This window comes from Hibiscus syriacus, unplaced genomic scaffold (assembly GCF_006381635.1).
Source record: "Hibiscus syriacus cultivar Baekdansim isolate YM2019G1 unplaced genomic scaffold, ASM638163v2 tig00113123_pilon, whole genome shotgun sequence".
NCBI classification, from domain to species: domain Eukaryota; kingdom Viridiplantae; phylum Streptophyta; class Magnoliopsida; order Malvales; family Malvaceae; genus Hibiscus; species Hibiscus syriacus.
In genome coordinates, this window is record NW_024063443.1 from 1983806 (window position 1) to 2093639 (window position 109834).

At 34.2% G+C, this 109834-nt stretch overlaps 7 protein-coding genes and 3 pseudogenes across 10 annotated transcripts; 5 read left to right on the forward strand and 5 right to left on the reverse strand.

The window, feature by feature from the left end:
• Positions 1-23901: 23901 nt before the first annotated feature.
• On the forward strand, positions 23902-27089 carry LOC120185482 (transcription factor bHLH153-like). Its single transcript, XM_039189685.1, has 6 exons — positions 23902-24230; positions 25371-25494; positions 25814-25879; positions 26033-26098; positions 26338-26406; positions 26562-27089. Exons 1-6 carry the CDS (start codon positions 24211-24213, stop codon positions 26712-26714), a joined length of 498 nt encoding a protein of 165 aa, XP_039045616.1. The 5' UTR covers positions 23902-24210; the 3' UTR covers positions 26715-27089.
• A 1263-nt stretch (positions 27090-28352) lies between these two features.
• On the reverse strand, positions 28353-41066 carry LOC120185485 (BAG-associated GRAM protein 1-like). 2 transcript variants are annotated; one of them, XM_039189687.1, is made up of 18 exons: positions 40668-41066; positions 39613-39663; positions 39428-39525; positions 38334-38409; positions 36833-36961; positions 36709-36755; positions 36416-36551; positions 36157-36273; positions 35874-35903; positions 35619-35718; positions 33417-33523; positions 32472-32603; positions 32283-32387; positions 31855-32001; positions 31602-31655; positions 29319-29382; positions 28810-28871; positions 28353-28688 (listed from the first exon to the last, which is right to left on the reverse strand). In XM_039189687.1, exons 1-18 carry the CDS (start codon positions 40863-40865, stop codon positions 28569-28571), a joined length of 1773 nt encoding a protein of 590 aa, XP_039045618.1. In that variant the 5' UTR covers positions 40866-41066; the 3' UTR covers positions 28353-28568. The 2 variants fall into 2 exon arrangements, with proteins under 2 accessions (XP_039045618.1, XP_039045619.1); XM_039189688.1 differs by having other exon boundaries at positions 39613-39682; positions 40668-40746.
• A 1846-nt stretch (positions 41067-42912) lies between these two features.
• LOC120185507 (protein SICKLE-like) lies at positions 42913-44998 on the reverse strand. 2 transcript variants are annotated; one of them, XM_039189702.1, is made up of 3 exons: positions 44821-44998; positions 44163-44455; positions 42913-44017 (listed from the first exon to the last, which is right to left on the reverse strand). In XM_039189702.1, exons 2-3 carry the CDS (start codon positions 44449-44451, stop codon positions 43242-43244), a joined length of 1065 nt encoding a protein of 354 aa, XP_039045633.1. In that variant the 5' UTR covers positions 44452-44455; positions 44821-44998; the 3' UTR covers positions 42913-43241. The 2 variants fall into 2 exon arrangements, with proteins under 2 accessions (XP_039045633.1, XP_039045634.1); XM_039189703.1 differs by lacking the exon at positions 44821-44998 and having other exon boundaries at positions 44163-44491.
• On the reverse strand, positions 42913-51420 carry LOC120185506 (annotated as a pseudogene).
• Positions 51421-52693: 1273 nt separating this feature from the next.
• LOC120185406 lies at positions 52694-53172 on the reverse strand (annotated as a pseudogene).
• Positions 53173-55120: 1948 nt separating this feature from the next.
• LOC120185407 lies at positions 55121-57710 on the forward strand. The gene is made up of 5 exons (XM_039189633.1): positions 55121-55386; positions 55672-56037; positions 56216-56250; positions 56345-56820; positions 57366-57710. The coding sequence occupies exons 1-5, from the start codon at positions 55121-55123 to the stop codon at positions 57675-57677; spliced, it is 1455 nt and encodes a 484-aa protein (XP_039045564.1). The 3' UTR covers positions 57678-57710.
• A 2032-nt stretch (positions 57711-59742) lies between these two features.
• Positions 59743-61745, forward strand: LOC120185425 (annotated as a pseudogene).
• A 4832-nt stretch (positions 61746-66577) lies between these two features.
• LOC120185465 (protein IQ-DOMAIN 14-like) lies at positions 66578-70467 on the forward strand. Of its 2 annotated transcripts, XM_039189673.1 has the most exons (6): positions 66578-66861; positions 67901-68073; positions 68287-68700; positions 69056-69295; positions 69464-69592; positions 69674-70466. In XM_039189673.1, exons 2-6 carry the CDS (start codon positions 67999-68001, stop codon positions 70403-70405), a joined length of 1590 nt encoding a protein of 529 aa, XP_039045604.1. In that variant the 5' UTR covers positions 66578-66861; positions 67901-67998; the 3' UTR covers positions 70406-70466. The 2 variants fall into 2 exon arrangements, with proteins under 2 accessions (XP_039045604.1, XP_039045605.1); XM_039189674.1 differs by lacking the exon at positions 66578-66861 and having other exon boundaries at positions 67911-68073; positions 69674-70467.
• Positions 70468-84805: 14338 nt separating this feature from the next.
• LOC120185502 (stearoyl-[acyl-carrier-protein] 9-desaturase, chloroplastic) lies at positions 84806-88806 on the forward strand. Its single transcript, XM_039189700.1, has 3 exons — positions 84806-84982; positions 87332-87836; positions 88089-88806. The coding sequence occupies exons 1-3, from the start codon at positions 84858-84860 to the stop codon at positions 88647-88649; spliced, it is 1191 nt and encodes a 396-aa protein (XP_039045631.1). The 5' UTR covers positions 84806-84857; the 3' UTR covers positions 88650-88806.
• Positions 88807-105477: 16671 nt separating this feature from the next.
• On the reverse strand, positions 105478-108674 carry LOC120185456 (INO80 complex subunit D-like). The gene is made up of 2 exons (XM_039189667.1): positions 108162-108674; positions 105478-105916 (listed from the first exon to the last, which is right to left on the reverse strand). Exons 1-2 carry the CDS (start codon positions 108560-108562, stop codon positions 105661-105663), a joined length of 657 nt encoding a protein of 218 aa, XP_039045598.1. The 5' UTR covers positions 108563-108674; the 3' UTR covers positions 105478-105660.
• Positions 108675-109834: the final 1160 nt, after the last annotated feature.

The window sequence follows — 109834 nt, forward strand, 5'->3', positions numbered from 1 at the left end:
CATAATGAAGCTTGTTCGATATCACTCGGCATTCGAAGGGACGCCTCGCTTGAGGGATCATTGAAGAGTCATAATGAGAAAAACGAGAGAAGAAGTTCATAATGCGAAGACTTCAATCTAACAACGAAGGAAAACTGGTTGTCTTTTTCATCTTTTCCCTATTCTTGTTAACACAAGAATGCAAAGAGGGGCAGCTAGACACCCGTTTTTGATCGGGATTAAAAATATATATATTTATTATATTATTATTATAATGTAATAATTTAATATTTACATATTTTGTAGGCCAGTCCAATACATAACCATTCAGATCATTTTCGCCGAACTGCAAGCCAACATAGAGCCACCACCAAATGCCTCTAGAAGCTGTCATCATCTGGCCATCTCAACAAATGTGAGTGGATCAAAATCAAGGTCAACAAAAGATTAAAAGTTTACCTAAACCTTTGAAATAAAGAAAAAATCCCGAAAATTACGGGATTAGGGATACCTGCTTCAGCACTAATCAAAGGAAAAGGTGGATTCGAAACAATTATAAATAGGGAACTTTCAACGGGGAAAAGGGGGAGCTCATCAACAAGAGGGGAAAAAACACTCATCAAGTGACGGAAATTTCTTAGTGAAAGAGAGAAATTTGTAAAAGTTTTCCTTATTCTCTTCGACAGAAGTAATACCAAGCAGGATACATCTGAAGGTTTTCAATTTACTTTTCTACTGTATTTTATTTTCTGTTTTTTTTTTAACTGATTCCAAGGTGAATACGTTTTGCTTCATTTTTTACAACATTGATAGATAAGCATAAACACTGGTTAAAAGCATAACAGAGACCATAAACCATTCGAATAACCAAACAAGCATTAACAATGATATTGTTTTAAAAGAAATTCCTATTGTTATTTCCAAAATCTCCTATATTTTGTTTTTTTTAAAAGTATATAGATAATAAAAACACAAAGGAAGAGGAAAAGCGCGATGTTTACCTGAGATGTTCGGGTTCCTTCACGGGAACCTATCACGTTTAGGTGAGGTTATTGTCGTCGATGAACGACAGTTGCATGCTATTTTAATTGCTGGAATTCAAGGAATGTAAGAGTCGTTTCCATTAGTCACCATTCGAGAGCTTAAGAGAAAAAATAAAAAGAATAAGGGATATTAGAAAACAAAACTAAAATGAGAGGAGTTTACCTTTAGGGTCGGTTCTTATGTTCGTTAGGTCACCATAGATGTTGTACCGGAAGAGTGGCTCGATCTATAGCGAAGAACTGCCAGCGTATGAAGGGGTTTAGTTGACCCTATACATTGGTTTAGGAGTTGTAATAAAGGGGAATTAAGTTTACTTATAAGTTTTTAGTGATTAGATCGAGATTAGAAGATAAAATATGTGAGATTTTAGGGCGATCAGAGTAAAACCCATTGTTGATAATGGCCAAGCAAGCGTGGAATAATGGGGATTCTCGGCAGTGTGGCGTGAAGGAGAAAGTAGAAAGGAGAAGTGCGGCTGTGTAAAATATTATTTGGGTGAATGATAGCTTAGGTTTAGTTTAGGTTACTTATAAAAATATTTGGTAAAATTATAGTTAGTCATTGGAATCTTAGGGGTGAATTAGTTATAGACTTATATTTATGCATATTTTGATTTAGGCCACTAGTTTTTTTTAATTTACATGTTTATCTCACATTCATTTAAATTTAGTCATTATTTCAAATATATATATTTTAAATTTATTACTTTGGCATTTTATGCATATTTTGATTTAGGCCATAGTTTTTTTAATTTACATGTTTAATCTCACATTCATTAAATTTAGTCATTATTTCAAATATATATTTTTTAAATTTATTACTTTGGCATTTTGTTTTTATTTTTATAATTTAAGTCACATTTGTACATTATGTTAGTATGTATGGTTTAAATTATAACTTATATTACATAGTATATATTTTAAATTTATTACTTTGGCATTTTATGTTTTTATTTTAATTTAAGTCACATTTGTACATTATTTGTTAGTATGTATGGTTTATAATTTATAACTTATATTACATAGTACGTGTAAATATTTTTTTTTGTATTAAGATGGTATATTGTTTAGTATTTTTTAATATATTTATAAGTAGATAATTATTATTTTTAATTAATATTTGCATGTTAGCCTTATGTATATGACTCAATCAAATTACATAATCGAATTAAGGGTAATACCCTTTTAATTTAAAATTGTCGAAATGGCTTTTCTTAACTTACAGGAAAGTTGTTCTTGACGATTTTAAATTATAAGTGTATACTGTCATTATCACTAAAAAATTTGATTTTTCACTTTAAAATTAGGGAGTGAAAGAAAAAGAAATGTTCGGCTATTTAAATTGGTTGAGAAAAGGTCGTTAGAACTGACCTAAAGATCTGGTCTCAATATTTTTAAATAATCGAATATACTTTATCTTTTTAATGGCTAGGTAATTTTAATTTAACCTATTTTATTGCTTATTGAATGTTTTAAAATTTGCATTTTTGTTGTTTTAAAGGATCATAAATCAAATTAAATTCGAACTTGTGAAATTTGTTGCAAAGACATTAATTAATCGACTAGGTACCGATTTAGGGCGTTGTGGGGGTGCTAATCCTTCCCCACACGTAACCGACTCCCGAACTTGGATTTTGGTAACGGACAGTAAATTTGTCGTTTTAATTAAATCAATTTTTATTTAAAATGACAACGTTTTTAGGTGCCCAATCACACCCTAATCAAAGATTGGTGGCGACTCTTCGAACCATGTTTTTTTATTTGTAAAATAATTTCTAAATTTTCGAAATGAGAGGTTTGTTTCATGTTATTTTTTTTAATTAAAAATCAATCAAAAGAAATAAATTAAAAATGACGTGGTTTTCAAATTCCAAATTTCCTTTTAAAAAAAACGATTACGACACTTATTGTTGTAGCTAACTTTTTTGTCTTTATGTTTTCTGTCATGTGCTTATTGTTCTAACAATCATCTTTTTTGTTTTTATGTAAACTTATTTTATTTATACATTTAGCTTTCTTAACGAGATTGTACTTTATATTAATTTAAAAAAAAATTATTTGGACAGCAATCATATAAAATAATAGGAGAAAAATTTATCAATATTGAAATCCAAGATTTCTCTCTTTAATAATATCGTTTTCCCAATTTTTAGGGTAAACAACAGGATTAGTATCGAACTATCACTTTTATTTTGTTTTGGTCACTCAATTATTTTTCTAAAAGCATACATAACAATTAGTTCTGGTTTCATTTTGGCATAAGTCGTTATAAAAATAATGATGATGTTAACATGTCACCATAAGATAATGTCACATCATTATTGAAAAAGTAAAAAATATCACATCGGTAGTTCTGTTAGTTTTTAACAATGAGTAACTAAAATAAAATCAAAACGTAATATTATATATAATTTTAAAAACAAAAAATTAGATGATCAAAACAGAATAAAACTAATCATGTAATGACTCTCGCTTCCTCCAGACCGGCTCATTGTTGTAACAAACTTCTTTGTTGTCTTCCAATGAATTTATTTTATTTATTAATTTAGCTTCTTACTACATGCTCTCGCTATTAGTTGATCTTTTTATTTATATTTGATGTATTAAAGTTTTTAAATTTATATATATTAATAAATTAAATATAACTCATCAATAAAATAATTATTACTTATTTTTATTATTATTAATTTTAAAATTATTTGTTATTATCTTTCAAAATTTGAATTTAAGCACCGTGTCGATGGTCCTAACGTTCATTTTCAAATGATACGTCTTTTAACGAATGAGGAGGGCTTCGTCAAGGTGACGCGCTATCCCCGTTCCTGTTTTATTATCGTAACAGAAGGTGTACATCTCTTAATTAATCAGGTAGAAAAATTCGATGACATTAAAGGCATTAGTAATATCATTCCTCATCAGACTTTCTCCCACTTGCAGTTCACAGATGATATAGTCATCTTCAATAAGCCTAAGGTGGAATACATTTTGAATGTAAAACACATATTGAAGTGCTTTGAGATATGCTCAGGGCTAAGTATTAACTTCAGCAAATCTGTCCAAAAGCTCAACAGGAATTCTGTAACTGCTATTCATATGTACGTATCCGGTGTCCCGTGTTCGTGCCTTCGGGATATAGGTACAAGAATATGATCTTCTAAGGACACTCCAACTACATGAAAAAATTCATCAGAACACCCATACTCCACACTCACATCCAAGCACGAACAACCTAGAACAAGACCACTGCAAGAATGCAATCCATTTACCTCTAAAACAAATGAAAACAATCTCTATAAGAACACACAGAAGCTCATGTGGATTACTATAGATATACGCAAGTCTTGTGCAGAAAAGGAGAACAATTTCCAAAATATTCCACAAAGGAACACACCAAACCATTGCACTGTTTCATTGGATCTAAAGTACAGACAATAACACATGATCATAAAAATAGTTCATGTATTCGACTTCAAATTACATTCAACTATTGGGGATGTTTGAGCTCTCTGAAATTCAAGTACGAAAAGCACTCCGTGTCCGGCATATATATGCACCCGCAAATCATGATGTGCAAACACAAAAAGCAAACAGAAACCTAAATAAGTCCACATTATTTGAGAACATCACAATACAATATGGTTGAAATAAAGTGCATATCAAGAGACCGAATCCCATTAAATTTTACCTCTTTCGTTGTAGCTCCCATCCATCTTAGTGTTCAATATCAATTTGATGCACCTTCGGCTAGCCGACGTATTATACGTACCTCTTGCTCTGTCTTCCATTTATCGGAACCATGCTCTCAACATATGCAATAATCTGCATTGTTTCCCGATACGCATGGATACCGAGATTTTTAATCTCTCGTGTGGAGGGGTCAAACAACACCAGTTCATGATCAGAGCTCTCAAGAAACAATTCGCCATTTTTCCAAACCCCAAAGGCCTCTGGACTCCAGGAACGGATTCAACACTGAATTTTTAGTCCATGATCCATTCATAACCCATAAATCAAAAGACTTATCAGTTCCTTCCTTGGGTAAAAATAGCACCAAGCAGTCCATTGAAGTTTAAAATTTGGAAATAGTATTCTGCTAAAGTGCCACCAAATTCAGGCAGTGGTAAAGTTGAAAACTTTTCATTAACCATGTCAAAGGAAAGAATAAGATGATAAAATCCCCAACTGCCTGCCAATATAAAACCCATTGACATAATTATTAAACAAAGGAGAACCATAAGCATGAACCCCGGGAACTGAAATTTCCTTCCATGAATTACTTTTAAGGGAATATAACTCAACTTGGTTGATCCAATCTGCCATCAACCCTTCATCTAGATTCTCTTCAAAGTAATTAGTAACAAATCTTACAACTTTGTAGTCATCAGTTTGTGAATCATACCCAAAACCGAGGCAGCCAAACTAGTGGAATCTACTGCAGGAGGGCGTTGGACTCTGGATTTGGGAAGGATTTTGAACTCTCTGGTAGATGGGTTCCAAAGGGCAGCCTACCAGCATCATGTAAGCACAAGATCCCATTACAAGGACCATCAACTACAGGTGCATACCAACAATTCTCGAAAAAGGGTAAGTGAATATTGTGTTTCACTCTAAAGTTTTGGCCTTTCTCGGTCGAAAGTTGAGAGAAATAATGGATGTCATCATGGGGTTACCGTGGCAACGTTTGAGGAGGAGATTGAGGTTGTTGTTTTTTGAGGTTGTTCTGCTGATGTTTGGCGATGAAATGGGGGGTTTGAAAAGATGAAGACCAAGGCTTACAAACGCACCCGAAACGTACCAAGGATTGACGGGAAGCTTTGAGAGGATCTCCAACACCAACATCTCTGGTAACTCGGCTCTACTTTTGCCCAACGCTTGCATCTTCTTCCTCTCTCTTTTTTACTTCGTCGTTTCCTCCGCGTTCTTATTCAAGATTTTATCTTGGGGAAGATAAATGAGGACTTAAATGAAAGAAAACAAGGAAGACGACAAAAAACAATAACAAGTAAACATCACACGTTTTTGTTTATTTGTTAACAAGAAAAGGATGATGGGAGCTTGTTAAATACGTGGAAGGTTAATAAATGTATAATTATTATGATGATAAAATGTGTATAATCCCAAGCTACCTTTTTTAACAGCATCATGACGTTATCGACTGAAGTAAATCTTTCACCTGAGTTGGAGATTATAATGAGAGTTTCACGTAACGATGATTAAAAATATTTAAATATATATTATTTTATAATCACGTTGATTAATTTAATTAAAAATATTATAATTAAAAGAATTATAACTCGTCAAACATAGCCTAGACGAATTTTCACTTCCGTTAATAATTTTTTATCACAACGAAGAGAGCGTTACCTTGATGATTCAAGGTAGATTCAAAAGACCATTAATGGTCTTAAGATTATCAGATTCTAATTATATTCGTCTACATCCAAACCTCTATGCACGTCGTAGAGCATCACATATCGGCCGCAACTCTGCATTCAATTCTAAATATTAAACTATACTTCGAGAAGAGCCTAAGAGCCGGTTACTTTGATCCAAGTAAAAAACACATCCTACGACATGATGGTCATCTGCAATATCAACCGTAACATCGGTATTGTTCGTGTATCATGTTCAAGGACGGAACTACTAACGGATTGGGGGGGGGGCATTTTTTTTTTTACATTTAATTTTATATAAAATTTAAATATTTTAGTCCCTGACCATATTGTGATTGTCGCATATTCATTCGAAGCCAATCCTCCATTGACAACAACTTAAACTCTCAGAAAACGTTCTACTGAACCAAGATACTCCAATAGTCCCGAACTTTTGAACAATCACGTAAAACATGCATCAAGAGAATCAAACAAATTATCTAAAGAATCAAACAAAGCATGCATTTGTATAATCTATGCTTTATATGGTCTCCTCTTACCAACTTTTTTGGGCTAAATACTATTTTTTTCGTTAAATTATTCTCGAAACTTTTAATTAGGATGTACGTTTCTCAACCCATCGTTAAAACAAATCACGTGACATAATATATTAAATTCAAAAAATAATTTTTTTTTAAAAAAAAATCTCTAATTTTTTTTTAAAGTAATATTAGATTTTTTAAAATTGAGGAATATTATGTTTTTTATAATATTTTTTGAAGTTTTATAAATCTAATATGTATAAAATATCATGTTCTACCAACAAGGTTAATTCAAGTGATAAGTAAGTTAATATCATTTAAATAGATTTTCGAGTTCAAATTCTTGTGTGCGTAGAAAATCCTTATTAGAAGACTCGCTCATCAAAGTCATGACAAAACCTAAGAACCAGGAGGAGAATAAAAATATATCATGCACTACGAGTCGTAACACAATCTTTTGTAACAAAGAGAGTATATCGGAGCAATTTACATCATGGTTGAAACATTTAGGGGTTAAATTGAATAAAAAATAATACCAAATGATAATAAAATACAACTCTAAGGACCAAAATATCATTTAACATTTCTTTAAAAATATGCACTTGTTTAATGGATAAAATATACAAAAAATCACTAAACTATGCTGAAATAATTTTTTTGACCTATGAACTTTCAAAAATTATAAAATAATAATCAAGTTTTAATTCAATTTCAAAATGATCACTACACCGTTAGCTGCCATCGCGGGGATGACATCGAATTCTGAACTAAAGGAAAATATTTCATTTGGTCTCTTAATTGTAGTAACTAAAATTTTATTTTGATATTTTTTAAATATTTATGAGCAATAATGCCAACAAATTTTGTAAAAAATATAAAAAAAATTTGTACTATACCTGGATGGATGCCGAGCATCGTAAAGAATATGACCATTTGCATTGCTCCAGTTCTTATCTGCATCTGCAGGATCATAAGATTCTATTTTATTCAAACTCAAAATGCATGAAAACATGGTGATCAAATCGAACAAAAATAAATCAAACAAAATAATTAACTTTATATTACTGTAAATGCATCATTCTGGTAATTGAATATTATTGTACAAAAAATGAAAGGTATAACTACAGGTTGCCAACACTTGGCCTCAATTGTTAAATTGCAAAATTTTATACAAACTCTGTGTTTTGCCACACAAAGGCACAAGGACTTGTCATGTACAACTCTTTTGCAGAAAGAAGGAACAATCTCCAGAAACATTCCACAAAGGAAACAAATCGAAATCGCTTGAAGAATCATGCATATCTAACCCATTTCCTCTGTTAATACCCTTGATCACGATTCGGTTCCGTTAAGAGCTGCATAATACGACTACAAGCCAAACCATCAGCAATCATAGTTGAAGTTAGAAACCAACTTGCATTTATATAGCCCAATGCCTACAAGTAAGCAATTGGTTGAAGAAAGAGGTAGGAAAAACACAGACAAGCAGTGGTTGCCGATGGTTTGAGTTTCGTTTTTACAGGACAAGACATGATCATAATAACAAACGATGATAATAATAGCTCCCATGTTCAACTTCAAATTACATTCAAACCTCGAAAATTCATTAAAACAACCAAAAACAAACAGGATTCTACCGCCTTTCTCCGTATTTACAAAACAAGCAGAAGACATATATGGAGAGCCAACAATAATAGCATTATTGGAAAACCTCATAAGACAATATAGTAGACATAAACTGCACACAAAGAGAGGAAATCCCATTGAATCTTACCCCTTTTTGTTGTAGTTCCACATGGATGTTTGGGTTCAGTATCAAGTTGATGCGTCTTCAGCTGGCCGACGTATTATATGTTCCTCGTGTTCTGCTCTTCCATTGACTGAAACCAAGTTCTCGGCATAAACAATGATGTAAATGGCCAAATTTGCATGGATGCCAAGATGTTTAAGCTCTCGTTTCGAGGGGTCAAACAACACTAGTTCATGATCTGGGGTCTCAAGGAACAATTCAACCATTTTTCCAAAACCTCAATGGTCTCTTGATTCCAGAAACAGATTCAATAGTGAATTGTTTAGTCCATGATCCATTCATGACCCATAAATCAAAGACTTATCGGTTCCTAGCAACGGATAAACAATAATACCAAGCAATCCCTTAAACCCCAGAACTTCAACAAAAAACCTAACAAATTCAGGCAACGGTAAAGTCGAAAACTTTTCATTAACCATGTCAAATGAAAGAAAAAGTCATCAAAATTCCCACTTGCCTGCCAATAATAACATCCATTTATATAATATTGAACTCAGGAGGACCATCATAAGGATAAACGTCAGGAGCTGGAATTTCCTTCCATGAACCAATTTTAAGGGAATATAACTCAACCTGGTGATTCCTATCAGGAATTCTGCTCACATCTTCCTTGTGTTCAAAATAATTAGTAACAAATCTTACAACTTTATAGTCATCGATTTGGGAATCAAACCCAAAACCAAGGCAATCAAAACTAGTGAAATCTGCTAAAGGAGGCCGAGAGACAGAGATCGAGGAAGAATTTTGAACTCCCTAGTTGATGGATTCCAAAGGGAAACCTTATCATCCTCTTTTAAACACCAATCCATTACAAGGACCAGAAACTGCAGGACCAGAGCGGCAATGCTCGAAAACGGGTAAGTGAATGTTGTGTTTGACTGTATAGTTTTGGCCTTTCTCGATGAAAGTTGGGAGAAATAATGGGAGACTTGGGTCTGGAACTGAACGTTTGAGGAGGAGATTAAGGTTGTTTCTTCTGAGGTTGTTTTGGTGATGTTTCGAAATGAAATGAGGGGTTCGAAAATATGAAGACGCGGCTTGCAGACGCACCTGAAACGTGTCAAGGATTAACAGGAAGATTTGAGAGAATGTCCAAAACCACCATTTCTGGTACCTCGATTCTAGTTCTGCTACGTCCTTGCGTCCTCTTTATCTGTGTTTTATCGATGATTGGATTTGGAGAACTAAATCCAATGAAAGAGATTTACGATTTTTTTTTTTTGTCTGACGAGAAAAGTGCAACGGCAATGTGCAAAGATTAGCAATCAAATGTTCTTGGACTGCACTGCCGGGCCTGGCCGAGCCCTCTGCTTCTTCTCTAACCCATGAGCTTATCCTAAACACAACTTACCTTTTATTTAATTTAGGGTAAATTACACAAATGATCGACTATAAGATGATACTTTGTTAAGTCTACAATTATTAAAAATTACAATTTTTTCCTAAACTTCTAGGGCATTGCTTGTTGAGTTCCTCTGCTATTAAAAGTTACAAAATTGCCATTCGATTATTCATTTATTCTAAACTTGTCATTTTCTGTTGAAAAATTAACATTCGTCTGAACAAGACGTTAACAAGCTGAATTGGATACAATAGTATTTTGAGATTCTCCGATAAGATTTTATCATATCTCAGTCAATATATTAGCGTCTAGCTCATACTATAGTAATTTTTTTAATGAAAAAATGCGAGTTCAAACATATGAATAGTCGAGTGATCATTTTGTAACTTTTAATAGTCGGTAGACTTAACAAAATAATGCATTATAGTTAAAGGATCGTTTTGTAACTTTTAATAGTTGAAGAACTCGACAAAATAATACCCTATAGTCTTAGGGTTATTTGTTTACTTTACCCTTTAATTTAAGGTAAAATATGAGAACCAATTGAATTGTCTCAATGGTAAAGGTGAGTTTAGTTATTCATAGAGATTTCAATTCGAGCAATTGCATATACATAACTTATGCACATCATTAAAAAATTATTTAAAAATGTATTATTTTATAATCATTTTAATACTTTAATATTATATCAAATTAATCTTTAATTTACTCTTCCTCCGACGGCCTAGTTTCTCTTCTCTCTAATAAAATATAGTTTTTTTCCTTTTCGTTTAGTTTTCTCGACTTTGTTAACCGTAATCTTCTAAATTCATGTTTTATGATTTAGATAATTCAACTACCATCAATTTAGAAATATTACACTTCCTCAATCAAATATAATTAATAAAAATATTGTATTTAAAGTATCATATGTTTTTATCTAAGCTCTAAAAATTATGTATTTAAGTAATACTTTATATACTTAAATGAGAAAAATAAATACTTTACGCAGAGGCAGAACTAGAAATTTTAAATTCAAAAAAATTGAATTTAACTTCAGTCAACTCGTAATTTTATAAATTCAACTCGAGTCGAAAAGACTTCAAATTTGAGTCGAGTTATAAAATAAAACTCGAGTAACTTGAATAAATCAAAAAATTTAATAATTAGTGAATTATTTTTCAATTTTAAGTTGAGTCCCTCAATCTTACGTGACATATGAGTATTGTATATGAAAAAAATATGAAAATATTTATATCTATATTGTGTATTGTTATAGAAAACGTTTAAATTAAAATTAAATAGTAATATAACATTATATATATATATATGTAATTAAATTTAAACAAACTCGAACAATTTAATTAAAAAATCATATAAAGATTAAGTTATAAAATAATATTTATCAACTTGACAAACTCGAAACTTTTTTACATAACTTGACTTGAAAGCATTCAATACTCACCTCTAATCATAGTTTTAAATTTAAGTTGTTGGAAAATTAAGTTTTAAATTTTTATTATATAATTTTTTTCAAAGGTTATAGTCAATTAATTTTTAAAAAGTGTTAAAATCTATTTAAAAGTCGTGTCATTTATTCTCTGGAATTTTTAGAACAGTGACTTTAAGTACTTGTTTTAATAAAAAAAATTATTTTAAATATATATTTTACCTATAAAGATTACTTTAAATATTTTATTTTGATTTTAAAAATATTTAAATGAAAAAATGATACTGTATTTTATGTAATTGTTTGTAATACAAACCTATGTATGAGAGAGGGAGAGATTGAAACCGTGTGGGTCCCATACTTAACCCTACCATCTTTAAGACTAAATCCTCGTAGACTTTTTTTTTGCGCACGGTCTAAGTGACACCAACCACTCCCCACTTTTCTGGTAATGGTTTTGAACGCCACGCTCTTAGTTTCGCTTGCCACGTGTGTATAGTCGGTCCACACAGCACAAGGATAGGTGAGAGTAGAGCGAGTTGGAGGGGAAAGAGAGAAGCATCGGAAGAAGGTGGTTTTGGACAAAGGACGTGGGCCCACTTTCCAGAAAAACCGCCAACCTGGGTATTGAATTGAAGCTGCTCTGACAAGATATCCAAACCCTCCAATTACAAGCACAACACGTAAAATGCAATCTCAATTGAGATTAAATATATATATATATATATATATATATATATATATATAAAATTCTATTTAAAGATAACTATTAATTATTTAATATTAAACGTTCATACTTTTATGATATTTTTTGTGCTCGAATCAGAGATTTTACTGAGTAATAATGATTGTTTTATTAACGAGATCATTTGGTTCGTTCACGAAATATTATATCTTAATTAAGAGTTTAAATTATAATATTATGAATGAAGTAAATAAATTTGAGAAAGTTAGCACATAACATATCTTTATAAAATCTAATCTAAAATAATCGATTAAACAAAAAGATAGAATGTCATTTTCTTAAAATAAAACAAAACAAATTTAATATTAAAATTATTTAATTATTCGTCATAATTTCATGAATGGTGTAATAAAGGGTATATTATCAATGCATCAAATATAAATTTATAAAAAAATATATATTTTAAAGTCAATCTTCACGAGTAGGATGGTTATTTGATGGAAGGAGAAACATTTGACGGTGAGTTTATCAAATAAATTTATCATTCAAAGCTTTTTTTAAATAGTTCTAATCGAATTTAAAAAATTTAAGTCAAATTAAATATATAAATTTAATTTTTTATTTAAATTTCAAATTTAATTATTTATAATTGTCGCAACCGTCTTTCGGTTAGGGCCCGGAATTGGGCTTCGACTTGAAAATTGTGGATTGGGAGTCGCCACCGACCACTTTAAAACGAATTTAGGTGGATCGGACACCATCTTATCTGATCTGCGTTGTACCAGAAACGTGTCGGGTTCGGGAGTCGGTTACGGTCAAGGAAGGATTAGCACCCTTGAACCGCCCTTTCGGTACCAATTAATTTGTCGGTTGTCTTTAATTGCGAAAATTAGAATTTAAATTAAAATTAAATTCATTCGATCCGAATTACTTACCATTTGATCGGCTGAAATCATGACTGAAACAAAATATGTTAGATAAAAAGCGAAAACAAAATGCTAAAAAATAAAAAATATAAAAAATAATAATAATAATGAAAGAAAGAAATAATAAATAATAATAAAAGGTTAAATTAAAAAATATTTAAAAAGTAAAATAAAAAATAAAGATAAAATTTAGGATCAAATTGGAACAAATTGAGCTTAATGAATTAGAAAATGAACTGCAAAAGAACAAATAAAAGTTAGGGGACCAATTCACAGAATAAAAAATATAAATAGGGACCAAATTGATTAAATCGAAAATTCAGAGGCCAAATTACATACAGTGACCAGATTGTAAAACGATTCAAAGTTTGAGGGATGGCGGAGAAGATTTAAAAATCCCGTAATTTCACTATGGTCCTTCGTATATAAATACCAAAACCGGCCTATTTTGAATCATTTCTCTCCATTTTCCAGATTTCTTCTCTCAAATGAGAGATATCTCTCTCAAACAGCCCTTCCTCGGGCGATATCCGGCCACCGTCTGGTGGCCCACTCAGCCGCACCGCCGCCGCCCCGGCCGCCGGAAACAAAACCAAACCTTAGCAAGATGTTCCCCTTAACCCCGTAAACACGAAACCAAGCCTAAAATCCCCAAAAACCCCACCTACCGGAGTAGATCTAAACAAAAAGTCTCGACCTTTTACCTTTCTGGCGACCTTTTCGCTTCTGTTCTCGCCGTGCCCGCTCTCGGTTTCTCTTGGCTTTGGCCTTTTTATGTATTCCTTTACTTGTGTTTGGGGTTTGGCTTCAGTGATGTTATTTTGGCTCTGTTTTCGTGTACTTTAGTACTGTTGATGCTGTGTTGATGTTGTGATGTTCTATGTTTTTGTTGTGTTGATGTGTTTTGACTGTGTGGTACACGATGATGGTTTCTGGTCTTGGTTTCTTTGTTCTCTCGGTGTGCTGTGCCCGATTCTTGGGTTTTCCAGTGGATGTTTTCTGACCCTGGCAGTGACTTGGCCGTGGGTTTTTATAACCCCTGCCGGCCGTTGAGAACCCCGGATATTGTGGAGTGCTCGGTTCGTGGTTGACCGACCATCCCGGGATGGGTCAGTCCCGGGATAACGGCCGGCCGTTTCGCTCATGACCCTTGAACTCCCGTGCGGCGCGGTGACTAAACGTGTTTTAGGGTTTCCAAACCCTAAACTCCAACAGGCTGGATCAGGCCTGTCCTACGGGCTGGAGCCGTGCCTGTGTTGGATTAAAAAAACTGGACCCTGAACTTGGACCTGGAAAAGACCAAAACAATAAAATAAAATAAAAATAAAATAAATAATAAATAATATATATATACATAAATATTTTCAAAAACATATAATATATAAATTTCAAAATGTTTTTAAACTATATAATATATGAATTTTTTCAACATGTTTTCAAAAAAAAGATTATATAAATTTTCCCAAAACGTTTTAAAAACTATATAATATAAATGTTTTCAAAATGTTTTCAAAACTATAATATATATGTTTTCAAAAATGTTTTCAAAACTATATATATAAGTTTTCAAAATGATTTTAAAAATTATATATTATATATATTTTCTAAAATGTTTTCTTTTAAAACTATATATTATATAATTTTAAAAACTATTAAAAATTATATATTATATACGTAGTTTCAAAATATGTATATATATAAATATGTAGGTACATATAAAGGGGGAAAAAAATATGTCGACGAAAATTAGTGTCTACAGCTGCCCCTCTTTGTCCTTTTTCATGGAACGAAAAATAGGACAAAGATAAAAAGACATAAATTTTCGTTCTGTGGAGTTGAAAAATAACTCCCTGTCGAATTGGGTTGTGGATGGCTCCTCCGTCGCGAAGTCGAGTCCATCTCGAAATAATATAGAATTGAAGCCGCAGTTCGGGATTTGAATCGGGATGTGGCTTCTCGTTGTAGTCTGCTTCGGTCTTTTCCTCGGTTTAAAGATCTGGGTTGGAAAATTCGACTTGAAAGTAGTTTCTTGACTCCACCCTGTGGTTGATAGGCCCTCGAGCTGAATAAAATCGAACTCCGAAGGTCTTCGTTGACAAATAGCTTTTCTCGTCTTAAGCTATACTGCCGGAAAAACGGTTTATTGTCATTAAGGCACGGCTAACCCAAGTCTTCTTCTGGATATGAAAACCTTGATTGCAGCCAAACAGTAGTGTGATTGAGGTATCATCGAGCTGAATAGAGTTGAACTCGACAATTTTATTGACAAATAGCCCTTCTTGCCATGAGCTATGTTGTAAATGATATGACCTCGAAGTTGAGTGTAATTGAACTCGGGAGTCTTTGGCAGATGGCCCTTCTTGACTTAAGCTATGCTGCAAATGATATGCCTTGGAGCTGAGCGTAGTCAAACTCGAAGGTCTTTGATTGGCAGATAACCCTTCTTGACTTAAGTTATGCTGCAAATGATGCGCCCTCGAAGCTGAGCGTAATCGAACTCGGGGGTCTTTGGCAGATAGCCCTTCTCGACTTAAGCTATTCTGCAAATGATGTGCCTTGGAGCTGAGCGTAGTCGAACTCAAAGGTCTTTGCTAACAGATAACCCTTCTAGCCTTGAGTTATGCTGTAAATGTTATGCCCTTGAAGCTGAGTGTAATCAAACTTAAGGGTCTTTGGCAGATAGCTCTTCTCGACTTAAGCTATACTGCAAATGATGTGCCTTGGAGCTGAGCGTAGTCGAACTCAAAGGTCTTTTCTAACAGATAACCCTTCTAGCCTTGAGTTATGCTGTAAATGTTATGCCCTTGAAGCTGAGTGTAATCGAACTTAAGGGTCTTTGGCAGATAGCCCTTCTCGACTTAAGCTATTCTGCAAATGATGTGCCTTGGAGCTGAGCGTAGTCGAACTCGAAGGTTTTGGTGGCAGGTAGCCCTTCTGGCCTTGAGCTAAGCTGCAAATAGTTTGTTTAAAAATGGCTTCCCTTTACGGGTCGAAAACGGTCATTATTCTTCCGGTGGTTCCCCTAAGCTGGTCTGGGAAAACCTACTGATAAATTCTGACAGCCGGATATCTTCCGTCGTGGAATTGAAATCTGGCTTGAAAGTGTTAACTGGAAACATGTTGCTCATTGTTGAGTTGAGCTGAACTGAATTTGATTTGAATTGGTTCTCGAACCCATCTGAAATTGGTTCTGAGATCTGTATATATGTAAAGTCGGTTGAGGTATAGCTTCTTGCTGCTGAGTTACACCATCGTTCTTTAAAGGTGCTTGCAAGTCGAGTAACCTTCATCCTGAAGTCGAAGCTTGACTCTGAAAGCTGCAAAATTATGTATGCTAAAATGATGAATGTGATGCACCTAAGTATGTCTAAGATGCATGCAACATGAATAAATTATGTGTTATTTCTTGGATGGAGTCTCGTGCTTTGCCTGCCAATCTGGTCCATGGAGTCGATCGTGCCCCATTTGCTTCTCGAGCTTGGGCTTTACAGACATTTCACATCTGAGATTGTTCTGTTTGAAAACGTTTTTCCTTTTTCTTGTTTTAGGAGAGAGAAATGATAAAAATGTTGTAAAGTATTGTTCGCAATTGAATCAAATTGTAAATGTGAGTTCAAAAATATCAAAGGAATCAAGAGCTCTTTTAATGCTTTCAGAGTTACAAATCTTTGACAAATGTTCAAAGGGACGAGTCGGCTTTAGGTTGGCCTCCTTTCTATGGTTTTTGGTAAAAAATGTCATTTTTTTAAAATATCGCAACATGCTTTGGCACTTTAATTGGGTGCGGACAAAATGACGCAACTAGCATGATCAATTACTAGACCTTTTATCTCAGTCCTCTGAAATCTTTCATTTGTTCAAGCTTTGTAGGCTCTTCCAACAAAGGCAGTGCAAAAAAATATCAGTCAAAAAATGAAATTCTTGAGTGCTCGTGTGTAGTTGACTATAACAGGTGTTCCTTAACTCCCTTAGTCCATTTTACCGAAAATTTCTTAGATAAATTTGATTTAATTTGTCATTATCTGGCTAGCTGAATCCATAAAGCCGGGGCATTTAACCAATTGCCTTAGAGGGACAACTTAACATTAAAATCACTCTTATCAAGTCAACTGAAGGGTTCATCTCATCACAGAGTCTTCAACCTGACAAGAGCAGTGGAGCAAACACCGAATTGCCAAGTGTCCGAGCAATGTCATGGTTTGAACGTAATCTACTCATAAGGCCAGGGCTTTCAAGTTTCCTCTATAACCAATTGCCTTAGCGGAATAACTCAGTTTTTACGGATTTAATTTCCTAAGATTGTCAAGAAGAACCTGTTATAGCCTAGGTGTTTTTGAAATTCAAGGAATCTCATCTTTAGAGTTCAATTTTCAAGCAACTGACCTAAACTGGATTCACCTACTCGACTCTTTCATTTGTAAAGATCATCATCGTCATTGAACGTCTTAAATAACAAACATAGTAATTGTCATATGCAAATGATGCCCCATGTCGTCCGCACCTTATGAAAGGAAAAGGGTATATTGGTTAATTACAAGAGCGGGGTATGGTGTTTGAGGGTATATTCTGGATAAGGTCAAAGTCCTTGTTTTAAATCATGTTACTTCGTCAAAGATTCGTAACTTTGAACCGTTTACAGAGTTTCTTAATTCAAATGATATGCAAAGAATTACAAATTTGCAAATATGATCCATTGCTTAACATCTTTTAAAGTAACATAAATTTGATTAAAATGTCTTTACAAAAACTTGAGAAAAAAAATGGAAGAAAAACAAAGTCAAACAGAATGCCTCAAATGATGAAATGATATTCTTCACTTGGATGCCCCCAAGTTGTTGAAGTCAATCCAGTTCTGGTTACGCATCTTTTGTACAACCCTCTTAAATGCGTAACAGTTCTCAATTGTGTGCCCTGGGACTCCGCCGTGATATTCACAATACGCATTCTCATCATACCACTTGGGGTATGGGGGCTTCATGGGTTCTACTGGATATGGTGACACCACATGGGTGTCAAGAAGTTGCTGGTAAAGCTCTTTGTAGGTCATGGGAATTGGGTCGAAATGTTCCCTTTCTCTCCTGGAATCTTGTTTAGAAGTACCTAACGGTACAACTGCAGTTGATTTTGGGCTGGAGATTGTAACACCTTTGCTGGAGTGTTTGATGTTGTTAACCTCTCCATCCCTCTCCCTCATAGGAGGCTTCTTACTGGCTTCCCCATCCTTAATTTTGCCTTGCTTTATGGCCGACTCAATCATTTCTCTGGCCATAACCAAGTCTGAAAAGCTTCCTGATGTGATCGCCACCAGATGCCCGAAGTATGGAGCCTTCAGAGTCTGTACGAAAAGTTTCCGAGTTTCCTTTTCATCTAACGGTGGATGAACTTGCACAGCCAAGTCCCTCCATTTTTGTGCGTACTGCCTGAAACTCTCGTTATGCTTCTTTTCCATGTTTTGTAGCATAACTCGATCTGGCCTTATATCATTGTTATGCTTGTATTGTTCCAGAAATGACTTGGCCAGGTCCTTCCAGGTCTTGATGTTTGATCGGCTGAGCTGGTTGTACCACCGAATGGCTGAGCCCGACAGACTATCCTGAAAACAGTGGATCAGGAGTTGGTCATTTCCTCCATATCCTGTCATCTTTCGGCAGAACATGGTGATGTGAGCGGATGGGCAACTATTCCCGTCAAACTTCTCGAACTCTGGGGACTTAAATTTCGGGGGAAGAACCAAGTCCGGGACTAGACTAAGTTCCGTTGCATCGATTTCATGGTAGTCACGGTCTCCTTTGACTATATTCATTTGGTCTTCCAATTGTTTGATTTTTTCCTCCATCTTCTTCGCTTTGTCCTCTTCATCCAAATCCGGTACATGGTAATAACCCGGATTGTTCTTAAGGTTAAATACAGAGGACGAGGGCTTTGCTTTTGCCGCCGATGAGTCCCCCCGAAGTTCTGGTAAGATTTCAGGTGAGATGACCACTTGTGGGGTAGGTTGTATAGTTACCCCTTCCGATGAACCTGCCCCAGGCACACTGGTCTGTTGTAGGCCAATTAACTTGGCAACGATCTGATCAACCAAGGACTCTTGGTTCTTTGTGATTGTTTCTAGAGTATTTCGACTGTTCTGGTTTATCTTGTCTTCTAGCTCTTTTTGTAGTTTTACCATATTCTCCTTGATTTGTGTAATTCTGGCTTCCATCCTCTTCTTTTTAAACGAGTGTTATGTGGATGGGGTGTGTCCAATACTTGAGGCGGTGTATCCAGTATTTGCTCCCTTTGATGAGACATGTATATATTAGTTAATGTGAATGCAAACAAAGTGCACAAAAAATAAGAAATGCAAAATGTCTAAATATGTGATGCATGAAATGTCTGAGGCATTGATCCAAAAAATGTGCCTGTTATTCTGAATAACCCCTATTGGTGACAAAAGTGTTACGTCTGAAGAGACAAAAAACTCTTTTTGATGGTACGAATCCTGTACAGCTCCTGACAGGTTGATTCGTCTTTTTCACTAGTTGAATATCCTGCCGAACCATCCCGGCTCCTTTGGCTAAAATGTGCAAATAATGAGATGCTTGCCCCCAAAAGGTTTCGAAGGACTGCATCTCCGGCTCTCACTATCTGCCGAGCTTGTTTCTAAAAATGCCATTGGAGCGAGAGAAACTATCCAAAGCTTGCTTCTTGAATTCATCAGCAATGGAATCCCGCTCAGTTAGGGTTTCACCATCTTGTTCTTGTAGTTTTTTTTAAAAGGAGCGACCGGGTCAGTGACCTTTTCCTCGTATTGCCCCTGCAACTTTGCCTTTGAGTATTCTCTGACCACGGCTGGACTTCTGAGCTTTTTATCTCTTTGTATTGTAACCCCTTTGTCCATTAATATTGATTATTCATGTTTAACAAACACATTTTTGGTGGATCAACACCCCGTTTTAAATGATGCGAATGATGAAAATAAAATAAAAGAAAACAAAAATAAAAAGAGTTAGTGAGGTAAATCAAAACAAAATGAAAAAAAATCCTACCCCACATGATATCTACCCCACATGCTTTAATTCCTACCCGGACATGATCTCTATCCCGTATGCTAATTTCAAACAAATCCTAACCGCATATTTGTCTAGTTCGCATGCTTTGAACAGAAAGTAAAGCATGAAATAAAACAGCCTAGGGTTTGAAGTGAGGTTTTGAGGTGGGCTCTAATTCTCCATAGTCTCCCGGTTTAGGTTCTAAAAAGGTACTCGAGTTCTCCTTGCCGGTGCCCCCTTGGGCTTGCCAGACCTTAGTCCTAAGCTCATTACAAGCTTGTGTGGACTAAGTTAAACTCGAGAGGACACATTCCCTTATGCCCATACGGTGAATAAATTCACACGAAGACATAAGGTATATGAATCCCGAAGGCTACTTGCTAGGCATATGCGGTGAATAAATTCACACGAATGCGTCGCTTTCACCCCCACTTAAAACGGGTTCGGAGCTCGGGTTTAGAGCTTAGAGATGACAATTTTGAAAAAATCTGAAATCATTAACAACGTCAGTACAACTATTTATTTGAAAAATAATCAAAGATAAATAATTGGAATCGAATAAATAAATTAAAATTAAAATTTACCATTTTCGCATAAAAGACAACCGAAAATTAATTTCGGCCTGACTCACTTACCTATCCCCAGCGGAGTCGCCAAGCTGTCGCAACCGTCTTTCGGTTGGGCCCCAGAATTGGGCTTCGACTTGAAAATTGTGGATTGGGAGTCGCCACCGACCACTTTAAAACGAATTTAGGTGGATCGGACACCATCTTACCTGATCTGCGTTGTACCAGAAACGTGTCGGGTTCGGTAGTCGGTTACGGTCAAGGAAGGATTAGCACCCTTGAACCGCCCTTTCGGTACCAATTAATTTGTCGGTTGTCTTTAATTGCGAAAATTAGAATTTAAATTAAAATTAAATTCATTCGATCCGAATTACTTACCATTTGATCGGCTGAAATCATGACTGAAACAAAATATGTTAGATAAAAAGCGAAAACAAAATGCTAAAAAATAAAAAATATAAAAAATAATAATAATAATGAAAGAAAGAAATAATAAAATAATAATAAAAGGTTAAATTAAAAAAATATTTTAAAAGTAAAATAAAAAAATAAAGATAAAATTTAGGATCAAATTGGAACAAATTGAGCTTAATGAATTAGAAAATGAACTGCAAAAGAACAAATAAAAGTTAGGGGACCAATTCACAGAATAAAAAATATAAATAGGGACCAAATTGATTAAATCGAAAATTCAGAGGCCAAATTACATACAGTGACCAGATTGTAAAACGATTCAAAGTTTGAGGGATGGCGGAGAAGATTTAAAAATCCCGTAATTTCACTATGGTCCTTCGTATATAATACCAAAACCGGCCTATTTTGAATCATTTCTCTCCATTTTCCAGATTTCTTCTCTCAAATGAGAGATATCTCTCTCAAACAGCCCTTCCTCGGGCGATATCCGGCCACCGTCTGGTGGCCCACTCAGCCGCACCGCCGCCGCCCCGGCCGCCGGAAACAAAACCAAACCTTAGCAAGATGTTCCCCTTAACCCCGTAAACACGAAACCAAGCCTAAAATCCCCAAAAACCCCACCTACCGGAGTAGATCTAAACAAAAAGTCTCGACCTTTTACCTTTCTGGCGACCTTTTCGCTTCTGTTCTCGCCGTGCCCGCTCTCGGTTTCTCTTGGCTTTGGCCTTTTTATGTATTCCTTTACTTGTGTTTGGGGTTTGGCTTCAGTGATGTTATTTTGGCTCTGTTTTCGTGTACTTTAGTACTGTTGATGCTGTGTTGATGTTGTGATGTTCTATGTTTTTGTTGTGTTGATGTGTTTTGACTGTGTGGTACACGATGATGGTTTCTGGTCTTGGTTTCTTTGTTCTCTCGGTGTGCTGTGCCCGATTCTTGGGTTTTCCAGTGGATGTTTTCTGACCCTGGCAGTGACTTGGCCGTGGGTTTTTATAACCCCCGCCGGCCATTGAGAACCCCGGATATTGTGGAGTGCTCGGTTCGTGGTTGACCGACCATCCCGGGATGGGTCAGTCCCAGGATAACGGCCGGCCGTTTCGCTCATGACCCTTGAACTCCCGTGCGGCGCGGTGACTAAACGTGTTTTAGGGTTTCCAAACCCTAAACTCCAACAGGCTGGATCAGGCCTGTCCTACGGGCTGGAGCCGTGCCTGTGTTGGATTAAAAAAACTGGACCCTGAACTTGGACCTGGAAAAGACCAAAACAATAAAATAAAATAAAAATAAAATAAATAATAAATAATATATATATACATAAATATTTTCAAAAACATATAATATATAAATTTCAAAATGTTTTTAAACTATATAATATATGAATTTTTTCAACATGTTTTCAAAAAAAAAGATTATATAAATTTTCCCAAAACGTTTTAAAAACTATATAATATAAATGTTTTCAAAATGTTTTCAAAACTATAATATATATGTTTTCAAAAATGTTTTCAAAAACTATATATATATATAAGTTTTCAAAATGATTTTAAAAATTATATATTATATATATTTTCTAAAATGTTTTCTTTTAAAACTATATATTATATAATTTTAAAAACTATTAAAAATTATATATTATATACGTAGTTTCAAAATATGTATATATATAAATATGTAGGTACATATAAAGGGGGGAAAAAATATGTCGACGAAAATTAGTGTCTACAATAATATTATAATAATGATATTCCTATTTAAATATCTGTCTTTAACTATATAAAACACACACATATATTTCATGCATTTTTTTACGTATATAAGATTTGTAATATTATTTAATAAATATCTTATAAAATTATACAATACGTCTATAAGACTAATTTTTTATAGAATAAAGTAGGACGGAGTCAAAAGATTGATGCAAAGGAAAGATTTGCAGAGTTACAATTACAAGACCAACTTGAATAAAAATATAAATTTGAGAGATTAAATTGAAAAGAGAGAAATTGCAATTATAAATTTCCTCCATTATATCGAGGAACTTGTGATTCAAATATAACAAAAATAAATTTAAAAAATACAAACAATCAGATTACTTAATTAAAAATCAAATGAATGGTTTTAATGTAGTTTATTTTACTCGAATAACAATATCTTTAATATTCAATTATTGAGATTAAAGGGTTGTTTGTTTGGCTATGAATAGAATCATTCAACGTTAAATGCTGAACCGTTTAACATTCAGCGTATTTGTTTTCAACTTCTGAATGAAGACTGTGCTGAATGATTTAACAAAAAATATTTAATGATTCAGCATCAAAGTACATTCTAAATGATTTAAAGTCATTACCAAATAACATGTTACATTCAGAGTTGATTCATACAAAAACTCTAAATTATTCAGGTCATTAAATTATTCAACGTTTAATTATTATGAAGTTATAAGTTGTTAGATTAAACAATAATTTATGAAAAGCGAAACCAGCTAAGGTTTGAAAAGAAACTTTGAAGAAAAATGGAAAAGCAGAAGCAGAGAGATTTCACTAGTCACTTTCGACCATGATTAGAAAAAATTAAATTAGATTAAATTAAAGATGGACAATAAATCAAAGGCTAAATCAACTACTCTTGTCTATGTCACTTTGCATGGTTGGATATTAGCTGTCAAATAACAATTTGTTTATATATATTTTCATTTTTCATAAATTTTCTTCCATAATCTCTTAAAAATTCCTATAAAAAGTAAACAACTTTTAACAAACCAACCCAGTCTCCCACATCTCTTTCCCATACACACTCTTTTTCAGCTTCTTTGAGCCTCTAGCAGGGTTGGGGTTTAAAGTTTTTGCAGATTTTGGATTTTTCTTGAAGTTCTTAACTTGTTTTTTTTTTTTTGCACTAAAGTTCCCTACAGAAAACTTTGCTGTTTTCAATGTTTTCTTGAAGAAGATTAGAACAAAACTGAATTCTGGAATTTTGGGCCTTTCCTCCAATAAACTGCAAAGATCTTTTGTTGAATTTTGGTCCTCAAAATTTTCAACTTACAGTACAGAGCCCGAGTTTCAGCTCTTTGGCCAATGCGAACTTTATGTTCTCGGTGAGTTGCTCAAATCCTTAGCTCTTTTGCTTTAAAGCAGCTTTATTTGTAATGTTTATTCAGTTTTTATACACAAGCATTTTTGGGTTTTTGTTTTTATTTTGAAATGATACTCTGTTTTTAATGAAACTGGAGTGGCTTGCTTGTGAGTGTAAAGCATGCTATTGTTTTGTATTATTGGATGCTTCAATGTTATCTCGAAAAATATTTGTTTAATCATAATTCTGTTGAGTAAAATAAAATTTGGTTGCTATTCTTAAGTCATTTTTATCGATTAAACTGCAAATTAGGTGTGTTTATGGCTCATCCATGCATGGATATGACTTCTTTCTTCTTCTCTTTTTTTTTTTTCAATTTTTCCTGTTCAGAAACTGGTCCCACTAGAGATCGTTCTTTGCATAATCACTAATGATCATGCTTTTTCCACCGTTTGATTAATTGAATCATTTGTAAGTACGTGTATATGATATATTGCTTTAGTTTTGACTTTTTCCAAGAATGGTTTAATTTACATTTTCGTATTGTTTTTCCAGTTTTATATGTTTGTTTTTCATTGATTCATGCAAATATCGTCTGTTTTTAAGCCTACAGTTGATATTTGATTATGGAGATATTGTTTTAAATTATGCTGTTGTGATTAAATTAATGGATGATTATCCGTTGACCAAAGAATGAATTTTCCTCCCACTTTATCATATTCAAATAATGCTAAAGTTGTGAACCGAGAATGAGATTACGTTGATTTTTATGCTTCAAGTTGGTTGTGTTCTTCCATGGATTCTGACTAAAGTATACTGCTCAACTAAAGTATCAATTTTCCATTTTGCTCTCACCTCCCCCGGCGAGGTGAGAATCGAGGGAAAATATGTAAAAAAGTTTGAATAGTTATTTAATCATGCTTACATGGATGATTTCATGTCACATTAGTTAGATGCTGATGATTTCAAGGCTTTCAATTGTTGATTAGATGGTCTTACATTAGTACGATGAATGTTCTTGGACAATCTCCGTCTTTAAGCATTGGATATCTTTGATATTCTTTTCATGACTGTGCAGCTTGATGAATGAGATCAGATGAGTTTCTGATTCTGGTGTTATTTCAGTGTGTGATGCTTTTTTTTTTTACTTTGTTTTAACCAGTGAAAAAGTGATAGAGATCGGAACGATGATGGAAAACAAAAGAAGCCCTTGCTCTGTTGATCATAGCAGTTTCACTTCTTTGGCATCGAAACGACAGAAGTCGGACTTATCGATCCCCACAAAGGTTTTTAGCCTTCTTCACTCAATTTTATACCTCCTCTTCGGAATATATATTCTTCTATAGTCATTTCATAACCATACTAAAGGAACCCCTCACCTTTCTTTTCGAAGGAAGATGCCTAATTTATATCCGCACGGCATAAACATCATTCTTTTGACGTATTTTAGGGGTTATATTCCTGAATATGGTCACGATTGCATCTTCTGTTATTATTATTTTACCTGCAATCTCAATTTGGTTTCTGCATTCTAAAACCAAGTATCATGTTGGATATGGTTGGTTTGTAGCTAATATAATCCTAATTTAATCCATTTCGCAATAGGATAAGAAAGATAAGGTCGGGGAACGAATTGTGACTCTGCAGCAGCTTGTTTCGCCATACGGAAAGGTACATTAATATTTTGTGCATCCAATATATGGGCATTATCAGTTCGGCAATACGGATTTTGTGCAACCACTGGAGTTTTTGCCTACAAACATCGTCTATTAGTACTTAATCGGGTCTTGCTATGATTTTGAAGCTCTATTCGGTTCATTGCAGACAGATACAGCTTCTGTTCTTTCCGAAGCGATGGAATACATACAGTTTCTTCATGAACAAGTTAAGGTCGGTTTTTCTTTTCCGTTTTTCCTAAATTATCATAGCATGTGTATCAGTTGGTTTTAGTTTCAATTTCTAAATGCATGCTTCTAAAGATCAACGATTGAAAATTCAGTGAGCATATACAGCCTATTAAGGCAATTACCAGTTGCCGTCTAGATCCAACATTCTTTGCACAATTTTGGCTTATGATTTTAACGATCATTGTAACGTTATTAATGGCTATGAGCTATGACCATGGTCAGGTTTTGAGTGCTCCGTATCTTCAAACCGGGCCTATAAATAACATGCAAGCGATCATTAAACCGAACCAGGTACTTAAACCATTTGTCAATCCTGTTCACGGAGACTGATTTGGTACAATATCTGTGTTGGATACACCATTTATGTTGAAACACAATAGAAACATGAATTTAAGGAGCCATCATTGAAAACTTATGGCCGGATTTTAAATCGGTTTTTCTTCCAGGATGTAGAGCATTATAGCCTGAGAAGCCAAGGACTATGCCTTGTTCCAATATCGTACACCGCGGGAGTTGCTCGTAGCAACGGTGCCGATATTTGGGCTCCCATCAAGACCACATCTCCTAAATTCGACAAGGCTATCTCACCGTTCAATTGACATTTCTCATCGGCTACCATAGTCTTTGAACATCACTCGAATGGAGTTCAAAAGATAACCAACATGATATCGGATGCACACATTTTCCTAATCTGATGCAAATTTATAGCATGAAGCACTAATACAGGATGTTTGTTGGCAAAAACTATTAGGCCTTGATCGCTAGGATTCTGGTATCAGAAAATGCAGTCCGGCACCTTCGTAGTTTTAAGCCGGTGCTCGGATTAAGCTGCATTTAATCTATTCAATTATAGAAGTCAGTTGCTCTCTCTTGATCGTTTTATGTAAAATGTAGATTGATGAAGATGAGTTGAATGGCTACTTTTAACCTGTATGTATTAATATTGGCGTCGAATCGAATTTCATGGTTAGTATTATCTTATATTGCCTCCTCTCTTCATTTATCTTAAAACATATATCATGTGTTAGGATATGACCTTCAAAGATGATCTAAATACATATCATCATCATATTAACATCAGTGTTAGGATGAATATATATATATATATCTAATTGAATTTTATATGTAAAACTTTTATACGTGGTTAGATAAAAATGGACAAAAAAAATTCTAATTTCAAGGTGGTACCAATGTAGATTTACAAATGATTAACATCAATATTCGATTTTATTTGTTGGAGTGATTTTTTTTCTCAATTTAAAGATTATATTAAATGTAAAGTTAAATTATTTGAGAATTGCATTAGTTTTTTTTAGAAAGAATTTAAAAATCTCATATATATATATATTATTAAACTAAAAATATAAAATTACATTGTAATATGAGATTTATCTTAAAATTCAGGTTATCAGTGAGAATTTTGAGAAGATTTGTCAGTCAAGTAGGGTCACATAAATGTGAAAGTCAAAGTTCAACAATGACTCTAATGCAGAGTTTGGACTTTTTTTTGCTAATTCTAATGTCAAACTTTTCTCACACTACTGTACTTGCTAATTCTAATGTCAAACTTTTCTCACTGTACTGTATTACCACACATGGTGCATCCTCCCAACGGCATTTTGTTAATGCAACTCTAATTTTTTAAATTATAAATCTAATTCTAATTTTACTTAAAAAAAGGAATAAAAAAGAATTCAACCTAATTTAAAAGAATATGAAGAAATAAAATGAGTAGCTTAAGTAATCGACCTAATATACTTTTATTCAGCTATAATTAACTCAAGAGAATTATGTTAATGACGAATTTAAAAATATTTTATAAAATAGATACACATATATTAAAGTAAGTTTGTGCGGGATAGATATAAATGAACATCTATTCATATATATATATTTTAATAATAAAATTGAGGGTAATGCCCCGAAGCATATATTTGTCTCAGTAACTTACATTTATTTTATTTTGTAAAAAGTTAACCATATTGGAATTCCAAATATATCTACTACATATATACACCAAAGGAATTTATATATATATATATATATATATATATATATTTTAAAAAGGTTTGAACTTTAATATCTTAATCTAACAACACATCACATATCACGTTGGATATGAGTCTGACCAAACTATATCCATTTTCCAAAACAATTCATATATTTCAGATAAAAAAAGGGGGAACTTGAGATAACATAGATTGTTCATTAAATATGAACATTAACGTTGCCATTTGCCTATTGCATTGGGAAAATGCATTACATTAATCATTCTCTTTTACTTTCGCTTCCGTGGGAACCTTTTTAAGTTACATTATAACTCTATACCTTGGCAAAAAAAGAAAAGAAAGAAAAACCCTGGTACCTATACATAAGACTAACATCTCCATATAGAACATTACAAAAAGAGATATAAAAGAAATTATACAATAAAATCGGAGGGATTACCCGAGTTAGCTGATATCGTTTGTAACTGAGGGTGGTGACAACGAGTTACTGGTCTGACCTCCGGTAGTATGTGACTCTATATACGAACGGGCAACAACTAACATTGTTTCAATCTCTTTCTTGCACTGCAGAAAGATGGTAAAAAGAATGCTAAAGTCAACATCTTCAAATTTTAAGGTTAATATGAAAGCAGGGAGAATGTTTTCGAAGTATGGGATTTGTCGATATGATCGGTGAAAGCAATACCTCTTCAACAGCGCCCGACTTAATTTTTGATTGCATCACACACCATTTCTTAAAATGTGCGCCTACAGAAAGTTAAAACATCAATTTGTTCAATTCATTGATGTTGAGGAAAAGAAAACACAGGTTTTCAAACTCGAAACTGCTAAAAGATAGTGAAGATGTTCATTACTTTCATTATAGACTGATGCATGCATCGAGAGCTAATATCATGTCGGTAATCGGTATAAGTTGAAATAAGAGACACAAGTCTCTGGAAGGCCATATCTCAACAAGAGTTCAATTAGATGCAAAACTAAAGCCAAAGCAAAAATGTCAAAAAGATGACCCCAGGGGGCACACCACAGTGACTAGAACTTGAAGAGTCCAACTTGGAAGTCTCAGATTGAACTATGTGAAAGTAGCGAGTTGGATTTAGCAGAATGTTAGAGGGTCGTTCATTGTATGGCCATTGATACCATAATCTCTATATGTACCATAAAAAATGTCATTTTAAAGGGAACAATGCTTGCCTGCTTTGATATCTAAAGCAGATGAGTTTTCACCATTGGTCTCTGCAATCCATTGACAATGAACCTGATGCAGAAAAAATAAAATGGTGTCAATTTTAAAGTTGAAACTAGAACATAAATAATAGAACAGAAACAAGCAAACATCACACACACAAAAACGAATATATAAGTTGATAATTCTTCCAAGAGGTTAGAACTGTTACTCATACCAAGTTGTTCACATGGTTTTCAGAACTGGACCGGTCATGCTACCGGTTCACTGGTTCAGCCGGTCGAACCGGTCGAAAGAACCGGACGACATCATAATTATTTAAAAAATTAAATAAAAATACCAAAAATATTTAATAAAAAATAATTTTTTATATCACAAGTCATATTCAAAGCAAGTCATAACATATATAAATTAAAAACCATAAAATCAAGTGAAACAAAATGATTCAAATTAACTACAACATAATATTTAAGGTAAAACATATTAAATAATAAATATAATTATATAACTATAATTAAAAAATAAATTTGGGGTTAAAAAAATCATAACAAAATGATATTGTTTGGTTTAATTTTTTTTAAAAACAATCTCACATGGCTAAGAAACATAGAAGAGCATCCCAAAAGTCTAAAGAGTAAAAATATGAGAACAAAACAATCTCACATTGCTAAGAAACATAGAAGCGTATCACAACTAACTTCTATAAATAATAGAGGTAATTTGGCATTCAAAATCATGGAGTCTTTTGGTGAGCATTGAGTGAACTATTCTTTCACTTCAATCAAGCTCGAATTTTAGACTTCAATCGAGCTTCTAATTTTTTTTTGAGTTCAAGCCTTTTTGAGTTCAAGTTTCAATATTATATTTCGAGTTTGAGTTAAACTTGATAATTTTTAGCTTGTGAGTTTGAGTTGAGTTGAGCTTACTTTTAAAGTTTTCAAGTTCGAGTCGAGCTCAGCAATACTCGAGTTCGACTTGGCTCGTTTTAACAAACGACGTTGTTTGGTTTAATTTTTTTTTTTAAAAAAAAAAACAAAAATCCCGGTTTTTTCCGGTTTTCAGTCGGTCCGGTTCGAACGGTTCAACGGTTCTGGCCGGTTCACTAATAGCGGTTCAACCGGTTTAGATTGAACCGGACTAAGCAACGATTCCCGGTTGAACCGACCGGTCCGGTCCGGTTTTCAAAACAGAGGTTGTTCATACCATAATGATATATCCAACAAATCATAATTAATATCCAAGTATATAAGATACAACGACGGACCCAGAGATATTTTTGAGGGCGGGCACCATCAATAAAGTAAGAAACTAACTAAAGAAAATTCAGATTTCATGGTGGCCACGTGTCCACCTCAAATATATGTGGCTCCGCCACTGATAAGATGTCACTCATATATTTGGTCTAATCTTACATTGAACATAATTCCTGTTGCAGTTGGCAGTGACCAGTTAATCTGCAAGATGGGTCTGATCGTAGCTGACAGGGGTCACTCGTTTTAAATATGACACTATAAAATTTTCCTTTGTCTCACCTTCTTAACTCCACACTTTATATCCGATGGGGAATTAACAGGAAAGGCTAGAAGATGGTGGTTATAGGTTATGATCAATACCAAAAGTGAAGAAAGTTTACAAGCAATTTCATGCAAAGCCAGCAATTGAACTTTTTTTTTGAAGCAAGCAAGTCAACTAATGTGTCAGTTCAAAAGGGAAAATTCCTTCTGCAACAGTTTGAACGGCAACTCCCCTCTTGATTGGACTTAGGTGAAGATAAATGCTTGATTACTAGCAGTGAGGATGATATGCATTATGAACAAACACGTGAAAAGCCAGCAAGTAAAGGACAGTTCCTTTTGCAAAATGAGAGCCACAATTTCCCCTCTTGATTGGACTTGGGTTATTCAGCCGTGCATTATGAAGCAGATTAGTTATCAATCATCTGCAATACTAATGTTAGTTGTAGACACACTTCCTATTTTGTAGTATATACAAAAATTGAATCCAATAGTAGCAATGCTTTCACTAAAAGGGTTGATTTATTCTGTTTCTATGGATCAAAGTTAAGTAACAATCCGTGGATATCTTTTATTTATTTGTTTATTTTGGGATCAGAGGTTGATTTATTTATTCATTGGAGAGACGAACCAAATCAGACCAGAAAATAACAAGAGAGAAGGGGAATATTGCTTGCACAGGCGAAGGTGAGACAACAGGGACCTTGCAGAAAACAAAAATTGGGGGTATAAAACTATATTCCAAATCAAGAAGAAAGATACCCAGCTAATACTTACTTCGAAGTAAGTGCCAAATGGAACATCATGTGCCTGTTGTACAGTTTCAAAAACCTACGAAAAAAAGAGAAATTGACTAAATTCAATTAAATCAACCAAACATTGAATCTACAATAAAGATGCAAATGATGTTATTTCACTAGACATAGAATCAACCAAACATATGTATAAACATTTTTTCACTAAAGAAGTAAGACAACCTTAAGCTTATTAAATAATAAATTACTGAATGGACGAAAAAAAGAGGACATACAAGCTTTTTCTTATCTGATGATAAAACAAAATGTTGATCCTCAGTCATGGCGGTGTCTGGAGGGCACATAGGATTGTTACAAATGGATCTGAATGTAATCTCTCTCACTTGACCTTCATATTCATCTGCATCATGCCACTGACCCATCTGAAAGTAGAACAACAGAGTGAGTTCAAACTTCCAATTCCTTCAACTAGGGATGAGGAAATCCCTGGGAAGATTACCACTAATTTCTATGAGGGAAAAGATGCCATGTTTATACCATCAAAAGTTTGGAGATGTTTAAATAAAGTTTAACCTCGACCGTTGGATTTTACAAGAAATATAAATGATTCTAAGGCAAGCATATCAGCATAAAATGCATTACCATACGAAAGGCATGTTTAATAGAAAAACCATGGAAGAATACTAAAATAATCTTATCTTACTGTAAGATTTTTGTCTTTCCGTGATGAGCGATATTCATTTGTGAAACTAGAGTCATCACTCAATAATAAATTATAAAGCTTCTTAGCGGTGCAGGGAAATACATCCTGCAGGAAACATTCATGAATCATAAGAATACCAATTCGCATCATGATAAAACCCACAAAGGCAGGAAAAGATAGGATGCATACATTGTAGATACCAACTAGAACTTGTTCTTTGATAAAAGGTATTTTTTCAGTTTTAGGTTTAGATTCTTTATCTGGAGGAGTTGGAGCTTGCCTTCTACTACTGCTTGCACGCAATGCTGACGCTGCTCGCTCCTGCATGTTGGCAAAATAAATCAAATAAATATATTTTTCGTCTAATCAGTTCGCTCAAAGGGGAAAAATAAACATAAATACAAGAAACTAGGATTGAGACCAGAAACAATCATTTTGTGAACACGAAAGCAAGCAGCAAAAGCAAAAAGTTGAGAGCTGTTATAATATTTGTTTTCACAACCAATTGTATTCACCCTGCTCATTCTCATTGATCTAACCACGTAACTTTTTTTCCTGGGTAGTTGAAACGCATCATTGAGGCATATCGCAGTCAGAACACAGCCTCCTAACTAACCACTAAATTGTATCAATTCAATTAAGAACTTCCTTTTATTATTCAGCTTTTACAATCTCTCCAGCCACATATTCCCATCTGTTTTTGAACGCAAACCAGCATTTCCCTACTGTTCAGCTTATATAAATAAAATTTCCCAATCTCCGATCTTTACCACCTTTCCTGAGCTCCCATAGTATTCCCAAGTTCTCCAATCCATCTCAAGCAAAACTCTTCCCTTTTCACCCAATTTTCTAGTGAGTTCCGATTATGGAGAAAACAAGTAAATGCTCCTCTATCACAGTAGATGGAGAAAACAATGAAAATAAGATTGTTTCAGCACTAAAGGAATATCAAAGGCCATTCTTTTGGGGAGAATGAAATGCCTTCAGCTATTATTTTTCAGTGTTTCTAAAGATGGTAGGAAAACTAATTTTCTTTCCATATAAAAGTGATCACAAAAAATCAGGAGTGAAGATCTGCAAAAGAAAGAATCAAATAAGAATTAACGGATCACAGGGAGCACACGCAAAAAAAACCTTCTTCTCAGCTTCCAACATTGCATGGTAGTTTTTGGTTGCACGCTGCAATGCTCGTACTGTGTGGTTTCTGTTCCAAAATGATGCAAATCTATACCTGACTCTACCTGAAATAAGAACAAGATAGCAAAATAAACACACCTTCATTCAATTCATGCTACAAACAGTCTCACTCGTGCAATTTGGGTATTCCTTACAATGTAATAACCTAAATATGGTTTTTAAAATGAAAAGATTTTTGAATGGGTAACTGTAAAAAAGGGGGCAAACCGAGTGTGCAACCCATCATCCAGTACAAACGACCAAAATAGAAGTAAATATAATTTTAAATGATAAAGAAGAGTGATCCTTCAGAATGTGATATGTATCTTTCTTTAATGGAACAAAAAAACCTTTTCTTATTCAATAATATAATTTTGAGCACAAAATGCAAAACAACCATCAAAATAAAATTAAAGCAAAAAAATAATGAAAAAATGTATATTTTTGTATACAACTGTAGTATTTTTCACGTGCAAACAAAGCACGACAAGATTGATAGGCAAAACCTGTTGCCATCAGTTCACCACCAGAGTGTACACAAACTTGTAGGAAAGACAGGAACGAAGCAGCATTGTCAAGTATTATGTACAACAACTAGCCATTGGAATAAAAATCATAGAAACAAGAAAGAACTAGGGTAGTATGACATTTGATAAACATAATGTTATAAACATTCTAACTGTGAGAAAACTTCTCCAGAGTTTCCGAAGTCCAAAAAATCTTATATTTGTGATTCATTGTTATGTCTAAAGCTAAAATAAAAATAATAAAAAATCAGAATCAAAGTTAATGATTTGAAATGCTAAAAGGAAGAGAGTATTTTGTCTTTGAAAACGTAGACCTAATATAAACTTTGTAAAACATAAGCACTAAATTTCAAAAAGGATTCGGTAATAAATAACATATGAAGCTTCTGAAACATGGTGAGCATCTCGTTGTAGAAAAAAACTGTCGTACAAGGTAACCAAAATAAAGACATGTATTCCCCTGTGTGAAAGTGGCTAATCCTCCACCAACAAGTGATTGCATTGCACAAGTAAATGAGCTTTGTAAGTCACTGGGAAAAAAAGGCTGAAGGTAGCACACTAGGTTGACATAAAGTCTACCATTCCATGTTGTAGCACAACCACCTTCATTGTGCAGAATATGTATTTTTCCATTAGGTTCAGTCATTCCAAAAGTGGAGGGCATCAAAGAATTCAGGTCCAGCGGGTGAGTAAAAATTTGATTTGTTTGCAGGTAAGAAAGATGAATAAGTACGTTACCATGGTTGAAAGGTAAAGTCCAAAAAGGCTTAAAGAAATAGAAGGTAGTTCTGTTAAACACCCAACTTAGAACTAATAGCAAAATTGAATACAAAGACAAAACGAACTTTAAATGAAGCCAATGTGAGATGAGACGACTTAACAGTTATTAGTTGAACAAACTAAAAGATGAATTTTAAAATCATTAGCCCAAGAAGATATAAAATAATAACAATGGAGAGAGCTGGAAAAGTAAAAGCATTATTTTCCATGTTGTCATCTATTTTGTTTTCTGAAAATAGCAGCCACTGCTGTGAGTAGATCCAAGAATGTTACCCTATTCTTCGTGTGCCGTAGCATTAGTTCCTATTTGTCTGGTAGCAGGAGAATAATGAGGAATGAAACATATATGCCCAACTGTTAATCAGTCTCTAAGTCACATGCACTGAACTTCATCCTTTTTACAACAGAAGAGAATGAACATTGATAATGGTGCCACATTTGTTTATTTTGTAGCTTTGTCAAGTGAAATGTATAAGGGCTTTTCTCTCTTCTGTTATCTTATGCTCAACTACTACTTCCTTGCAACCCATTAAGCAAGGACAAATCCTTATGAAGCAAATATGCAATTAAAACCTATCCATTTAAATTAACGAAAACTAAAATTTACCCAATGAGCTTTTGACTTCAATTAAATATAAAATTCTATTGCAGTTCAATAAAAAATAAGGAGAAAATCCTATTACATTGGCCAAAATTTATACCCAGACCAGAATGCAATCAAAACAACAAATTTGGTAATCTCAAGTTGATAAGTAACTCATAACGAGCTAAGAAAGGACATAATACTCTGTTCAAAATCTTGAAAGAGTAAATCCTAAAGCTCCCATGCTTAGTAAAGAATTTAGTTACTAACCATCAAAGCTCCCTAATGGAGGTACACCATGCCCACCCGCACCCATCCGAAGAATTATTGTTATTGCAGGATTAATGAATGCATGCTGACTCTTACGGATCTGCATAGACCAAATAAAATATTATACGCATAAAAATTCAAAATTTTCTCCAACTTGGTCTTGGTCAAGAAAATGCATGTAATACTTTACAATAATTCTCTTTTATGCCACAAAACAAACTTTTGACGAGTGCTGACCAGAAAAATATAGCATACCTCATCTATATTCTCGAATGGAATTACCACCTGTTATTTAAACAAAAATTGTTAAAGATTTGAACATATACCTTTCAGTTTATAGTAACGTAGAAAGTGTCAAATATACAAAAATTCCTATCTTTTTAGTTAGTTTAGTCTTTTTCCCCTTTAACGAAGGAGAATAAGGGGATTAATGCATCTCTGGATCTACAATTACTAACTAAACTCACTATTAAGTTTCAACTTATCTTATGAAAATGATAAACCTTTAGTAATTAATGCAACAAACTGGTAAGCTAACCTTAATTTGTTTGGAGAACACATTAGAATGGAAACATATGTGCCATGCAGAGACATACATACGACCATGGTACAAGAATGATCTCTCAAGTGCACAAGAATAACTATGCTCCACAACCTGAAAGAAATGTCTGTTTGTCAACTGCAGCTAGAAGTGATGAAACTGGATTGCCCCAGAACTACTATCTGTTACTCTAACCATATCATGCCCAATTTATTTATAAATAGCTCTAGTTAGAAATACATTCTATGAGACTTGCCTCATCTGGATGGAGGTTAAATATTGTCTGTAAAGGTCCTGGCTTTTGATGAACCACTGTAGGGCCTTGTTTTTCTGAAGTAACCCTTCTTCGAGCTTTAGCTCCAGCTCCAGCTCCAGCATATCCATTTACTCGCCTGTCAACAGAAGCTTTCAAACTACTCAATGAAATATAGAGACAATAAACATGATCATACCTGTATTTTCCATTAAGAGGAGCTAACATATTGAAATTTTTTTAGCTTAATTATTTTCAATTTTAGCGGATATTAGTATAAGAAGATGCAAAATTACCTGGAAGAGTTTACAAGTGATTTTTGTGTTGTAATATGTAGACAAACCTGAAAAAGGTAAAGTTGATCTTCATAAGAACTAATAAATGATGTAAAGAAGCCAGAACTTGGGAATGTAAGAACACCTGTCCAGGTTCCCTATCTAATGTATGCCATACTGGGGTGCTTTCACCTTCATTTTCAACCGGAACAATAACTGAACCAAGAATTGCACTCTTCCAAACTATATCCCAGTCATATATTGTTACATTTATCTGCAGGGTGAATCAAAATGACACTCTTAGACAAACCATGCCACGTAGGAAAAAAGAAAAGGAGTTTTAAATGTAGGTGTCTTAGTATATTTATCTTTTACAAACAGGTCCTTTATTGTTACTCTATTTCACCTTTTTATATGATAATTCAACATTTCACCTTTTTATATGATAATTCAATATTTCACCTTTTTATATGATAATTCAATATTTCACCTTTTTATATGATAATTCAAGTGATTTCTCAAGTTACAATAGGTAAAATTCCCTTTGATTAAAATGCCAAGAATGAGAAGAGTAACAGCTGACAAATATGGTCTTAGGGACATTCATGTTACATGAATTGGACCAGCAAAGATATAATCACAAATTGGAGCAGCAACTTCATAGAAATAAGTGACTGTAAGATTGGTACAATTCTATGAATATTTAATTTACTTAAATGTTTTTTGTTTACTTGTTCGAGAACCCTAATCGTTGGTCACCAAGATTATGAACCCTATAAATATGTAATGTTCTATGGCAATTTTTCTGAAGCAATCAAATATAACAAAACCTTTTGGAAATTGTATGGAGGTTGATCCCCTCAGAGTGATCAAAATTTTATTTTTTCTTGTTAATTTTCCCAATTCCCTTTTGATAAACCCTAGGTTCTTATCATTCTAATAGAAAATGGATCCTTTAAAACAAAAATGGTGCTAAAAGAATTTTGAACACTCATTCTAAAGCACCAGTGACGTTCATCGTGTAAAAGCACCACAAGAAGAGAAATAACAAGGTTTAAAGATCATTACAACTTACAAGTAGAGGAGAAAAAAATTAAAAGAGGGAGGGGGAAGAGAGAGAGAGGGCGAGAGAGAGAGAGGGGGGGGGGAGAGAGAGATGGATTCTCACCAACAATATGAAACTAGGCTCATTAAGCTCCCACATAAAATGCATATCAGATAATCTAAAAGAATGAAGAGTTCTTTTTCTAAAGGAAAACATTAGTTTCTCTATAACACTTAAAATATAAAAGTATTCAACCTATTATACATCAATAGGTTAAACCAATCCTTTAAAGTTTTGTTTCAGATGAAGGACGGAAAAGACGGATCATAGAAAATTTGTTACTCAAAATTTAGCCAAAAAGCTGGTATGTATCTGGAAGTTCAAAAAAATAACTCTGTTGGACTAAAAAATAACATGTACAAAGAAGCAGGAAGACAGGGATAATGCTTCTTTCTGGTGATAAAATAATTTGATTTAAATCAGAAGCACATGCTAAAAAAATGAACCCGTGGTGTCGTACAGAGAATTCATGTTAAACAAAGAAATCATGTGTGAAAATGTCCAAATGCTGCCTATAACAAGCATAACTTATAATATAAACCTGGACAGGAAGCTCATCAACGTAGAAATTGAACTCCTCTCCCCACATGGGGTTTCTTGAGCCGGGGATCATTGAACTACAACAATAACAGAAGTAAATTCTTAAGAAATGTAAACGCTATAGAGGTACATAATAGTATATTAGTTTTAAACAAAAAACTGTTCTTATGCAGAAGCACAAAGCTATATTTTTGGACATTGATTAGTTCTCGAATACAGCATTGTTGAAAGGAAGTGTTATGCTTAAATCATACAATTTCATTAATTTAAGGTTTATATATGTATTGCATACATGGTTTCTCCAGTTCATCAAAGAATAGTATCAATATCACCGACCTAAGATCAAAAGATCCAAACAACAAAATGAACTTTGTGATTTCTTTAGTTATCAACCTTTAACCCCATCACTAGTTTTAATTCATATGAATTCCGTATCTTTGTCCTTAAGCCAACAGATTTTACAAAAGCTTCAATGCACCACAGTTGAAATTTCATCTATCCAATACAAGATAGGAAACTCATAAATTCCATCAATCCACCTTTGACGGGGAGTGTGGAAAACCGCCGAGATACAAAGGCTGTCAAGATAAAGTATCATAATTCTAATTCTAAATTGCAATTTACTTGGACTTTATGAGTATATTTTATCTTCTTAAAATATAAAATAAGCTTTTTTAGGAGATAAAGGTTAGGAAAAAGATACCTAGACCTAGTAGTACCTTACATCTATAGTTATCAGCCTATTTAAACAGGCTGTTTTTCTTTTTATCTTTTCAGCCTGCAATTATCGAACAAGACCTATGTTCTTTCTTCTTCCGAATTCTCACCTTTCTTCTTCCTTGGATACAACTTTAAATCCTCCAAAGCCAAAAAAAAGCCGGTGATGATGGTAATGACCATATAAAGGACAAAAAAAGGTGCTGTGTTATTATAATGTGAGAAATATGCTGCTATTCCCAGCTAGTGCATCTTCTGTTCACTATTTGTCTAGCCTACTTGTAATCCGAAGAAAATAAAGAATATTTAGATGAAAAAATATTGCTAAAAAGAGATGGAAATCGTCATCGTCAGAAACTTGTACTGGGAAAAAACAACCTGAATCTCTTTTCAGAACCACATGTAATGATAGCATAAGGATCTGATGTGCCATTCAAGTTTGCACCAATGAGATTCTTGGCTGCCAGCAATTCAACCTGGAAAAGTTAAAAAAAAAAGGAAAAAACAATCTCATTTTGGATTCAAAACAAGCCTTGTTACATGACATAAAATCACAGAAGTACCTTGATTGTATAGGCAGCATTGGTTGGAAGATCTCCTTTGAACTGGACTATCTACAAAATAAGTGCACAACTGCATGTCAAAGAAGTGGAAAGTTACTCCATGAAAAGAGCAGCACCCAACATTGTGAGCTGTAGAACAATAAGATTAAAAATGTTCATGTTTACCAATGACATCAAGTTCAATAGCTATAGCGGTGCATTCAAGGGAAAAAATCAAAATTAAACCTAAAATATATACTTTTAACAGATATATTGAATAAACCAAAAAGTGTATAACGCCAAGCAGAGAGATTCTTTTTGCCCTTCATCAGAGGAACATCAATATCCATATTCTTACATATTTTACCAGCAATAAATCATAGACATCATAAAGAAGAAACTAAGCAATTTCCCGTGATGTAGGCATATAGTGTACCATTGTGTTCTATTCAAGACAAAATAGCCTAAAAGAATTCCACAAAATCCAAGACAAATGGGTATAGGATGAACGAAAATCTAATCAAAATAACCTTTCAAAAATGTGCACTCAACATATATTCCATAATTGAATAAAAAGAGAAACCCAGAAAAGAAACTCACTTCTGAACTAAATAAAATAAAATTTACTAGGAAAAATTATCACTGAACAAGGGACATGAAATAAGCTTCACTTAAAGAAATCAATAATGTCTTAGAATTTTGATTAATTAGAAAACAAGGAAGAGCTCAAGATAATTAACAAGAAAAACTTGATTCTTATTAGTATTGGGAAAATACATAAAACTTCACCGAGAACCAAAACTAACAAATTAAGAATTGAGCAACTAAATTGACATTGAAAGTTAGCCAAAACTTTCAGAAAATTAAAATAGAAAAACGTAATTGTTACATAGTGAATAGAAGATACACAAAAAATCAACCAAAATATACACACAAAAAAAAGGCGAAACTGCCTGCAGCCAATGCAACCGTCCATAATCAAAATGCATAAACAATTAAAATTCAAAAAAATAAAACCATCAAAATTCACTAAAACAAAAAAAAAAATCTTTAAAAGGAAAAAAGAGAAAAATGACCTTGTCTTTATCGTCAAGAATAATGTCAGCAGTAAAATTCTCCTGAAGCAGCGATCGATCACCGCCACCTCCATTTCCAACTTGGAATGTATAAATCCAATAAGAAAGGATCAAGAACAGCGACGTGGCCACCGCCACTTTGACCTCCCACGAAGACGGCACCAGATATTCCACCACCAACGCCGTCTCGATCATCATTAATTAACTTCCGTAACTATTATTTCTAATAAGATTATATTAAATTAACAAAATAATTTGAATAAGCATTTTGGTTGAAATTTGGAAGGTTTTAATTTTAGGGTTCTTTGACTTGTAAAAGAAACAATCTGTGGATTTTGGGGGAGAGAGCCAAAGAAGGAGACCGTTGGAGGTTGATTGGCTTGGCAATTAACACTTGGAAAAGAATCGTTAGTTTTTAATGACTTAAATACCCTTACTCTTTCACTGTAATAAATAAATGCCTGGCTTTGTTTTGTGGTTTTGGTGGGTGCGAGGGGTAATTTGAACAATGGATTTGAAAATTTTGAATAACGGATTAGATAATAAGTCCACAAAATTATATCTGTATTTTTTTTCTTGAAACTTATATATTTACACACGGAGAGATATTATTGGCCAATGGCATAATTTTATAATTACCCCAAATATTTGTATAAATGGTGGTTTATCTTTTTTATTTATTGTTTTACCATTAACGTTTTAATTGATAATTAAAACACGTCATACTAGATGAAAATAATTAATTGACTATAGATCAACATGTAACATATCATTTTCACATATTATCAATTAATGACGTGATATGTATCACTTCAACTATAGTGATAATGTGACATATGTCATGTTACTCAAAATGATAAGTATAACACAAATCATATTAACAATTGAATATATATGAAAATGTTACGTTAATAATATGTGTTTAAAGTTAATAAACTAATAGTTTCCATCAAATAGTAGTTGTTTTGACAAAAAATAAGATGTCAAAAAGTAAATTGATCTAAATAAAGAATAGGGACAAAGTGATCATTTGTGCAAACGTTAGAGGGTAATTGTGTGATTATGCCTTGGCCCAGACATGTAGAATTTTATATTAGAGGGTGCAAACTTAAAAATATAAATTTAAAGGTATAATATTATAAAGGTATACAAACTAAGTGACCTTAGTGGTTAAAAGAATGATTGATTTCAAGTTTGAGCACTAGTGATTGCACCAGGTTTTTAACCTTAGTTTTCTCTTTTTTTCTTTGTGTTATTGTTGGTTTTTTTATCTTTGTGACCGACGACGACAATAGTCATATTCATTATTTTATTTTATTTTGTTTTATTATCATATCTTTATTTTGTTTTCTTTTTTAAAATTTTTAATAATTATGTCTTTATAGTACATTTCTTTATATCTTTTGGCACAAGACATTTGACTGTTATTTTCGTTTATCTTTTTTTTAGTGTTAGATTGACATCGTCACGACTTATTAAAATGAAGCTTATTTGTTATTATATTGATCTTCTCTTATTTTGACCCTCATATTGGATTTAAATACGTTATTTGTGTTTGTGAATAGTTTTCTCACGTCACTCGATTCTGATTTGTGATATGTTGGGTGATATTTAATAACTTTATCTCTTTTGTGACTCATTTGCCGATGCAGTCAAATCTGTTTACATCTACATTTTATTCAAGTTTTATTTGGTCAATTTTTTAATTTTTTCCTTATATTATGTTTATGTGATATTATGTTAACAGTGATAGAAAAATGTCCTTATGATTAGAAGAGAAAAATTAGGATGAGTAGGTACTTCATTTTCAAAGAATAGTAATTTATTCATGTCCAATGTATGAATACAACTCTAAAAAGATAAAAGCCAGCTGAGCTTCCCTTTCATAGTCTTGGCTTACAATTACATATGTTGGCCAAACCTTGTAATTCAGGATTCAGATTTCGTACATTCAATAAAATCAGTCTGTGTAATTCCAAAACAGGGGAAAATGTCGTGAGACAAAATAAATTTTCAAGTTTAATTTTCAATTTGTGTATTTTCATGATGTCAACAGAACAAAAACTTGAAACAACCAATTCATTGGTAAAAGTCAAGAGACGAGATAAAATTAAAATATCAATAGTTCAAAAGTGATTCTCAAACGAGAAACTAAGTGAAATACCAAGCATTTTGGCATATCTGAAGTGAACTGAACACCATCCTGCAATACAGCATATGAAAAAACCCACCATATATGATCTTCATAAGTTGTCGCTTCTATGAGTGATGGCATGAGTATAGTGAGCCATCCTAGAACAAGCTATAAACACTAAAAATGAAATGCATATAGAGTCACATGATTAAGACAAAAATGAGTGAGATCCCAGACACAGTTCAAATGCCAAAATCATTGCTTGTACTTGATGAAAATAATCTTGGGTTCATCTAGAAATCTTCGAATTTGAATCTCGAAGATTAGCCTCTGGTGAGATTAATGAGAATGGGAGAAAAGCAAATCTCATCAAGTGGCCATAAAAGATCTCTTCTCATTTCAAGCCAATTGTGGCTGTTCTTGGGAGATTTGAGCAACTTTCATTCGTTTTCTGTGTCCTCAACAGCTTTGTTGAATGAAGCAGCAAGGTACTCTGCAAGACTTTGTTGAGAGTTGAACTTGTTTGAAGAAGCCTCTGAAACTTTAGCCTTCTTTGGGCCAATGGATTTCGGAAGCCAGGAATTTGAGGTGCCCAGAGTGCTCGAACCATCCATTCCAGCTTCTTGTCCTTTCCATGGAATAGGTTCTAAATGCTGCCAAGGATCTTCCAACATGGATTCATCAAAGTAACTCTCTGGCCCTAATATCCTGTTTGATGCTGAGCTACGACCATGAAAGCCTTGTCCTCGTCCGAAACTTCTTCCTAAACCAGGAGTGCTGCTCCCACTGTATCCATGACTCCTGCCTCTTCCTGGACTTAAATAAGGATTACCTCCAGATCCTTGATCAAGGATAGGTCTGTTACCAAACATTCGAGGCCTGGCTGTTCCATAGTTGACACTAGGTCTATCTGCTAGAGAAATGCCAGGGCCGCGCAAATTACCATAAGTTGATGTATTAGAAGGATTCCAGGCCATTTGAGAAGTTCCAGGATGCCTGGGAGGATTACCAAACATTCCTCTCAGTGTTCCATCAGAAACTAAGTTATAATGATCAGTGGCTTGTGATCCATTCCAAGCATCAGATTGGCCTTGATGCATGAGTGAAGGACTTCTTATTCTTGGGTTGTATGGGCCATGGTTGTATACAACTTGAGCATGCGAAAATTGGCTTTGCATCTGATGTATAGGCAAATCCCTATTGAAGTTCCTTGGTTCTGTCAAACCAGAATAGTAGGCCGATCAATTAGAAAAACAAAAAAAGAACACCAATTCATGCTAATTGCAAAATTAGAGAAATTTCATACAACTAGTTTTAATCAAAAACTCATTCACAGAAAAAACTAGTAGGAAAAAGTGTACCGGGATGGGACGGTGCATGCCAACCACTGGTAGTTGGCGATGTAAAAGATTGTTGCACATTCTGGTTATGAATGTTGCCCCTCTTCTTGTTAGCAGAAAATGCTGCCATAGGGTCAGTATAGTAGTCGAAACGTGGAGCTCCACCAAAGTCATTCTCCATAGTCAATGGTGTCTCGATCAATGGATTCGAAAGGCAACCAGGCATTGCAGAAGTCTCGACGTCATTAGACACTTCAGCTTCCATGCGCATTGCTTTCAACCTTTCCTTTCTTTTCTCAGATTCATCCATTTATCTAGAAGAAGGAACGTGCAAACTTCTTAATAATGATATCACCTAGCAAAATCTAAAAAAAACAAATCGTATCTTCTGTGCATAAGATTCTGAAGCTTTTGAAGGATGGAAATAAGTTTCAACCTATATCTTTTAAATTTACTTAATTACAACTCTTATCCACCTGATAAAATTGACCCAGTTATCAGTCTCACTCGAATTTAAGAATGTTAAATATCACAAATGACAATATTTCCACCTGCAAACCATATTGTTCTCTCTAACTTTTCAAAGAAGGCAGAGAGTAGATAACACAAAACGAACCATAACTCGCATGAGTCGAGTAGAAATCAGTGTTCAAATAAAGTTTAGGGTTTGAAATATTACCTTATTAAAATTTCTGGTCTGTTGGAAACTGCAAGGCAAGATAGGGGTTGGGTGATGGACCGCAGGAGGAAGAGAGGGCGGGCAGAATAAAGGTGAGTGGGAATAAACAGTAAGAAAGAGAATATGAAACCGGGACAGACCCGTGGTGAGAGGCGTATTTGGCGACGGCGAAATATTAGAAAACTTTCTTCTTTTCTGATGATACAGAATTTTTAATATAAGTTAAATTTATATAATTTAGGGTAAACTATACTATGACCACCTAACTATTTAGCCCTTTTATTTCCGCAACCAATCTTTTTTACCAATTAGACTATCTAACTATTTAATTATTATCAATTAAACCACTCACCATTAATAATTGACGGAAATACTCACGTGGCTGTTAGAAATATTATAATTATACATAGTCTCTAATATTTGTACAGTCCCTTATTTTGGTCTTAATTTAAATTTAATTTAATAAGGATCTGATATATATTAACACAAGATCATAACATGTGTTGTTAGTAACATGTATCAATATATAATTGAAAAAATTTATTTATTAATTTTAATTTATTTAATTAAATATTTTGATCTAAATAGGAGCTGACAATTGTCATCACTCGATTGGATAGAAAATAAATGGATAAAAAACTGATCTTAAATAGATTCAAACCAAAGTCCAAACGGAGACCGAAGAAGTACCCTTACCACTGCACCAAATGTCCCCGATGTAGATTGTATTTACCCTTTAAAAACTTGTTAAGGGTAAAAAAAATTAAAATTAGAACTTATAAAAATTAGAACATAAAAGAACACATAAATAATTAAAAATATAATATTTTATTTATATCTAAATAAATTGTATATATATTTAAATTGTAATTAATGGCAGATTTACAATAAAAAATTAATGGCTCATGTGACAATTTATATAATATACGATATCCAAAGAAGCTCGTTACCTCAACTTGACAAGTACTTGTACCTATAACCATTGTTGTATTTTCCAAAATAAGAGTTGGATCGGTTTAATACTCTATATAATTGACCCACTTGTGGTATTGTGCCAAAAAAAAAAAAGCTAGATTGTTAGTCTTTACTAGCTTTTCTATTCGTACCGTATATCTCTTAATGATTTTATGTATATTTACACAAGGTTTCTCAATATTATTTACAAAAAATAATATTTTTTTGTTATATAGAAATAGGATTGTAAATGAGACGAGACAGATCGTGAACTACTCGAGATCGATTCGATCAAGGCTCGATAAATATTCGGATCGAATGGACTCGACTCGAGTTCTTAACGAGCCGAAACGAACTACTCGATATTCGATTCGAAAAGCTCGTGAGCAGCTCGAAAAAATGTTATATTATAATTTTAGATTTTTTAAAATTATAATATTAAAAATACATTAATGATAATTATAAAATTTTAAAAATATATTAAAAATTCTATAATACAACTACCTCAAATATTAATTTTTTTTTAATTAACCAGCCCAAGTCCAATTGTTACATTGTATATTACTAAAAGAAAAATAAATGTTCATTTAATTAAGCATATGTTAGATTACATGTGTTTTGTTGATTTTTTTCTTTATTTTTTAACTTTTTACTGCACAAGTACTTGACAACGTAGAAAAATAAAATAAAAAATAAGAAAAGACAGCCAAACAATAGAAAAATCGAAAATGGTTATTTTTTGAATAAATATTCTTATATTTATTTTTTAATTAATAAAAAAAATTATTTATCTAATGACAAATATTTAATATATTTCTAATGATAAATATTTAATATCAAGATACTATATTATACTTACCTCATAAATCGGTACCAAATCGATTAATTAATGTATTTGTAATTAACCTTAAATCCTAAATCATAAACCTTAGACCATAAACCATAAACTCAAAACTCAAAACCCTAAACCCTAAGCCCTAAATCCGATTATGTGATAGGGGTTAAATTATGCACATGAATGTAACATACAAATTATACAAAATGATATTATGTGACTCCTAAATAAATCATTCGCATACTTATACATAAACATATCAACATGCAAAATAAATATACACTAAATATCGACACGAATTTCAAGAAGAAGTTAAACCAAAAAATGAAGAATGTATGTAGGATTTAGAATTGAATTACAAGCAAATGACTATAAATAAGGAGCAAAGGATATATTTCAATCAAAATTGATGATTATTAAAAGTAATAAAACAGGTGTTCTTACAATGACAAAATCACAAATTAGCATACTCAAGTTGAAAAAAAGTGTGCTTTGCTGAATCCAACCAGTTTCATCTAAAAACATAAAAAGATCTTACAATTTGAGAAATCAAGATTTAATAAGCTCATAATATGAAATTATGTGATAAACCCTTACACAAGTAAACTTCTTGTATAGAGAGTGCAATTAGAATAAGCAACCATTATAGAAAGAGTTTTCATTTCTGGTCATCATACATTTAATACAACGTTATCCACCCATAACTGATAGAAGAACATACATGCACATAACTAAAATTTCATGGAGCAGAGACGAACCCCAAGATCTTATAAGGTTTGCTCAAACCGCTTGACAGCCCGAAGACCAGCAGATGAGCTTGCAGCTTGGACCATTTGCTCTAGTGCATAAGTTCTCAATATACCCTAAGCTGAAAATTATATCAAAGAAGTGAAAGAACTCTACACGAGCAAAAAGAACCAGTAACACTTTAGAAAATCAAAACAAACATTCTTCCATACAAAAAATTCCAAGAAGTAATCGCCTTAGGTACTAATCAGACCATAAAAATATTAGAAGTAAAAAGAAATGAAATATCAAAAGTGAGAACATATAGTATAAGTCAAATTAAAAGTTTTACTGATAACAGAAGTCATTTCTCATTCTGAAAATTTTTTTAGTCTTTGATGGAGAAAGAGAAGAGAAAACATAAGACCACATGGTGCACATACCATATGCAAGGAACCACGAGTAGAGGAATTATCAACAATTACTGAGGTTGAAGGTGCAGCAGGAGCTTGAACATTGGATAGAGATATAGTATCTCCAGGATCGATAGCCCTCTCAGCACTTTCAGGACCGATATATGAGGTAATGGGCAAATCAGGTTCTTCAGCAACCACAATAGCAGCTTGTTCATATGATACATACCCATGCAGCCATACGTGACTCAGCTATTCTTTTGCTTCTGCAAGAACCTGCATAATAAAACTATAGACCAGTGAAGAACTATAGATGTTCTTCCAACAAGCCTATACGCAAATAAAAGAAGGGAAAATCACATAATAAACAGCAGTAAAATGTTCCAAATAAAAAAAATATGCACCTCAGCGTCTTTCTGCTCTGGTGTTTTTGATATCCCACATCGGTGGTTATTGGGGGAATAAGGGGTAAAGTGAGTGTATAAAAGGGGATGGGTTTCAGCAAATAAATATTAACATGTTTTCGAGCTTGAATTGAGCTTCAATCGAGCTCCTGATTTTTTTTTGAGTTCAAGCATTTTGGAGTTAGAGTCGAGTTTCAATATTATATTTCGAGTTCGAGTCGAGTTTGAAAATTTTAGGCTCGTGAGTTTTCGAGTCGAGTCGAGTTTACATTTAAAGTTTTCGAGTTCGAGTCGAGCTTGGTAATACTCGAGCTCGACTCAGCTCGTTTGCACCCCTATATAGAAAACACACATATAATTAAAAGTGTCTTTTATAAAACACGTATTATATTACGTGTGTTTTATTTTATGTCACATAATCCGTTGGAAAAGAAAAAAAAATATTTTTATAAAATATATATATTTAAATTTTATGGATTTTAATTTTAAGATTGAATAGTTTAAGGTTTTCAAGTTAAGAGTGAAGAAAATAATATCAACATACAATAAAGAAAATATCATAACGGCTAAGAAAATGACAAAATACATTAGACGATGCACATCAATTACGATGATTAAGTGTCTTTCCTTTTGAACTTGGATTGCCATTTCATTTTCCATTAAAACAAGAAAATCTAGAAACACAATCAAACAAACCAATTCATCGGCAAAGAGTCAGGTAAAACAACAGTCACTCAAACCAAAGTGAAATACCAAGCATTCTGTCATCTCAAACTATCCCAACATATTCCTGTTAAACTACAGACAAGGATTGTAGTTGCGTTTTCGGTTGTGTTTTGGCGGACATAATGAGTGCTATTGTGGTCATTGCGACTGTCATACAATAACGGTTTCAGACAACACTAAAACAGCTATTCAAATCCCTGACAGCGGAAAACACCACCATATCTGGTTTCTAAATTTCTATTCCTGGTCAGTTCTGCATGTAAAGGCTAAGAATAAACTGCATCCCTACAACGACCTATGAACACTGTAAAGGAAATACGTGGAGTTACTTGATTAGACGATTCTCAAAAGTTTTGCTTGTCCTCAATAAAAATAACCTCGGTATTTCGGCGATCCGCATAAGCATTTCTTTTTTCCATAATCCGCTTCGTTATTTTCTCTTTCATCCGAGTGTGGAACGCCGCAGTCGTATGTCAGCCAGTCATCGGAGGGATGTGTCTCTTAGCAAAGAAAGCAATATGGAGGAGAACTTCATTGTTATGTTCATACATGATCGGTTGCCAGAAAATATTTGGAGAGCAACTATGGTTCATAAACCGAGCTACATTTCCACTGTTCTTCGAGCCTATGGTTAGGGGATATGAGATATCATAATCTTCAGCAGCGTCGGAACTTTCCTCTCCTACTAACTCAGTTTCATAATTCCACTTGAAGGGTTCATAGACTCGATTTGTCTGGAAAATGTACTCATTGCTTTCACCATCTCTCCCGTCATGTCTTGTGTTAATTTCGTCAATAACTTCACCTGCATATTCATAGATAAATGTACCTGCACGAATAGGGTCCCATGATCACAGACCCCAACCCCTATCTTTCGTCTTAAAAACTTCAAAGCGAACCTTAAAGCCAGTCTGGGTAACCCTATTTTTGCAGTTAGGAAGGCAGGGGCACAAGGAGCCACATTCATATATCATCGGTTTTCGACACACTAGAATCCCATAAGCTGTGTAAGGTAAATCACCTCCATTCTTTTTAATGCAGCAGCAGTTTGAATTTTCGGCTAGGCACGCTTTACGATAATCACAACCAAAAGAAGGTTGCAATAGCTTGAATGATTTTGAGTATTGATAGTAGATAAATAAGTGAAAATGAGCGGGCCCCTTTTCATCATCAACCTCATTCACAAGTGAAACAGGTATGCTTTCCGCTCCAGAAGTGAGGTCAGGAAGTATAAGTCCATCCCTTGAAGACAGACCTCCTTTCCATTTCTGAATCAATTTCCAAGTTGCAAAAGCGTCTTTTTTGCCCAGGGATCCTAACTAGTTTATACTTGAACATATTACAACCCGATTTCCCCTTCTCCGTCCATGACTCCTGGACCTTGTAAAGGCCATCGTATACATAGACCTTCGACGTTTGGTTGTAAGAATCCTGAAAACCTCGAATGACTCTTACTTCATTGGATCGATGCAAGATCCTTTCCAAAGCAAGATTGCCCATCACGAGCTTCTGATTGGATGCTTCTTTATCACCATTGGCATTCCCGCCATGACCAGTATATACCAAAACATCGGGATCTTCGACATCATCATCATACCCTCCGGATGAAACGATGCTTACAACCACTCGTTCTCGCTCTAAATCACCCTTCATAGGCATGGGGTCAATTCCAGGCATGCACTGAGCATGCAACCCCACTAAGCACAACTTCAATCGGAAGAAGAAAATGTCCCCAATTTCAACACCAGGAACGACTCCGGTTTTCTTCCTCGCGTTAGTCCGCACCTCTTTGCTCATCATTATGTTGCTAGCTTTAAGCACCGAACGTTTAATAATCCCAGAAAGTGGTTCGACACTGTCTTCCATTTGGCTAAGCTTTCTCCCAAGTACATCAAACCTCCAAAGCACATTTTCAACCAATTCCCTATTCATGTCATCACGCTCGGATAAACTAATTCCAGGATTGAAATCAGTAAGAGCGGTGAATGCAAACTCAAAAACCTTCATTTTCTTCGCTTTCTTTTTAACAGAACTTGACCCAGGTGACTTATGTTCATGCACATTTTGGCCATTAGAAGCCGGTGGTTCCGCTCTAAATGACTGAATAGGCACAGCAGGATAGAACTCGTTTTGGTTAAGACCAGGCATTGAATGGGATCCTTGTGGTATGCTAATGGGGAAAAATGGCGAAAACCCCGACGGAAGGGGCCATTAGGAGGAGCACAAACGAAAGGCGGATCGTTAGACCCTATCGGGAACTGAGGAACCAAAGTATACAGCGGTTTTGCATTCAAAACTTTAGATTTATCTCCTAAATTTGGTAGAACAGTGTTTATACCCGCTCCTTCTTCCATTACAAACAAAAAACTGAAGCTTTTTCAACCAAAATTCTCTCTCTCTCTCTCTCTTTTCCCACAAAAGCCAGTGATACCCACTTCAGTTTTATTCTCTTAAACTAGTTTATGCACAAACCAAAGCTCCAATGTGAACCAAAATTACACAAAATTCAGAACCAAGAAATACCCACTTCATTTTTTTCCATCTTTACTTGTTTATGCACAAAACAATGGCCTGCATGAAACCAATAAAAAAAAAACCTTTAGAACAAAACAAAAAGATTCCTTTTTTTCTGAACCAGGAGATGCTCATTTACCCATGACTTCTATATGCAAGGAACAAAGCACTAAAAATAATGGAAATAAATAGATACACTAAGAGATTAGGTTAAGTTGTATACAAATAAAAATAACAAATTACTAATTTTCAATTGAACACAAAGACTAGAGGCGATTTACCTGTCGAAAAAGAGATGAGAAGTTTTGTTGTAAGAATTATTTGAGTTTGGGAAGTGCTTTGCTTCGCCCGATTTAAGACAGTGACTTCTTTTCAATTTCGAGTAAACTACCTAAATAGTCACTGAAGTATGAATATGGTTCGTCATTTAGCACTAAAGTTTTAAACATAATAAACTCATCACTAATATTATCATTTTGTAACAAATTGATCAATTAACGAATACATAAAATGCTACCACAAGTTTGATATTCTTCCATTTTAGAAACAAGGATAATATTTTAGGTAAGAACTATTTTTTATTCAATATGTAATTTTTTGAACAAATAACATTTTAGGTTAGAACTTAAAATATTTACAATATTTATAATAAATCATGTAGTTTGAGTTATTTTTTAGGTTGAAATCTAAAAAGCTATCATGAGTTTAGAGTTTTTTCATTTAAGAAACAAGAATAACATTTTAGGTTGAAATCGTTTTTCTTATCGAATATGTAATTTTTTAGATTCGAACTGAGTAACATTTTAGATCAATAACCAAAAATTCATCTTTCTGATATTTTATCAACATATTATTATTCTGTCCTTAAAAGAAAATCCCATCCAACAGCTCAAACTCAACCATCTTTCTTAACCTTATTTTTTTAAGGAGTTCCTCTCCCCAACGCTCTAGGCATCATTCTCCTCTCCTCTTTTCTCTTCTCAACATATCATATGATTAGTAGATTAAATTAATTAAAACAGAATTATAATTAAATTAATAAAACATGTATATAGTTAGAAACAAAATATAGTTATGTGAACTTAATTAAACAATTTGATTGATAACATTTTAACAGTTTAATGGTCAAAATAAAATTGACACCATAGTTCAATGGCTATTTGGGTAGTTTACCCTAAAATTAGACGCTTTATTATTATATTCGAATCACTTTTAAAATCTAAATTCATGTTTTAAGATCTAAATCTGAGAGGGGGTTTCAGGGATGAAAATAATTAAATATCCATGCAAAGCTTTAAAATTTAGACTCCCGCTTGTGTCATCACCAACTCAATGTCCTTCGGCTCAACTCCCGTTTCATCAACTTCTTCGTCATCCTGAGCCAAGGCTGAAGACGACTCGGGTTTAGATACCACGTGGCTGAGAGCAGGTGCCTTAAATTGCTCGGCGGCCTGAGTCGGCAATTGTGAGCTTCTCCAAAGACAACATAGGTATCTGACGTGGGGCTCTTGAAGACGTCCGGCTTTGAAATGATTAATAAGACCAGAATTCAAATGGTAAAATCAGTTACCACCTAGTAACAGAGGCAGGGAAGTAACGAATGGTTTAACAATATGGAAAGGGGACTGACATTTTTGCTCTTCTTGACGGTGACTCGGCTAACACCTGGAATCGGTTTCGTCCCGAGCTTTAACATAGCTTTGCTACTCTTCTTTTGGCTTCTGCTTTGCTTTGACCTACCAGTTCCTTCTCCATCAAGATGGCCTGACAGTATATACATACAATAGGACCAAAAAAATGAACCTCCGAACAATGCATCACTTATTCATATAAAGAAAAGTTCTCCATTAACATGTTTTTCAATATTTTAACAGTGATCCACGGAACATGCATTGCATTAATTGGTAAATAATAGATGTCAATGGTACAAATGAAACTACTATGTGGTATACAAAGAATAAATTAAGAAGTTTATACAAAAAATAATAGATGTAGATAGGTTACATTTCGATAAAAGGATATATGTTCGGATTATTTTTTTTTACTAATTTATAGGTAAGTTTAATGATAACTATCAATCACTTAATATTAAATGTTTATACTCTATATTTTATGATGCTCGAATGCATAACCTTAAAGAATATCAATAATTTTTTCATTGAAATTATTTGATTTATATTGGATTAAAAAATTATTAAAAAAATAACAAACTTCGAGCATTGGTCTTAAAACAATAAAATCGACCTGGAAAATATATATAAAAAAGCGTTTTATTATTTTCCATAAAATTATTTTTGTAATATTATTAAAATACCGTTGAATAAATTTTAGGGAAAAAAATAATTTATTTAAAAAACATTTTTATAAATCTGATTTCAATAAAAGCTTGCTATGTAGGTCTCAGTTAATGATGAGCGAAAGCGGGAAGTAGAATGTACTTTACAAGAGTATACACAGTAATAAGACAAAGCAAAAAGTGGATCCTCTTTAGGTTTTTATTTTACTACAACGTTAACTTCCTCATTTCTCTTCCTCGCCGCCTTCTTTTTCTTCTTTACTTCACTCTCTCTCTCACTCTCTGCCTCTAACTCTACCTCTACCTCGCTGGTACATTCCCTCTCTCATAGATTCTTATGTACTTCTTTATACATACTTTTATACGGATATACCATACCATGTGATGGGTACAATTTACAAAAGAAGGGAAGTTTTTTTTTTGCCTTCTTTTGTTTTTGTTTCCTTCTGGGTTTTGTTTGTACTTCGTTTGTTTAGTTTCTTGCTTTAGCTTAATGGGTTGTTTGAGTATAGCTTGGAATATGTTTCTTTAGCTATTTCTTCTTTCATGATCATTTCTTGCTTCACATGTATGTGGGAGCATGTATCATGTATGTGAATATGAATATGAATGTCATGACGCATGCATGCATGTTGACATGAGCTTTACTTACATGATGGTATCTGAATTCAAAATTTTAGGAAGGTGAGGAGATTTCTTTGAAATTTTAACTTTGTTAGCTTTTTTTCTTTTGAGATATTGTTTTACTGCTCTATTGTCCCCTGCCCCTCCATTTTCTGGAAAATAAGATGCTTCCATTTTGTTCTTTTTTGGCAAATTAGTCCCCAAATGCTGAAATTTGTTCCTGATTTTGTAAGCTTGTGTTGTATTTAATTCAAAATTCAATTGAGCTTACAAACACTGCAATGTCTGGAATGGTTTCTGAAAATTGGAGAACTTAGTCATCTGTTACTAAAATTTGGAATATTTGTTCAACAAGCTCTTTCTAATATTTTGTTTCAAATTCAAAATTCAAGAATAGAAATGCATTTTTTATGATAGTTGGATTCTAGGCTTCAAATATGGTAGCTTTTTATACAATTTGCCTTGTGTATCTGCATAATCATTGATTTCCTGTTTCTTATATCATGGTCATATGAAATGAATGATGGTATACATTTAATGGCTTCTGCATTGTCTTATAGATTTTGGAAGATTTGGGTTTTTGAAATTTAATATAAACTGGTTTTTAATCAGCATGGAGCCATCGTCTTTGGTGCATTGCTATTTGGTACTATGACTGTTGTATGGATTCTGAACGGATACTGATGAATGTTAATCCAGGTAATAAACTACATTGTGCTGCAAAAGCTGCAGCTGACAAGGAGAAGACGGTTCCCTTGGATAGCTCGGTTCAAGGTTCATGAATAAGTTCAAAGAGAGCATCAATAACATGGAGGTTGAGATGCATAATCAAAATAAGGCTCCAGAGGATGTCGAGGTTGATATAATAGGATTAGGATGCACAAATAATAACGACACCACAACAGTTAAAATTGAGGATCCGGATGCAACTGAATGTTCCAGCTCATTTGCTGACACCACATCTGATACCGATAAATGTTCTGGATTTAGTGATGCTGAAGTGGAATCTCAGTTCGTTGGTGATGCCGCTTTTGGATCTGCTTACGAACCATTTAGCAGCTTGTTTCATATAAGGTTTGCTTTCTTTCCATATTTACGACCTTTTAATCCATATACATATGTTTATCCATTTCAAATTTTCAATAACTTGGATGTGTGTATGTATGTATGTATGTATGTATGTATGTATGTGTATACAGTCAATATTTGGCTACAATTAAAGGTTTCCTGTGGTAAATTCTTCAGTTTTCGATTTGTTCCATCCAAATATATTCGTTGTAACATTATGTGATTCGCATCGATTTTGACTTGGCATAGCAAGCAGACACGTCGTAATCTTATTTCGTACTTGCTCTTCAGGAAGAAGAGGCTGACAAGCCATTGGAGGAACTTCATTCGGCCTCTCATGTGGCGCTGCAAATGGACAGAACTGAGAATCAAACAAATCGAGTCTCAAGCAGGAAAATACACCAGAGAACTTTCAGCATACAATCAGAGGAAGTTTCCTGGAATTGATCAATCTGCACTGGAAGGTTTTGGTTCAAAGTCATTGCCATTTTCTAGTCAATATAACCGTAAAAAGGCCATCAAGCGGAGGAGAAGAAAGAGAATTGAAGAGGCAACCGATGTAGCCTCATACATGTCATGTCACAACTTATTTTCGTATTTTGGTACGAGCTTTTCCTTTATTCTTTATCATTGTTGTTCAAGTGTTTTTCTTGTCTAGCCTTAACCCTGATGCTCAAGTGTGGATTGCTTGTAATATATTTCAGAAAACCGGAAAACCGTTGCAGATGGTGCTTATATTGCCAATGATTTTCCCAACGCAGGTACTATCATTTTCCCTGAATCAATCTCTTATATTTTAACTTCATTCATAACTGTTCAATCTGCAATAAACCAGTCCTATTGATCCTAGGAAATCAAATATTTCCCAAGGTAGAATCAGCATTTTGAAGGCTATGTTTTTTGTAGATTTCGGTTTCTCTTGGTGTTGATTGTGAAGTGCTCTTTGTCATTGCTTGTGGTGCAGCTGATACGGACCAACATACTGATTGCAATGATAAATTCGGCATTAATAACGATGGATTGTTTTTCAAGTTCAGAGATGAAAATAATTCCTTGGAGCAAGTTCTTAGGAAGATTGAAATTGTGCATGCTAAGGTTCAGAAACTCAGGAATCAACTTGATCAAGTGATGTCCAAAAATGTTTCGAAGTTTTCTTCTTCTGAGAATTTAAGCTTTCTTGTTGCTTGTGATGCTCAAACCAGCTCTGCTCCTAGCCCTACATTTTCAGCTGGCAACGGAGACACAAGATCCGTCGAACCTGCATTTTTCTCAACTCAACAAATTTGCAAATATGCTGGAGATATGGCTATGTCTGCATGTGCCATTTCAAGCTACGGAGAGGCTTTCCATGTCCCTGATATAATTGAAAGCACTGTCGGATTATTGTCGTCTGCTGAAGTTACTTGCCACCAGCCACCACTTGTAGACTCGTGCGAAGACGTAAGCCCTCTTAACATACTTAACTTACATGCTTATTTTTGGCTGATGTTTTACCAGATTAGATAATGTCATCGATTTTACTTTGAACTGAAAGTAAGCTTAACTGATCTGCATTTCCCGAGATATATGATAATTCTTTTATATTTTCATTGCAAAGATTCCCGGAGGCATAGGTTAAATACTGAAAAACGAATATAATCTTGCAAGTCCACGTCTCGTATCCCATCATCGGTTAATTCCTCTGCTATCCGTAGTGTTAATAATCGGGTAAAGAAAACAGAAAGAAACAAGAATTTTAACGAGGTTCAGCAATGTGCTTACGTCCTCGGTGCCAGTTTTTCATTCAATATCTCATAGATTTTGGTTACATCTCCTTTTATAATAAATAAACTCTGTACATATTTACAAAAATAACATGCAGGATTCAACCTCCTTTGCACAAGAAAATACTGTTATCTGTTTGAGTTTGACATGTTCTTTTTTTGCTTCTCATGCATGAACTAGTCTCAATATAGTTACGGAATGATCCCTGATGGTATTTGCAGATTGTGGAAAATGTTCTGATGCAGAATGAAGGAAATGCCGGAGATAAACAAGCTTTAACGGCGACAAACGGTCAATCCACAAAGCAACATCATCAAACCGAGAAACTAGAAGAAGGAGAGAGCTCCAATCCTTCTCGTATCGCAACATCGGAACCTAATAACGCGGCAAAAAAAGCTGTGTCTCAGGAGCAATCAATTCTGAGATTATGTCTAGCTTCTTTCCCTAAGAGCAAAAGAAACCGAGGGGAACGGAAAGCCGGTCCCGTCGGTTGGAGCAGGAAACCTTCAGGTGAGCCTGATAATAGCCAATGACTTCATTTCTGATGGTCCACTAAGTTTGGCAGGCACTATATTGCTAACAAATCAAAACACAGAGGCACTCGGTGGGCACCGTAACTGGAACTCCTTCGATTTTTTGGGAGCCACTATGTAAGCCTAAGGTTTTGGCTATGATCATCAATGCTACTTAGATTAGAGTGGGAGTGTCAGATACGAGTATATGTGTAATACGAGTATGTTCGATTTTCTTCTTCTTTTTGTTCTTTTTTTCCCATTGTGGGCAATTATGATAACATTGTCCCAAAAGTTGTGAGAATTATGATGCAAAAGATGGAGTTATTGAAACAGAAACTGAGAAACAAGAGCAGGAGACTGTAGTTGTGCATGCTGATAAGGATGGGGTCCATATTCTCACACTTTGAAGAAGAGTGTCAGCAATGGAACGTGTTGCCACTTCACCACCTTTGGTTTACTGATTTTTGTTAGCAAAAGTCTACAAAATATAGTAGAGAAAGCAAAAGGTGACTGGAAATCTGACTTGTTATCCTTTGACTCTGTCAGTCCATGGAAAGATCATATCATATGATATCTCCTATTCAAATATTTTCGACCATTATATTTTATTTTTATTGAGCACAAAAAATCCTTGAGCTTAAAAATAATGTAGGTGTTGGTTACTTTTTTATAAGCAATTATTATTTAAGGAGGAGAGAGGCAATGTGAAATTAATCCAGCATCCCCAACCAATCATAATGTCTCTCTGAGCAGCAGCTTTTTGGAGTTTGTGATATAACTCCACCCACATTCTAACATTTTCTTTATTCCAGTTTTTACAATTATTTAATATAAAGATAAACACTTTCTTTCCAAAATACATTGAATTGGAACCTTGGTTATCGGCGGATTGAATTGGAAACGGATAATCTCGAGGTATCGAGAGTTTTATCAGGTTCGTCGGACGCACTTCGTGGGAATTCGTTGGTGGCAGCTCTTCATGAGGTGATGGAGCGTGAATGGACTGTGCAAGTGCGACACATTCGTCGGGATCAGAACCGTGTTGCCGATTGCTTGGGCCGTGGTGCGCCGATTGGGGTGGAGTACCAGGATCCACCGCAGCTGTTGGCGTCAACGCTGCTCAAGGACTTGGGGACTTCTAGCTGATTGTTTGTGTTTTTCTGTATTGGCAAAAATATATATATAATATGCTTTATTTATTATTTAGTTATTTGAATTTCAGTTAATGTTATATGATATTTCTAATTCATAAAACAAAAATATCGACTAATCATAAGATGATACTCTCCGTCCAAATAAAAAAGAGTCAACTAACAATGATTGACGAGATAAATTGATTCCAATTTATAATATATCATAATTTCATAATCAAATTTAAATAAAGTTATATTTTCATCCTTTAAATGTCAAGTAACCCAACTACCTAAAATGAAATATGATCCTGCATGATACTGTAAGAATGGGAGACAAGGCCAAGCATGTGTTGAACGACATGAATTACCCCAAACAACATCACTTGCTATAATTATACAAACCTTTGGAGAGAACATGATTATAGCATCAAGTTGATGTTAACTTGGGATCTGCTTTAAAATTGTTTTCCTCCCTAATATAAACCAACGCACAATAATATGTCAATATTATAAATTAAAACACATAAATAATAAAAATAATTCCTAATTAAAGATTTGATTATTATACTTATACATATAAGTAATCATATTTAGAGATGGATGTATGTTTTTATGTTGGATAATATAACTTTAGAAGTAGCGGTAGAAATTTAGAGGGTGTAAAATTATCCTTTAAATTGCGATGGATGATGAAATGTTGTCTTATTTTATTTGTAGGTGAATTTTTCTTTATTTATAATTGTGTAATACATTTATATATTTTCTATATAAATAAATCCATTTGATATGAGAGGGGAGGCTCGAAAAGCACTAAGATTTTACATTGTATTAAAATGATTTAAGGGGTAGCAGAGTAATTGCATAAAAAAGTACTCACAATCTTACTTTGCCTTTATTTAATATTTGAGATTCTCTCTCTACAGAAAAGAAAGAGAAGCTCACTTGGAATCATGGCTGCCAAAGGAAAAAGAAAGAGTGTTGCAATAAAGAAAGAGAGACAATAAAAAGAAAAGGAAGGCCACATTGCCAACTCCTCCAAGCCTTTGAGACTCAATATCCCTTCATCTTGGAGGCCAAAAAGACTCCATTTTTGTTTTCACCTTCCTTCAACTCATGAAATTTCCCTGTTTTCTCATCTTTCATTCATCACTCCTCACCTTGCTTTGTTCATGCAAGATCCAAAGAACTCTCACACAAGGTAACAAATCTTCTCTTTTGTTCTTCTGCATGTAAACCAAATGCTGCAACATTGCTCGCATCATTTCAAAAATTTCCCATAAGCTCTTTCTTGTTTTAGTATCATATTGTCTTCTTTTTTTTCAGTGAAAAAATGTTGTTACCAGGTGGTTGATTGCTGTTGTTCATGTTGATGATAGATAGAATGTTGTTGCCAATTCTACCCAAAGTTGAATCGATTTTAAAAAACTTGTGGAAATCAGCCTGACAAGTTTGCATTGAAGGGTGTTCGTTAAAATGCCCTGATTTTCATGCAGTTTTGAGTAAGAAATGTTCAAAATCTGCAGACTCTGCAGCTTTTTCTTTTTTATCTCAGTTGTCCACGAAGTGCTTTGATTGAGTGGTCCTCTATGTTTATTTGATTTGATCCAATGTGCTAAGCTAAGTCAGTGGCTATAACAAACGCAAAATTTTATGTCAAGAGGTGTTAACATAAGAATTTATAACATAAATTTAGGAGGTGCAAAATTACATCACCGATCGAAAATATGAAAAAAATATCTAAACTATAGGTGAATTAGAAATTTCTAAAGGGTGCGATCGCACCCTTGGTGCATCCCTGGTCGAGCCCTTTAGCTTGGGTCAGAATTCCCAGTTCGATCCTCTCCACGGGCTAACATTTATTTGTCATGCTCATATATGAACTGAGCTGAAATATGCAATTGATCACCCAAAGACCATTGCTGATGTTATTTATTAATATCATCATCTTTGGTTTCCTGTTCAATTGTTTTACAGATTGGAAATATAAGAATATTGTAAATGTTAAGATTCGAACTTGGTCTGCAGTTTCACTGAAGTTTGCGCCTTGTTCAGTTAACAACTTTAATGTGTTATGGTTCTAATTATGCCCCTACATACATATGATCCATGTGAACCCTAAGCAACTGTTGATAGTTTGACTGTTAGCTCAAATATCCGGATTAATTCGATACGAGTGCGGGATGAAGCTCGGTTGAGACATGGATATGTTTCAGATATAACTATCATCGTGGTTTTGCTATTAAGTTTTTTTTTTTTTTTGGGATTTTGGTCTTCATCCTCAACAGTTCTTCAAAATGAATTGGCAAAAAGAACTGTTCAAGATTTCATGCTATGAATTTGTTTGTTGTTCCACAGGAAGCCTTGGTATCAAAGAGCAATAGAGAGGGCTACCGTATGGAAAACTGTTTCGAAGACCGGAGGAATCCCTACTACGAATGCTAGGACCTTGTGGAAAACCATTTCAAGGCCAACAGAAATTCCCATGGCGAATGCGACGTTATGGAAAGCGATTCCGAAGCCCGCTGACATCCCTTCAACTCATCCCAATAGTTCGGAGAAGCTACGTAAATGTACTTCCCTGAGGGTTGCCACTTCGTTACTTGGGTTTGTCTATGTGCACCAATCTCTTCCTACAAAGAGGTTTTTCGAGCCGATGTTCCCCCTAGAAGAAGCAACAGTTACCCTAGGTCCAAACCGTTTCCCCTAGCGCAAGAAAGAGCAATGCCTAGCGTGAGACTTAGCACGGAAGGAAGAAGAGTTTTCCGCGGAAAATCGTTGACGGACGATGTTTTGATGAGGAGGTTTGTTGTGGAAGAAGAAGCAATGATGCAAGTTAGGAGGAGGAATCAAATGGAAGTTATAAGGAAGAGAAGTTTGATGAGAAGGAAGATGCTTGGCCCTAGTCCTCTTAGTAGAATGGTAAAAGCTGATGAAGATGAGAATTTTTAACCTTTTAAAAAAAAATTTACCCATATTTTATCCTTTTTTTTTCAATTGTCTATTTTGTTTGTACTTTTGATTGTGTACCTTTAAATGTTGGAAATTTCAATTCAAATTTGGATCTTGCTTTTAAGTCAAATATTTTTTGGTCTTCTTAGCTGAACATTGCTGGTATCCTCAGCAATGGACTCACTGGATATGTGAAAACAATTCTCTCTCAAAAATTTTAAATTTTATCTCTTGTAAATTTTGCATTTTCATATAATTTATATTTTTTATTAATAATTTATTTCCGTCTACTTAAAATTTATCTTTTAACATACACAAGTATTGTGATTTTTTATATGCTTTGACAAGTATTTACAAAGGGTATAGTAAAAAGTCAAAGCAACTATGCCGCTATAGTGCTATTTATCATGTTTTTTTTTAGCCATTTCAATATTATTAACTAACTAGTTGATTTTTAGGAGTTTGTGGATCATTGAATCACGTGTAATGCAGTTAATTCTAGTTATTGATATAAAAAAATATGGATTCTAGTAGTTGATTTTTGGGTAATCTATAAGAATAGTCATTTTTTATATTTTTATACTTTACTCATCAAATTTAAAAATTTAAATTTTGGTCACTAATATTATCATTTTATTATATTTTTATTACTGGAACGTTGGATACATTAGTTCGATGACTGATGTGTTAATAAAAGAATTTAATTTTAAACTTTAAATAAAATATTAATTATGATTTTTGTTAAACCTAAAATAATTAAGGGACAGATTTTCAATTTGCCTCTTTCTTTAACATGCTAAACCTTTGCTTGCTTCTCTCTCCACTCCACCTCCCCCTGTATTTTGACGGCTGCCATTAACGCCGATCAAAACTGCTTCAAGCCCACCAGGACTCTGAAAAACTTCACTCCGTCGTTACACAAACATCTCTTTTTTCTATTTTTTTTCTTTTGGATTCGGATCATCATATCCAAATCAATGACAGATCTAGAAAGTGAAAAATGGATTCAAAATTTTAATACTAGATTCTAAAAAAATTTGGGTGAACAAATTTTTCCCCTATTCCCATTAGTAAACTAAATTGAATTTAACATTTTTTTTAAAATAATGGGTGTGCAATGACTCTCTTATAGAGCCATGTACATCCGCCCTGATCCAAATCCATATCAAATCTTAAATAAGGTAAATTAGTTTAGATAATTGAATTCAGATCAAATTTGACATGTCTACGTTTATACATATATTTTGCAGATCAATCATAATATTCACTTATCCAACGGCTGCAATCAGATATTCACGGTTATTATTTAGGGTAAACTACGTATTTAGTAGCTAAAGTTTTATTTTTGGTATGCTTTAGTATTTGAACTTCCAATTTTTTATAAAAACATATCTAATGTTTAAATTTTGTTTCATTTAATACCCACTCCACCTTAACCACTTTCTTATTACTTCGAGTTTTCGACGCTTCAGACAAGCCCGCTTCACCATCAGGACAATCACGGGTTTTAGAGGAACTAAATCGAGCAGGAGAACTAGGCCTGCCTCACTAAAGCTGATTTACCTTTTAATTTTGCCAAAGTCTGTTGGGATCGTGAGGGTGCCTCCTCGGAGATGGTACCTTGAGTGGGATCATTCGCCAAATTATCAGGGTCAAGGTTCTCCAATACATCATATCGGGAAGAGCTTACTCGACCTTGGTGAGTATCATTCACCATATTAACCTCCGACACCTTGGCCTGCTTATCGCGTGGCTTTCTACGCCGATTTGTAGCTATCATCCCGTATAAGCATATGTCGGGGACACAGAACGTCCCCCTTCCGCAGCAGGCCCTACACATCGACACTATGATCACGCAAATCAGCATCTCCCTTAGAAGAACAGAAACCCTGAGTGTGGCCATATACCCCTCAGTGGAAGCATATATTCTGAAGTCCTTTGTATTCTATCTTCCGAATAAACCCGTCAATTCCAATACAAGGTAATAAAGGCTTTCTCAGATCAACAACAATTGCTAGGCGAGCAAACTTACCACGTTCACCCATGTTCATATTATAATCAATTTTGATCACTCTACCGAGTTCAGCAGCTAATAACCAAAACATGGATTTGGTGTAATACCTGTAAGGAAGTCCCGGTAAACGCACCCAAACAATAACCTGAGATGGGTGGGTCTCAGTAGTTGAGAAGTTCCGACTTCACGGTTGTACGGTGAGATAACTACCGAAAACCATCCACGGTCCCTCAGATAAAACCTTGTTGAAATCATATGCATTAGCGAACCGGATTAGAAAATAATCATTATCAAGATCAACCATTTGAAATTGGCCTTGGGGTTGCCATAGTTGATTGATTTTGTTCATTAAAGCTCTATAGCCGATGGCTTTCCCAAGAAATCGAACAACCACGGTCTGTTTCATATTCTGGACAATCGATTCATGCACGCGACCCGAGAAATAAATGATCGGATAAGAACCACTACGATCCACAGTAGCATCTCCCTCCTAAATAATAACATCATTATCACCAAAACCAGGGAAAGCCGGTTGTATCGTTCCAGAAGATCCTAAAACCGTTTCAGCATACGATTTAGGTTGCTTATTCGATTGAGGATTCACTTGGCTTGTCGAGTCTTGCAGTGCTAAATCTTCTTCCATGGGGGCAGCAGGAATCGCAGGAGCAGGTTGCACAAAACCACCACTACCCCCTCGTGGAGCAACCTGTTGATCCAAAGGCGCAAGCGGTGAAACCTGTCGGTAACAGGGGGCGATTCAGAGAGTCCAGCCGGCTCAAGGTACCATCCATGCCGGAGAACAAAAAACCTAGAAAGTAATTATATGTGACCTTCAAAGGCTCTTTTATTGCACTTTTTTATCAACTGAACATATTTTCTACGGAATTGACATTACATTATAGTAATAACTACTTTTGAGAATTTTTTTAAATGATGAGCTAGAGTTTACACCAAAGTAATGTAGTATTTATGCGTTTTATTTTGAATTTCACATTTTATTTTTTTTAATTAATCACTGGTATCCGGTCTATTGACCGACTAATCCAGATCGGATGCTGCAGAGGCGAAGGCAACCCTCCTAACCCTGTTTGCTCCATTCGTAAATATCAAAATTCGAACCACTAACCCTTTTTAAGGACCTAGTGCTTCATCCCACTAGTGTCATTTAATTATATCGATTACATTTGAGAATTTAAAATTTGAAATCTATAGTAAGACTCATGATTTTCACATTATAATAAATTATATCTCCTTATTTTTAACCTCAATATTTATCTATAGATAAAATAAGATTGATTTTATTAAAAATATGTTCAGAAAATTTTAATAGACAAGTTGTCAAAAGACAATCAAATTTTTTTTAAATTAAAGATTTTTTTTTTACAAAAGTTTCAAAAAAAAATTAATACTTTATATATTTTTAATTTTATTGTAGTGGTTAATGAGGATTTTTATGGGTAAAAGAATTAATTCTTTTAAATTTGAAGACATAATTACTAGAAAAAATAAAATATTTGAGTGTTTAATCGATAAAAAAATTACAGCTATAAATTATAACTTTAGAATAATACCAAATTATCATACTATCATTGTCCAGAGCTCAAAGCAGTGGGGGAGGCGAGTGTTCATCAGGTAAGTCGGTGCTCATTTACATTTTTTTATGTTAATTGTTTATTCTTCAATGATATTAGTTTATAAATTTTATTTATTTGATCATAAACGAAAAATTTCTGTTTTTAATATATATGTATTTATCTTGAAAAATATTTCGTATTTATTATTGGTTCGAAGCTGAGCTAATGGTGTCGGGACCAATTCATCATTTGACCATTTTCCAAGGCCCTAAAGCTCAGGCAACATTTTCTATCCATTCATGGTTGCCATGGCCTTGAAGCTCAGGCAAAATCTCCACATTCCTAATAAATTTTTGGATAAACTACTTGTTTAGTATTTAAATTATCAATTTTATTTCATTTTAGCCTTTAAATTTTCATTTGTTTTAAAATCATACCTAATATTTACTTTATATTTCGTTTTGATACATCGTTCTTAAACTTTTAGCGGAACTGTTACAACATTACATTTTTTATGAGTAAATTACATCATTCATGACACAACTATCTTCTCACTCTTGTTTTGGTTACTAAAGTTTAATATTTTTAATTTAATTACTTTGTTTCAAATTACTCAAAATTTAATCATTCTAACTTTCAAATTTATCTTGTTATTTTAATTATATATTAATAAAAAAATATATAATGTCAAAAAAATTATTAATAAAATAAATTAGAGTGATTAAAACATAAGCAATTTAGTAGTTGAGCACTTAAATTAAAAAAAATTTAAACTTTAGCGACCAAAATAAGAGTGAAAAGATAATTAAGTGATTAATAATATAAGTTACACATAAAAATGTTGCAACAACTCCGTTAAGTTTTCAACATTAGAATACTCAAATGAAATAAAAAAAAATAAACATCAAGTATGGTGTCGAAACAAATGAGAATTTAGGTATTAAAACGAAATAAAACTAATAATTTAGATAGTTTATCCTAAGTTTTGATAAATACTCCACAATATTAATAGTTGAGGGAAGACGAAAGCGCACCAAACGTAACCGTTTAAAACAGCGAGTGGCCATGGTTGCTGCCCAAATACAAATCTAGTCTTCCCATTCAAGTAAAGGTAGTTGAAGTTTGGCACATTGAGTGAAAATGTGGCCAGCCCCTTTCTTCTTCTACTCTCCTGCAACCCTTTGATGATGATTTCTTTTTTTAAAACATATGCACTTCCAATTATAAAATCCAACAAAAAGGTGAAATGTGGCCAAAGAAAATGAAAAAAGTTGGACACTTTCATACCTTACAAAAGGAGAAAGAAAAAGAGGTTGAAGAATTTGTGTTTCCTAAGTTAATAAACATTACAGTAGTAAGTTGAAGGAAACAAAATATAAACTCCCGGATCCTTGTGTTTGATTAAAAAAAGGCTACGAAGAATAAGAAATGATAATATAAACAACTATGTTGTAGAGGATACAAGACGGAGTCTAGAGACAGAAAAAAAGGGTTCTTTGCAGAATATGGAATTTTGGAGCTCTTCACTGAAGGTACAATTTTTGTAGCATTTTTGTTTATATGAAGTTTTGGGTTTCTTTCAATTTTGTTGTTCATGATCAAATGATCTTTTGCTCTTGGATTTGTGTTAATTATGTTATTGGGGAAGGAATAGATGACTATAATTTTCAAAAAGTGAGTTTTTCTTTAAGGTGGTAGTTTTTTAGTATTGAATTTTTCCTGTCTTTGGATCTCTTTTATATGAGTGTTAGCTGTTGTTTTCTTGGAGAGTTGTTGTGTTTTAACCTTTAAACAGCAGAGAGGAATTTCAGAAAATAAAAAACCTCTAGCATTTTGAGTATTTGTGGTGTTCTTTATTTTGGTTCTTCTGGGAATTTCAGAAAATAAAATAAGTTTTACGCTGATTGTCTAGGATTTCCATACTATTATTTTAATTTTATGAAAAGTGACAAAACTATCTTTCAATTTTGTTTTGTCTTTTTATTTTTGTTTGTATATGTCTGCAAGGGTTTGTATATTTGGATTGAATGCTGGTTTTGAACATATCTGGGAACCTTTTAATTAAGAAACACATTTATGTGTTAAACCGTCATTTAGTTATATGCAGTGAGAATCTGGAGGCCGTTATCCGTTTAACTGATTCCGGAACCGAATCACGATACCGAGATTCCCCTGTTTCATCTTTGTGTCATCTGTTCATTCAAAGTTGTATTAGTTTTGCTGTTTGTTTGATTCATTCCTGGTGGTGCATGACCTTTGCTTCAGGCCTATGACCTCCTTGTTAATCATCAATCTAATTTACTTATTACTGTGTTCTCACAAAAGTTCCCAAGTCTTGATATCTGTTCTTTATTAAGAACTCTGGGATCATGAAAAGCCTGAAATTTTCCATGTCATAAGGCATATCAGGCGGTTTAATCGGATATCATGGTTGAAAATTCGAGTCTTGGAATCTGCAAAAACCTTCTTTGCTATACATATTCTTTGATTAATGCATTGTTTTTCATGGTAATTGCTATCTGTACAACATAGTGATTACATCAAATCTTATGCATTGTTTTATGACAGCAGATTAGACCGGCAATTTAGCCCTTACACGACTGGACCAGCTGGTTTTTTGGTTATTCTGTTTCTTCGCATGGCCAGACCAACAAAGTAATGCTGGCAGTATGGGAAAGAAAGGAAGTTGGTTTTCTGCAATTAAAAGGGTTTTCATACCACGCTCCAAGGAAAATCCAAGTAATGTAAGTTCATATTTTTAACTCTGGTGCATAGTGGACTTCACTAATATAAATTTATGGTTTTGATCATCCCAAGCAGCATTTTGAGTTTTGTTCTCTTCACCTCTCTTAAGCACGGTTTAGATGGCGAATTTGGCTTGTAAAGTATGGATTCTCTATACGTAAATGTAACTGAGATGATGGCTTCTGTTTGTTTCTATGGTTAAATCCTTCCAGGAATCGGACAAAAGAAGTGGTAAAGAAAAGAAGAAGAAAGGCCTCAGAAAATTAAGGCGTGGAGAAACCGATTCCTTTACTCCCCTCTTCAGAGAGCCCAGCAGTATTGAAAAAATTCTTGGGGAGGCTGAAAGAGAGCATAAGATAGTATTCAGGCCTCCGACGCCTCCAGAGCATCCTCCGGCACCGCCTTTTGTGGCTCATAAAGCTTCTTCTTCTCCGCATGGTCCTTCTCAGAGGATTGCCTCTCCAAGGATTGCTTCCCCTCCACGTGCTCCTTCTCCACCGTCACTTCCACGCGTTGCCTCTCCTGAAGCATCTCCACCCAAGGTCATCCGTCCTCGACCAGAACCAACTTTAAGGAACCACCATGCTTCTGCTACAAAAATTCAAGCAGCCTATAGAGGTTACATGGTAAAAAAATTCACTTTCTTGTTAAGTGCAAAAATTTCATGGAGGCAACTGTTTCATAAAAAATATTTGGCTATTGAACTGATTAACAATACATTAGAATTAATATGTTAAATATTTCGTATCTTAGCTGATATTCATATGCTGTAAATGAACACAATTCCCCTTAAAGGCCTTTTAGGCAGAAAGGTTATTATGAACAACTTTCAAACGGCATTTGTAATGGCTGAAGTTTCCTTGAGCAAAAAGCTAATCACATTGCTTCGTGTTATTGGCGATTTCGTGTTGTGCACACAGTAGAGAACTTTGCGTTGTTATGTTTTGCATCAACGTTTGATTACCAGAACTTATAATACAGGCAAGGAGAAGTTTTCGAGCTTGGAAAGGCCTTGTGAGGCTTCAAGGAGTTGTAAGAGGTCAGACTGTGAAACGACAAACTACAACTGCAATGAAGCATATGCAGCTTTTGGTGCGAGTTCAGTCTCAGATTCAGTCTCGTCGGATCGAGATGTTAGAAAACCAAGCACGACAACAGGCTCGATTTAAGAACGATAAAGAAGTGGAGAGTGCCTTGGGTAAATTGACCTTTGGCCAGGCGGTAAGTTTTCATTGCCTTTATTTTTTACTGCAGATGGTCTTCTTTCTGGTTTCACAAGATCTTATGGAACTTGGTGAAACTTGGAGATCATATATCCATGCTTGTTTCATCATATGTACTCTTTATGTTCTTTTTGAAAATGAGTAACTTAGTCGAACATCGGATCAGTGTGAGGCAGGAAATGAAGACTGGGACGATAGTCTGCTAACGAAAGAAGAAATCGAGGCAAGAATGCAGAGAAAGGTAGAGGCAGTCATCAAGAGAGAAAGAGCCATGGCCTATGCACATTCCCACCTGGTATTTTTACTATCCCAATTTCATTTGGTTTGACTTGTAATAAGCCTAACTACCATTGATTTAAAACCTTTCTGCATACAGTTATGGAAAACTACTATGAAATCAGTTTACGCAGGCGTATCAGACATTCGCACTCGCGGACCATGGTGGTGGAACTGGTTAGAGCGTCAGCTATCTTCTAGAAATGCTCCTGAAGGTCAAAGCATGAAGGATTTCAAACTTACACCAACAAGGCCAAATTCCGAATTGAAGCCTAGTCCAAAACTGCCATCGAGCAGCAAGCAACATCAGTTTATGTTCGACAATATGGACACACCTACACCTAAATCTACGAGGTCGACCATGCTTCCGACTACAGGACCTATGCAAACTCCTAGTAGAATCCTACAAGAAAGCAGTTCAGCATTGTCGAAATATTCAAGACCAAGAGCTAGTGGAGTGGATTCACAATTTGACTTGCCCTTGAAGGACGATGACAGCCTTACTAGCTGCCCTCCGTTTTCAGTTCCAAATTACATGACACCCACAGTTTCAGCCAAAGCCAAAGCAAGAGGCAACAGCAACACGAACGGTGTGTTCGTGGGGACACCGGGAAGCGAGGCGTCGAAGAGGAGGCTTTCGTCATCTTTGACTCAAGGGATAGGATCATTCAAGTGGAGCAGAGGGTCTTCGTTTTCCGGCAAGGATCATCCAAGCACTCAAAGGGGTTTAGATAAGAACCAATCACTTCACTCTATGGGTAATTTTAGTGTGGATTCAACCGTTTCAATGCCTGCAACTGTTGGAAGAAAGCCATTTAACCGATTTGTTTGATCTTTTTATTTTTCTTATTTCTTTTGAACATTTGATTACTTCATTTTGTTGTTTATCTTATGTGAGTGTATGGTGTCACCTCGAGTTGCAAAATTTATTGATTGTGAGATAAAAAAAAAAATAGAAAACTAGAATATGATGGTTTGAATGTCTCATGCTGGTCTGGTAAGCTACTTTAGTATGTTCCTTTTGCTTTCTTTGTTTTACTAGGTCGGGTGAGCAATTTATATTACCGAACTTTACTCGTTAACATAAAATCTTGTATCTATTTATGATATAATAATAGATAAATTAAAAGAAGTTACGAGGTCCCTATTGTGCATGGAAGTTTTAAAACCTAGACATATACCAAATAGACTATGAATTCTTAGTTTGGCTCGAAGATGAAGGATGCAACTAGAGCTTCTTCGACTACTCTAAAAAAAAAAAAAACTAGAGCTTATTTCACTATTGCACACCCAAGAGTGTATCATGTGATATGTCACATAACCCTAAAATCTGACGGTCCATACTTGTTGGGAAATAAACCAAGTACAAGTAATTTTCTTATAACCAGATGAATGAGAATGCAAAATAAAAGCGGAAAAATAATACCCGAAATTGATAACGGAGTTCAACCAATTGTGCTTACGTCTCTGGACTGCTGCAGATATTTTACTAAGAGAGAAAATTTACAGGTGTTTACAAAACACTCACTACTCACAAGAAAGCTCTCTAGTATTGGGAGAAAGAAATGATTTTTGGAATGGTTTTGAAGCTAAATGAGCTAGGGTATTTATAGTTGAAACTTAAGGACTTAATCTTGTAAATACCCTAAAACCTAGGGATTAATTGTGATTATCCCATTATCATTTTTCAACAAACATCTACCAAACTTTGAAAAACTATTTTTCAAAGAAACATTTACCAAACTTTGAAAACCATTTTCAAAGAAACATTTACCAAACTTTGAAAACCATTTTTTCAAAGTTGGTTACCAAACTTGAAAACCATTTTAATACTTTCAACAATCTCCCACTTGAAGACTGATTTTAATATGTCTTCACACCTCGATCAATGCAACAGCTTTTCTAGTCTTGTTACTCTAGCATGCCAACTGAAGTTGAGCACAACTTCAGTTTGTCTATAGTCACCGTCTTTATCAACATATCTGCCGGATTTTGAGCTCCACAGATCTTTTTAAGTTTCAAAATCTCATCTTCCAGAAGAGACCGGATAAAATGATATCGCAATTGTATGTGCTTTGTCCTGGAATGAAAAGACGGATTCTTTGCTAGATGTATAGCACTTTGACTGTCGCAATACAAGTCATTGTTCTCTTGTTTCTTGCCTAACTCTTCCAAGAAATTTTTGAGCCAAACTATCTCCTTGCTGGCTTCCGTAACAGCGACATATTCTGTTTCAGTTGTGGAGAGAGCAACTATCTTCTGTAGTTGAGAAACCCAACTCACTGCAGTACCTCCTAGAGTATAAACATACCCTGTAGTGCTCTTTCTGATGTCAACATTTCCGGCTAACTCAGCATCTACATAGCCTGTCAATATCGTATCTCCACCTTTAAAACAAAGTGCTTTGTTTGTAGTACCCCGCAGATATCTGAGGATCCATTTGACAGCTTCCCAGTGTACCTTGCTTGGATTATTCATGTACCTGCTAACAGCTCCCACTGCATGAGCAATATCTGGTCTGGTACAAACCATGGCATACATCAGACTTCCAATTGCTGAGGCATACGACACATTCACCATGTGTGCACGTTCTTCCTCCGTTTTTGGTGACTGTTCTTTGGAGAGTCTAAAATGAACACCTAAAGGTGTACTTACTGGTTTAACATCTTGCATGTTGAACCTGAAGAGTACTTTGTTGATGTACTCAGCCTGTGATAATATCAAAGTCCCTGACTTTGTGTCTCTCTTTATCCTCATCCCAAGAATATGCTTTGCAGCACCCAGATCCTTCATAGCAAACTGCTTTAACAATTTTTGCTTCAAGTTTATAATCTCTTGCATGTCTGAGCCTGCAACGAGCATGTCATCAACGTATAACAATAAAATAATGAAGCTATTGTCGAACCTCTTGATGTAGTAACAATGATCTGCTTGGCATCTGGTAAAACCACTGCTACTCATGAAACTATCGAACTTCTTGTACCACTATCTAGGAGCTTGTTTTAGACCATACAAACTCTTCTTCAACCTGCATACCAGGTTTTTCTTGTCTGCCTCTATGAAGCCTTCTGACTGCCTCATATAGATTTCTTCCTCCAAATCACCATGAAGGAAAGCTGTCTTTACATCTAACTGCTCAAGATGTAAATTCTCTGCAGCTACAATTTTCAACACCAGTCTGATTGTAGACAGTTTCACGACTGGAGAGAAAATTTCATTGTAGTCAATACCTTTTTTTTTTGCTGAAAACCTTTGACAACCAATCTCACTTTGTAGCGTTTTCTCCCATCGTGCTCTTCTTTGATCCTGTAAATCCACTTGTTGTGAAGCGCTTTCTTGCCTGGTGGTAATTCAGCTAATTCCCACGTCTGATTTGACAAAAGCGAGTCCATCTCATCTTTCATGGAAGACTCCCACTTGACTGAATCCTCCACTTGCATTGCTTCATCATAGCACTCTGGTTCACCATTGTCAGTCAGCAACAAGTAGTGCAAAGAAGGAGAATACTGTTGGGTTGGTTTAGGAATTCTGGAGGAGCGTCTTAGTTCCGGTGTGCCTGGTTCTTCTTGAACTGCTTCAGGACTGATCTGAACATCATTTCCAGAAATCTCCTCAAACTCAGCAAATTCCTTTGTTTCAGCTTTGGTATTGGAGCTGCTTGATTCTACAGTTGACCTGTCTTTGTACATCACATTCTCATTGAAAATGACATCTCTGCTTCTAATGATCTTCCAATTTTCATAGTCCCAAAACCGGTAACCGAACTCATCACCGCCGTAACCAACAAAGGCATATTTGTTGGACATAGCATCAAGTTTACTTCTTTCAGCAGAGTCTATGTGTACATAAGAAATACAACCAAACACTCTTAAGTGTGAAAGGTTTATTTATTTCTTGCTCCAAACTTCCTCTGGTATTCTGCCATCCAAAGGAACTGAGGGCCCACGGTTGATCATGTAAGCTGCAGTGTTAATAGCTTCAGCCCATAGAAATTTGGGCAATCCGGCATGTATCCTCATGCTTCTGGCACGTTCATTCAGAGTTCTGTTCATGCGCTCTGCTACGCCATTCTGTTGCGGTGTCATGGGAACTGTTGTCTCCATCTTGATCCCATTGTTTGCGCAAAAATCTCTGAATCTCCTATTTCTGTACTCTCCTCCATTGTCAGACCTCAACCGCTTGACTTTCATACCATTCTCATTTTCCACCATGGCCTTCCATTTTCTGAAGGTATCAAAGACTTTTGATTTTTTCTTCAGAAAATAAACACACACCTTCCTTGTAGAATCATCGATGAAGGTGACATAATATAGTGAGCCTGCAAGAGATGGAACTGGAGATGGTCCCCATACATCAGTATGAACCAACTCTAACTTTTCAGCCTTGGGTGTCTTACCAATCTTTACAAAGCTGACTTTCTTTTATTTGTCAAAGATGCAATCCTCGCATAGCCCGACATCTACATTCTTTAGATCCGACAGCTTCCCCTTTGACAAAAGTGTCTTCATCCCTTTCTCGCTCATATGGCCAAGCCTTTGGTGCCATAGGTTTGATTTTCCATCAGCATCTGCTACTGCAATGATATTCTCTAAATGTGATGTTATATAGAGAGTACCAGTTTTCTTACCACGAGCAATGACAAGTGCTCCTTTGGTAATCTTCCATTCACAGCCTGAAAAGGTTGTGCTAAATCCTTCACCATCAAGCTGTCCTACAGAAATCAAATTTCTTTTGAGGCCAGGAATATGTCTCACTCCTTTCAGCGTCCAGGTGGTTTGGTTTGGCAACTTTAGTCGGATGTCTCATTTTCCGACGATCTTTAAGGTTTCATCATCAGCTAGATGAACATTCCCAAAATCACAACTGACATAATTTCTCATGATTTCTCGGCATGGGGTGGAGTGGAAAGATGCCCCTGAATCTAAGATCCATGATTCAATCAGACTGTTGACGCTTAGAATCATGGCATCACCTGTCTCCTCTGTCACGTTGGCAGATTCCTGTGCGCCGGTATTTTTCTTCAGTGCTCGACAATCTCTTTTAAAGTGAGCCTTCTTGCCACAATTATAACAGGTAAAATATTTCTTTCCCGTAGTGGATTTTCCCCGTCTGGATTTCGATCTGCCATGATTTGAATTTCTTTCTGAAGTTCTCCCTCTGGACTCCGTGTGCAAAGCTGAGGAGGTTGATGCTTCACCCAATTCTCTCCGTCGAATTTCTTCGCTCAGTACTAGATCCCGAACATCGTCGAATTTCAATTTACTATTTCCCGACGAGCTGCTAACTGCTGTAACAATAGCATTCCAACTGTCTGGTAGAGATAATAAGAGAATTAAAGCTCGAACTTCATCATCGAATTCAATTTTCACTGAACTCAACTGAGTTGTGATTGTGTTGAGTTCATTTAGGTGTTGTGCCACCGATGCCCCTTCCGTCATCCGCAAATTGAATAATCTCCTCATCAAATGAATTTTGTTTGAGGCCGATGGCTTCTCATACATACTGGAGAGAGCCGACATAAGACCCGCCGTGGTCTTTTCCTTTGCTATGTTGAAAGCAACATTGCGGGATAACGTCAGTCGGATAACTCCGAGGGCTTGTCTGTCGAGAAGAGCCCAGTCTTCATTCTTCATGCCCTCTGGTTGTTTTCTTAAGAGGGGTTGATATAGATTTTTCTGGTATAGAAAATCTTCAATTTGCATCTTCCAAAATCCAAAGTCCGCACCATCGAACTTTTCAATTTTCACTTTCCCTTCGTCTGCAGCCATCGCTCCCACTCGAATCTGGCTTCGTTTGGATCGTTTCTGACAATTTTTGCGAACCGCCATGTATTAGAACACCTCCGTTGACAAACTCGTATCGCCGATCGAATTTCACTATTCACGAAATTCACTATTCATATGAATAGGAACTCGAATAGTAACCTCGCAAAAAATTGACAAAATTCACAACTCAAAAGCTCTGATACCAATTGTTGGGAAATAAACCAAGTACAAGTAATTTCCTTATAACCAGATTAGTGAGAATGCAAAATAAAAGCGGAAAAATAATACTCGAAATTTATAACGGAGTTCAACCAATTGTGCTTACGTCTCCGGACTGCTGCAGATCTTTTACTAAGAGAGAAAATTTACAGGTGTTTACAAAACACTCACTACTCACAAGAAAGCTCTCTAGTATTGGGAGAAAGAAATGATTTTTGGAATGGTTTTGAAGCTAAATGAGCTAGGGTATTTATAGTTGAAACTTAAGGACTTAATCTTGTAAATACCATAAAACCTAGGGATTAATTGTGATTATCCCATTATCATTTTTCAACAAACATCTACCAAACTTTGAAAAATTATTTTTCAAAGAAACATTTACCAAACTTTGAAAACCATTTTTTCAAAGTTGGTTACCAAACTTGAAAACCATTTTAATATTTTCAACAATACTTTAGAAGAATATCATGATTTTATTTTTAAGAGCATTCAAAATATGACACTTTTTAAATAAAATATAACTATAGAATTATTTTGTGACATTATTTTAATTTCATATGTTTGATTTTTTTATAATAAATAATCATAATATAATAATTTTTGATATTTTATTTTTTTCATCTTGTCATCATTTAAAAAAAAATAATACAGTGCCTCAACAACTTTTAAGACGGGCGTGTGCACACTAGTATATTAGGAGAACCCCTAGTAATGGTCCAGAGGCCAAGGATTCACCTAACCTCTCCCATCGTACATATGTTTCGAATTGAATTCGATACTTATGAGGGAGACAATAGTAGTTAGTAAAAATACTGTTGCGAAATGAAGACGTTGACATTTATTAAAAATAAATAAATAAAATAATAAAATAATAATGATATAATTATTATGTTGCATAGTCATTGTTTTAGAACTAATTTTGTTTAAATAGATGTAATTCCGAACATGGACATTTTTAGGTTAAACACAATCTTCTTCAAATAAAGAAACGAAACTCGTTTGGTATTGTTTTTTTCGAAGATAAAATCGAAAGACAGAGTAGAAACAAATATGCTCTTATGAAAAATAACAAATATTTTAACTCATGCTATAATAAATTCCTAATTCCGCCCCATGTGCAACTATTATATTATAACTTGATGTTTATGAGATAAAATTAGAGATAAATCAATAATAGAGTGTAGGCGATTATCATTAAATCTCAACCACCCTCCAATATCTTCTTAATATAGAAAAACTTATTTAAAAAATATTTTTATTTATTTATTTTTGTTATCCAGCAATACCACATAAATACAAATAAATAAAGAGATTTTAAAAGCTAGACAAGAATAACAACGAAATTAATTGCTTAAACACTATTATTTGTTTTATTTAAATTAGTGCATAGTGAAATAAGTATTTCTTTTCTTAACAAGTGTATGAATCTTTAACTTGTTAAAACAAATGTAAACTTATGACACATGACTAATCTCAGATCCAATTAAATTTTACGATAGATCAATCAATTTAGTCAATATAACTCAGGATGTTGTTAAGTGCTCTAGAAAAACAACTCAATATCTTCAATAGAAGATAACTAATGCTTATACTTATGTAGGTGATTTAATCAAGTCTATCTTAATATAAACCACCTAAATCAGAACTATAAAATTATTAAGAGTAAGTTTAGCCTCACATTTTTTTAAAGATTTAGCAAATTATCATGTTATTCTCACAAGAACCACCCTTAGTTTGAAATATAAACTCGTTAATAATATTTAATAGTTCATTCTATCAATTTAGTGAATTCACTAAGTCGTCTTACAAGGATCACTCGATTTTGGGCTATGAATTCATTAAGAGCATAAAATTCATTCTTTCATGTTGGTGGATTCATCAAATCATTCTCACAGGGATCACTCAAATTTTAGACTACGAGTCTGTCAATTTCTTTGCTCGACTATATTGAACTTAAAAGACTAAACTAAATGTCTACCATGAAATTTTCAATCAAGTGTGCATAAAAGTCATCCCTCGGCCAATCATGAATTATTTTCCTGTTTAACTTTTAAATTAATGAATTAACAAAAGTTCTCTTTAGTCCTCTCGTACTTCACTGTTACTAATGGAAGTGACATTTTTACTATTAATCCAATGTTTAGGGACTGTTTTTTTTCTTTTTTTTAAAACTAGGGATCATAGTACACTTCTTACTATAATACCATAATAAAGTAAAATATTTTTGACAACAAATATTTCAGATCCATTAATGAGATTAAGATGTTTCAGAAATGAAGTCGAACGATAATGAAATGTCGGAGAAATTCCAACGGATTATAGAAATTGGAGTAGGTGGATAGGGATGTTATGAGTGGAAGTGTTGGTATTAAATAGTACAGGGCTTTCCAGGTTCGAATTTTCTTCAGAGTTTTTGGCTGCTTAAAGCAAAACTGAAATAAGAGAATGTTTAAGATGGCAAAAGCATAAATGGAGCTTAGAAAGTGGTTTTTGATCTTCACACACCTTTGAAACATTTTCCACCTAGGGGTTTCTTATTTGCTCCATCAAAATCATTTGACTTCGACATCTCTAGGGAAGACAATCACCCCTTTAATCATCGAGATTGTTTAGTTGGTATGATTCCTAACTATAATTACATTCATGTGAAGGTATAGATTCTAAGGAAAAGTACACAAATGGTCTCTAAACTAGGGCTGAGTAACGAAATCGAGAAAATCAAAAAATCGACACGAACCGAGTAAAACAGTTCGGTTCGGGTTTACCTTTAAACGGTTCGGTTTCGGGTTGATTTAAAGAATCTATTCTATTAATTTGGTTCGGTTTGGGTTTTCCATATGGAACCCACTTGTTCCACATTGAACCGAATAGACAAAAAATTTTGTTGAATTTATAGTTTCAAGTGAATTTTTCATTGAAACCGAACCAAAACGAATCAAAAAAACCGCATTATAGAACCGAACCGAAAAAATCGATTTCACATAATTCGGTTTTTTAACCATTCGATTTCGGTTTAAATTTTAAAAAAACCGTTTATTTCGGTTCGGTTCAATTTTTAGTAAAAAACCGAACCAAACCGAACCGAATACACCCCTACTCTAGACTATAGGACGTTGCTTTGTTGAGTCCCCTAACTATTAAAAATTATAAAACGGTCCTCCGATTATAGAGCGTTCTTTGTTGAGTCCCTCGACTATTAACATTTACGAAATTGTCATCTGATTATTCATATATTTCAAACTACTCCTTTTTCGTTAGAAAACTGATAGTCGTCTGAGCTAGACATTAACATGTTGACTGTGATATAATAAAATATGATCCAATAATTGTTTAAATTGTATAGCCGTTTGAGATTATGAGATCAGATTTTATCATATCTCAATCAGTAGATTAAAGTCTAGGTCAGAGGACCGTCACTTTTTTAACAGGAAAGAACGGGTTTGAAATATATAAATTGTCGGATGATAGTTTTATAACTTTTAATAGTTAATAGATTCAACAAAGTAACAACCTGTATTCATATGACTATTTTGTAATTTTTAATAGTCACGAAACTCAACAAAACATCTTATAGTCGAAAAAATATCTATATATTTTACCCTAAATTCTAATCGTGTAAGCTAATAACAATGAAAATGAAGTTTACGATGAAAGAAATAAAATCTTAATAAAGTCACTATGCCTCAATTTTAACTCGCAAAATCAGAAAAAAGTTATTTACTTCCATTATGACCAGCCCGAGATACGAATCTTCTTGTATACAATGGAAGAAAGTGACGTTACTATCAGTACACCACGAGTAATAACAGATCCAAAAATTTAAAATGAGAGTCAAAAAATCTTAATACTCATTTTTTTAATCAAATAGGTATACAATTTTCTTAGTATTTTACTTCTTCCCTTAATATGTTAAATTATATTTAACTATTTATATAAAATAATGAGTATACATTTGACCCTTAAGAGGTCAAGTGTATCCGTCCCTGACCAAAAAATTGAGGATGTGAAAAGGATTTTTATGTCTGATGAGGAGGTGAAGTTCAAGTCATAAATTCAAGTTGAGATTGAAAATGAAATCGATTTGTCCGTGTCATTTTCTTTGGAAAGTGATTATGCAACTAATTTAAAAACGGCTTGATTTTATTTTTGACCAAAAACAGTTTTTTTTTATGCACATTGTAGACATTTATTTTCGTCCGAGATAATATATATTATACTATATTATGTAACATACATTATATATTATATATTACATATTATATAGTATATAGTATATATTATGGTAGTATATATTATATATAGTATATAGTATATATTATAATAGTATATTATATATTATAATATATATATATTTATATATATATATATATATATTATATTATAGTATTATATATTATTATCATATATTATTATTATTATTATTATATATTATATAATTTTTAACGTTTTTGTTTTTACAGGTCCAAATTCAGGTCTAATAAGGTCCAAATCTAGGTCCAATTCCAACAATAGTAAAAAGGAGCCCAACCGAGTAAGAAGGCATGATCCAGCCCAATAAGCCTATTTGTCTGACCCAATAAAGATTAGGGTTTTATGAACCCTAAAGTAACAAGAACACCACAAGCCTGGCGATCGGCCAACGTGTAACGGCCGACGAAGGTGCATGTTAAACCGAAGCAAATCACAACGAAACTAGGAAATATGTCCATTGATTTTCGACCAACAACGAGCAGTAACAAACCGAAGCAAAATCGGAGTGGAATCAAAACAACAACATCCTCAAGGCCGAATAAATCGAAAAACGGGGATAACAACCCCTGAGATGTTCGGAAACAACCACGTCGGGGGCTATATAAATACCACGACGAGAAATCGAAGCAACACAGAGAAACATAAGCAAGGAACACATGAAAAAATGAAAAAAGTCGAGCAACCCAACATCACGCAAAAACGAAAAAAAAACAAAGCATTTTATTCAGTCGGAAAATCGCTAAAAAAGAGAGGAGAAAGTTTTGGTTTTGACTGCATGGAGAAAAGAACGGTTGCGGGAAAACCAAAAGTCGTTGGAAAACGAAGGAGCTCGTCGGAAAAAGGTAAACACTGTACTTATTTTTTAAATATACATCGTTTGGGGGCTTGAGAGGAAATTGGGACGGCAAAAACGTGGTCGGCTTATGGCCGGTTGGGGGAGGTTGAGAGAAAATTGAGAGAGAAGGGAGAGTGTTTTTGAAATCTAAGTGAGAATGATTTTTTTTTTCTGGGTTTTAAGGGCTATTTATAGGGAGGGCCATTGTGCAATTATGAAATAGTTAAATTATTTCCATTGTGCTTGTAATTTTAATGCATAGTTCATTTTGGTCACCTGTTGTAATTTTGCCCTTGAATTTTGAATTAATTCAATTTAATCCATGATTATATTTCTTATATTTTGCAAATTGATCCCCTAACTTTTTTATTTTTCCTTGCAACTTTCATTTAGCATCAATTTGGTACCGAAAGGGCAATAGAAGGGTACTAATCCTTCCTTGATTGTAATCGACTCCCGAATCCGATTAATTTTTGGTAAAACGTAGATCAGATAAATGATAAGTTAAGGTGTCCGATCAACCTAATTTAAAATGATCGGTGGTGGCTCCATCACACATCAAATTAAGTTGAAACTCGATTCCGGGACCACCCGAAGGAAAAGTACAACAAGGAGTACCATGATGCCTACCTCAACTAGTGTATGAGTCACAACAAAGTCAATATTGCATTTAGATAATGCCCAATAGAATCAGTATTGCATTCAGATAATGCATAGCAGTTATCATGACATTCAGATAATGCATAGTAGAACCAGTATCACATTTAGATAATGCGTAGTAGATGCAAACATTAGGGTTAGAGACCCTTTAGCAGCATGCTCATGGATAAACCCTTAGCAGAGGATTTAGGGAAGCATGAGACCCTTACTTTAGAGATAGAACAACTAAGCCTTAAGTAGGTAGCACTTGATCTATATCATGCATGAACCTACTGCTTAAAGCCTTTAGCATGCTTGCGTTTATGAAATTCTTATGCTGCTCTAAATTAATGATTATATTGTTGGGCTTTGAAAGCTCAACCTTCGGATGTTTCCCGTTGGCAGGTTAGTAGCATGAGTAGTTCGTGGAGCACCGTCGCTGCAGGACTTCCAGCACCCCTTCAGAGTACTGTACCGTAGTTTAGTGTGCATATGTATTCATAGTACATTCCTTATGTATTCAGTTTATTAAACTCAGGGTTGTATTATTTTGATTTTAAATAATGTGTCACAGAGCTCTGGTTTTGTAAATTGATTTTTATAACAATATGTATGTTTTATTTATGATACCATTCAGTATGTTTGAAAAGAAAATGAAATGGTTTTGAAAATCAGGGTTACCTCGATAGCCTAATGTGGAACTTTAGGCCTAATTGGGTCTAGGGTGTTACATTTAGTGGTATCAGAGTGTCAGGTTGGGTCGATCCTAGGACCTAGTGGACATTATTAGTAAGGTGTCAGTGAATACATGCCCCTAGGTACTGAAAATACTTGTATAAGTCTGGAATCCTGATGGTGCTTCATTCTTTAACCTATGTTACAAAATTTGCAATAACAAATAGTTTCAGACTTAATTCAGAGAATCAAATGGAGAGACGAGCCTCTCACCCCAGTAAAATCAGTAATAGATTTCTGTCAAGGGCAGCGATTTTTGATGTCCCGTTAGGAACGGGCGTCACAAAGACGACTTTTCCAGAGGTTTAACTTTCACTCTCAGAGGTAATGGACGTTATTCCTAAAACGCAGACAGTTCAATTAACCACCCAGGGACGCATTGTCTGGATCCAACTGCTAGTGTATTAGAGTGGACGCATTGTCTTTTGGCAGTCTCTACTTATTCATTAAGCATGTATTCATCTACTGAGCCCATTATTTTGTCAAAACCATCGATGGGGGCCTATATGGGATTCATTCCAATTGGAAGCCTTACACTGAGTACTTGAGCAGACAATTGTAAGTTGAATCCAAAACCCCCTTATCCATTTAAAGTAAGCAAATTCTACCATACACAACGTTAAAAAATAGTAAATATCAATTGCAATTAAACATTTTATCAATTTAGGTTGGAATTGTTGTAATCGAAGATATTCAATTTTTCATAACATTTCCGATTACATAATACTTTTATTGTAACCTCTAAAATCTTGCAATATAATTTTTCGATTGCAATAAAAATATTACAAATTTATATAATATTTTAAGTTGAACATGATAATATTTCATGTTGAAATCGTTTTAACTTAGTCTTAAATTAAATTAGCGTACATCAAGACAACACTTCTTATTTGAAAGATAGGATAAGGATTAGGGAAAATTGAATCCAAGTTCCCAACCAACCAAAGAGTCCTTGGATTGTCGCTTCGCATCGCCCTCCTCCCTCAACCAAATGCTGGACTGAGGTATGACCCTACAAGGAGGAGCCCGCAGTGATATTTGTTAACTGAAATATGTTCAATAATACTAACGATCCGATCTTAAGTCTTAACGTCTATCCTGAATTTATGCGTTAGGATTTTGATATTCTCTCAAAATAGAATTTATATATCTTTTATATATCATGCATTATTATAATTTTAAATATTTTTTTACATAAGTGATTATAATTTAATTTTTAATCATGTCTTTTTTTCTTATAGATCAAATAATTTTCTTCTTCTTTGATTTTGGTTAATTGGCGGTGACATCAATTTAATGTTGATAGCTGACAATCAGTTCTATTTTTTCTTTTTTTTTTCTAGTTTTTTTTAAATAAGAATGATTCTACATTTGTAACATGTTTTTCTCTATCATTATGGCGTGTTTCTCTTCTTTTTTCTTGGTTGTTTTGTCGTTTTTTTTTATTTTATGTTATTTTTAAGGTTGGATTTGACGACGCCACGACCGATTAAGATAACACTTATTTGTAATCATGTTGATCTTCTCTGCTATGGATCCTCAGGTTGAATTTAAATACAAGATTTTGTGTTCATCTAGTTTCTCATGACGCTCAGTTCTGATTTGTGGTTCTCGGTGGTCTTACAATAACTTAATTCTTTTTTGTGGTCCGTTTTTCGATGTAGTTAAATTTGTTCGTATCTATTTTTTGTTCGAGTCTTTTGGTTGAATTTTTAACCTTTCCATATAAATAAGGTCCTTATAATCTAAAGTGATTGTTTTCAATTTTATAGGAAAATGTCTAAATTATATATTTAGTTTACGATAATAGTTGTAAAATCTTATTGTAATTTTAGATATTTTTACTTATTAATAAGAGTGACGACTCCTATTCAAAAATAAATCTTAATAATCGGGTTAATTGCATCATGTGTCCTCAAATTGAGATTCTCATTTCAAATAAGTTCTTAAAATTTTAAATATTCTAATTTCATCCTTCAATTATGAGTATCATTTTATATTAGTTCTCAAGCTTTTGAATATTTTGATTCCATCCCTTAACTATGGCCTTCATTAGAAAAATGTCCCCAAAGTTTTTGAACATTTCAATTTCATTTGAAGTTGTATGTATATACTAATCACATCTCTTGCTAATAAAATAGTTAGGACAAGTTATATTATTATATGTTTTAAAAAAAATTAGGTTAAACTATGGTTGAAACTAATTATATATTTGGATGAATTTAGGGATGAAAGTGAAATATTAAAAATTTTAAGGATCAATTTAAAATAAAAATTATAATTTAAATATTTACGATGCAATTAACTCTAAATAAATATAATTATGTATTGCACGGTTCAATAAATAATTAAAATATAAATAAATATAATTAATAAATTAAAAACATGATCTAAAAATATATGTTTTTTTTTCATTGAATAAGTTATCAGTAGGTGCCTAATTAATGAACTAAGAAAATAAATTGTGCATATTTTATAAATACAAGGTATCATATGTTTAAATTTTTTAATTATTTAATGATAAAGATTTATATTCTATATATGTTATGTTCAATATGAAATTTTAAATGATAACAATAATTCTGTTAAACGATTAAGACGGTATGCAAAAATATATAGTTAGTATTTACTAAATAATAACATGAAGAATTAAGAAATGAATGGGTCATTAGTAATTAAAACGAAAGTTAAGGGGTATTATTGTAAATTTAAAAGGTGCTAAGTATCCCTTAAGTAGGCCGTGATTCTTCCAAATTGCGTAGCCTTCTTTTTCATTTTCTGTGGAAGAAAACTGCTGCTGCTAAAAGCTCGACAACTCAAACCAAGACAGCGAAACAGAAATGGCTCTGAAATTCAATCCCATCACTTATCAATCCCACAAACTCCCTTCATTTGCTCTTCCTCCAATGGCCAGCCTCCGGTCTCCCAAGTTCTTCATGGCCTCCACTCTTCGTTCCGGCTCCAAGTTTGTCTCTTTCTTTCTCCCCCTTTTTTCTGTGGCCTCTGTACTCGTTGTTATATCTTCAATGTTTTCTTGTTAAATCTTGTTTTTTTTACGATTTTCCTTCATTTTTTTGCTGATTTTGTATCTGGGCATTTGTTGCTTTTGCAAACTAACTTGGTTATTGCTCTCTTTTGTTTGAAATATCTTATGATCTCAGTGGTCTCTAATGTGATTCTTTGATCTTAGTGTTATTATTGCTTAATGGTAGCTAATGTATTTAATGGTCTTTAATGTAGTTCCTTTACTTTTGGGATGATACTTTTTTTAGAACCATTGAAATAAGGTTTATTGCTTTCTAAATGCTTGAAATTTCAATAATTTTTTGTCCTTTTTATGGATTTATTTGCTTAGTCTTTTTTTGTGATTGCATATTTGGTTGGTGGTTTATATTTTCATCCTCAAAATTAAGACTTTGACGCTTCATTGGAATTATCGCCTGCTATGAATTTGAGATGAACGTGGTTCATGTATCATGTTTATGTATCTAACTTTATGCAACTATCATGCCAAGGCTCCATATTATTTTCTTTTTCTTTTCTTAGTATATTCTCGAGTATATTAATTTCGGTACGCATAATTCTTGTTGGTTTTTAGTATTGCTTTGACTACAAGATACGTATGGATTTCTTGTTCTGATTGGGGCAGCTTCCTTTTTTTAATGTGCTTTGGATGGTTTCAAAGAAAGATTTAAAACAAAAGCAATGTCGAAAGTTATTATATTTTTCCTTGTAAGTAGCTTTCAAGGAAAGTCAAATATATGGTTTTCATGTTTCGTTTTTATTGGAGTGAAGTTAAAGAATCTGAAAATACCATATGATGTTAAGGCTTTCAGTTGTTTTCTATTTGTTATTTTGGTAGTTTTGGGAGTGGGTTGGATATTAGTTATTTTCAACTATTTTTGTTTAAAGGAATCAAGTGATCCTTGTTGATCAACATAATTTAAATTTGCATCCTTGTTGATCAACTGATCAGTTAAAAGTGCATCTTTTGGATGAGATTGCTGATGCCTTGTGATATACGCTGAATGCAGAATATTAAATAGTTTTGCTTCATTTGTACTCGTCATTACATATGAATGCTCGATTTCAAAAACGTGTGAATGTTCCACATAAAATGGGTCTTTAGATTTTCAATTTATTCTTTTCATTTGTCTCAATATAGTTGAATCTATCTTTGAAAAGAAAATTCAAGTTGGTGGAAGTTGTTTAGATTCTCTAGAAATTCTGACGAGTAACATAATATAGCTGAATCCACATTTTGAAAAGAATATTCAATTTGATAGTAGTTCAGAATATGTTTTCTTCATTCCTTGTTTCTATATTGTTTCATTCCTTCTCCTTCTTGCACAATTTGTTGAAAATTCTTATGTTTCTCCTTTGAATCTACTTCATTTAACGTTTTAATAAACCGAGTATTTGGTACTTTTCCTTGTCATTTTATCTTTAACTTGTACCATTTTGTATATTTTTGACAAGTATAATTACTGAAATTAGTCTTAATACTTTCGACATTCTACCCTTCCATTACTATGTCAAGCAAATTTGAAGCATGGCTGAAACTTCAAGTATTGGAAAAAGAGCATTCAAAGTAATTTTCCTTGAGCTTTCTTCCTGGTATCAGTTTTTGGCATCTTTGTGGTCCATTATTGATCTGGGTAATGACTATTATAGAAATGTATACATTTTCTCTTGTTTGTTTGATGCACTTTTCCTTGTGTTTGGTGTGAGTTTCTCTTTTTCTTGTGGTTGTTGAGAGTTGCTGATAGCGACTTGTGCTTTTTCTGATAAATTAATGGTAATGTAGATTTTGGTAATTTAATTACTGTTCTTGGTTGGTTCTTTATTTAATTACACGTATGATTGCACTTTGAATCTAATCAGATGAACTCTTGGATGGTGTCACTTAACTACTATAGTTTTCGGTACATCAAGATTCCGCTGTGCACTCTGACGTTCATCATTTAGATCGATATTTCTTATCATCTAAATTCCCTTGTCGGTTACACATTTCAGTCCGGTTCTATAATCTGTACATTCACCCTTTTATTTCTGTCCGGTTGTATAATCAGCGTATTCACATGTTGCACGCTAACATATAAGGCCTTTTTCATTAATCATTACATTACTTCTGCATATTCCATAATATCCTGCTTTATAGTTTCAGTGTGCAGGATTTCCTGGCTGGAACATTCAGCAACCAAATTTATGAGATGGGTTTTGTGTGTTTATGTTTCATTGTTGCCTTTTAATTCTTACTGACATTTCTGATTGATAAGAATGTTATCCCAAATTTGTTTTTCGCTTAATGCAGAGAGGTTGACAATCTGAAAAAGCCATTCATGCCGCCTAGGGAGGTGCATGTTCAGGTCACACACTCGATGCCACCTCAGAATATTGAGATCTTCAAATCTTTGGAGGACTGGGCTGAGAACAACATTCTAACATACCTCAAACCGGTTGAGAAATGTTGGCAACCCCATGATTTTCTTCCGGATCCTACGTCGGATGGATTTTATGAGCAAGTCAAAGAACTCAGGGAAAGGGCAAAGGAGATTCCGGATGATTACTTTGTTGTTTTGGTTGGTGATATGATCACGGAGGAAGCTCTTCCAACTTACCAAACCATGCTTAATACCTTAGATGGAGTATGTGACGAAACAGGTGCTAGCCTTACTTCTTGGGCGATTTGGACAAGGGCATGGACGGCTGAAGAAAACAGGCACGGCGATCTACTTAACAAGTATCTCTACTTGTCTGGAAGAGTTGACATGAGGCAAATTGAGAAGACAATCCAGTATTTGATTGGATCAGGGATGGTAAGTAAGATGCATGCTATAATTTTCGCACTTCTCGTAGCTTTTTTTTAAACCTAAGATGCATTAAAGCATTGCACTATAAGACTTCTGGAATATCACTAAAACGTGAAGAAACCGGCCCCATGATGGTGTTTTCCCTGTGTACCTCCATGGAGTTAAAATCCAGAGAATGATCAACATTTTAATCACTTCTAAAAAAAAACATGCATGCAAGATGCCGTATTTCTTAATTTTTCTTATGTATATTTACAGGATCCACGTACGGAGAATAATCCATATCTTGGATTCATCTACACATCATTCCAAGAAAGAGCAACATTCATCTCACATGGGAATACAGCCCGACTCGCAAAGGAGCTTGGTGACATCAAATTGGCTCAAATATGCGGTAACATTGCCTCAGACGAAAAGCGCCACGAGACTGCGTACACTAAAATCGTTGAAAAGCTCTTTGAGATCGATCCTGATGGAACGGTCTTGGCATTTGCTGACATGATGAGGAAGAAAATCTCCATGCCGGCGCACTTGATGTATGATGGCCAAGACGACAACCTTTTCGATAATTTCTCAGCTGTCGCACAGAGACTCGGGGTTTACACCGCCAGAGATTATGCTGATATACTAGAGTTCCTGGTGAACAAATGGAAGGTGACGGAGATAACCGGACTTTCAGCCGAGGGTCGTAAAGCTCAGGATTATGTGTGTGGACTTGCTTCAAGAATCCGAAGACTGGAAGAGAGAGCTCAAGGAAGGGCCAAGCAAGCACCCAAGGTTCCATTCAGCTGGATATTTGACAGAGAAGTTCATCTCTAAGCCTTGAGTTTTATGAACTTGAAAAAATAGCGATTTCAATTTCCTGCAACAGAGTTAGAAAAGAACATGGTGAAGCTATTCCATTTTCTCTTTAAATTCCCCTATAATGTTGGCCTGAACATTTTCCACTCAATCGAATTCAACATAAAGTTTTCGACTTTTTTCCATTGGTTTAGATTGGATATATTTGAATGGGTAGATCTTTGTGATCATATTAAATTATATTTAAATTTGAATTAATTAGATTATTATAACAATTTATAGAAAAATTTAGAATTATATATATATATTATATCTTACTAAACAATTAGATAAAATAATCATTAAATTATGTCGAAATTATTTTTTTAGATATTAAATTTTAAAAACTTATAAATGGTTATTAAATGTTTTATTCGATTATAAAATGTCCACCACACAGTTAAATTTCATTAATTACCTTTAACTTCAAGAACCATAATATGATATACTAAATTAACTATTAATATCTAATTTGATATTTTAACTGTACATAAAATTTAATTTTAATTTTTTTAGTTATTTTTAAACAATAAATTAAAAATAAATTAAAAATGGTAAACTACATTAGATACAGCCAAATTTTAAACGTTATATCATTTATACCATTGAATTTTCAATTTTATCAATTATAGCTCTGAACTTTGATTTTGTTTGAATTATACTATTGAAATGTTAAATCATTAATGACGTGATTGGAGACTATCGACATAGATGACAGCTGCCGGCGTAAACATCTCACCAAAACGACAATGTTTTGATCAAATTGTTAACAATTTAGAGAAAACGAAAATCAAAGTTCAATACTATAATTGGCAAAAATGAAAGTTTAATGGTATAAACAATATAATCTCTAAAGTTTGGTAGTATCAAGTGTAGTTTATCCTTAAAAAATGAAGGGAATAGTACTGTATTAGAACAAAATTACCGTAATATTTGTTTTTTTATTAAGGCAAAAATGCACCTGAGGTCACTAAACTTTCCAAAAAAAACTCAATGACTATCTTATTTTTTTAGATTAACGTGGCTCTCCAATTCAAAAAAAAAAATTCAATGTGACCCAATGACCAACCTTTTTCATCGACTTCCGTTAATTTTATAAATTGGATAAATTATATCATTCATCACTAAACTATCTTTTCTCTTATATTTTGATCACTAAACTCTAAAAATTTTAATTTAATCACTCAACTTTTGAATTTCTCCTATTTTAATTATTTTTTGTAACCAAAAGAACGTTTGAGCTTTGTTGAAATAGAACTGAAAAGAATAAAACGTGTCTTTAAAGGAAAACGAAAACAAGGCATCTGTCAAAAAAACAAAAGGACATGCAAAGTGGAAGTTTGCTCAGACAGTTCATCTTCCTCGATTAAACCAGCTGGTCTACGATGAACGAGCAGATCGACAAAAGGAAAGGGCACTCTCAGCAGATAACAAATCCCTTAAACAGAAGATAAAATACACTCCACTAAGGGGGATCGATCAGGCGCCGATCTTCATCAGCAATAGCAGAAACATCTCCTGGGGTGTCCTCAATCCAATATCTATCCTCCTTGATCCGTATGCCTTAACGGTACAGTGCATGCGCGGCCGAATTGCAATTTCTTGGCGCGAATTTGAAAGTGCAGGACTGAAAATTGCTTGCTAGAGCTCTGGTATCGCAGGTATACGGGCGGATGATTGAGAAATCCTCAGAAGATGAGTTTATTTTTTGTATTACAGCTCTCGAATCCCCTTTTAACTCGATGTTCTGTAATCCCAGGTCGAGAGCAAAACCCAAACCTTGAATCATCGCCAAAGCTTCAACCGCAAAACTGCTATGGATATTTTCGTTGTGGCGAAAACCAGAACCCAAGATTAAACCAGCACTGTCGCAGGCGATGAAACCAGACTAGGAAGTAGCGTTCGATGCTTTGTAACTAGCATCAACATTAATCTTTGCATTAGGTTTGGAAGGAGCTCGCCGAAGGGAATCCGAATAGACCAAAGGATGATGGAGCCTATGAGACAAAAGTGTCGATTTCATCCACATAACTTCTAATGAAGGTAACAACATCCTCTACTTTCTGAATACAGTTTTCATAAATCATTTTGTTCCTTGCATACCAAATAGCCGAAATGGTAATTACTATTTCATTGTGACGAGCCCCGTTGTTCTTAGCAAATAACCAGTCAACCAGGCCACGAAAAACCCAAAAAAATCCACATATTAATAGTGTAGACACCCGTTTTTGTCCGGATTTTTTTTTCATTTTATTTATATTTATTATTATTATTATTATTTTTATTTTTATTATTTTGAATTTTACATATCACACTAAGCCCATCTCAAATTACAAGCCACTCAACCCGAGGCCTAGTTAACCCAAAACCCAGATGACCCAGAGCTCAATCCAACCAAATCAACAGCCCGACCCGTTTACAAGATCAAGCCCCGACTCGAGGCCCAACTCCAGACCCGTTCAGTGACCGGGATTGGAATCATGGTTTCTAAACCCTAAATACAATAGACCCTTTAGCTCCTGCCGCTGCCGTCCTTTGTTGCTCCCCTCTCCGACAGTCTCTGACATCGGCCTCCTGAACCAAGAGTGATAACATCCATCAAACAGTGACCCATCCAAGTCATAAAATCAGAAATTATTATCCTAGAATTCTAGGATATTATTATCCTACATGGAGACACTCAAATATCATCAAAATCCATCAATCGCAACACAAAAAAAAAAGGAAGGAGAAAAGAACATAAAAGGAATATGAGAAGACAGAGAATGGATTTTTTTTGGGGGGGGGGGGGTTCGGCAAGAGCAACCAGGGAGAGAAACCAAAACAGAAAGAAAACAAGAAAATAGAGAGGGAGTTGGGGGGTTTTACCTTCGTTCGAACCATCGGAGAATCTAAAAAAAGGTCGCCGGAGTTTCGTCTCTTCCGTGAGGTATATCTTAGATCTAGGGAGTTTGAGTCGATTTTAGGCTAAGAGAGGTTTGGTTTTGGGTTAAGGAAGACACGAGGGTTCTTTTGGGGTCCTTTCGCTCCTCCGACGTCAAGCGTCACCGTGTGCCTCGCGAGTTCCGCCGTGAACTCCACCAGAGGCCGGGGTATCCTTTCTCATCTGAGTAGAGGGTTGAGAGAGTTCTCTTTTCTCTCGTCTTAAAAGGGACCAAATGGGAGAGATAAGGCCGTTATGGCCTTTGTTTGTTATATATATATATATATATATATAACGCAAAACGCAGTCGTTTTGGCACCCCATTCCCGTGTTTTCTAAGTTTTAAGGGGCTAATGGCATGTTTAGTCCCTGCAGGTTGAGAAACTCACTCGTGTTTCTCATATTTTTAGGGTAAATCTCATTATAGGTCCCTATTTATTTGTAACCCTTACATTTTAATTATTAATGAAACTTTATGGAATTTTATTTTGAGAATCTACTTTTATCTGTTTGTATTTTAGTCATTATCTGGTTGGTTATGATATTTTTTTAAATGTTTGAATTTGGAACTAATATTTGTAAATCTTGTATTTTGGTCACTGTTTAGTAGTTGGTTTAATTATTGTTGACCCTTTAGGATTCTGGTTTATTTTATTTTAGTCCTATATGTTATTTATGGGTTATTTTTATTTTAGTACCTGTGAATATTTATATTTTGATTTTGGCTCTGTTTTTTTTTTCTTTATTTACTGTCCAGTCTCTTAAATTTCTGTTTTGCCATTTTAGTCCTTTAAATTTCAGTTGTTATTGTTTTAGCCCCTTTAAGTTTCTTTTTTTTCTCCACTCTGGTCCTTGTAATTTGTGTAACACTCACTTTGGTCATGGAATGAATTTGTTTCTGTTCTGGACATGTGTTTTTTTCTTTGTTACATTCTGCTCCTATGTTTCATGTTTTAGGATACTTTGAATTTCGATATTTAGTTGTATTAATTTTTATTTTAATCTCAAGTGATATTCATGGTAATGGTATTGTAGTGTTTTCATTGTTCAATTTTTTTTCGGTGATTATTCTAATAATTACTATTTGATCTGTTTAGTCCTTTAATCTAATATTAGTTTTACTTAGTCCTTTTGAGTAAGCTTAACTTCCCTTATTTATATTATATTTTAAATGATTCCATGTTTACAGTTTGGTCTTTATTTTATTAATACATGTTTGTGTATATATGTGAATGATATTATACATTATGATTTTAAATATAATAAATTTATTTATTTACTATATTGCATGTTCGTGTTACCATCGCTTACTTTTACATATGATTTTATTATATATCAACATATGCATGTATATATACGTATATATTCATTTATGCCATATATTTGTAGAACGGGCTTAGAAAGTATCACTTGATCGAAGTGGTATAATCTAATACGACTTTCGAACTAAATGGAATTAAATAAATCAATTTTTAGTTCGTTAATTGTTAATTCATTTTATTTTACACTGAACTAAGTTCTGTATTTTATTTTATTTTTATTTCAACTGTCAATTTGCAATTTATATTCGATATGCATCTCTTACATATTCGATGATTGAATATTCTTTAACAATGAAAAATAATTGAAATAGTTTTCCTTACGGATGATTGCAAATTTCAAGATTTTTTATCAAGTTAAAGGATTTTATTTAAATTGTTAATTCGAAGTAAATTAATCAATGTTTGATAAATGGATCACATTTTAACTTTATATTTGGTTTATGCTTTTCATTATTTACGACGATGTAAAAGCAACACAGTACTAATTTTGGACGTTGTGGGGTGTTTACCCTTCTCCACATGCAATCGACTCCCGAATTCGCTTTTAATTAAATCTTTGGTGACGCAGACTAAATTTTGTCTTATAAAATGATTTTTTTTAAAATTGTTTTTAAAGACATATTTAGGTATTCGACCTACCTAACTCAAAGGTCGATGACGACTTTAATCCAATTTTATTCAAATCAATCCAAAAATACCAAATTTTTAAATTAAAGTCATAATCGTTTTTTAAAATAATATTTATTTGTTTTACGAAAAATGGTTATGACAGCTTGGCGACTCCACTGGGCACTTTTTTTAGAGAGTCAAGCTGTAGGTCGCTTACACATTGTCGTCTTAGTGGAAATTATAAGTTTGAGTACATAGTTAACTTATGATCCGCTTATTGAAGTTTTTAATTGCTTCATTTTTATCTGTCATACTAACAATTTAATCTTTGTTTTCATATTCGTCAAGGTTTTATCAAGTTTTTTTCCTTGTTTCGTTTTCCTTTTGAGTCAAAGGTAGGTACGTTCCTCCTCACACACATCACGAACATTGGCATAACATAAGCTCTAGACACGAGCTTCGATCCAAATTAGTCGGGTGAATGCTTTACTCTCGTACGAATTTATTCTTCGTATGAGTTTTAGCAAATAACCCATGGGATACATACCTTATACCTTCGTAGGGATTTATTCCTCGTATGGGTATAAGGTAGTGAATCCCCTCGAATTGAACTCGTTCCGTTCGAAACCTGTAATGGGTGAGGATCGAGGGTTTGGCAGCCCAAGGGGGCACCGACATCAAGGACAATTCGAGTTCATTTTTCCTGTTAGAGCCAAAGCCATACATATAGTGAACCATAGAACGGTCACACTAGGTAGAGTCATATCGATCCTCTTTCCATCAGTAGGTACCCAAAATAGGTGTACACAAAGGAGGAGCGTTTCTAAACCCTTATCTTTTGCTTTAAGTTTATAGAATTTGTTTTCTTTTCGAATAAAAGCATGCGAACTAGATATCATGCGGTTAGGACAAATTTCCTGAAAATGGATCATTGTGGGTAGAAAGCATGTCCGGGTAGGATTGCTATCTATTGAAAGCATGTTCGGGTAGATATCATGACAGGGTAGGTGTTATATTCATCTTTAAATAATATTTTTTTCTATATCTATTGTCTTACCTGTACTAACTAATTTCTTTTGTTTGTGTGCACTAATTTATTTCTTCTCTTTTATTTGTGTCATTTTTTTGCATTGCATTGCATCATCATAATGCAAAAGTATTGATCCACAAGGGAATACTCGAGAGAAAATTTTCTCAAGAAGAGATAAAAGTTTTCAATCAAACAGTCTCATATATAGACATGCATTAAAGACTAAAAGGATTTCAGAGTACAAGAATGAGATTTGTTCGAAGATTGTGCATCATTCGAGATTGATATGATGATCCATTAATTTGAGGAATAATCCAACAGTGGAGTTTTATCTACAATCATATCATCGATAGTCATTAAGGAGCGACGCAAAGGCTTCAGCACTGCTGAGGTATTAACGGAGTGAGTTTACAGAGCATTGAGGGGGCATCAGTTCCAAATACAAAGATTCGAGACGAAGCAATGAGCTCAAAGATTGTGCAACATTCGAGATTGAAACGGCGATCTATTGAGCCAAAGAGTAATTCAACAGTAGATTCTCATCTACGAATATTCCATCAGTAACTATCAAGGAGCGACGTATTGACTTCACCACTGTCGGGGCAGTAACGGAGTAAGACTACAGAACACTTAAGGGGCATCATTTTCGAGGAAGAAGATCCGAGACGATGCAGTGATCTACTTCAGACTCAACATCTAAGCGAAGGCATGTTTGTAATGTGGATTGTCTTGTAATGTGAAGGCTTTTATTTCTGGAGAAAATTATTCTATGATATTCATCGTTGGGATCAATATTTTTGCATCTGCATTTGCATCTTTGCATTTTGCATATGCATTTCATTATTCATAAAAACGTAGAACTAATTCATGGAGAATTCGATGGACGTGATCCTGATCACGTGACGACATTAAGAATCGAAGTAAGATTTGAACAAATTAGAAGCAAGAAGCTGAAGTCAATACGGTGGAAGCTTGTTCGGCTGGTTATAGGACTGAGCCTTCCAAGATGATCCGAGAAAAGAGTCCTCGTTCATTTAGGTCTAAGATGTTGATCTCGTGTACAACTACCACATACGAAGCCCCGAACATTTTGCTGAGAAATTGTAAGGCACTGAAGCGCAAGATCCAAAACCTGATTTACTCAGGGGCATGGACAATCAAAGATGGATGGGGCATTGCATCTACCATTTACATCCATGGAGATTGTTTTGTTTGAACTCGTTTTTGTTCTGTCTTTTATATTTGCTTAAATTTTTTAAATCTTAATATTTGAATTTATGTTACCTTCTAAGGTTGAATAATTGAACGAATTTTAATCTTGAGTTCTTTGAATATCAAATGAATTACGGATTCTTTTAATTCTTCAAGAATTATAGATTTTTGACATATGACAAGATTATACCTTTCTTATCATGTCCAACCCCAAAATAAAATCTCTCAATTTTTACCCAGAATAATTCCTGATCACTACCAAAGAACCAATTTTTTTACATTCCCTTTCTTTGAGACCTTGAAACATTCTTTTCAAATTTGAAACATTGTATATATCCTTTCGATATACAAAAATCATACCCATGCATTTTGTTGAGCTAATAAATTCACACCATTTTCTTCTTAGACATCAAACCAACTTTTTCTACCAATAAGACCTACATACATTGAGTATAAGGTGTTCACTTGAACATGAAATTTCCTACAAGAAGAAACAATGTGGGACATCTCGAAGCGATCTTCTGAGGACGAGCGAGCAATTGAGACATGCTGAGATTAAGAAGCAGAATAAGAGAATTATTTCAAAATAATTCTATAATGCATTAATTACATTGTTTTCATGTAACTAAAAATTAATCCTGAAAATCTATCCCCCTGGGGATACCTCTTCTGCAAGGACTTCTGTGTATGAGATGATGAATGGCATTCTTTCTTTATCCCTTCACAAAATGAGAAAATATATCCCTTGTGTCCCCTTTGAGCCTAAATTATGTTTTCTTCTGATTCAACCCTAACCAAGGATCACCCTCCACACTGGGGGGCAAGATGGAGGAAGTCTGCTAACATGAGTGAAGACATCGATTCAGATAATATACCGAAAGTGAACTAAATGCCAAGTGCGAAGATCAAATCAAAACAAAGAGAAAAAAGAAAAGAAAAAGCAAATAATAAAAAAAGGACAAAGAGCACAAACAAAGAGTCTATCGACTCAAATGATGCATCGAGCTTCAAACTGTGAGATTGATCGAGTATAATCACTCCAGAATCACTTCACTCGAAGATCATAGAACATCAAGAGAAAATAAAGAACTCATACGAGCAGATTCAAATTGAGCAAGACAATATTGAAGTCATCAGAAGGAATTGATCATTCGTTTAACTACCCTTAAACACTTGTTTGAGCTTATTTATCCATTTATTTCATAACCGTGAACCATGGCCTACATTACGTTCCTAAAAAGTCCTTTCTAATCATACATGGATTTCTAAGCAGAAGATACTCTTCAGATTTTATTCCACCCATCAGGATTAATATTTTATTTACAAAAAAAAAGTTTTCTAAAATCTTTAATGCATGATAGAGAAAAAATAACAAAGGGGGGGTTCAAGACATAAATTCTAAGTAACGTCTTGAAACCAAAGGAGGATTCGAGTTGAAAACCTGAAAAGGCAGCTCGAATATGGAGACTATTGCATATGAGGCGATCGTACAAGTCCCTTGATAAGACATCGCACAACCCGAATAAGAACACGAGAACTGGGAGTCAGACCAATAAATGAGTACAGAAGCTACTCTATCATATTAGTGAACAAAAAAATAAAGGAGAACACCATACCTTTGACTAAAAATAACAACCTGAGACATTTTATCCTCTTCTCACTTAAACCATTCCTCAAAGATAGCATTGATCTTGACATTTGAAAAATAGCTATAATTTATTGAAGAATTAACAGTATAATTAATTCTTTGATATACAATGAACTCTTGTTTTATGATTTGTCAATTGTGAAACCTTGAAAGGGGTAATATTTTCAAAATCTTTGATTAAACATTTTTAAAACTCTTTTGATAGATATTTTCAGACTTTTGAAAATAAAAAGAAAAAAAGAAAACATTTTCAAACAAGATAATCTCTCTGGATGCATATCTTGGAATTCAATGAATATCTCGTTGAAACTCAAGATCAAACCTGGGGCAAGAGAAGCTAAATTTGCGAGTCAAAATTTATTGGGGCAAGGAAACAAATTGTCTCAGTTCAAGGTTTGAAAGAGTACACCCTAGTGGAAATGCAGACAAACTGAATCAAAGATATAATGAAGACTGCTCTCGCAACTATTCTCCTTCTAGATCGAGAAAACATACATACATACACATACACATACATACATGATACATAAATTTTGCATCAACCATTTATCATCATGTATATTAAAGACAATTTTCTCCTTACTTGAGGACAAATTCAAAAAAAAATCAAATGAATTTCATCTTGACATCCATCATAACATCTAAGATAGCCAGTCAAAAATGCATCATTTTGATCTCCCATGAAATCAAAGCTCGGAAGTGACCAAATGTCTATAACTTGAAGAAGCAATGATTTGACTTCCTGAAGTCAACAATCAAGATATTTCCTCAACATGCAGGAACAAACAGACTTTCTATCGCCTTTGAGGGTGTTTTTCGTGAAACAAAATTTTGTCTCGCTTGAGACATTTTCCACAAATTTTGAGAGTTTTAAAACAAATTTTTGTTTCGCTTGAGATAATTTCTCTTAAAAATAAACTTCGTCTCGCTTGAGACATTTTTTTCTTTGAGATACAAATTTCGAATTCGATTCACTTGAAACAAAATTAATCTCACTTGAGATTGTTATTTCTTTCAAAACAAATTTCGTCTCGTTTGAGACATTTTTTTCTTTGATATACAAATTTTGAATTTGATTCACTTGAGACAAAAGTAATCTCACTTGAGATTTTCAAAACCGATTCGTCTTGTTTGAGACATTTTCCCCTTTAAACAGAAATTCTGAAATTGTTTCCCTAGAAACAAAATCGATAATCTTTGACTCTTTTTCTCTTGAAACGAATTTTTTCTTTCTTAAGACAATTTCTCTAAAAAAATGTTACAAATGTTGTCTCACTTGAGACCATTTTCCAATTTATGAATTTGTTTCACTGGAAACAAACCATCATCGTTGAGTTGTTTCTTTTGAAACAAAGGATTTTTGAGTATATTTCTTTTGAAACAAAACTTTGTCTCTCTTGAGACAGATTTTCTTGAGAAATATTTGAGTATGTTTCACTTAAAACAAAATGAAAAATCTTTGAGTATGCTTCTTTATTTTTGTCTCTTTTGAGAAAGTTTCTTTTGAAAAATCTTTGAGTTTGTTTCTTTGGAAACAACATTTACCATCTGTGAGCATGTTTCCCTTGAAACAAAACCCGTATTTGATTATTTTTCTTTTGAAACAAAGTTTTGTCTCTCTTGAGAAAGTTTTTCGTAAAAAATCTTTGAGTTGGTTTCTTTTAAAAAAAATCATCTTTGAGTCTATTTATATTAAAACAAATTTTGTCTCTCTTGAGACAGTTTCTAATGAAAAACCAACATTTGAGATTGTTTCTTTTGAAACAAATTTGGTCTCACTTAAGATGTAATTTATCTTTGAGTCTGATTCTTTTGAAACAAAATATTATCTCTTAAAGGAAATTTCTTTTGAGAAAAAAAATCTTTGAGTTTGTTTCTTTGGAAACAAAATTTACCATCTTTGAGTTTGTTTCCCTTGAAACAAAACAAACAAAATCTTTGAGTATGTTTTTCTTGAAACAAAAAATCTTTGAGTTTGTTTCTCTCGAAACACCGATCTTTGAGTACGTTTCCCTTAAACACAAATTTTGTCTCGCTCGAGACAGTTTCCTTTAAATGTCATCTTTGAGTCGTTTCCCTTGAAACGAATTTTGTCTCTTTCGAGACAATTGCTTTTGAAAAACATCATCCGTGAGTCTGTTTCTTTTAAAACATCATCTTTGAGTTGGTTTCTTTTGAAATCAGTATCCCTAATGATGGCCAGAACTCTTCATCACGTATGAGCCGTGTCATTCACCGACCAGATCTCTTCATCACGTAGGAGCCGTGTCAACCATAGATAATAAGCCGTCCACATCACGTAGGAACCATGTTATCGCCCTTCCTAAAGATGGCTAGAACTCTTCATCACGTATGAGCCGTGTCATCCACCGACCAGATCTCTTCATCACGTAGGAGTCGTGTCAACCATAGATAACAAGCCGTCCTCATCACGTAGGAACCGTGTTATCGCCCTTCCTAAAGATGACCAGAACTTTGCATCACGTATGAGCTGTGTCATCCGCTGACCAAATTTCCTCATCACGTAGGAACCGTGTCACCCTTGGACGACCCGAACTCTTCATCACGTATGAGTAGTGTCATCCCCAACAACCAACATTATCCAATTTCTAAGCTTAAAAGGGAGAGAACCAGACAAAAACGTGTTGTCTTGTCGTCTTTGCTCTATTCTTGTTAACACAAGAATGTGCAGAGAGGGGCAGCTGTAGACACCCATTTTTGTCCGGGTCTTTTTTTCATTTTATTTATTATTATTATTATTATTATTATTATTATTATTATTTTGAATTTTACATATCACACTGTTGCAGGCCTTGAAGCCCATCTCAAATTACAAGCCACTCAACCCGAGGCCTAGTTAACCCAAAACCCAGATGACCCAGAGCTCAATCCAACCAAATCAACAGCCCAACCCGTTTACAAGATCAAGCCCCGACCCGAGGCCTAACTCTAGACCCGTTCAGTGACCGGGATTGGAATCAGGGTTTTTAAACCCTAAATACAATAGACCCTTTAGCTCTTACTGCCGCTGTCCTTTGTTGCTCCCCTCTCCGACAGTCTCTGACGTCGGCCTCCTGAACCAAGAGTGATAACATCCATCAAACAGTGACCCATCCAAGTCAGAAAATCAGAAATTATTATCCTAGAATTCTAGGATATTATTATCCTACATGGAGACACTCAAATATCATCAAAAGCCATCAATCGCAACACAAAAAAAAGGGAGGAGAAAAGAACATAAAAGGAATATGAGAAGACAGAGAATGGATTTTTTTTTGGGGGTTCGATAAGAGCAACCAGGGAGAGAAACCAAAACAGAAAGAAAATAAGAAAATAGAGAGGGAGTTAGGGGTTTTTACCTTCGTTCGAACCATCAGAGAATCTAAAAAAAGGTCGCCGGAGTATCGTCTCTTCCGTGAGGTATATCTTAGATCTAGGGAGTTTGAGTCGGTTTTAGGCTAAGAGAGGTTTGGTTTTGGGTTAAGGAAGATACGAGGGTTCTTTTGGGGTCCTTTCGCTCCTCCAGCGTCAAGCGCCGCCGTGTGCCTCGCGAGTTCCGCCGTGAATTCCACCAGAGGCCGGGGTATCCTTTCTCATCTGAGTAGAGGGTTGAGAGAGTTCTCAGAACTCTCTCTTTTCTCTCGTCTTAAAAGGGGTCAAATGAGAGAGATAAGGCCGTTTTGGCCTTTGTTTGTTATATATATATATATATATATATAACGCAAAACGCAGCCGTTTTGGCACCTCATTCCCGTGTTTTCTGAGTTTTAAGGAGCTAATGGCATGTTTAGTCCATGCAGGTTGAGAAACTCACTCGTGTTTCTCATATGTTAGGGTAAATCGCATTATATGTCCCTATTTATTTGTAACCCTTACATTTTAATTATTAATGAAACTTTATGGAATTTTATTTTGAGAATCTACTTTTATCTGTTTGTATTTTAGTCATTATCTGGTTGGTTATGATATTTTTTTAAATGTTTGAATTTGGAACTAATATTTGTAAATCTTGTATTTTGGTCACTATTTAGTAGTTGGTTTAATTATTGTTGACCCTTTAGGATTATGGTTTATTTTATTTTAGTCCTACATGTTATTTATGGGTTATTTTTATTTTAGTACCTGTGAATATTTATATTTTGATTTTGGCTCTATTTTTTTTTCTTTATTTACTGTCTAGTCTCTTAAATTTCTGTTTTGCCATTTTAGTCCTTTAAATTTCGGTTGTTATTGTTTTAGCCCCTTTAAGTTTCTATTTTTCTCTACTCTGGTCCTTGTAATTTGTGTAACACTCACTTTGGTCATGGAATGAATTTGTTTCTGTTCTGGACATGTGTTTTTTTCTTTGTTACATTCTGCTCCTATGTTTCATGTTTTAGGATATTTTGAATTTCGATATTTAGTTGTATTAATTTTTATCTTAATCTCAAGTGATATTCATGGTAATGGTATTGTAGTGTTTTTCATTGTTTAATTTTTTTCCGATGATTATTCTAATAATTACTATTTGATCTGTTTAGTCCTTTAATCTAATATTAGTTTTACTTAGTCCTTTTGAGTAAGCTTAACTTCCCTTATTTATATTATATTTTAAATGATTCCATGTTTACAGTTTGGTCTTTATTTTATTAATACATGTAACAACCCGAAAATTTCAAAATAATGTTTAATTGAAATTTGAGGTTAATTATGAAATTTGGTGAAATTTGGGGACTAAATTGGAAGTTCTTTAAACTTGTAGCTTATTTTAGAGTTAAAAGAAAATTCAGGGACCAAGCCCTGAATTTACCCTTAAATGTTAGGTATGTTTTGGTTTATATATATGAATACGTGGTTTTCTGTTTTCAAAACAGAAAACCACGCCCAAATTTCTCTTCCCCTACCTCAACTTCCGACGACGATCCCGATGCCGTCCGAATTCCGATCGCCGTTTTGAAAGCACCATCGTCTTCGTTATCGAGTCAGGAACAATCCCTTCAATTTAATTGAAGCGAAACGCTGCCAAACACCGTGAATTTCAAGTCAAAGCATCGACATTTTTTTAGCTCAATCGCCTTGAAAATCCTAAATTCATCGCCGATCGTTGCTCCGTTTACGACACCTCCCGCACCATCGTGTTCATTGTGTCGTTCCGAGTCCGCCGGTGTCATCCTCGGTCTCCGTCGACGGCGGTGCGTGGGGATGTGGATCTAAATGTAACCCCCAGACCCGGTCTGTAAGATAAACCCAAACCTAAGCGGGACACATATCCCATTTAGAGGTTTTTATATATATATATATAACTTATAGAACGTTAAATATAATATAGAACATAATATTAATAATAAAAATATGTCCAAAACGTAATAAAATACATGTCACCAAACATAACCGAAAAACATATAGAAATATATGTTCGTACAAAATAAAGTAGTTGATTTCTCCTGATGCCAAATCTGCTAGCTTACGGTCTGCTGTTATCTGAAAAAGGTTAAAATTTACAGAATGAGCTAAAAAGCCCAGTGTGTCCCATACAGTGTATAACATATACATAACAAAATAATTTAGATAAGATAAAACAATTTATCAAATATATTTTAATAACATGCACACTACCCCATCCAATCACCAAATTTTGTAGGTTCACCTAAACCGTACACCGCCTATACACCAGTAAGGCTTAACCTATGCACAAAGCAGAGGAGCCTAGGAAAACTGTAAGGTTTATCCTTGCACACAGCAAAAGGACCTGGGAAACTGTAAGGCTTACCCTTGCACACGGCAAAGGGACCTGGTAAACTGTAAAGCTTACCTTCGCACACAGCAAAGGGACCTGGGAAGCTGTAAGGTTTACCCTTGCACACAACAAATGGACTTGGTAAACTGTAAGGCTTACCTTCGCACACAGCAAAGAGACCTGATAATACTTCCTTCAATCGTACCCCAAATGACAAATTAAACATGTATGCATTGGACTAAAAACAGTAATTAATCCATTAAATATGGAAATGTTACATATTTAGAAATCATGTACCAAAAATACTATAACTATAAACCATATAAAAATTATGCGGTAAATCAGACATTTAATAAACATTATTCAAAATACCAGATATTTCCTCATAAAGTATATTATATTCTCATAATATAAATCAGTTCGGATATATAGTTTATAACTGTAAGATAACACTGGTAGGGAAACACACCTGTAACAGTCTGATAAATCAGATAGGGAAGCTTATTACTGGTTTTGTCGATCACGCTCTGCTGCAGCGCTAGATCCTACGAATTGGAAAAATCCTTATTGGAATTCTAATAAAAAAAATAATCTTAATCTTTACTTAAATAATATACGGAAACCTACGGGTAGTTCTTATAATACGCGGTTCGGACTGATCTGAAGAACGGACAACACCGAACCTGACTGATCCTTGCTCAGGTGAAACACGAGTACATTCATAAAATATCTTACTTAATCAATTCCTTAACCATATCTCAAATAAATAATCAAAATACTAAAATACTAAGCCTTTTTGGGTTCACAAGCTTGATTCGGGAATTTCGAGTCAGAATTTCGCAAAACAAACTTCGGAATCAAATTCAGGACGTTGAAAAACATAAAGTATGACCTTCCGAAATTTCGAATTCTTGGTCAAAATTAAAGTTAACAGGTTTTACTGACGATTTGGAGACTTTTGGATTTGAATTTAGTAAAACGGACCCCAAAAACGGATTCGAGACGTCAAAAACTATCATGATAGGTATTTTCGGAAAAGATTAACGATCGTTTAATAGCCGGTCAAAGTTCTGGTCAAGGAGGTAAACAAACTGTCAAACCTTTTACACATATAACACCCTTTTTTTTTAATAATTACCAAAATAGCACCCTTTTTGAATTAATTCCCAAAATAGCACCAATTTCAAATTAATTCTCAGAATATAACTTTTTCGAAAAATTACCAAAATAACACTCATTTCGAATTAATTTCTAAAATAGCACCAAAATCGAATAAATTCCCAGAATAGCACCGGTCAACGGGTCGGATCGAGTCAACGGATCGGATCGGGTCAACGGGTCGGGTCGTGACCGGTCAAACCGGTTCAAAACCGGTTAAACCGGTTTCCAGATTTCACTCGCCCTGCGGCGGCGCGTGCGACGTCCTCCGGGCCTCTAAAAATCACGAAAAGTTTTCTAAAAATACCAAATTTTCAAATTAAAGTCATAATCATTTTTTAAAATAATATTTATTTGTTTTACGAAAATGATAATGACAAGTAGCAAATGGACAATCCCTACTTACTTGAATCCTCGATTACCTGCTTACAGCAGGGACAAAGGTTGTTAGGCACCACACGTTTGATGAAAAGGTTTTGCATCGTGGGAATAAAGTTCTAGCAAAATTTCCAGAGAAGAATTCTGATCTTCATTGGACAAGAGAGGCCCCAAATGTTTTTGTAAAAATGCCCCGAGTAGCTATTTTGAATCATAGGGTTGATTAGCAAGCGATAACCGCTTTTAGCCGAATAAATTCCAGATTGTTCATCGCTCCACACTAGCAAATCTTCCTGAAGTGAACTTGAGAGGGGAATGGCGAGGATTGCCTGGGCTATGTCCAAAGGGAAAATGGTCCGAATCAATTAAGTATTCCACGATCGAGTTGAGTGGTGAATTATATTGGCCACAATGTTAACATTGGTAACCCGAAAAGTAGAAAGAACCCGGGGAGGGAAGTGTGGCAGCCAAAAATCATTCCATAAAGAAATGGATAGACCATTTCCAACCTTTTGGTAGTCCGGAAATAATTACCACTATACTACAACGACCTTTTGGTAGTGTGGGACACGTTTTTGTATATATATTTATTCAACTCAATGATGACTTAATACATTGATAAAAGTGTCATAGGACTCCGATCTTTATGACAAAGCTATGACATAGGAGATGAATAGTGCTTTTTCATATTTTTTTTAATATTGGAAAATATTTAAATAGAAACTTTGGAAACTTATTAAAAAGAGGAATCACTTGCCTCAAATATTTGAGCTTTATATATAACCCAACAATAATATTAAGAGGGATGGAATGAAGAGCAACAATAGAAAGCACCTTCACATAATATGACGAAAAAATAGTCTTCAATGCACAAAGAGTGTCTCACAGTATCTTACTCTATTTTCACTCAATTAGATACACTACCAAAGCCTAGCGCCGCCAACAGCAATAAGCTACCTAATTCTTTTGGCTTAACATGTTTGCAGAGTAATGTTCAACTATCACTAGTTTTCCCTTCAATCTTGATTTTCGATACAGATCTTCGTTGCGCTTCTCGTCTCTTAGTTTGAATCTGGCGAACATACTCTGCAACAACAACATGCAACTTCGGTGCAAGTTTACTTGGAGAAGAGACATTAAGACCTGCCCTTTTCAACGCCCGTGCGAGATGTTTTTCAGCCGCTTGAGCATGGACAGGGCAATGAGGAGGATTAATGGATCTTAGGATTGGTTTCTTGCAAATCTGCCCGCTGTATGTAAAAGATACATTCAATATTCGACTACTTTAGCGAAAAAATGTACTAAGCAAGTATAACTAGAAACCCAAGCCCAAATGGGGAGACCAGGCATGGATATTAATTGGAGGACATGGTTATCCATTATAGTGACCTAAACAAGAAATAAAGCCAACTATAAATGATGCAGTGGCTTTCCTAGGCCAGAAGAGGTATGATAATAATTGACACCACTAAGTTAACATCTAAAAATAGTGTTAGCTATGTGTCCCCTAGCATACACCTCCCAAATGTTTAAAATGAAGAGAGCAAGAGATTAAGTGCCTAGTTTGTGAGTTTGGCCCAGCTCATGACTCATGAGTGAGCTTTTCTGCAACAAAAGTAGAAGCAATGTCTTTGGCTATTAAAAGTTCTAAATTTTTTAGCTTATGCAGGAACCCTGTCAGAGTTTTCAGACAAAACTATAAATCAATCCTTCTTCATAAAAGAGAAAATGCATAGTAACACTTCCTTTCTCATTTACCCTTTAATTGGAAAATTATAACTTTTCCACGTTCATCATTTGATTTAGCCATTTAACTTTCTCTTTATGTCATTTATCTTTATTTCTAATAAACAAAAAAAATATTTTCCTCATTTATTTCTTTCAGCTTAAAACTTCTCATTTAGTTTAATAACATTGAATGTTTTATTTTATTTTTACGAAGAAGAAAATTAATAAAATTATTTTTCAGCATCCTATAGCACTTATGCATTAAGCTTGCAGAACTCTCATGGCAGTTGTACATCAAGTAAGTTGATTTCACTATGTTAGTGACTCCGACTCCAATAACACTTCTTTAGAGAAGTCCCAACCATGCCAAAAGGCCCTCTGCCATTTATAGAGTGACGAATAAAATATTGACATCCAAGTAACAAATGCAGGTGCAAAACTCACAGAATTTATATGGTATACAGTGATAACATACGGCAGCAGAACAGTCCAATGATCCCGTATACATGATTTAAATTATTTTCTCAAAAGAAAACAAAATTACTACAGTAAAGTACATACTGAGCTGTGACTATGAGATAACAGGTGGGATTATTTCTCATATCCTATGTTACTTAAACTCGAGTGTAAGTGTCCTGTAAGGGAGGGTATGATCATATTTTTCTATGTTTACTCAAGCATTTGGAGGATCCTTGGAGGTTATATTCTCATATCTATGTCTTGGACATAAGTACCAGACATGGATAGTTCAATAAAAATGAAGAGTTTGAGCAAAATAGCTCATATCCACAGAAGAGATAAGTTTAATCCAATTTTTTGGAATGTTTCCAAGAGGTTGAGGCAAACAAAGCCAAAACTCTCTTCAACCTTTCCATATGCCACCAACAAAAACTTTGCTTTCCTTTGTTTTTCCCTGTAAAATTTCATTCTTGTATTGTTTGGGGCATAGCATTATGAATTAAAGACCATTCAAACATCAATATTGTCTTAACCTATCTTACAACAAACGGCATTCTCTCTAATAACACTCGGTCACTCGCACCAATAATAGATACTTTTCCTAACAAACATCAAATCAAGGATCCTCTAGGCTATTGAGAAAAAATAAAAAGGAAATAACACATATTCACAAGAATACACCATGATCGCAATGGCATTTAAATTCCATCATATGTTCCTTCACCACGGTGTGTGGAAATCACTTCCATTATTTCAAAACAAACATCATGTTTAAATTCACGAATAGTCTACCAAGCTGAATACCTTAATCCATCCACAAAACTGGGGTTGGAAAAAAAGTAGTGCGTCCCTAAATAAGACTATGTTTGTTAGTTAGGAGATGCTTTCCGTGTGTTTCAACTTAATGCTGATATTCTCAGGGACAACCCAATATTTTATGTCAGGGGTGGGGCGAACTTCTAAAATTCTGGAGTCTAAAAGAGGTTATCAATAGAAAATATACGATAATTTGAAATTTTCAGGGGCTCTCCGAGCCACCCCTTTCCATCCCTGGATATTCTTAAGATCCCTCGTCCAAGAATCCTTATATCGCTGTATAGGATCAAAGTTTTAGGTTCTAAATTAGATGAACACTGATTCTTTATTAAATTAAATTTCCAAAGTCGGTAATTCCAATTGCATAAATGTTATCTCATATCACACAAAAAGGGAGAGAAAAACTAATTCATGATTTTCCCTAATAATCAATTATAGCAGAAAAAGAATTCAATAAAAATAAATAAAAGGCAAAAAACATATAAAACTAACCTCTTGACAGGATAATTACAGCCTCGATATAGTGTCTGTTTTGGATCCTTTAAAATATGCTTATGACAGTACCGAGTCAACGCCATCGCCTTCTCTTTACAATCGGATGTCTGACACTTCAGCTGAAATCCTAACCCTAACCCTAACTTATTGTTTCCATCGTTCTGCTCGCCATCCTTCTTCTCGTCTTCCTTGAAGGGACTCTTTCCGTACGTCCAATAGTATTCCTTGTGTTGTCTCCTGACCTCCTCCATGAAGCCCCAATAGTGAGCTCTGTAGAGCCTGCAAAGTTGCCTCAGCCTTCGTAACCGCCGACGAATAACCTCTTGTCGGCTTAGGAACTTGGACTTGGAGAGGGCCAAGTCCTCGTCGGTGCCGTCGATGGTAATGGGATCGTCCATGGCTGGCGGTGATACGGTGGTACTGTATCTGGAAATCGAGTTGGCGCACTTTATTCTTATTTGATTTGTTTCGGGCTTTTAATTTTTGGGAATATTCTGTCGTTGTTTGATTACGAGATTTTCATTTTAAAGATTTGATTTCTGAGTTCTGATTGAGTATTATTCAAGGAAGAAAAGAGACCGTGAGGCTTTTTTAGTCCTATTCATTTTAGAAGCCTTCCAACTTTAAAAAAAATCAATTAAGTCCCCGATTTTTTTTCTTCCAATTAAATTTATGCACTTAAAATAGGGTAAACAACACTTCCATTCCCTTATATATTTAGTATGTTATTTTTAAGTCACTAGTTTTGTAAAAGTTTGGTTTTGGTCCTTTTTTATTCATCATATTTTAGTTACTCGATCATTAACTTTCGTTATTTTGTTGATGTGATATATTAGTAAAAAATTGTTAAATTTTACTTGAAACCTAAATCTAAACTTAATACTAATTTGATCTTATATAAACTATTAATTCAACTCTTAACTTTATATTAAATGTTAATTTAACCCTTAAACTTTTTATAAAATATTTGTTTTATTTCTTAATCTAGTTAAAGTTCACTTCACTGATTATCACTCATCATCACCATTGATCACGTTGGTTGTCACCATCGATCATCGTCGATTACTAGATCTCAAAATTTTTAATTCAACACTTTTGACCTCCTAAACGTAAATTAAATGTTTGTTTCATCAAAATATCTTGAAATTAACAACACTGACAATAACATTTAATGGATGGGGTGACTATTCATACAACCACTTAATTATTGCTTATTTTTATTTTGATAATTGATTTTGAAATTTCGTCAATCAAACCATTAAACTATTTAAGTGTGTCAATCAAGCCACTTACTGCTAACATTTAACGAATGAGTGACATTGTTGTTTACAAAATTATATAATTATAAATTTGGTCCTCAATTAAGACACCAGTGGCATGTGTCACTTTCTAATTGGAGATTAAATTTATTTAATTGAACTAAAATTAAAATTAAATTGATAATGTATAAATATTGATGATCAAATGTGTAATTATACCATTTTTAGCAACCATGTCACGTCCTAGTTGAAGGTTAATGACAAGTGGCTTGATTGATATACTTAAATATTCAGTAGTATGATTGATGAAATTTCAAAATCAATGATCAAAACAAAAAATACAATGGGAGTGTTTGGCAAACAGCTTTTTGAAGAGTTTTTAGCTTATTTGAGCATAAATAGTTTATTGGT

Excerpts from the sequence above, each read along its gene's own strand:
- LOC120185482 (XM_039189685.1), top strand. The coding sequence starts at position 24,211 with ATGCGAACTTTATGTTCTCG. Across the intron at positions 24,231-25,370 it reads ATGCGAACTTTATGTTCTCG|TGAAAAAGTGATAGAGATCG; the intron begins GTGAGTTGCTCA and ends TGTTTTAACCAG. Across the intron at positions 25,495-25,813 it reads ACTTATCGATCCCCACAAAG|GATAAGAAAGATAAGGTCGG; the intron begins GTTTTTAGCCTT and ends ATTTCGCAATAG.
- LOC120185485 (XM_039189687.1), bottom strand. The coding sequence starts at position 40,865 with ATGATGATCGAGACGGCGTTGGTGGTGGAATATCTGGTGCCGTCTTCG. Across the intron at positions 39,664-40,667 it reads TTCTTGACGATAAAGACAAG|ATAGTCCAGTTCAAAGGAGA; the intron begins GTCATTTTTCTC and ends CTTATTTTGTAG. Across the intron at positions 35,904-36,156 it reads TGTTCTCCAAACAAATTAAG|GTGGTAATTCCATTCGAGAA; the intron begins GTTAGCTTACCA and ends TTTAAATAACAG.
- LOC120185507 (XM_039189702.1), bottom strand. The coding sequence starts at position 44,451 with ATGGATGAATCTGAGAAAAGAAAGGAAAGGTTGAAAGCAATGCGCATG. Across the intron at positions 44,018-44,162 it reads GCATGCACCGTCCCATCCCG|AACCAAGGAACTTCAATAGG; the intron begins GTACACTTTTTC and ends CTGGTTTGACAG.
- LOC120185407 (XM_039189633.1), top strand. The coding sequence starts at position 55,121 with ATGGAGGTTGAGATGCATAATCAAAATAAGGCTCCAGAGGATGTCGAG. Across the intron at positions 55,387-55,671 it reads AGCAGCTTGTTTCATATAAG|GAAGAAGAGGCTGACAAGCC; the intron begins GTTTGCTTTCTT and ends CTTGCTCTTCAG. Across the intron at positions 56,251-56,344 it reads GAAATCAAATATTTCCCAAG|CTGATACGGACCAACATACT; the intron begins GTAGAATCAGCA and ends CTTGTGGTGCAG.
- LOC120185465 (XM_039189673.1), top strand. The coding sequence starts at position 67,999 with ATGGGAAAGAAAGGAAGTTGGTTTTCTGCAATTAAAAGGGTTTTCATA. Across the intron at positions 68,701-69,055 it reads CAGCCTATAGAGGTTACATG|GCAAGGAGAAGTTTTCGAGC; the intron begins GTAAAAAAATTC and ends CTTATAATACAG. Across the intron at positions 69,296-69,463 it reads AATTGACCTTTGGCCAGGCG|TGTGAGGCAGGAAATGAAGA; the intron begins GTAAGTTTTCAT and ends ACATCGGATCAG.
- LOC120185502 (XM_039189700.1), top strand. The coding sequence starts at position 84,858 with ATGGCTCTGAAATTCAATCCCATCACTTATCAATCCCACAAACTCCCT. Across the intron at positions 84,983-87,331 it reads ACTCTTCGTTCCGGCTCCAA|AGAGGTTGACAATCTGAAAA; the intron begins GTTTGTCTCTTT and ends CGCTTAATGCAG. Across the intron at positions 87,837-88,088 it reads ATTTGATTGGATCAGGGATG|GATCCACGTACGGAGAATAA; the intron begins GTAAGTAAGATG and ends GTATATTTACAG.
- LOC120185456 (XM_039189667.1), bottom strand. The coding sequence starts at position 108,562 with ATGGACGATCCCATTACCATCGACGGCACCGACGAGGACTTGGCCCTC. Across the intron at positions 105,917-108,161 it reads TGTAATTATCCTGTCAAGAG|CGGGCAGATTTGCAAGAAAC; the intron begins GTTAGTTTTATA and ends TTTTACATACAG.